Source organism: Moschus berezovskii, chromosome X, assembly GCF_049115385.1.
Source record: "Moschus berezovskii isolate FMDL1 chromosome X, NW_MosBer_1.0, whole genome shotgun sequence".
Lineage (NCBI taxonomy): Eukaryota > Metazoa > Chordata > Mammalia > Artiodactyla > Moschidae > Moschus > Moschus berezovskii.
Window position 1 is genome coordinate 124,202,162 of NC_142488.1, and position 144,179 is coordinate 124,346,340.

The 144,179-nt window shown below is 42.8% G+C and overlaps 1 protein-coding gene across 1 annotated transcript; it reads left to right on the plus strand.

The window, feature by feature from the left end:
• Nucleotides 1-1,803: 1,803 nt before the first annotated feature.
• GPC4 (glypican 4) lies at nt 1,804-110,194 on the plus strand. The gene is made up of 9 exons (XM_055438454.2): nt 1,804-2,106; nt 74,573-74,731; nt 88,967-89,358; nt 101,411-101,576; nt 106,706-106,836; nt 106,921-107,067; nt 107,745-107,881; nt 108,524-108,699; nt 108,802-110,194. Exons 1-9 carry the CDS (start codon nt 1,947-1,949, stop codon nt 109,002-109,004), a joined length of 1,671 nt encoding a protein of 556 aa, XP_055294429.1. The 5' UTR covers nt 1,804-1,946; the 3' UTR covers nt 109,005-110,194.
• Nucleotides 110,195-144,179: the final 33,985 nt, after the last annotated feature.

The window sequence follows — 144,179 nt, forward strand, 5'->3', positions numbered from 1 at the left end:
CTACTTTCCACAGCTCCTCACAGCCAACCACATCTACCAGGTTTACAAACGACAGTGGGGGGAAGTCTCAGCAAACTCTATGAGGGCGATAATTGTAATGATGGTTCATATCTTCACCCTCTGTAATTTTATGGGAATTGAGAGTCTAGCCAAATAATAAGTTCCAGCCCTTTTTATCTGCCCAGTTCCCAGCACACTCCCGAGGTGTCTGAGGCACTTCTCACCCTAACCTCTTACAGCAGATTGTAACAATAACAAGGGTAATGACAAGTTCTCAATCTGCACAGTTCCCTTCATTAAGGAGCCCTGGGAGCTTCAAAAACATTCATTAATGGAATTTGAGGAAGCTTAGAATGTGGGAAGACTCACCCATTTCCAGTTTTCAGGTGGCTACGTGGAGACGGGGTCCTAGAGAGGTCTGAGTTTCTGTTAAGAGGCTTAAGGGCAGAGGGGGACTCGGGGGTCCTTGGTTACCTTTATTCCATGTGACCTGGGAATCATCTCTGGATCTGGGGGCACCCCCCAGCCGCATGCCAAGTGACTTTCCTTCTCTGGGCCTCAGTTTCCCTTGGTGCAGAAGGAGATTTGGGGCCAGAAGGTGAGTTTGGGCCAGAAGGTTTCCAAAGTCAACCCTGAATCTGCCAGGGAGCCCCCCGCCCCGCCCACGCAGGGGTTTGGGGTGGGGGGGTCCAGAACCTCCCGGTTTAGGGTTTGATTAGACTTGTAGCAGAACCAGCTAGGGGGTAGGGGTGTGTGTGGGTGGGCTGAGAATGCCTGCCAGGTCTCCAAACAGGTGAGCACCGTTTGATGGAGAGCAGGTCTGAGGAGGCCAGGTGAGGCTCCAGGGCCAGCTCTTAGCCACAAGTCCCTAGGCTGCCTGCAGCAAACAATGAGATTAATGCCAGCGTTTTCCATTCCGAGCCCAGGAGCGGGGCGGTGCGGGGCGGCAGCGGCAGGGGTGGGGTGGGGGGTGGATCGGGGCCGGGGAGGTATCGAGACCGGAGGGCTCGGTCCGGCTTTGGCCCGCGGGCAGCGGGTCAGGGGTCGGCGCGCAGAAGGCCTAGGACTCGGACGTGGGTTCCAAGTCCCAGCCGCTCGGCCCGGTCCCCAGGGACTTGGGCCTTTCGGCCCGGAGAAGTTAGCCGCTCCTCTCCGGGTGGGGGGCGGCGGGCAGGCTCCCCGCCTCCCGGGAGGAGGGGAGGAGGGAGGAGTCCAGCGGGGCGTGTCGCGCGAGGGAGCGCCGCGCGCCCGGTGCGGCCCCCTAGGAAGTGGATTTGGTTGCTCCGGATCCAACCCCGCTTCCAGGTTTTCCCCCGTCCCGGCCCTGCGTGCTCCCGCCCGCCCCCGGCGCCCCCCCGCCGCCCGCCCCCTCCCCGAGTGCCGCCCGCTGGGCCAAGTTTGTCGAGCGTCGCCGCGCACGCCGGCCAGTCAATCAGCGCTAAAGCTGAAGAGGGCACAGCCGCGCGGCCGGGGGCAGAGCGAGCCGAGCCGAGCCGAGCCAGCGGAGCGGACCAGCGCCCGGCAGCCCGAGCCGCGCGCCGCCAGCGCCCGCCGCCGCCCACGCCCTCCTCGGCCCCAGCGGCGCCTGCCACCTTCCCCTCCTTCCCCGCGCCCCTGTCCCGCCGCCGGTCAGCTCGCCCGGATCGCTGCCCCCGCGGAGCCCGGAGCTCACCGGCCGGCGCCTCCGCTCCCTCTGGGCCGCGCAGCGCTTCCACGCATTCCTCCCCCTCCCGCTCCCCGGGCCGGGCGCCTGGCACCGGGGACCGTTGCCTGACGCGCGAGGCCCAGCTCCACTTTTCGCCCCGCGTCTGCTCCTCCTGCTCTCCTTCTCCAACTCCTCCAACTCCCTCGCCCTCTGACTCCGCTCTCCAGCCCCTGTCTCCGAGCCCGCCCGCCACTTTCCGTCCGGTCCCAAAGGTGGGAGCGCGTCCGCCCCGGCCCGCACCATGGCACGGTTCGGTTTGCCCGCGCTCTTCTGCACCCTGGCCGCGCTCAGCGCCGCGCTGCTGGCTGCCGAACCCAAGTCGAAAAGTTGCTCGGAAGTGCGACGTCTCTACGTATCCAAGGGCTTCGACAAGAATGATGCCCCCATGCACGAGATCAACGGTAGGTGGGAGCCCCCGGGAGGCGAGCTCCAAGACGGGCACCCCGGAGAAGGGGCCGCCGCAGCCCCCTTGCCCCGCCGGTCTCCGCGCCGCCGGACGCAGGTAGCCGAGACTGAGAAATGGACGGGCGCGCTGGAGCGAACCCCGCGGCGCGGCGGCCCCCGGGGCGTCCCGGAGTTGCCCGGTGTCACTCTCGCGCTGTGCTTTCATCCCCCAACCCCCCAACCCCCTCCCCCGGTCTCCCGTGTCCCAGGAAGCCCCGGAGGACTCTGGCCCGCAGAGTGCGTGTCACCGGCTCCCTCGCCTTTTCCGGGTTGAACTCCTTATTGGGCTCCCCGCTTTGTTGTCTGGGTGACTAGAGGTCGGGTGGGGTGGGGGCCGCCAGTGAGGGGGTTTCTAGAGCTTGCCAGATTCCCGGGGGCGCGAAACGTGGAATTTGAGTTGATGTTTCATTGATTTTCTTTAAACCCACTCCCCGCCTCTCCCACCCCTGATATGGATTAAGACTTTTAGTAGCTCCAGCGGCTTTAGAAGTGGCCTTTAAAAAGAAAAACGACTCTCCAGCCCTCCAAACCCTGACTTTTGGGAACTCTCCTGCTTTCCGGAAGGTGTTGGACGAGAAGGGTATCCCCCCTCCCCTTTCTTTTTTCTCACCTCATTTTAAGGGTTAATTGCACTTTCAATTACAAACCTTTGAAAGTACTGATTACAGGAAACCTGAATCTCAATTTGGAGATGGTTATGCAAATAGAGACGGTTTAGCCCGTGGAAAAGTTACCCGGATTTCGGCGCTGGGGATGCGTGGGGTGTTTGTGAAAGCCCTTCTCCGAGCGCTGTGGAGGCAGCTTTGCGTCGGGTGCCTTTCGGCCCTCCTCGCCAGGCGGGCGGCGGTGGCCGGGCCGGTCCCCTCTGGGTGGCACTCAAGCATTCGCAGAGAGGCCAGCTGTTCCGCGCAGCCCCGCGGGCCGCGCCGGGGCAGGTAGCCTGTTAGCCCTGAGGGTTCAGAAAGAATCACGAATCTAGCTGGCCGATGGCCAGCTGAACCTAACGGAGAAGTGAGCGATTCGAGCCCCGGGGGCCAAGCTCCATTCCGAACCTTTCATGGAAGTGAGCAGAGCGCGCCTTTGCCTTGCGGTGTTGGTCACCCGGGTGGGGCAGGCAGGGGGGCGGCAGCCCTAGAGGAAATACTGTAATTTTAGCCAGGCGCTTCTAAAGGCTTAGGAAGACTCGGGGGTCATTTTTTGGGAAGGGCTATTAATACCCTTGAAGATTAAGTGCAGTCATCAATTACACATAAATTATAAAGGTAATTGAGGGAAGTTGCTGGGTACTTTTAAGAGTGTGACCCGCATCTATCTAGAAATAGAACCCAAGAAATCGGTGGAGCAGCCTAGGAGCCCACGGCACCTGGGCAGTTATCAAGTAACTCGCACTTACTGATTAGAGACTGTTTGCCCTTGAGCTGCTTGTCTTTTGGGGAGCTCAAGTCTGTCTGCCCAGCGGCACGAATTTATTGGCTGGAGAGCCCTTAAAAAGCCCTCTTTCTTTCCCCTCTCCCTCCCACCCCTCCTGAAAATGTAAAGTTAAGCCAGCAGCCACTGAAGCTTGGAGGCTCCACAGGTCAGACCTAGGGTCTTTGTGCCCTGCACGGTTTGGGTCCCGGGGCCCAGCGGAGATGATTGGCGTGAAGGTTACAGTTGTCATTCCCACGTTTTGAAGGGATAGATGCAGCGATGCACTTAATGGGAATGTGACAAGTTTTCATCTTCTGCCCATGCAAAACAGCTTTGAGGTGCCCTGGAGGCGCTGGGGGAGTGGGTGGTGAAATTGCCCTCCCCACCTTCTCCAGCTTTGCTCTGTTTAGCCTTGCCAGGGAGGGACATCTTTCCCAGCCAGCATCTCAGGAAAAAGGAAGTTTGCAGGGTGCTCAAGGACAGTGCTAGGTATTCCCTTCGATTGTCATGGTCCCCAGAAAACACCTGAGGAATATTTTTGCATAAATGTTTCTCTGGACATATCCCCCCTAAAGATAGGAGCGTTATTAGTGACCAGCAGCAGGAAATGGAAGCTAATGTGCTCACACCCAAAACATTTTATTCTTTTTGTCTTGTCCTTCATCTCCCTCCCAGGGCTGCTGCTTTTATTTCCCCTTTTGAATGACCTACTGGACTGCATTCTCCCGAGGAACAAAGGAAGTGCCTTTTTAGCTGGAATCCTTGGAAGACCACCAAGGACTTTAGCTCATGCAGTGCAATTTCGCACCACTTTCAACAATAACAAAAATGCATGACTGAATGGCTCAAAAATGTGGAGTGTTAGGGGCATTCATTTGAGTCTAGGACACTGTCACAACACAGACAGACCCAAGTAAATACCTTTAGATGGTCAGTATAGAAACAGGGGTAATCTTTACTATCACCCTGGCCTCTCCAGATGCCTACATTGTCCTTGTCTCCCTTATGTTCCACTCAGATAATTTTGGTCATTTGGGAGAGCATAGTCAATGGGATGATTTGAATGAATTAATTGTCAGGCACTTTCCTTGGTTGAGGCGGGAGGTGTGTGTATTTTCTTAAGTGCAAAAAGTCCGCGATTGTTTTCCAGGCAAAGGGTCACGGCGTCTGAGTGCCTAGCCCCAGGCTTAGCCCAAGTTGAAGGTTTGATTCCCAACGGCCTTGCACTTGCCTTCTAGAGGTTTGAACAGGCTTTGAAACTACTCCACGTTCTTAAGGACTCTCAGTCTTTAAGATCATAATTAAGATAATTTGATGTGCTCTCAAGGGTGTCAGGAAATGCGTCAGGCTGACAGGGCCTCCAAACTAGGTCTTTCTTGCATTGCCTATCCACTTGACCCCTGTACTTACCAAATAATGGGCAGCTCAGATGCCATGATCAAAAAGGATCTTTAACACAAAATATAGATTTTGATTCAGCTTTCAGTGGGCGTATCTTCTGAAGCACGTACTATGTGCGATTTTCCGTGGAGGCACTCACCATCGTGGAGGCAGCAAAGAGGACAGGAGAGCTCTGCCACTATGACCTTCCCAGGTAATAGGGAGCTGAGCTGCGCATACACCTGATGGGACTGCAACATGGCGTGTGGTAAGCACCATATGAGCGGTGCAGAGGAGGAAGAAGGGCCTGGGGAGCTCAAGGGAGAAGGGATTTGGGACTAGCGTATTAACTCACTAACGGTAGTTCAGTAGTTGAAAAAGAAAATATTTATAATGAAAAATTGTAAAATCTTAGCATTCTTATTGCGCCTCCCTCCATAAGGACAGGATAAAGGACATGCAACAGTTGGCATTTTATTACTCATCTAATCTTTGCTTGAAATTATCTTGAGGAGTGAGCCAGTTTGGTTAGAAAGCTTAAGCTTGCCAAGGTGAGATCGAAGGCTACCAAGGAGAACTTGGCATCCTAGTTGCGATTTGGGAGTTTTTGTCTTCCTGTTTCCATTTACGTTGATGACCAGTGCACCTGTGAGTGTGCTCGCACGCTCGTGTGTATATCTCCAAGGGAATCACATAAGCTCTGGAGGATTGCGTGGGACAATGCGTGTTGGAGAAGTAGGAAAACCTTTTGCTATTGCATTGATTATTACATGTAAGACACAGCATGTCTTCAAGGTTGTATTCCCTCTTACATACTTTAACTCTGTGGGTTAGATTTTGCTGAGAACTTGTGATTTTTCTCACCTGTCAGTATAGAAATTATCCCAAGTTTGCTGGACATGCTCAGAAAAGAATTTAGCAAAAGTTCTAGCTTATGCAGCCCTGTCTCTAGTTAGAACATACAAATCTAAAATGTTTGATTCAGCATAATTACTATTTTCCTTTTTGATTAGACTCACATTGTGTTGCATGCAATTTCAGGATTAGCTGGAGACTAGACTGCGGAATGAAAAAGGAAGTTTTCTTTTGTTGTCTCAACAAGGGAAACAGCATCAGTGTTCATCTAAGTCAGTTGGCTCCTGAATAACATCATCTGTTTTAGCACTGACTTGGTTGCAATATATGTTTTCCAAAAATGCATTTTGGCCTCAGTGAAAAGATGGGTGGCCATTGAGTGCTTTCTCTGGGCCTGGTCCTAAACACGATCGTCCCAACTCTGATAGAGGGCTGGTTTTGGAAACATAGGCTATTAGAGAACCTATACTTGTGCACTCAGTGGTGTTTGACTCTGCGACCCCATGGGCTGTAGCCCACTAGGCTCCTCTGTCCAAGGGATTATCCCAGCAAGAATACTGAAGTGGGTTGCCATGCCCCCCTCCAGGAGATCTTCCTGATCCAGGGATCAAACCTGTGTCTCCTGCATTGGCAGGCAGATTCTTTACCACTGAACCACCTGGGAAGCCCATGAAAGAACCAGTAACTAACTAGTTAAAGACCATCATCACGTGTTGCTGATGGAGACAATCTAATGTTAAATGTAAATTGTATTTCCTGGGCCATGGGGAGCTAAAGATAGCTTCTGAGGAGGGGAATGTTATTAGTCACACTGTTTCTGGAAGATAACTAGTGGCACTGGGAGTTCAGGGTTGGTGCGGCAAGGGGGATAAAGGTAGGGAGGCTGTTTCAAATAGTTCTTAACTGGTCTACCTGCCTCTTGTCTGTCCCTCTCCCCCATTCCATCCTAAGTATCACCAGCTTCCTTTCCCTTCAGCAGTGCTGTGAGTGGACTCATTCTTCCGCTTTGAGCTTCCCTGGCTTCAAGCATCTCAAATGATAGTTTCATTGAGTCACTCCTGAACCCCCCAGGGTTATGTGCCACCTTCTTCTGAAACCCTGGCTTGAATCAGATCCATGGTCTTTGCACCCAGCTGTCTTGTATCCTAGTTCATCGTGTGTGCAGGCACATGTGTGTCTTCTTGCCTCAGCTGTAAGTAAACCAAGGGCACGTGGCAGCTCCTGGTGTTTTGTGTGTCCAGTGGTACCAGGTACAGGAATGCAGTGCAGTATTTGTTAAACAAGTGTGTGTATAGTGGGGAGGGGAATCACACAGACAATTAGATCGCGTTGTCTGGCAGGACACCAGTGCTATCATCGGATTATGCTGCCTTGATGATGGATAAATCGTCATCCTGTGGTCTCTTGCTCTCCTGGGAAGCTTTTAGGTCTAAACATTCTGAAAAGAAGTAAATTTAGAGTAAACCTCCTGGAAATGTTATTATAACTTGGAGACTGTTTTTATTCTTTGATGGGACTACTCATCTTTACCACTTCATTAATAACTGTCATATGAATTTTTCAGAAGGATTCAGAATTCTGATTTTCTTCCTGGTTTCTTTAAGGAACAAACAATTGAGACTTTTGTGATTAGGCAATTTAAAGCAAATGGAGAAGAGTAATTTAACACTTTCGATTCAGCATATAGAGCTGTCTGATGCACATCAATGACCTTTTAAAAAAATATTGTTTGTTGACTTTACCAAGGTGAACAACACAGGCTTCAGGATAGCGATAATTTATATGAGCAGGGACTTCCCTGGCGGGCCAGTGGTTAGGACTCCATGCTTTCATTGCCAAGGGCCTGGGTTCAATCCCTGGTCAGGGCACTAAGATCCCACAAACAATGCAGTGTGACCAAAAAAAAAAATGTTTTTTTATATAAGCAGACACACTAAAATGTGAACAGGTAAAAACTAGCATTTTCAATTCCACTTGGTTAAACATCTGTTTCTTACTACAGAGAACATGAAAGTGCAGAAAATTCATGAAGCGATTCCATCCTGGAGGTAATTTGAAATATTATATTTAAGTTCTGATGCATTTAATTCAGCAATCTGGTGGGAGAGAAAAATCAAAGAGATCCATCAGCCAGGTATTCAACTTTTGAAAAAGAAACTCTAACAAATGTTAGAAATTAGGAAAAAAATTGAATGGAAGAGTTAAAAAAAAAAAGTCAATAACCTCCAGGAAGCCTGGAAACTATGTAAAAACATCTTATTGGAAGCCCAGATAAATGTGTGCCAAACATCAAAAAGACCAGCTGCTTGGGGGAAGAAAAAAAGAACCCGGCATGACTAACTGGCAGAGTAAAAGAGGCTGCTTCAGGGAAAAAGGCATCTTTCACAAAATAGGAAGAGTTTAGGAAGTCCATGAGGTATAGCAGGGCAGGTACAAACTAGAAATTAAGTGAGCCGAAAGAGAATTGGAGGTGAGCCTTGCCAGGGACTTGAAAGAGGGCCCAGGTGATGATAATGGTGAAAAGGGTGGGCTAAGTGAGTCCAGCCTCTCAGAGGAAAAGCAATATGGCTTCTTTAAAGGGCAGCCATGCCTGATTAACCTCCCAGAGTTCTTTGAGAGAAAAGAACCAAGTGCATACAGGCAAACAGACCTAGTTTAGACTGTCAAGAATTAGGCAATGGGATTCCAAGGCAGAGTATATTCAGGAAATTCATTTACTTTGGGATAGGTGAGAATGTTTGTTTATTGAAAAGAGGAAAAGGGAAGGGAGGGGGAGAGGGAAGAAACCCCACTGTCCTAGGTGGAGTAGTTTACATGGAAAGACCATGGTTTCTTAGAAAGAGCAGGTCTAGCCCAGCTCTGTGACAAATTAGTTATTTGATCCCTTTGGTCAGGTTCTTTCACCTCCATTTGAAAAATGGGTGTGGGGTTGTTAGAAGACTGGATTACATCAGGGATTCTCAACCCTGGCCATGCTTTAGAACCACCTGGAGAGCTTTTAAAATCCACTAGGGCCTGGGCACTACCCCCAGGCCAATTAAGTCATACTTTTTGGAAGTAGGGCTAGGTAAGTTTTCAATTCTTCTTTTCTTTTTTTCCTTTGGCCATGCTGCCCAACACGTGGGATCTTAGTTTCCCTACCAGGGGTCGAACCCTCACCCGCTGCGTTTGAAGCCCCTTGTAATTTTTTTCAAAACTCCTCAGTGGTTCTGATGAGCAGCCATGGTTGAAAAACGGTGTCCTAGATGATCTGAGGTCCCTTCCATCTCAGATTCTGTGATTCTGGAGTTTCCAATAAATTTCATCACAAACTTATCTCAGAAGAGCGCTTTGATTGAGATCCAGTGCATGCTTGTTTTGATCTTGGTTAACTTGGTTTTAAGAGAAGGATCTGTTAAACTTGGGGAAAATATTTTGTAGTCAAGATGCAAGTACATGCCATCACCAGTGATGCTTTGCTGATGGTTGAGAAATAAAGACTAGGACATTGAGAGTACTTTGGAGAGATTTAGACAGGAATCCAGCCTTGCTGTTGTTTATTGATTAAGTGTCAGTGTGCTGGGTGATACTTCTTCCCTTTATCTTTATTGGTAAAATAAAAATCTCTTTATCCCTTACTTTAATGTCCTCTTTGCCATGTGTTTATTTTCTTCAAGTATCTTATCAAGAAATAGAAGTACAGTAAATCCCTAGGCTTCTGGCCGGCATAGTCATCCAGAACGCAGCTGGGAATGTGGAAGTAAGCAGAAAAGCTAAATGATGGAAACAGCTGTCATAAAGCCCATGCATTCTACTTGGAGAAAAGGCCTTCAGAAATTTATCATCCCCGATCATTGATTGAATGCCTTTTGCATCGAGCAGAATGCTAGGTGCTGGGGATTCAAAGATTTTGTTCAAAACCAGAATCCAGCTTTTTGGAGGCACTTTATTCAAATTTGGTAGGTAGGGTTTATAGGTGAGAAGATAAAAAGCTTAAGTTACCTGGCTTCCCAGTCCAAAACTGATGAGGAGAAGGCATAGGAGTAGCCAGTAGTGCTGGTTGGAGAGTGGATGGGTCAGAGGAATGGGTAGGTTTAGAGCTTGACATCTGGGAGGAGTGAGAGATGACAGTGTGAAACAGGTTGGGCGGCCAGAGGCTGAATAGTAGACCTAGAACTTGCTGATCCTTGGCAGTTGGAGGCCTATTAGGATGGGTGAATACTCAGAGACACCTCTCTAACAGTTGAGGGCACTGGTATATTTCAGGGCTGTATTAAGTAATTGTGTTTGGAATATTCTGATTTAAAAGTTAAGAAAGTGTATATGTGTGTGTGTGTATGTTTGACTATACCGCATAGCTTATGGAATCTTAGTTCCCTGACCAGGGATCGAACCCACATCTCCCTGCAGTAAAAGCACAGTCTTAATCACTGGACTGCCAGAGAAGTCCCAGAAAGTATATTTTAGAAAAAGTGGACACCTTCAAAATACAGAAATTGCCCTTGAAAGCATATTGCCTTTTTAGAGCACCTAGTTTCCCGACAGTGCTGGGTCAATAAGGAGTCAATTCTGTGTGTCACTTTGTTGTTTTCTAGGGGGAAAAAAAAAGTTACAGGCTGTGTATCTTTTTGACCCAGGGATCAAACCTGGGTCTCCTGCATTGCACACAGATTCTTTACCATCTCAGCCACCTGGGAAGCCCATTCACAATTCAGGGGTTTACTCACCGTCAGAACTTTTGGTTGGTGATTTTGTTGCTCTGCACTTTGTCTTCTAAGTCCGCTCGAATGTCCCAGGTAGATTTTGTCCTTATACTTTTACCACCTGCTAAACTCACCTTGGGAAACTGACATTCTGACCTGAAGTCATCAAAGGCAAGGGTTGGTTTTGAGTTAGAGGTGACAGGTTGGTTTTGTTTTTTTTTTTTAATTGAGTGTAGATATTCCTTTTTCATCAGCCAGATTTTCTTTCTTTTTTTAAATTTATTCTTATTTATTTGGCTGCACTGGGTTTTCATTGCTGCATAGACTTTCTGTAGTTGGGGCGATTGGGGGCTACTCTCTAGTTGTGGAGTTTAGGCACTGGGGCACATAGGCTTCAGTAGTTGTGGCACACCAGCTTAGTTGCCCCATGGCATATAAGATCTTCCCAGACCAGGGATCAAACTCATGTCCCCTGCATTGGCAGGTGGATTCTTAACCACTGGACCACCAAGGAAACCCGTGACACGTTTAAATATGTGTATGTTGGTTTCCCTTTTAAACATTTACCATACTAAGTCAATGGATAATCATATATAAAGAAACAGTAGAAGTTAAGAACAGGGCTACTCTATTAATAAAGTGAGGACACATTTGTGGGTTCCCATCTCTGCTGAGGTGGCTGTTTGAACCTTTAAAGAAAAAGAAGCCATTCCTGACGGATCACACGTGCTCTGAGAGGCTGTGTAGCTGCAGGTCCTGTCACACTGCCTGGCACATGGTAGGTGTTAGAGAAATGTTTGTGGTTGATGAATAAGTTCAAGCATGATTTGTGATTTTGGTAAATTCATTCAAGGAATGAATATTTCTATTCATCCATCCCTTTTAATTCAATTAATTAATTTAAACTATTTATTTGAAAAATTCTAATACATTCAGTATTAGATGTGGGAGGAGAAGGGAACGACAGAGAATGAGATGGCTGAATGGCATCACCAACTCAATGGATATGAGTTTGAGTGAACTCCGGGAGTTGGTGTCGGACAGGGAGGCCTGGCGTGCTGTGATTCATGGGGTCACAAAGAGTCAGACACGACTGAGATTGAACTGAGAAAAATAAATAACCTTAAAAACAAAACCCAAGTTGTGTTATTTTTCAGTTCGTCCAGAGATGGGAGATAAATATTTCATGTGCTTTGTTTTAATCCTGGTGGACAAATGGTTGCTGCTTCTTACATTGTCTGTTCTAGACATTAACAGGAACTCCACTGTACTTGTCGAGGTGCTTCTAGAGAAAAAGAACCATTGCTCCTGTTCCTTGCTTTGGCTTCTCAGCCTGGTGTTCATGTCCTTCCCCTTCCTCAGGCAGCTCAGGTTGGGCCCCAGGCAGGATTGCCTGTCTTTGTCTGGTCTAGCTCAAGGTCACCTGGTTCCCGCCAACCCCCCGGCCATTCTTTTCATGCCAGTCCTTTTTCCTCCCAGCTGCTTTGTCCGTTGGCTTTTGCAAGCCTCTTTAAGCCTGGCTTCTTCTTGATGTTGGGTTTCTGTCTACAGGAGCAGCCTGGGAAGTGGTTTCTCTTGGCCTGCAGAGGTTTCCTTAGTTCTCCAAACCCTTGACGTCGGCATCCCAGCAAGCATCAAGCCACAGGAAAAATTTTTTGCCTTCAGTTATTGTTTCTGTTCCACCACCCGGGTTTGTCTCCATTGAGTTTTCAGTCTGGCGTTTGGTTAGAGATGAAAACAAAGCACTGTGTCCTTGCAAACTGCAGTGTGAAGCATGTGGCTAACAGTTACTACTTGCCATGGTCCAGCCTGAGTGGGAGTATCATTTTTCTTGGCAGTCACTTCACAGAAAGTCCTGCCTCTTTGGTGCCAGAATAAGCAGTCATTACATTCCTTACAATTTATAGTCAAATTATTATCTACTATTGTTAAAATTGCCTTAATTATAGAATATTTCCCCATGCGAAGATTTTAAAAAGCAATGCAAGACAACTTTTCACTGGTGTACTTCAGAAATGGTCCTTAAAAATCACTCGCTGACTAGGATGTCAGAAGCTATGATGAGGAATAGTTTTTTTGTGTGTTTATAGGGAGACTTTTTTTTTTTTTTAAGGGGAGGCGTGTGGTGGGTTCACTTTAAACTGAATCTGAGCTAAATGCCCCCAGCTGGCTGGTTCATTAATAATTCTGCCTTGTTTATCCTCAGTTTGGAACTAATTTTTTTCCCCTGCCCCTTCAGGTCCCATGGGCCTGGATACCTTCTGGGAAGAAGGCTCTACTGGTGGGAGGTGGATTGATCATTAAGCCATGTGGCGATGTGAGAAGATGGTCTTGTATCTTTCAGTTTGGAGGGCAAATGAAGAAACCAGAACCTTCCAAACTAAGAGAGTGTCCATTTTCTTGTGATCAGCACACAGATTGAGATGACTGTGGGAAATGTTTCTGTTTAGATTCTTTCAGAATCTCTGCCTTTGGGCTCTGCTTTCAAGATGTATCCAAGAATCTGTCCTCCTCTTTACCACCCTGATAACTACAGTCCTGATCTCATCCCCCATCACTTCTTCCTGGATTATCACAGTTGGCTCTGACACATCTCTGCTCTGGCTCTCACTCCCTCCTCCTCCCCATCAGTCTATTCCCAGCGCATCAGCCAGTGTGATACTATTCTGTTAAAACTCACTGGGATCTTATCACTTTTGCTCAAAGAGCTCCAGTCACTCCCCTTGCCACCCAGACGGAAAGCCGGAGCTGAGGGAGCCTTACAGGGTCTGCCTCTTGCCCCCTCCCATGCCAGATGGTACTGTCTTCTTTGTGTTTTTTATTGTTGTCTCCACATGCTGGTCTGTCTTCCTTCTGGGTTTTGCTTACCTATCACCTTCATGGGGAAGTCTTTCCTGACTTCTGTGTGAACTAGAATGCCCCTCTCCACAGAAACTTTGTCTCTCTCCCTCACTGCTCTATTCAGATCTCACAATCTGACCCGAGGGCAGGGACTTTGCCTCTTTAGTCACTGTCTTATCTACACCTGGTGTCTAGCACATTGCCTGGTAGTGCATTGCCTGGGTGTTCAATGAATGAATGAATGCATGAGTGAGTACTCCTGGCAAGTAGCATGTGGTTTACCCTCCCTCTGTAGAAAGAGGGTGCCTAGGCTGAAGGTTTATTTAGCAACTGTTTACCAAGTGCCTCTGAATTGAGGGGCATCATCCTGGGCACTGGGGGTAAGGCAGCCACCAGTGCCTTATACAGGCCTGGCCTCACATGCATGGGGCTCACGGTCTAAATGAGGAAACTGATATTGACTTGACAAATCTCCAAATCAATATTTAGTGACAGCTGTGATACCTTCTTCCAAGGAGAAGCCCTTGGGCTTGGGTGAATGATGATCAGTGTGAAGCAGAGTGTTTTGGGACTTTGGAACCTGCACTTAGGCCCATAGGGCTCTTCTCACTTCCTAGGAGGTGTGCGTTTCACACCATCACACCCTGCCCCACCCCTCCACATACACTTGAATGGCAGGGTCTTGAGATGTAAGTCTGGAGCAGTTGGGATGGCACAGGGGAGATGGGCCTGCATTAGCACTCTTCTCTGGTTTTATCCCTTGACCATCATTTTAGAGTTGGGGCTTCGGTAGGCACCAGGAAATGCAGAGAACTCTTGTGTCACTTTGCACAGTTGTCTTCTGTCCTCGGAGTGCTCTGCAGAGGAACCACTAGATACTCTTGAGTACTGAACCCTCCAGGTTTCTGTGAAAGCTCAGTGTCCATTCTTAATCCTATAGAGACCACAGAAGTGCAAGTTAAAAAAATTTATTGAAGTATAGTTGATTTACAATGTTGTATTTAATTTCTGTTGTGCGGCAAAGTGACTCAGTTATACATATTCTTTTCCAGTATGGATTATCACAGGATATTGAATACAGTTCCCTGTGCTGTACAGTAGGACCTTGTTGTTTATCCATCCTATATATAATAGTTTGCATCTTGTTTTTGTTGTTCAGTGTCTCAGTTGTGTCCGACTCTATGACTCCATGGACTGCAGCACGCCAGGCTTCCCTGTCCTTCACCATCTCCCAGAGCCTGCTCAAACTCATGTCCATTGAGTCAGTGATGGTATCTAACCACCTCATCCTCTGCTTCCCCCTTCTCCTGCCTTCAATCTTTCCCAGCATCAGGGTCTTTCCCAATAAGCCGGCTCTTTGCATCAGGTGGCCAAAGTATTGGAGCGTCAGCATCACTCTTTCTAATGAATATTCAGGGTTGACTTCCTTTAGGATTGACTATGCTTTTTTGACATTATGTATGTCTCATTGTGCCTCTGGCACGTGTGACTCTCTGCGACCCCATGGACTGCAGCTTGCCAGGCTTCCCTGTCCTTCACTATCTCTCAGAGTTTTCTCAGATTCATGTCCATTCAGTCAATGATGCCATCCAACCATCTGCTAATCCCAAACTCCCAATTCTTCCCTAAGAAACCCCTCCCCCTTGACAAGTCTATTCTCCATATTTGTGTTTGTTTTTGTTTTGTATATATGTTCGTTTGTGTTGTATTTTAGATTCTACATATAAGTGATATCTTATGGTATTTGTCTTTGTCTGGCTTATCTCAGTATGATAACCTCCAGGTCCAACCATGTTGCTGCCAATGGCATTATTTCATTCTTTTTAATGGTTGGGTAATACTCTGTGTCTGTGTGTGGGGGGCTTCCCTGGTGGTTCAGTTGGTAAAGAATCCATCTGCCAAGCAGGAGATGTGAGTTTGATCCCTGGGTCAGGAAGATCCCCTGGAGAAAGAAATGGCAATCCACCCCAGTATTCTTGCCTGGGAAATTCCATGGACAGAGGAGCTTGGTGAGCTACAGTCCATGGGGTCGCAAAAGAATTGGACATGACTTAACAACTAAAATAACAACAAGTGTGTGTGTGTGCATGTGTGTGTATACAGCACATCTTCTTTGTCCATTCATCTGTTGATGGACGTTTAGGTTGGTTCGATGTCTTGGCTGTTGTAAATGGTGCTGCAGTGAACATAGGGGTGCATGTATCTTTTCACATTAGTATACTGTTGTCTGGGTATATGCCCAGGCATGGCATTATAGGATTATATGGCAACTCTGGGGCTTCCCTGATAGCTTAGATGGTAAAGAATCTGCCTACAATGTGAGAGACCTAGGTTCGATCCCTGGGTTGGGAAGATCTCCTGGAGAAGAAAATGGCAGCCCACTCCAGTATTCTCACCTGAAGAATTCCATGGACTGACCATGGGATCGCAAAGAGTCAGACACCACTGAGCGACACTTTTCACTTTTTCATGGCAACTCTAGTAGTTTTAAGGAACCTCCAGACTGTTTTTCCATAGTGGCTGCACCAATTTACATTCCAGTCAACAGTGTATGTGGGTTCCCTTTTTTCCACACCCTCTCCAATATTTATTATTTGTAGGCTTTTAAATGATGGCCATTCTGACTGGTGTGAGGTGGTGCCTCATTTTAGTTTTGACTTGCCTTTCTCTAATAATTGAAATGCTAGGGTTGTTTTTTTTTTTTTTTAACCAAGTGGCTCAGAACAAAGCCCTCTGGCCCCATGGTGACTGTTCAGTAGAATTCTGCTTCAGCAGAAATGGATCTGATGCTCCTGCCAGTCGGCAGCAGGATTCCTTACCTCTCCAAGTCTTTATGAATGGCACCTAAGTGTGCATGTCTCCCTGGCTGTGTGTGTGTGGGGGGCGGTGAGTGTGGAGGCTGGCCAGGGAGATAGGATTGTAAGCAAATGCAGCCTGAGTGATAAGTGTTCCCGCAGTTATCAAGGGGACAGAATGGAAAGGAGCCTTTCCTGCCATACACTATGCCCCTCAGAACAGGGCTGACTCCATTTCAGAGTTGATACTATTTTATTTTTTAAAAAATTGAAATAGGATTGATAGTTTTCAGAATTTTTGATGAGTGCTCTGGATAAAAATAGGGCCTTATTTTTGTTAGTATGTTCAGAAATTCCAGGCTCTAATGAGGGACCCTGAGGCTGAATTATGTATAGGCATCACCTTGCATGCTTGGCAGTTTTACATACTGGTACACAAGTAGTCATATGAGATCCCAGTATTACCAGTGTTTTGCAGTGTTGAGGGCTGAAGTCCCAAGTTCTTGATTTAGTGCAGTGAACTGACTGCATCTGTAGTAAATAGGTTGTATGCAAGGACTAAATCTTGTTTAGATATGCAGATTTACTTGTACCCTATTTTATATATGGATTAAAATATGAAGCTCTTGGTATATGTACTATTCTAAATAATATAAGCTTGCACTGTCACTATATAAGGATAAGTTGCCTGATTAAAAATAGACATAAGCATTTTTTTTCTTATTGTCTGAGCAAGCAAATGGTTCATATGCTATGAAGTGCTCATGGTGTGGACTAAGATATGTAGGTTCATGCTGAGGCAAACCAATCATTAGCTCTCTAAGCATAGCTTTACCTTTAGGGAGAAGTGATTAATTGTCTCTGCTTTTATTTTAAAACAGACACAGCATGGACCGTTTTCGCCAATAACCTAGTGTTTCTCTTAGAGCCCGGAGATTTTCTCTTGGTTCTTTCTAAGTTTTAGAATGAGAGATTCTGGGATGAAGGAAGCTGAGGCTAAGCTTGTTTATCTCTGCTGGGTCTGTAATAAAAGGGTTTGCTAAGCAAATGAATAAGTACATTAGGAGATGTTTGACACCTGCATAGGGGAAGGGAGTTATCACCAAACACCTCAAGGACAGCCGTTTTCATTGAGACCATTGTGTTCATTACAAATATGTCTGTTTATTGAAGTAGGTCTCTAAGTTGCTTTAAAACTTTGGCGGGGGGTGTGGGGAGAAGTCACTTTGTGTTTAAAAAGTGATAAGTGTGCGTTTCTTTATTGTTTAATTCAACCCGTATTCCCTCCAATTAGGCAAATTTATAGAAGGTATTTCTATAATTGACAATAGCAACATGAGCGGCTAATGGCAGTTCTGCTGTTAGGGTAGGATATTTGTTTTCTTTCTTGAAATCCCAGCAGCTGTTGTATCCTCAGAGATGCAGAAGGGAAAAACAGCCCCCCAAATTGAGATGTGTTTTGCATGTGAGAGGAATGCAAGCTGATCACTAAGAATAAAGGGAAATGATTGCATTGGCATAGTTATTAATTTCAGAAATGTCTTTGAATCTGTGCTATATGCTGGAGTGTTATGCCAGTGCTTTGTGGCTTCCTGGGGTGACATTTAAGAAATGTAAGCCTTAGATTGTGTATTTTTCCAAATATAAATTGCCTCTAATATTAAATGTTTTTCTTAACAAAAATTGGTTATAAAGGAATTTTTCATCATTTTCAATTTACTTGATGTGTGATCAAACCCTCAGTTTTCATTATAGTGTATATTTAGTAGTGTACACTCTTGTGGGAGAAAGAATGCCAACTGACAGCTTCCTTAAGGTATGTCGCTTATGATAGTCATTCTTGGAAATGAAGGACAATCTTGATCATTAATCTTAAAAAGGAAGAATAGGGACTGCCCTGGTAGTCCAGTGGTTAGGACGTTGCTTCTGCTGTAGGGGGCATGGGTTCAATCCCTGGTTGGGAAACTAAGATCGTGTAATGCTGCACAGAGTGGCCAAATAAAACTTTTAAAAAAGGAAGTATAGGGCATTTTACTCCAGCTAAATGTAAAATGCTGGCAATTTCTTTAAATACTACATCACTCTAGTATGTTTCTTGGTTATATTGAATTCTGTTCATTGAAGCAGTTGACTTTGTGCTTTTGTTCGTTTTTAAACAATTTATTGTAACCTTGATGGGACCTTTTTGACCTCCTTTCTCTTCTCTTCCTTTCCTAATATTTGTTTTGTTTAATCAGTCAATATTGATATATTTTTCCCATTAAAAAAAAAAACAGCCGAGAAGAGGCTAACATGATTTCATCAGCTTTCTAATTGCTTTACTAATGGAAATATGTTGGTCCCTTCAACATCAAGGGTGCAGTTTTTAAAGGAGCTGGTGACCGATTCTTCAGCCATATGTCTTTAATTTTTAAAAATCTGGCAGGGCCTGAAATTTTGAGAAGTCACGTCATTTTCTTCCAAGGCTTTAAAATTTTAATTGTAAAATAAACCCTACCTACTTAAGATCATTTAATCCATATTCAGTAAGATTCCTACAAGCATAGTGATCGTTATTATTTTAGTTACAATAGATAGCATGTACTGAGTACTTGCCTTGGGTCTTTTTGGAAAGCATTATGTAGATTAACCCATTTTATATAAATAAAATAAGACACATGATGGAAGGAGAGGGGAATGAGGAATTCTAAAAGAGAGGCTTATGCCACTGAATGCGTAAGCCAGTATGCTTTCTAGGTAGCTTTTATCAGCCAGTGGGAATTTGCTGTATGATTCAGGGAGCTCTGTGACAATTTAGAGGAGTGGGATGGGGTGGGAGGTGGGAGGAAGGTTCAGGAGGGAGGGGACAGGTGTATACCTATGGCTGATTCATGTTGATGTATGGCAGAAACTAACACAATATTGTAATTATCCTTCAATGAAAAATAAAAACAAGAAAAGAAAAAATATAAATCAAATCACATTGAAAAAAAGAAACCTGACAGTTCTTAAGGCAAGACATTTTCTTGTTGTTACTAAACCTAGAAAGAATTTATTATATAGGTTCTTAAGTAAAAGACATCAAACAGTGTAATAATCAGTATCATCAACATGATTTCATTTCTTGTACTGATCTCCCATAAAACCCCAAGAAACAACATTTGAGAAATTCAGTCTGGCTTTTGATCCATGGGATTATCTTTAGTCGAAAGAATTCAACTCTTCTATCATTCTAGATAACTGCTTCCTTTTCGTGTATGAATTCATATCTCGTGGTTTCTGAGTCAGAGCTCTCCTGTAATGGCCCCCTGATAGCAGCCATTACACCCACCTGCAGTGTTCAGAAAACCAGGAAGAGTTACTACACCAAGGGAAGTGAGAGCCTGTGGGCTGAAGCCACTTAGATCTAAGGATTGAAGCCATTTGAGGGAAGCTGGACAGCATCTTTGATTCTTCAGCCATTTTCCTTCTCCCTGTCCTGATGAACTCTGCTCTCAGGACTTTGTACCTGGCCCTCAGGATTGTCACAGTGTCATTTGGTCTCCAGAAGTGAAAGTGTTAGTCACTCAGACATGACTGACTCTTTGTGACACCATGGACTGTAGCCCGCCAGGCTTCCCCTGTCCATAGGCTTCTCCAGGCAAGAATACTGGAGTGGGTTGCCATGCCTTCCTCCTCCAGGGAATCTTCCCAACCCAGGGATCGAACCCAGGTCTCCCTCAATGCAGGCAGATTCTTTGCTATCTGAGCCACCATGGAAGCCCATTGGTCTCCAGAGATACTGTTTATAGTAGGCTAAATTTTTTCCAATTGAAAAGGTGATATGACAATAATAATAAAGAGTAACTTTTATGTCCTTTTCACATCATAGTTCAAACCCTATTCACATGAACACGTTTTTATGTGATTGAAATTATAGTGCTTGGTGTATCTGCTGTTTTTCTTCCAGTTTTATTGAGGTATCGTTGACATACAGCATAATGATGTGATTTACATATTACCATGAAGTGATTATCACAAGTTTAGTGAACATTCATCATCTCGTGTAGATAACATTAAAGAAATAGAAAATAACTTTTTTCTTATAATGAGAACCCTTAGGATTTACTCTTTTAACAACTTTTATATATATAACATACAGCTATCATGCTGTACCTTACATCTTTAGTACTTACCTTATAACTGGACATTTGTACATTTTGACCACCTTCATCCAATTCCTCCTGTATCTGCTATTTGAAACAGAACATGAAAAGTGCTTCTGTAGTTCTATGCGGTTCAGATTTTCTAATGGCCACATAGATGTCTGTGAAGTTGATGCAATAGAATCTCTTTTATGTATGCCATACGACTGTGTAGTTCTTTTTGGTGGTTTGTAGATGCACGTGTTTATGTGTGTTCGGTATTACATTGAGCGCAACAGTGATCATCTGCATACCTATGTGTTTGGCTTCTGTCGAAGAACTTCCTTCAGTTAAATTTTATGTAAATCTTTTTTTTTTTTTTTTAACTTTCAGGAAACTTGGGGGAAAAATACCCGACACATTCCTCTGGTGTCTAAAGCCTGTTGGCGGCACACACCAGACTCCTCTGTTTCAGGTGTTCAGGGAAGAGAGGAGAGAGGAAATCTGAGGTTTAATCCAGGGACTTGGTCAGCTCTAAGAGTTCAGTTGTTTTTTTCCAGCATTTCCCAGATGCACTCTCTCTCTCAGCTCTTGCCAGGAACCTACATGTGCTTTGCTTCCTAAAAACGTAGTTCAGCAATATTTCAAGAAACAGCTTAAATGTTGGCTGGTGGGGGGATGGCAGTTAAACCTGAAGGAGAGTATAGATTCTTTGCTTACAGGGCCTTTTTCTGTGGTTCTTATATGCCCTTTGACTGGAGGAAAGTTTTCCACATGTTTGTGCATCCTTCTTAAAAAAAAAAAAAAAGATGTCTGTGGGGGGAACCCAAACAAAACCCGTCCTAAAAACATTTGTCATCTAAACAGAACTTCCTAGAAAGCAGTGCCATTGTTTCTCAAAGGAGGGGTTCGTAATAACCCTCCTCCTCACTCCTCTCTCCCAGTTTTTGACAATGAAAAGATTTTATGACTATTAGTTGTGAAATGGCTTAATTCAGCTTCTTATTCTTTATGGAAAATAACTTTGTTATGCCTAGTGTCTGTTTCTGGTCAAAGGGCGTTTCCTCTGTCATTGGCTTCCACGGTTTGTCTGCTTTCAGCTTTGTGATCGGGAGGGTACAGTCTCGCCTTTTAAATTGTCCACTTCATCTTTTATCTTTCAACAGGTCCTGGAAGAAAAATTGTCCAACGGCTTCTTTGCAGGGTCAGTTTCTGAAAGATCCGGGGCTTGCTTTATTTTGACAGGTGGCTGGTGAAAGAGGTGCTTACAGGGTGGGGTAAAGGAGGGACATCTAAGTGCAGGAAGAGGAGGATGGTTGGCTGTTGCTTCTGGGGCTTTCTGACACAACGGCAAGTAATTATGATGCTTTCTCCTCAATGGGGCGTTGAAGGAGGAGTTTGCCAACAAGTCCTGGAAGATAGCTGTACCCTTTTTAGAACCATTTTGGGGTCTTTGGGAACAGAATTAGAATCTGTAGAAGATGCAACTCTGAGGATTAATTGGCTGCAATGATGCACAGGAGTGATGAATCATTCAAAAGGTGTCCTTCTCCGAGGACCTGTCACTTTGGATCAGTCCCAGAGGCCAGGCCAGCGTGGTATCTCGGGTGGTCTCAACGACCCTGGTGTTCCGGGATATCTTCCAGTAGTCCTGACTTGCTTTAGTTTATAGCACTCCTGGGGATGGCTAATTACTGACTGCCTACTGGATATGGTAGTGCCTCTTTGTTATAACTGAAGCAACTCCCCGGGTCACTTAAATTTGGATTATCTGTAGCTTCCAGAGATTGCCACTTGTAGGGTTCATGGGTCTTTGTGATGTTTGAAGCATTAGAACTACATGTGGATTCCTTACACGTTCTCTCCTGTACCAGACTGCCCTCACCCCTCTTCCCGCTCTACATCCGACTCTTCATCACTTCAGCTTCTCTTTCCTGAGCCGTCGGTTCAGTTTATGTCTTGTTTCATTTGCACAACTCAGAATTATACAATTATATTCCCGGTGGTTGGAAGAAAAGGAGGAGAGTATTTTCTTTTTTGATTCCTACAGCCTCCCTAGGTTCAGGAACGGTTTTATTTTTGGTGTTTTTGACTACATTTAACAGATTAAGTCCTGTTAATAATTAAGAACAAGATGTAAGATGTAAACCTGTCTAAAAAATTAACTAGTAAAACAAGTGAAGCTCAGACAGTTCAGAACTGAAAGGATTCGAGATCCAGGAGGTTCTTTTCCAGACCCCGTTTTCTTGCTCTAGGCCAGTTTGGGCTTCCAAGTGGCTTTGTGGGAGAATACAGAGTGATCAGTTAGGGTGAAAGCAGGGAGCAGAAGATGATCCATGTTGCCTTTTTGTAGTAGAACACTGATGACAAAGGCCTCTTGGAAAGAAGGCCATCTGCTGAGGCAGTATAAGCCTTCTATCATGAAGGAGGATGCTTGTTACATGGGGTTTTAGGAATTCACTGTAAATTAAAGAGCCTTGATAACAAAAGAAGATAGCTCAGTTTCCTAAGTGAAGGCAGGTGCTGGCAACAACAGTAATAATAAGTTTTTTTATGGAAGGGTTTCAAGAAACTTGACAGTATGCTTTTAATAGCTTTTAATTCCTTTGCTGACCTTTTCCAAAGTTCTAAGCTATTTCATTATGCTATTCAATTTCAGTATTTACATTAGACTTTAAGCCAATTTGTTTGGTTTGGTTTTTCCCCTAAGCAGACACAAGCTATAACATAAGCACAGAAATATTGCACTGCCAGGCAGGAGAGAGCCTTCCTTGGACCACGTGTGACTCAGGAAGCTGGGTCCTATGCCCTGCTTGGCCCCTGACCAGCAGGGTGATGGGCATTCAGTAACTCATCATATCAGGGCCTTGTTTGTCCCTGGTGTTCATTAAAGGAGGGCATTTAACTCGATTATCCCTAAGATCCTTTCCAGCTCTGATACTCTATATTTCGCTGCAAATGTGTTGAGAGCTGATGAGATGATCTGGAAAGATGAGAGGAATATGAGGAAAGCCCTTTCCTCATTGCATATGTATTCTTGAGTACAATAAAACCTTGAAATGAGCAGTTCTGGGTAACTGAGCTTTCTGAATGGTTTTTGTCTCCTTGCTCGCTGTCAGCTGTCATTCTGTACCGCTGTCAGCATGCCCGCTTTTAGCAACTCCTGTCTGTCCCCCCCCCGCAACCCCCGTCTTGGCTGCTTCCCTTGTGGTCTTAGGAACAGGAGCATTACGCTCATCAGGACTCTTTGCCAAGTAAGTGTATGGAAGCCAGGGGGAGGGCCTCTCCTATGGCCCTAGCCCATGGACTGTGGCCGGTCAGAGCCTTTGGGAGCTTATTTTAGGTTCCAGATAGGCTGTGTGTCACTCTAGCCCTGTTTGTCTCAGGCGAGACATGAATGTAGTTAATAATAAGCACATTTCTTCTCTAAGCCAGCGAGTAAGAGTAGGTGGAGGAGAGGAGGCTAGGATGCACCGAGACTGGAAAGGGGCTGGGAAGGTAGTGTGCATCCCAGGGCCTCGCCAGACGGCTCATCTTGTTAAAAAAAAAAAAAGATCAAAAAAGTGGTTTGGAGAGTGAAGTAAGTCACAAAGAGAAAAACAAATTGTTTATATAAACACATATATATGGAATCTAGAAAAATAGTACCGATAAACCTATTTGCAGGGCAGGAATAGAGACTGACTTGTGGAAAGACACAGCAGGGGGAGGAGAGGGTGGGACGAACTGAGAGATTAGCAGTGACATATATACGCTACTGTGTGTAAAACAGATAGCTGGTTGGAAGCCAGCTGTATAGCGCCGTGTGATGACCTGGGCTGGGGGACGATGGAGAGGTAGGAAGGAGGCTCAAGAGGGAGGGCATATATGTATGCGTGAGTGCGTGCTAAGTTGCTTCAGTCGTGTCTACCTCTGTGACCCTATGGACTGTAGCTTGCCAGGCTCCACTGTCCATGGGGATTCTCCAGGCAAGAATACTGGAGTGGGTTGCCATGCCCTCCTCCAGGGGACCTTCCTGACCCAGGGATCAAGCACTGTGTCTCCTGCAGCTCCTGCATTGCAGGCAGATTTTTTACTGCTGATTCACTGGGAAGCCCTGTAAAGTAATTACCCTCCAATTAAAAAATTAAAAAAAAAATCTTTAAAGACAGAAAAGTGGTTTGGGGTGAAGAGCTAGGCTAAGGAGCTATTTGAGAAAGTTGGAGTCATATTGTAGCTTGGATGCTTGGGTTCTAAAGAGAAACGTGCCCCGGGCGTGCCTCTCTGCTTGAAGCAGGATGCTGGCAAGCGCAGGCTGCCCCAGCAAGTGTGTGTATGTTCAGGGTTTGCTTGTCTGGCTGGTGCCTGGAATGTTTCATGTGAGCTTCTGAAAGGCCACAGACATCTTGCTCCCTGTGACTCAGGGAGTAGTCCCAGAGTGGGAATTTGAATCGAGTTAACCCTTCAGCAAGTTCAATGGCTAGGCATTAACATCCCAATATGCTTCCTTATTCTGAAGTCAAAGGATTCATCTTTATGGCACAGTAATCTCTCTGGCCATCAGGCCAATAGCAGTACATAACCCACAGTCGAGAGCTCTGGCCACACAGTGTATTTTGTGGTCGCTACTTCTACTTCTGCCCAATGAAGTCTCTGCATCTGTCTCAGACCTTTGCATCCATTTTCTCTGATACCCACAGTTGGATAGCTCTCTGCTTACCTGTAGCATTTTGTGAGGAAGGGATAGAAGGATGAATGAGTGGACATTAGAATAATGAATATTCATTCACTTATTCTGTAAGTGTTTATGCAACATTGTCTATGTGCCCAAATAAGTGGCAGTTTGTTCCGTTCCGTCGCTCAGTCGTGTCCGACTCTTTGCGACCCCGTGGACCGTAGCCTACCAGGCTTCTCCGTCCATGGGATTCTCCAGGCAAGAATACTGGAGTGGGTTACCGTTTCCTTCTCCAGGGGATCTTCCCGACCCAGGGATCAAAGCCGGGTCTCCCGCATTGGAGGCAGACGCGTTAACCTCTGAGCCACCAGGGTACAGGAATATAAAAAGACCGTGTCTCAGTCCTCAAGGAAATAATCCTCACCTATTAAAATTGGCTACCAGTTTTATTACTTCTTCAGGTCTGGAAGCTCCTTGAAGTCAGGCACCCTGCCTTGCTCAGTTCTGTAATCCCCCATCGTGCCTTACACACAGTACAGGGGCTCCATAAGGGTTTATTAGCTTGATCTGAAAAACACTCAACTTTTTGCCCATGAAAAAAAAAACGGACTTACATTCCCAAAAACTTTTTCCAGACCATCGTCTTTGGCTGATGCTTTCTTTGATCTAACAACAGCAGGCATGTTAGTCTTTGAAGCACACACTGCCCTCGACATCAAGTGGACTGAAAACACTGGTCACTGTCAGCCAGGTACCGAAAGGGTCCTCTTTTTATTGTGAAGCCTTCAAAGTAAGGACTTTTGCCCATTCATACTCCCGGGTAAGTGCACATTCCAGTCCACCACCAATCTTGTTATGCCCAGAGTTGCAAAAGTGCTTTAGCTACAAACATGTGCATCTATTGAAAAGATTTGATGCCATCTACTCAGCTGTAGGAAAGCCCAGCAGAAGAATTGTCCCAGGAAGAATAAGGCTTTTAGACCACACAGCAGTGTTGGTTAAAATAACGTCTAATCATCTAGTTCTTGAGCTTAAGTCTAGCGTGAAAATAATATAGCTAGGGATAATTTACGCTGAGGGTAAATGGGTGTTCAGAGTTAGCAACTGAAGAACTTACTGGGGGAGTTGAATTCAAGCATTGGAGCCATTTGATTCAAGCATAAGTGCTGCACGGAACTTGAAGGGCTACTACCTCACAGGTCACATGATTAATAATCAGCAAGCCTTTCGAAGTACAATGATAAAATTAAATCCAGCTCTCATTTACAGGAAACACTGCCTCTAGTACAGATTATAGACTTATTAGGTTTATCTGGCAAGGCCTGTCCTTTAAGTGCTATATAATTATTCCTAAACCTTTCAGGAAAGAATTTGAGAAATAATATTTGAAACCCATAAGCTATAATTCACTAACAAGGTGGAAATTTCATTTAGTCGTCTGTGCTTGCTTGCTTATTTTTTTATTTTATTGTTCAAAAATTAACCTTTACTGACCAGAATTGCTTCCAGTTCTCTGCTGTTTCCATTCTGGCAGACAACTGTAAATAACACAGAATTAATATCACTACAAAATGCTTTATTCGCAGCATATAATTGAAACCCACTGCTGTTTGCATGGGGCATGACTGCAATAACAGGAAATACTGGGAGACCGAAGGAAACACTCTCAGCCCACCCCAAGGATAACTGGAGACCTTCTCCCATGAAGCTACTTGGCCCTCGTGAATGGAGGCCGGTGTGTTTTGGCCAAGGATGATTTAGCAGACATCTGTGCAAACAGGCTCCTGTCAGGACACAGTTGGTCAGAAGTCACACAGCAGTCTTGAACGGCCCTTTGGCCAGCCGCGCAGGTATCTGCCTTTATGGGCTGCAGGTCCCAACCCCAACCTCTGCTACCACTAGCAGGCCGTAGTGCATGAAATTTCTTGATTGAGCTCTCCGAGGGAGGCGCTGGGGGCTTCTGGCTGCTGTCCCCCTTCAAGGCTTACAACAGAATCTGCTCTCTAATCGCCATGAGAATTAGCTTGGGGTCCAGAAGCACCGGGTGTGAGTTCTTTCTTCTTAAAATCAAATTTCTGCATAAAACGAGCCCTCGTCTGAAACACATAAACCAAACAGAGTAGAAACTGGGCGGGGGGGTGTCCTTTGTACTCAGAGAATAGGTACTTTTACTTCAAATGTGTCAGCGTGAATTAGCACTATTAACGCTTTCACAACTCAGCTAGTTATTGAGCCGGTCCTTAAAACAAGGGCGGCAAGGGGGATTTGAATAGACAGATCTCTGACTTAATAGCCACTTCTCAGGTTGTTCTTTGGGCTCTGAGCATGTGCACCTGCCTCTTATTTCCATTAACGTCATTAAGAGCTGCGCATCGTGTGTAATACAGGACCATCAGGGTTCTTTCTGGCTGTTTTTTGAAAGGGAATAAAATCATGTTCTTTTCATTCTCCCTAAAACATGACGTGTTAAAATTAAGAGCCGTGGTGCTTTTGCCCAATTACTTTTGCAGATAAAGTTTCTTGATAATTGCCTAGAAGTGAATTTTAATTTAGACAAGCAAGTTGTGTATTCTTTGTTAAAACATTTTCCAATTCCATTTGTGTCCCTGGTAGAATCCTCTGAAAGAACTGCTGAGATTTAGAGAAAAAAAAAAATCAACACCCCTCCACCACCAAACACAAGTAAAATGGATGCCGTTGCCCTTACTGCTATTTCACAGCCCACTACCTCCCCACGGGGCCCCCATATCAAAAAGCTGCTGCACAAAGCTGAAACCCCCATCCTTTCCTCTCTGCCCAACTATTATTTGAGAAATAGCTCTTAATTTTAGCATTAGCTTAATAAGCCATCCACAAATCAAACATGAGGGAGTTTTGGCTCCCTCACTTTTGGAGATGTAGGTCAGAGCAGCAAAAGGACCTCAGCAGTTAAATGACCTGCATTGTGACTAGTACTGAGCACCTATTCTGGGATAAGCTTCAGGGAATCTTTCATCAACTTCATAAGGATCTTAGAAGACGATTATTTTTTTCTTCATTTTTCTGATCAGAAACTGAGCCTCAGTTTTTCTAACTGTAAAATAGGATACTACTTTCAGGGCTTCTGGTAATAGCAGAATAAAACAATATATGGAAAGATGCTTCAAGAACCATATGAACCATACAAGGCGCCATTATTGAGATAGCTACTTCCGATTATGCATAGGTGTTTGGAGTAAAAAATGAAGCAGGGCAAAGGCTAACAGTTTTTTCAAGAGAACACACTGGTCATAGCAAAACCCTCTTCCAACAACACAAGAGATGACTCTATACATGGACATCTCCAGATGGTCAACACCAAAATCAGATTGATTATATTCTTTGCAGCCAAAGATGGAGAAGCTCTATGCAGTCAGCAAAAGCAAGACCAGGAGCTGACTGTGACTCAGATCATGAGCTCTTTATTGCCAAATTCAGACTTAAATTGAAGAAAGTAGGGGAAACCACTAGGCCACTCGGGTATGACCTTAGAATTATACAGTTAAGGTGACAAATAGATTCAAGGGATTATATCTGGTAGATAGAGTGCCTGAAGAACTATGGACGGAGGTTTGAAGCATTGTACAGAAGACAGGGACCAAAACTATCCCAAAGAAAAAGGCAAGATGGTAAAGTGGTTGTTTGAAGAGGAAAATAACTGAGGAAAGAGGAAAGGCAAGGGAGAAAGGAAAGATATGCCTGAATGCAGAGTTCCAGAGATTAGCACGGAGAGATGTGGTTGAGTTGCTAAGTTATGTATGACTCTTGCAACCTCATGGACCATAGCCTTCTAGGCTCCTCTGTCCATGGGATTTCCCAGGCAAGAATACTGGAGTGAGTTACCATTTCCTCAAGGAGAGATAAGAAGACCTTATTAAGTGAACAATGCAAAGAAATAGAGGAAAACAATAGAATGGGAAAGACTAGAGATACCTTTAAGAAAATTGGAGATACCAAGGAAACATTTCATGTAAGGATGGGCATGATAAAGGACAGAAATGGTAAGGACAGAAGTTGAAGAGATTAAAGAGGAGGTGGCACGAATACACAGAAGTACTATACAGAAAAAGTCTTAATGTCCTGGAGAACCATGATGGTGTCCCATCACTTTATGGCAATAGAAAGGGACAAAAGTGGAAGCAGTGACAGATTTTATTTTCTTGGGCTCCAAAATCACTGGGGATGCTTGGTGACAGCAGCCATGAAATTAAAAGACGCTTGCTCCTTGGAAGGAAAGCTATGACAAACCTAGACAGCATATTAAAAAGCAGAGATGTTACTTTGTCAACAAAGGTACATATAGTCAAAGCTATGGTTTTTCTAGTAGTCATGTAGGAATGTGAGAATTGGACCTTAAAGAAGACTGAACGCTGAAGAATTGGTGGTTTTGAAATGTGCTCGAGAAGACTTTCAGAGTCTCTTGGACTGCAAAGAGATCAAACCAGTCAATCCTAAAGGAAATCAATCCTGAATATTCATTGGAAGGACTGATGCTAAAGCTCCAGTACTTTGGCCAACTGTGAAGAGCAGACTCATTGGAAAAGACCCTGATGCTGGGAAGGATTGAAGGCAGGAGGAGAAGGGGACAACAGAGGATGAGGTGGTTAGATAGCATCACTGACTCAGTGGAGATGAATCTGAGCAAAACTGTGGGAGGTAGTGAGGGACAGAGGAGCCTGGCGTGCTGCAGTTCATGGGGTCACAAAGAGTCAAACATGACTTAGCAGCTGAACAGCAACTTTCAAGTAAAGATCACAACCAAATGAGCCCAATCTTTTGACTGTTTCTGCTGTTTAACAACAGAATTAAAAATTTTTAATCATTTCTGACATTTCTCCTAAGACCACCTCAGTTACATTTTTAGACTCCTTTTCCCCAACCTGCCATCCCATAAAAATCGATTTGTAAATGTCACTGCAGGTCACCCTATTTGTGAGCAATATTGAGTCTTTAAATGAAATGTGCTACTACAAAGTCAAAAAGGACATATTCCTGTGAGGCAGAGGTTGTGTCGCCCCTGAATACATTTTCTTTATTCACTTAAAAGTTGGAAAGTTGCAGGGACTTGGTTAGGAAGTAATCCTAGGCTTTTGGAGGCATCAATTACCTGTATTAAGGTACATTCTGATACTCTTGTGCACACAGATATGCATTTGTTATGAGTCCTGGCTTAGGGTTCTCTGGCCCTGATCTGGGTTCAGAAGGGCTGCTGAGGGCAGCCTCAAGGGCAGTGCCTCCCAAGAGGCTCTTAGAGACTAGAGAGAGAGGGACTTAGTCTTTTCAAGCTGGATCCAGTTAGTCTGTTTTTCAGGGGTTGGTGTTATACCCCTGTGCCCAAGATGTGACATCTGTGCTAGGAGCTTCTTAAAGTGAAAGTGAAACTCACTCAGTCACGTCCAACTCTTTGCGACCTCATGGACCATACAGTCCATGGAATTTTCCAGGCCAGAATACTGGAGTGGGTAGCCTATCCCTTCCCCAGCTGATCTTCCCGACCCAGGAGTCGAACCAGGGTCTCCTGCATTACGTAGGTGAATTCTTTCCCAGCTGAGCTGCCAGGGAATCCCAGGATCTTCTTAGGGCTCCTGGTTACTGGTAAGGTCTTTGATGACACCCTCGGGGAGTGATGTCTGATCTCGGACCTTTCAAGGTTCCTGCTTGTACATGTAGCCCAAGGTCTGAAGCCTTCCAGAAACACTTTACATTTGCCAAAGACAAGGGCCAGAGTCTGCTTTTGGCTTGGGCTCTCCCTCCCACTCAGGTAATTTTGCATCCTTAAGTAACCTTTCAAACTGAAGACTGACACATTTATAGCAACCCTAAAGTTCCTCTCATCTCATCGTCTGTCTTCCCCTTTAAAAGTTTGAACTTTGAGATCCAGGGTTGGGGTAGGGGTGGAGTTTTTTTTTTTTTTTTTTTAAAGAGATGAGTTTAATTCACTGAAGATTTAACAACAGGGTATGGCCCTACTCCCAGCTTCAGCTGAAGGACATGGCCTTTGTTTGACAAAGATCTTTGAGACTTATTAACTTGTAAAAAACTGATAGCATGATCCCTTCCAGGAAAAAGGAGAAAGAAAGATTGTATGTGTCCTTCTCATAAAGGAGTCAAAATTGTCCCAATCAGTTAGGGCTTTTATATTTTGTGCATGACCGTTTGCTGTAGGTGGTGGGTTCTTATGGACACATTAAAGTGCAATTCTTTGTGCATTTTAGTTCTCTGAAGAAAATTCTCATGTTGCATGATCACAATAATAAGCTACATGTTTTTGAAAGGGCTTTTTAACTTTAAGAGCACCTCGTAATATTTTTAATGGACTTTGTTTTTTAGAGCAAGTTTAGGCTCAGAGCAAGTTTGAGCACAGAGTACAAAGAGTTCCCATATAGCTCCTGCCTGCCCACATGCACGGCCTCCCCCACTATCAACATCTTGCACCAGGGTCGTACATCTGTTACAATCTGAACCTACGTTGCTATATCAGCGAGCCTGCATTATCAGCCAAAGCCTATCCTTTCTTTACATTAGGGTTCTTTGATACATTCTGTGGGTTTTTGACAAATGACAGGGATCCACCATTACAGTATCACATGGAATAGTGTCACTGCCCTAAAAATCCTCTGTGCTCTGGGAATTCAGCCTTCCCTCCCTGCCACCCACCTACCCAACCCCTAACCCCTGGCAAGCCCTGATCTTCCAACTGTCTCCGTAGTTTTGCTTTTTCCAGAATGTCCTATAATTGGCATTAGATAGTATGTGGTCTTTTCAGATTGGCTTCTTTCAGTTAGTAACATGCATTTAAGCTTCCTTCATGTCTTTTCCTGGTTTGATAGCTTGTTTCTTTTTAGCACTGAGTAATATTTCATTGTCTGGATGGACCACAGTGTGCTTTTCCATTCACCTACCGAAGGATGTGTTGGCTGCTTCTAGATTTTGATAATTATGAATAAATCTATAAACATCCTTGTGCAGGCTTTTGAGTGGACATAGTTTCCAGCTCACGGATAAATACCATCTAGCATGTTCAGTTTTCTAGGAAACTTCCAAACTGTTCCAGAGCGACTGTGCTGTTTTGTATTCCTATCAGCAATGAATGAGAGTTACTTTTGTTCCACATCCTCACCAGCATTTAGTGTTGTCAGTGTTTTGGATTTTAGCCATTCTATTAGGTGTATAGTGGTATCTCATTGTTTTAATTTGCAGTTCTCCAGTGATGACATGGAACATTTTTTCAAATGCATTTTTGCCATCTGTGCATCTTTGGTGAGGTGTCTTCTTAGGTCTCGTGTTTTTAATCGGGTTGTTCATTTTCTCTTTAATATTTTTTCATCCTATGATGTTCATTTGTTCTCTAACTGGCAGCTGGACATTTTGATTTTGGTTACATATCTCACCTAAGATATGTAGGTTTTAAGGCAGATGATGCCTGGTAAATGTTCCCCCTGGGTTTGCTGAAGGATTCACTTTTATTACCACAATTCTGGTGAAAGGGCAAGTAAAAAGTTAGTGATCAACTCAGTGTGCAGCTGCCAGTTAACCTGTTGAGTGTATAAATCTGTTGAATGTGTAAACTTGTTGAATGTATAAACTTGTTGACTGTATAAGTCCAGTTGGTTCTGCTACATATAACACAATGTATTCCTTCTTAAAAATCACTGTGCTATGCAAAATCGTGCAGTAAAACCAGAGGCCTTAATGGGAATATTGGGGTTAGGATACAACACTAAGTATCTTCACCAGTGGCACATTTAAATAGCAAGAAACCTAATAAAAACAATAACCTAGTTTACATTCTAAATGGTCTAAAAATATATACAAATTACAATAAATACGACACTTTAAAGAACCACCCCAAGTTTGCATGGGGGTTCAGCCTGTGAATTGTGGTGAAGTGGTGAATGGAAGGTTATCTGAAATCAGATGGTAAATGAATGTGAATGGGTGTGACTCAGCACAGTGAACTGAGGGAACTGGTTGATGTTTGTGTGTTTATGTGTGTGCTTGTATACATGTTTTGTGGATTCCTACATGATTTGTTTCAACCGGTGGAATTGTCTGCTTCCTTTTGTGTTTTGCCTAGGGTTTCTTTATGAAATCACCAGTGAAGGAACCATGTGGGAGCTGTGAAATTCACATTATGCCCAAATTATTTCCTAATATAACAATTGCAGTGGAAGAAATTTACATTTTCAAAATAAGCATTGTAGCCTATTAGACTGGTCAATTTCTTGAACAGGGTGTGTGTGGGGGTTCATTTCATCCTCAGAGTAACTGCTCACGTATGACCTCCTTTGTCCAACTGCTTTTGAGGGCCCACCGACCAGGGCTCTTATCACCAGTCAGTCCCTCCACGAGGGGCCTCTTGTGCTGCCTGGGGAAGCTGGTTAGCATGTGAAGAGTGATTTCTGGTTTTATATTGATGGGAGAATGCTGGGTTGTTTAAGACCTGGCTTACTCAAAATTGCTGTTGTGGATGAGGCATTGGCCAGCACTAAGTGGTGAACAGGCTTCGCTGGAGCTGGTCTAAGTAAGGCTGGCTGCATATTTGAGTCCTCAAACGGACTGTCTTCCTAGAGTAATTAAAAGCATATTGAAAGCTGGTCTTCTTTGGAGTCTCTGGCATGGATTGTAACAGGACTGGATTCCAAGTGTCTCTTTTCTGTGCACTTTTCCCCTTATGGATTATAGAAACCGTCTCTTGCTAAGGAGAACTTTCAATCATGTCAAAACCTCGTTTTCCAAGGGAAAACAACACCTTAGAGAGGAAGTTATTTTCAAAAATAGACATTCACTTTACATATAGACAAGTGCTCTAACAACACCACCATGTTGCCCTTCTGTTCTGGGGAATAAATACATTATTGTAAGTTTGGAGGGAGGGATTCTCTGTAAAAGACAGATGCCCTGCTCTGTGTGTATTTCCAATGATCCCCCTTACTAAAGATGCTGTGGCTCTATCATTCTTGGGAAGCTTTGGGGTTTCCGTAGATTGGCTGAGACAGATAGGTCCTTAGCCTTAAAACTTCTTGCTACCTGGGAGCTACATCAAAGGTATGGCACTGCTCTGCTTGATTGGGAATGGGTCCTTGGAATTAGGAGCTAACATTTTAAAAAGGTTTTGTGAACAAAATTCAGGACCATCTCATCTCCGGGTCAAAGCCATTTGTTCTCCTGAAGGCCCATGTTTCTCTGTTATTACTTGCTCTTTAGAACCACTCTCTTCTCTACAGAAACTCCATTTCAGCACTGCTTTTCATGTGTTTCTCCTTTCATCCTTACAAAACATAGTAGAGTTACTCTTCTCTCTCCAATTTTCCACTTACGGGACTTAGCTCCAAGTCCCTTGTACTGGATCAAGCAACATGCAGTTTGAACCCAAAACTTTTGTTTTTTAACTCTTTTTGTTGTTGTTGCTTTAGATTTCATATAATAGAGAATCTACCATTTTTCACCCATTTCCTTCTTTTTTTCTTTTTTGGCCATACTACGCAGCTTGTAGGATTTTAGTTCCCTAACCAGGGATCAAACCAACGCCCTCAGCAATAAAAACGCAGAGTTCTAACCACTGGACCACCAGACAGGTTGCCATTTAAATCATTTTAAAATGTCACAGTTCAGTGACATTTAGTACATTCCACAATATTGTGCAACAGTCAACACTCTAATTCTTTTCTCATGTCAAAAATTCATCTGCTGCCCCCTCCCCACCCTTGGCAGTCATTAATCTGCTTTCTGTCTGTAAGCATCTTGTCTATTCTGGATATTTCCTATAAATGAAGTCATACAATGTTGGAACTTTTGTGTCCGACTTCTTCACTTAGTAAAGTTTATCTATTGGTTGCATTTATTGGTATTTTTTTCTTTATACAGCCAAATATTAGTCCATTGTATGGACATACCACATTTGTAATCCATTCTTCATTTGATGGATGACCTGTGGGTTGTTAGTACCACTGTTGAAATTGCCAAAAAGTACATTCATGTGCATGTTTCTGTCTGAACACCTGTTTTCATTTTTCTTGAGTCTATATGGAGGAGTGGAGTTTTGGGTCATATGGTAGTTCTATGTTTCACTTTCTGTGGAGCTGCCAAACTGTTTTCCACAGTGGCTGCGTTGTTTCACACTCCCATCAGCAGGTGTGAGGTGCATGCAGGTCTTTCTGAAGCCAGAGGCTGTGTTCATTTTCTTAAGCCATACCATCTCATAATAAGTCCCCAAAGGTTCCAGCAGCCCCTTGCCAGGTGTCCCTTCCAGCCAACAACAGAAGCAGGTTTCAAGGGGGTCTTGTGAGGGGAAGTTGTTGGTAATTACAACTTGGGCTTGGGGGAAAAGAAGAGGTGTTTGCAATTTCGTCAGTGGCCATCCTCCTCTTCCTCCATGTCAGATAGTGAAGAGGGTAGGTGCTGGAACCACACACTGTGTGAGCTGCCAGGGAAGCCCAAGAAATACCCAGAATGGGCAAATCAGTTACTACCTAGGATTTAGGGAGTGATAACTGTAGTATCTTCCCTGGTGGCTTAGACGGTAAAGAATCTGCCTGTAATGAGGGAAACCCAGGTTCGATCCCTGGTTAGGAAGATCCCCTGGAGAAGGAAATAGCAACCCACTCCAGTATTCTTGCCTGGAGAACTCCATGGACCGAGGAGCCTGGTGTGGGCTACAGTCCATGGGATCACAAAGAGTCAGACATGACTGAGTGACTAACACACAACTGTTGTATGGAGTTTTTAGGAGTCACAAAAATATTTTAATATTGGCTGTGGTGATGGTTGCAGTAATTATACTAAAAACCATTGTGTAGTATGTATTTTTTTGCCACACTATTCAGCTTGTGGGATCTTGGTTCCCTGAGCAGGGATTGAACCTGCATTCATAGCAGTGAAAGCACTGGACCACCAGCGAATTCCCTGTGTTTTACTTTAAATGGATAAATAGTATATTAATATCTCATTAAAACATTAAAAACCAGAGTTGGCTCTGGAGCCTTACTGCTGCTTATTAGCTCTGGCCTGGGACAAGTTCATTAGTGCCTCTGTTCCAGGGTTCATATGTGTAAAAGGTGGTAAAATAATAGGTTGTACCTACCTCATAGAGTTGTGAAGATCAAAGAGGCTAATATACATAATATAGTGCTTGGCATGGTGCCTGACACATAACCAGTGCTCAGTGCATGCTGGTAACTATTAATATTAGCATCATAAAATAGTTTTTGAAGATCTAACTGATAGATGGTGTTCATGATGGGACAATGAGGACAGGAAATAGGTAGAATTCCTCTTAAAATTTGAATTTAGTTCAACCCTACTGCTTAGGGCAATCAGCAATACAGGGCCATGTAATGAGGCAATAATTCGGATAGTAATGGGAGATGAGGTCATGTGGCAGGGGGTGTTGGGTAGACCTAAGGGCTAGAAAAAGAATATTGGTACTGATGTGGGAGAGGAAATTGTATTAAAAAGGCTGCTCTGCCTTCACTGACAACAGATGTTGGAAGGTCTCGGGCTCTGGGCTCCAGGGCCTCTGACCCCCTTGGAATTCTCGCCAGTTCCTTTGGAGGTCATGATCCGATAGTTGGAGGAGATGTCATGTTGAGGAGTCGTGGTATAGAGTAGCTCCCTTGGATAGGTTTTCCTCTTGCTTCGCCTAATGTATCCCATCCCCAGGAACCTGGGAGGTGGTAGGTGCTCGTGCTAGCAAAGAAAGCAGCCACTTTTCAAGAGCAACGGAGGAAAAAGCTGGAATGGGATGGAAGGCAGGCACCTAAAGGACAGAGAAGGACCTGTGAGTGAAAAAGAAAGCTGAACAAAATGCCGAGCTGCTCTTGCTCGTCCAGTTGCTCTTAGGCTGAAGGGCCTCCAGAGAGAGCCAAGCCATCGTCTGTGTTCACACTTGCAGGCTCCAGGCATGGGACAACCTCCCACAGGAGGGGCACACAGAGCCAAGACAGCCACCCTCCCCCCAGTACATGAGAGAGACTCAGAGTAAATACATAAAGGGACTGAAGATTATGTCCAGAGAACAAGCTCACGAGTGCCACAGGCTGGCCATAAACCGAGTGTATCAAGTGCCCAGAGAGTCAATATGGTTGTTTAGGTTCACCAGGTGCTTTTCTTCTATCTCTGTGCCTCCTTTCCATAACCCGGCATCCTGCGTGGACTGATCATGTTTTACAGCTGGGGACACCCTGGGTTCCCAACCTGCCAAGTGATTTGCCACCAAGAGATGGTTCAGCATTGCCGTCTGCTTCTGTGAGGGTATTTGTGTTGGATTCCATCATCGGGGTAGATTGCCTCTGCCAGCTGAAGCCACACACGCACACGCCGTGCCGGAGCCCAGGCCCTGGGCCGTCGCGGCAGATACATTGCCAGGATGCCGGCGAGTGTGAAATGCCATTGGCAAGGACCAGGGGCTGGAGCGTGCAGCCCTGTTCCCCCGGGGGAGGTGGTTGTGGGCTCAGATGTACAGCTTCTTCCTGCCTGCTCGCCAGCCCCTCCCCAGCCTGCTGTCTGTCCATCAGCTGCAGGACCGCCAGCCGGTGCCCACAGGCTGCTCCTTGGCACCAAGCCAGTGGCAAGCTAGGAGCCTGTGACTTTGAGACTTGGCCCTTTTCAGTTCTCTTTGTTCCGAAAGAAGTTTCATCCTGGCTCTCTTCAGTGGCTGCGGAGGATTAGGAGAACCCCGGGGAGACTTGGCTATAGGACAGCTCTCAATGCTGTGCTGGGAAATTTGAAGAGGGGCCATCTCTCTCTGTCTTAGTTCAAGTGACATTCTTCTCTACTTTCCTAAATGGGCTTTTACTGTTGCAAACCCTACAGCATAATCCCTGCGTGTACTTTTGTGATTTTGCAGCTATGGAGGAGATTAGACCAATATCTGGACCAATAAAATATGGTAAGGACTGTTGAAATGGACAATATGAAGGAAAGTTCAAATCTCAGTGCTTGTTTCTAACAGTTGGATTAGTTAGAATCAGTGCTAACTTTTCCAGGTTAGCATTTCTCATTCTTTATTTTTTTTAAAAAAAGAAAACGAGAAGTCTGCTTTTCAGTGCCTTGATAAAAGAAAGAAGGGAGGCTTTGCTCCCCTGAACAGAGCTTGACAATCAGATCACTAAATGGCCAAAGGCTGTGGTATCCCCAAGTACAAGTGGATCATTTTCCAAAATGTGTAACTACTTGTACTTTTCCTGGTTTAATATTCTTAAGAAATAGAAATTGCCTTAGTTGTAAAGTGGTTTCTTATTAAGCTTTTTTATTAGTGTCAATGGCTTTTAGCTTTTTTAAAAAATGCTATTTACTCCATGACTATGAATAACTTGTTTTCTGAGCATCTGATTATTAAAATAGATGGACAGATTTTTCCATTTTCCATAAACTACCCTTTGGTGTAAATATGAGATAAATCTCTCTATCCATCTTGTTAACCATGTTTCTTTTGGTATCTCGGGGAGAACTTAACTGTGAGCTGCTTCTATTAGATTTATTACCTTGAGGACACATTAACAAATCAAAAAGCTATAACCGACTGCATAGATACATACCAGAGGTGTGGAGTTCAGTATCTGTAATCCCACAATACACAAATGTTGGCAGAATTTCCATGATTGTATTAATCCTGTGAGCTACTCTGTCATGCATGGTAGCTGATATTTACAAATTGAGGTCTGGAATGGTCAGAAGCTTTGAAGATGTTTTATTATGCAGTATGTGAAAGTGGAAGTGTTTTAGACTCTATCGGCTAACCGGGCAGCAAAAAATACAGTCTCCTAATAGGCTGCAGCAATCTCCTAACAAACCTGAAGGCTCCTGGAGAGTTTTTATAGCCTAAACCAACAATGTTTTGTCAAAGGTTTCACCAAGGTCTTACTCCCTGTGGATGGGTTTTTTATATCTGCTGTGAAATGTTAGTTCATTTCTGTGTCATTCACCTACCTGTTGACTGACTTGCTTAGTCAATTTCTGTATTGTGAGCTCAAATGGAATAGGATAGGCCTGTTACAAGGAGCTCTTGGGTCTTTATAGGTTCCGCTTGATTAATGGGAGAGGATTTGAGCATAAATTAGGAGAAGGCAGGGATGGGGGAGCCTGGTGGGCTTCTGTCTATGGGGTCACACAGAGTCGGACACGACTGAAGTGACTTAGCAGCAGGAGAAGGCAATGGCAAGCCACTCCAGTACTCTTGCCTAGAAAATCCCATGGATGGAGGAGCCTGGTAGGCTGCAGTCCGTGGGGTCGCTAAGGGTCGAACACGACTGAGCAACTTCACTTTCACTTTTCACTTTCACGCATTGGAAAAGGAAATGGCAACCCACTCCAGTGTTCTTGCCTGGAGAATCCCAGGGACGGGGGAGCCTGGTGGGCTTCCGTCTATGGGGTCGCACAGAGTCGGACACGACTGAAGTGACTTAGCAGCAGCAGCAGGAATCACATTGTGTTTGAAGACGAAGTGTAAGCCCAAGGAGGGTCACTGATTTGTCCTCAAGGTCATAGAGTTAGATTGAGTCAGCCTTGCTTCCTCACAACATATGTAACAGTCTGTAGAGAGGTTGCTCTTGCCCGCCCCCGCCCCCATTGGATACCTTCACCCTTTTAAAGGTTTCTGTGATCAAAGAAACCTTGGCTCACCCTGGCCACGCTGTTTGTGACTTTCCGCATTTCTCTTTCCTCCATTCACTTTCCATCAGTTGTCTTTTTCTCCCATCTACCTGCTCCCTTCTTGTTCCTTTCATTTTGTTGTTGTTGCCCTTCTCTAGAAAGCCTCTAGGTAGAGTTCAGTAGTTTCAGAACAGCAGATAATATTCCAGGGACAAATGAATTACCCTTTGGTTTGTCTAAAGAGTAGGACTTTCTTTTTCCTTTGGTGCCTATGAGGAGAGTGTTTGTTCTGGTTTTTCAAAGCCTTCCCCAACCACAGCAGTCTCATGGATTGGAGTATTTTTTTCCCCCAGCTCTACAAGTTATACTATGAAAGTCACCATGTTAAACTGTAAAATTCAGTGGTTTTTAATATAGTCACAGGGTTGTGTGACCATCACTAACTCTATTTTAGAACATTTTTGTCACCCTCCCCAAAGAAACCCCTTTAGCGATCAGTCTCCCTTTAGCCCCTTGCTTAGTCCTAGCTAACCACACATCTGCTTTCTGTGGACAGAGGGGCATCCTGAGAGCCCTGTCTCCAGTCCCTTCCCTGTGATAAGAGGAGTTGTGGACAGTGGCCTTCCTGATTTTTGCCTGTTTTCCCTCAATAACTTGGAGATGAGTGTGCCCTGTATTCCAATTCCTATTTTATTTGCAGGGCCTCCCTTTCTGATGTCTGACTTCCTGCAACCTTATTGTCAGATGATGGCGTCCCCTTTGCCTCGGAGCCCTGGAAATGGGAAAGCCCAGGACTGGAAGCTTCCTTAAGGCAGGGACTTGGAGACTCCGGCTCTGAGCCCAGTGCATGCCTGCCACATGGGAGACGCTCAGTGTTGACTAAATAAGTGAACTTATACTCTGATATTAGCGAAGATTAATGCCATTGTGTGTGTGTGTGTGTGTTTTCTTTAAATAACCCAACTTTGGAATCATTTTTAAAATAGCATGTAAGCTGTTGTCAGAACAAATTTGAAATGTATCTCATTTTGTGTACTAGTGAGACATGGGTGCTTTTCTCAGCCATTTTGTGTCTTGTCTTGTGAGTCTGGTGCTCCGTCTGTTTGAAGGGGAAAAGCAGAAGGTTTAGAGGACACAGTCAGACTAGTGCTGTGGACCCATAGCTGTACTCCACGGAGCCGGTGCTATATTCCATGTAGCTGCTTTGGTTCTTTTTAGCATTGTTTTCCTTTAGCTGAGGATGAGCATCTGGTAAGGAATGCTTTTACTTGCCATTGAGGACATGCATGTTGTACATTCAGAAAATAAATGGTATTGAGGATTCTATCTCAAATTCCTCTGAGTAACGTAACAGGGGGCCTGGCATCCAAGTTGAGAAGGTGTCAATAAAACATTAATGGAGAGAGTGCAGGAGTTCAGGGCATTTTGAAGCTCAACACATGTTCGCATCCCTCTAAAACTGGTGAAGACTCTAAAGTGAAACCTGTAGGATCATGTGGTTTTAATGTTGTCCTGCAATAAGATATGAAAAGCCACACACTAAGGAGCACAATATTGAAAATTGCTTTGAACTTGCAGAGCTCGCTATCTCAGCTGTCCCGGCAACTTTCAAAACGTGATAAGCAGGAATGCAGCAGTTCCAAAGACATGTGCTTGCTCTTAAGCAAACGCCTCAAATGCTCCTAATTTGTACCAGAGACCTTATCAAAGGCCTTGGCAAAAACTTCCAGTTTGGCAATTATGAGTATTAGTTGAGCTTAACCTCTGAGGAGTGGGGTGGGGGTGGGGAATGAGCATTTCAAGGCAGGTGGACAGAGAGTGGAAAAGGAATTGAGAAGCAAAGGGGCAGGAATTTGAGAGGACCCTCTTTTTTGAGCCACCAGAACTTTCCCTCCAAGAGCATTGTCCCCACCGGGCAGGCTGTGAGAGCTCATAATTTATGAATAACAACGTTAACCCCATCGGTGAACACTTGGCTTCGTGTTAAGTTTGGATTGTTGCTGCTCCCACCCTTAGGCTCCATTTAGGAGCCTGATAGATACTGCTAGGAATCAAGCCTTTCTAACGAAATTGCTTTCATTGTTCATTCTTATTAAAGGCTTTTTAACAGTCCAGAAGACAAATTTCGTGTTAGGAAAATAAGTGACGCATATCTGGGTGTCTGTGACCTTGAAGTAATGACTGGTTTTCCTAGAATTAGGATCTGTATTTCTTGAGAAGCTTTTAAGTAGATTATAAAAGAGCAGGTCAGAGGAATATTTTCAGAGATGCGAAGTATCTATAACTTTGCATATACAATGGTCAGCAACAAGAATTTTGAAATAACTCCATCTTCCTTAGGAAGGCTGAACAAATAGTGTTTATCAGTAAATGGAGGCCACAGCTGTTTTTCTCTAACATGTGACAGGGGAATGAAAATCTTTTACTATATTTTGGCATTTAGGAAAATGTTATAATTTGCTTTTGGGGGGAGTGGAGAGTGTGTGTGTGTGTGCATGTATGTGAGTGAGTAGGGGGAGCACATTTTCCTTTATACCATGTGTTTCATTTTTATTTTTTTCCCAGTATTTTATTTATTTTCATTGGAGGCTAATTACTTTCATTATTGTATTGGTTTTGCTATACATTGACATGAATCTGCCCCGGGTATACATGTGTTCCCCATCTTGAACCCCCCTCCCATCTCCCTATTCATTTTCAGAAAATGCAAGAAATGGGAAGAATTTTGAAGGAACTAGTAAGTTAGGTGTTACTATTGAACCAGAAACCACATCTGCTGATATTTTCTCCATGAGCATCTGAGAGTTTTGGTTGTCAGGAGTAGTCCTGAAGCTGATTGACTGTGTGTGTGTGTGGGGGGGGTCGTTGGTCACAATAGGAGTAGATGACTTGCAGGAGAGGGGGGCCCACGTGTTAAGCTTGAGAGTGGGTCAGGAGGTTTCATTCCAGAAAATGAATACCAGCGTGTTATGATTGCCCTTAGTTTATACCCTTCAGTTCAGTTCAGTCGCTCAGTCGTGTCCGACTCCTTGCAACCCCATGAATCACAGCACACCAGGCCTCCCTGTCCATCACCAACTCCCGGAGTTCACTCAAACCCATGTCCATCGAATCGGTGATGCCATCCAGCCATCTTATTCTCTGTCGTCCCCGTCTCCTCCCACCCCCAATCCCTCCCAGCATCAGACTCTTCCAGTGAGTCAACTCGTCACATGAGGTGGCCAAGTATTGGAGTTCCTTAAAAAACAAAAAGACATAAATTGAAAAGCAAAATTTGGGCTTCGTGGAGACTCCTCAAACTGTTGAGCCAGGGTCTGGGTGGAGTGGCTTGGTATTGGCCTTGGGTATTGAGGGAATGGAGGTGCTTATTTAGGGTAGATGGCCTCACTCATTGCTTTGAAAACACCTGCAGCCCTTGGCTCAATCTTAGAATGACTTTTAGAGTGTCCTGGAAAGCAAATTATCTTGGAGTCTCAGTTTCTGTTGGGTCAGTGAATTGCCTCTCCCTGTGAGAAATCTTGTAACTCGTATAATGGCCGAAGGGTTTTCTTATGTTTATAAGAACCAATTTGGAAAAAGAGAAATCAACTCAAGCTGGTTTTTTTTCTATCAACGAAAGGGTATGCCCATTAAAGACAAGCTTTGTGTATGAAGATAGCTTTATTTATATTTAGAAATGATGGCTGCAAGCTTCTCTTTGAGTTTATTTAGATTCCAAAACCTGAGCATGTTTCAGCACTGGGGCAGGGAGGACACTGACACTGCCCCGCCAAAGACAGTAGTGATTTGAGTAAAGCAGAAGTTTGAGTTCTGTGTGTGTGTGTGTGTGTGTGTGTGAGAGAGAGAGAGAGAGAGTTTTTAGTCCTGACCGTGATTCAAAGGACTGCACATTTGCTTAAGAATATCAGTGAGTATGAGTTGCTTCTTAGCAATTTTTATAGTTCTGCCCTGTCTTGTTTGTTGTGGGGGTCATGACAGACTCTGAGAGAAGAGATATTGAGGCTAGTTTAAGCCTGGTAGGCTTTTAATGAACAGTTTCAAAATTTGCCAGTTTCCAATTACATTTATTATTTGAATACGAAGATGGCTTAGGACTTTTAAGAAAAATGATGTTCATAAAACACACTGAAGGGGAATTTGCTGAAAGACTAATTTCATATATGTGTGTACACACACACACACCAGCTAAATTGGGATGCCATAGCTTGATGAATTTTTCAAATATTTTAGCAAAGGTTTCAGAGCACTCATGAAACAAGCTAAGGATTGCTTGTCATAGCTAATAAAGTTTGCTTGGATCTCACTTAATTTTTCTGCTTCACTTCACAAAGTAATTGAAACTTCCTTTTTGCTTCGAAACCCCCGCCCCCCACCCCAAGAGCTAGTCTTAAAAGAACCTCTCTTTTGGTTAGCAATTCTATGGAATTTTCTGAATGTAGGACTAGGTCCTTAAAGAGTTACTGAGCTAGTGGTCATTCAGTCCTCAAAAGGGAAATTAGTTAAATCAGTAAGTGGCTTCTGGAGGCTAAAGAACATCCAAGGAGGAAAAAAATGGCTTATTACAACTGGAGCATTTAAAGCATCTCGGGTAAGACTGGAAGTATAACCCAAGTCAAAAAGTGGAGCAGGAACTGCCCACCTGGAACAATGAAGGTATGAAAAAAGGTTCTCCAAGCAACCTGAAGAACTTAGGTATGGGAACTCTGAATTGATGCAGATGAGTCCAAATGATGAGCTTTCCCAATGTTCCAGTGTCTGCTTGTTGGCTTCTTTATTTCAAGTGGTTCTCTAGAAAATTGCTTTTTTCCATCAAATAAACCAACCCAGAACACTTAACCAACTCTTGCAAAATAGCCTCTCTCTCCCTCCCTTCCACCCATGGTTTGTTTTGGGTTGACAGTAAAAGACAAGACAGATTGTTGATTTTACCAGAAAATTTGGGGGGTGGGGGGTGAGCGCTGTGGACAGGTTTTGCTGCTGTAGCTGTGAGGTGAACAAAAACCTCAGATTGCATGTCCCATATTCTCAGGGCAAAAACACTTATTTTGGGAGCAATGTGGGTGGGTTTTGAGGCTGTTTTCTGTTTTTGTTTTAAAGCATTTGGTAAGAAGACACTTGACTTTGAAATTTTATTTTCATATGTACTGGCTTGAGAACTCTGACCTCCCACCTCCGTTCAATCCACCTTGTCAGCTTTCATTTTTAACTAAGTAATCAACTGGTTGACATAACTTGCTTATTTTAAAAGCAATCATATGGGAGTAATTTGGCCTTTTTTTTTATCAAGTCGAGTGTTAATTATTTTGATCTGCCTCTTGAATGGTGGATTGTTAATAGTAATATTAGTCACAGCTGGGCTGTGAGTGCTTGATTCCAGATTCCTTGGTTGAATGTTTCATAGGTCACTAAACAATTTTATGATGAAAATGATTTATTTAAAGCCTAATTCTTGACCTCTCTTTTCCCCCAGTGCCTTAGGATAATTAAATGCTCAGTACTGTACCTCTAGTTACTTGCTGTTCAAGAATTCCTCATTTCAGTGTTCATATCATATGCAGAAAGAATTATGTATCCTGGAAGGAAAGCTTTGTAAATACTGGGGTGTTTAATTCAATTTAAATTCATTTAGGAGAGACTAGTACCATGGATGGAGTGACTGCATTATAATTCACCATGCAAATGAAGCATTTGAAAAAAAATTGACATTCTTGACTAGGTTTCTTTTCATTCATAATAGTATATTAGGTTTCTTAGCTTAGCTCAAATGGTCTAATGTGTATACATTTAGCATCATTTAAGACAGACTCTGGTTATCTCATGTAAGTGACAGTGGCTCTGTGAGAACTATAGCTTCACAGAAATATAAGAAAAAACAGGAACTAGGGTCAAAAGCCCCACAGGGTATAAAAAGGTCATAACCTTTCTCAGAGGAGGCAAACTTAACTGATGAACTAGTTTTTGAAGAGCACTTTATTACATGAAGGAATGTAGTAACAGGACTGAAAGCCAAACATATAGCAGTAGTAAAGGTTAAATCAGTTGTGTGTCCTGCTTTGGGGGGAGATTAAAGGATGCAGTTTTATGTAAAATTATTTAATTATAAGTAAGCTAAAAATGTCCTGTTTGCATATCAAAAAGGTACAGATCTTCCTCAACAATAAATTGAAAATGCATTTAATGCACCTAACCTCCAGAGCATCATAGCTTAGCTTAGTCTACCTTAAACATGCTCAGAACACTTAAAAATAGCCTACAGCTGGGCAAAATCATCTAGCACAAAGCCTATTTTTTGATAGTGCTGGAATAATCATGTAGTTTATTAAATACTGTCCCGAAAGTGGAAAACAGAATGGTGGTCTGGGTACAGTGGTGTATGGATGGTTTCCCTCGTGAATGCACGGCTGATGAGAGCTTCAGTGGCAGCCACTGCCCAGCATCACCTACCACATATCCCTAGCCCAGGAAAAGATCAACATTCATCGTTTGAAGTGTGGTTTCAAGTGGAAGAATAAAGTTGAACCATTGTCAGTTAGAAACGGTCTTTACTGTTTTTTATGACATCTTGCATCTATGTATAAGTAGGATTTGGGCTTCCCTGGTGGCTCAGATGGTAAAGAATCTGCCTGCAATGCAGGAGGCCCAGGTTGGATCCCTGGGTCGGGAAGATCCCCTAGAGAAGGGAATGGCTACTCACTCCAGTATTTTTGCCTGGAGAATTCCGTGGACAGAGGAGCCTGGTGGGCTGCAGTCCCTCGGTTGCAAAGAGTCAGACACGACTGAGCAACTAAGCACACATAAGTAGGATTTACACTTGGATATGTGAGCAAGATCAAGAAGCCATGATTCTTGATTTTCAAAGTCTAAAGATCCAATTTTTTTTTTTTCTTGCCACACCAGTTCCCCAGACCAGAACTCGAACCCCTGCCCCCTGCATTGGAAGTGCAGAGTCTTAACAACTAGCTTGCCATGGAAGTTTGCTCTTATATCCCTTAATATTGAAGTAATGTCAATATTTTCTAAGATGACAAAATTACCATCTTCTTGAAGATCTTGAGAATGAAACTCTAAGTGAATCAGTAAAATCTTTTAGATGATAAGTAATGAGAGGACAAAAGATGTTGAAACATGAATACTTTTCTTAACAGTGCTTTTGTGAAATGACATTCCGTTAGACTTTGGTGTGGTGGGTGGAAAGAATGTGATGTATTCAGCATGGATGTTGGAAGTTCTGTAAAATATGCTGCATCACTGACCCCAGGGCTTCCAGGTGGCCCAGTGGTAAAGAACGCATGCAATGCAGGAGATGCTGGTTCGACCCCTGAGTCAGGAAGATCCCCTGGAGAAGGAAATGGCAACCCACTCCAGTATTCTTGCCTGGAAAATCCCATGGACAGAGGAGCCTGGTGGGCTACAGTCCATGGGGTGGTAAAAAGTCAGACATGACTTTGTGACTGAGCACTCACGCATCCTTATCAAAGGGTTTGGTTTGACCATTCAGATAATTGAGATTGAAGGATGGTTTGGCCATCCAGATAATTGAGATAATTGAGATTAAATTAAGACTTCAGATGCTGCCAGGAAAAATAATAGCATGTATATTCATCCCCAGTTCTGTTTCAAGATGATTCACAGTTGGAAGATAGACAACATAGAGTTTAACCACTAGGCATTTTTTTACCCCTTTTATTTGAAAATCTCAGCAAATACTTTACTTGAAATATTATCGGTGAAGGGGGGGCTCATTTTTCCATTTGACCAGCATAACCCAGCCAGGTTCACACCTGTTGCCAGCGTGATTGTTAATAGTACCTCCTTTCACTCTCTTAGTGTGTCCTGGTGTGGACTGTAATTTACGGTCACCCTTAAGGACAGGAAATGGTATATTCACAAAAAGAATTCGATAATTTAAAATGATTTAAAAGAGTCTTGCTCCAAAAAAAAAAAAAAAAAGTGGGTAAGTGAACTTGCAAATCTTTTCTAGGCTTGACTTAGTGTAAGGCTGAGGAATGAAGCAGCAGCAGGTTGATGTCCTGGCAGGTTCTGTGTATGTAGGAAGAGCACTCTAGGCAAGAAAGCCATCTAGATGATGTCTAGGAAGAATCACTCAGAATTGATTCTGATGACATTCCAAGGCCACCGTTATGAATAGCACTTCTGTCGCTGGTTGCGCATGCAGGTGCAGTAGGCGCAGAACAGTCAGGGCTTATGTCCTGGGAGGGCTTTTGTGGGCTCAAGTGTCTTCCTCCCTCCATAGTGCTTCTGCCTGAGAGTTGAATATGCAACTGCCTTCCTCCAGGGCTTGCCAGTATTTTTGTTTTTGAAATGACCAATAAAGGGAATCTTTTCTTCTTTGTGAACCCCTTTCCAGGGAACAACAAAGAACAGCAATGAAGTGCTCTTTTCTGTTTTATTTGTGCATTTAAAAAAAAAAACTGGTTACAATACTACAGAGCAAAACTATGAATTATGGTTTTGTGCCCAGTGATTAAATATCCTCAGCCTAGGGAACACCATAATACCCAAGTTGTACAGAAATATCCAAATAGTGCAGAGGAGGTGTTTTTTGGATCAGATTTATGTGTTTATTATGATGGCATGCAGTTTAGTGGACTTCGAGCTGGGAGACTGATTTCCGGGCTACATTGGATGACCTTGGATAAGTCACTTAATCCCTCTGTGCTTTAGGTCCCTTTTCTATTTTTTGAGGCTTAACAAGGCTACAGAAATCCTCTTCTGGGGTTGAAGGAGTGAACTGCTGGCTTCCAGGAGATGTATTCACTCACTCAGCCTTGTGTCTCACTTGCTAAAACAGGAGAGGTCATGGAGGGCTTTGTAAGTGCCTTCAGCTCTAACCCTTGCCCCAAGCAGAATGAGATTCCGAATGCGGAAAGTTCCCTGGACAGGAATGTGTAACCTAAGTGCAGTGGGAGGTAAGGGCCTGGAACTGGCCTGCCTGCAGGACTATTTTTAGTTCTGGGGCACTAGGGTGGGTCAGTCAGCTCCTTTTCCAGGGCAGTGTTTTAAACTAGAGCCTTGAGTGGCAGGCCCCTCTGGGGAAGCTTTAAATTGGGCCAGGATGGGGTCCCAGTCCAGCCCTGGCTGACGATAGGGAAACTTAGGGCAGCAGTGGTAGGGCAGTTGCAAGTTATTTACAAGTAGAGTGTCTCAGTTGAGAAACCTGGATTACCTTGGAGCAGTCAGAAAGTGCTTCTTAAGCAGTGTGGTTCAGAGAGACATGACAGAGAGAATAGGGCAAGGAGCAAGGACAGACCCACAGATCCCCATGTTTTAAAAGCACCTTCGTTCATTAAGTCCAGATTCAGACCATCTCAGCCTGCTTTCTGTGGAGCCCTGTCCCCTTGGAGTTCATTGTCAGAGAGCTTCACCTGTGGATCTTTATGGTCATGGGAACAGGTTATGTTCATCCTGCTGACTGTCAGTGGTGATTAGATTTAGGCTTTTCTTACCTTAATCAATTGCAAGCGATTTGGCCTCGATTCTTTTCAATATTAAATAGAGAAAGACCATAGTATATTAGACCTGGAGCTAGCCCAAAACTTAAGTTCGTTGCTTCGACACAGTTTATGAAGTTGGTCCTAGGGACTTACCTCTGTCCTGCTAGGCTGGCAGTGAGAGTAGATTAGTCTGGCAGTGGTCCTGGGAAGAATGTTTTGCTTTAGTTTACTACCGTTTAACTCATCACTGCTTTTCAGTCCTCTACCCTTTGATAGAATGGGAATCATTTTCTGTTTGTCTGTGGTAGGAGTTTAAAATTCATTTCCAAAGCACAAGTCTGCAAAGGGGCTCCATTTATTTGTCTAGAAATGTCCCCCCATTAGCCTTGGCAGGCCTCCAGCCTCGCAGACGTAATGGACCGAAAACTCTCCTAGTTCCCAGATTTTGGCATTCATACATTGGAATGTACAAATTGAACCACCCCCACAGAGGTAGACAAAACTGTAGTCTCATAATTTACAAAATAACAGCTACTCTGTTTGGCCTGCTACTATATGCAGAATGTAGAAGTTGCCTTTGAACTCAGAGAAGTGGGCTTGGAGAAAAGAAAGTACACTGCAGAAGGAATTCAAAGGGATCAGGAGATCTACCTAAGAACCTCTAAGGACTTCCGTTGACTAAGAAATCAGAGGTTTAGTCTGAAGGCCGTTTCCAGCCCTCCTATTCATTCACACATTTATTGAGAACTCACTCAGCCAGGTACTGCGGCCCTAAGGACACTCAGGAGAATTAAAGAAACTGTTGACTGCGAGAGGAGCATTAAGTCTAGGAGCTCATTTGGGGGCCGATGTGCCTCAGCTCTGCCCTCCACTGGAAGTCCCCGGGTGCCCCTGAGAAGCAGAATTGTGGGAACATAAGATCTTAGAGCTCTTTTGAATGTTAGAGCCAGAGGGGAGGTCAAAATCATTTAACACACGAGGTCATTGAGACTAAGACAGCCAGTTACTTGCCCCGCTTCACCCAGCTGCCTTGCTGCAGAGCCAGTTCAAGGACCAAGGCTTCTCATCTTTATTGCTCTTTAAATGATACTGTGCTACTTATGCTCTCTTTTAGCCTCAGTAGAACTTGGGAGACTTATAAATCTATAGATGTTTGGGAATGTCTCTTAAGACCAACAGGTTGGAAACCACTGAACTGAACCATTGAAAACGTGTGTGTGCTTTAATGTAATGATAACATTGGGCGCTTTGGTCTTGGAACTTAATGTTATGATCTGAAATGCTTTTAAACTTGAGTCACCTCAGTGCATACCTGATCCATGCGTGCCTTCATTACATACTTTGACCTGAAATACATAAAGCTGATAAGGACTTGAGAAGGCTGCTCTGATTGCATGTAAACACTTGGAGGGCTGATGAATGTCCTGTTGTATCCTTGCTGTCCAGCTCTTGAGGGATTGCTTCTTAACATTTCATCAGCCAGTCATTTGCCATTTCTGATCTTACTGTCTAAAAAGCACACCCTCTAACCTAACATCCAGTAGAGGATGTTGCTCCATCTTTTTGCAGGGAAAAAGCATGTGAAACAGCTGCAACTATTTAGGAAAGATGAGTAATGCAGAAAATAGTGCGTATTTGTAGGTTTTAACAGACTTGTTTCCTTTTCTAACAAAAAAATAAAGGAAAATAATCTGTCTGTAGGTTTGGAAGACTTTTGAAAATAAAATCACTCTAACTTTGGTTTATTAAATGATGGAAATTCTTAAGACTTTCATGTTCTGAAGAGATTTACCACTCAGTGTTTCTATTGAACATCAGAATAAAAATGGAGTAATTTGAGTATGAGAGATCAATAAGTCAGAGGGTATTCTGGCAAGAAATCTCAAATTCAGCAGGCTTTCCAACAGATGGTTTTGACGTGGAAGCTTGGTAGGATATTGTTATAACTGCAGTGGAAATGGAAATGGGTGGAGTGGGTTGGTGGAATAATCCATACTAGACTCCCAGCTCCTTTAGGGCAGAGAGTATGCTCATTTCTTTTCCTCACCATCTGGCACCATGCCTGACATATACTGGGTCTCCAGTAAATGTTCATTGAGTGAGTCGAGAAAGAAAACTGGTGGAGATAGGTACAGCAAGCGAGGTAGTGGTGAATGACTCAAGATACCGGGTTACAAAGGGGAAGCTGTGTCTATAGGCAGTCACCAAAACTACAATTAAAATAGAATGAAAGATTAAGAAAAAACAAATTGGGGATGTTGAAAAAATTACTTGTTTGTCTTTGGGGCTAAAAGTCTGCAGCTGTGATCAGGGAAAAAGCTCAGCCCAGCAGCCTGAGTAATGAAAAAAAGAATTTTTAAGAATGAAAATAAATCAACAAGCTCTGTTACTCTCCACTGAAAGGCCAATTGCTGCCTCCCAGCATGTTTAAGAATGACATTTTACCCCCCCAAGCCATTTGCCTCTAAAATGAATTGACAGTGTTTGCCTTAGTAGTATCTCTTGTTAGAGAATGAGACTGCCTTAAATTTCTTACTCAGGTTTTAGCTGTGTCAGAAGCAGTGGATATTCTTAGATTTTCAGCAGCATTCATATCTGGATATCTTTGGGATAGTTTGTTGTGTTCTGATCCAGAAAGTTGATTATGTGTTCCTTTTACCATTTCTGAAAGATGTGATTCACATGAGAGTTATTAAAAAACGAGGAGCGTGTTATCTGATTCTTATTTACTATTTCATTCCAGTTTTACAAGTGTGTGTGTGTGTGCATGGAAGTTCAGAATGCTCTGGCTAAATTCTAGGATGAAAACAGGAAGTAGTGACTATATTTAAGTGTTTTCTTATTTGAGGGATTAAAACCCATGTTTTGGAGTTTGTTTTGTTTTGGTCATCACTCCCAATTTAAATGGCATTGTTGTTTTCTGGTGGCCAGAGCAACTTGTGGAGACCAATAACTTGTGTTAAACTTGTATGTGAGGCCATTTCAGATGGTATTCTTAACTCAAAGATGTCTCTGGGTGGCATTCAGCATACTCTTTGGCCTCTCTGACTGACTCAGTAATTCTACTCCTAGGTACATACTTGCGAGAAATGAAGCCTTTGGGGCAGAAAAAAGAAAAAAACATGTAAATTTGAGGATTACTGAGATTTTAGTGTTGTAAAGATGGTTTCCTATTTAATGTTTGTATCCAGTATCAAAATAAAAACCTAATATAATGTTTGTGACAACACTATCCACAGTTGGTTGTCACAAGGTGGAAACAACCTAAATGTCCATCAACTGGTGAATGCATAAGCAAAGTACAGGCCTACCTCATTGTATTGTGCTTTACTTTATTACACTTCACTGATACTTGCGTGTGTGTTTTTTATACAAATTAAAGGCTTGTGGTGACCCTGTATGTTGACTGATCTGTCAGTGCCATTCTCTTGACATTAGTTGCTCACTCCATGTCTCTGTGTCACATTTTGGTAATTCTCACAATATTTCAGACTTTCTTTATATTTGTTATGGTCGGTAGTCTTTGTTACTATTGTAATTGGTTCTGGCATTTTTTAGCAGTGGCAAGCCACTCCAGTACTCTTGCCTAGAAAATCCCATGGATGGAGGAGCCTGGTAGGCTGCAGTCCGTGGGGTCGCTAAGGGTCGGACACGACTGAGCGACTTCACTTTCACTTTTCACTTTCACACATTGGGGAAGGAAAGGGCAACCCACTCCAGTGTTCTTGCCTGGAGAATCCCAGGGACGGGGGAGCCTGGTGGGCTGCCTTCTATGGGGTCACACAGAGTCGGACACGACTGAAGTGACTTAGCAGCAGCAGCAGCAGCAAAGTATTTTTAAATTAAGGTCTGTACTAAAGAAGGAATGTAAAATTAAGGCATAGTACAGGGTAAACATGGAGTTCCTGGTGGCTCAGGCGGCAATTCAGTTTATTGCGATGGTCTGGAACCAAACGTGCAGTATTTCTGAGATATTCTTCTTTGCTATATCCATACAATGAAATATTACATAGCCACAAAAGGAAACACTATATAGCCTCAAAGAGAAATGAAGCTGTGATACATGTTACAACACAGACGAACCTTGAAATCTTCACGCTTTGTGAGAAAAGCCAGTACAGAGAGACTGCATATTGAACGATTCCTTCCATGTGAAATGTCCAGAATAGGTAAATCCACAGAGCCAGAAAATAGATTACTGGTTGCCTAGGGCTGATGTGTGTAGGCAGTTGGAGAGGGGAGAGTGATGGTGACTGCTAATAAGCATGAGATTTCTTTTCGGGGTGAGGGAAATGTTTTAGAATTAGATAGTTGTGATGGTTGCAAAACTCTGTGAACATACCAGAACCCAGTGAATTGTACACTTTAAATGGGCAAACTGTATAATATGTGAATTATATTAGGATTTTTAGAAGTTGGTGGGGTGGGTGTGGAAAGAAGCATGTTAGTGTCATTTCTGATGTCTGGTTCTCAAATGGCTAATGTCAGGGTTCACCGGACTGATGGGATTCAAGAATTACAACCTGGACCACAGGAGACCAGAGTTCTGCTGCTGCTGCTGCTAAGTCGCTTCAGTCGTGTCCGATTCTGTGCGACCCCATAGACGGCAGCCCACCAGGCCTCCCCCATAACCAAATAAGTTGTGCCACCTTGCACAAGTTCATCCACATTGGCAGGGAATTTCATTTCCTCTTCGATAAACTGAGGAAACACGATCTCAAGATCATGAAGTCCCTTCTAGGTTTTAGTACTTGGAAACTTTGATGGCATTACTAACATACAAGCTTATTTCACCGTTTTCCATTCCCAGAGAATGAAGGGTGATGTTGGGAAATGAGCAGTGGGAAAAACAGCATATCCTTTTTTCATAATAAAAGGATTGAGGATGTCTGGAGAAGGGTGAAAGAAAGAAAAGGAACTTGGCTTAGTCTCTGAGCTACTATAACAAAAATACCATAGATTCGGTGACTTAACAGAATTTTTTTCTCACAGTTCTGGAGTCTAAGACCATAGTGCCAGCAGAGTCTAGTGAGTGTCTAGAGTCAGTGTCTTGGAAAAGGAAATGGCAGCCCACTCCAGTATTCTTGCCTGGAGAATCCTGTGGATGGAGGAGCCTGGTGGGCTACTGTCCATAGGGTGGCACAGAGTCGGACACGACTGAGGCGACTTAGCATGCATGCATGCATTGGAGAAGGAAATGGCAACCCACTCCACTGTTCTTGCCTGGAGATTTCCAGAGACAGAGGAGCCTGGTGGGCTGCCATCTATGGGGTCACATGGAGTCAGACGCGACTGAAGCGACTTAGCAGCAGCAGAGTCATTGTCTAGTGAGAGCCCCTGGAGTATTTTTATAAGGTTCCTTATCCCATTCATGAGGGCTCCACCCTCATGACCTAATCATCTCCCAAAGGCCTAACCTCCAGATACCATCACACTGGGGGTTAGGTTTCAACATAGGAGTTTGGGAAGTGGAGGTACACAAACATTTAGCCGATAGCAGAGCTATATGTTTAAAAAAACAAATACGGTTTTTCAGGCTGTTAGGCAAGGGCACGAATGTCAGGGTAATTCGTATTAGTGATCCAGGCCAGGAATTGACAATAATTTACCCATGCACTCCTTGGCCTCTCTCTCATGGCATTCCCAGCTCTCAGTCATTCCTCAGTTTTCTGTCCCTCATCACCATTTGTTTTTACCAATAGGAGCATCGTCTCTGGCACACCGCCCCCCAAACTCCTTCTGCCCTTAGGCTGGCTTGCCTGACTTGACTTACCTGTTATTTGTTTTATTTATTTATTTTTGACCACGGGGCTTGTGGGATCTTAGTTCCCCCACCAGGGATGGAACCCACACCCCCTGCACTGGAAGCACGGAGTCTTAACCACTGGACTGCCAGGGAAGTCCCTGGCTTACCTGTTCTTTGTAGTGGGAGGCAGCTGTGCAGATCCACAGCAGCACCCATTCATCGCTCTGAGAGGAAGCAAGGAGTGTACAAGCTTTTTCTGAAAAGTCATCATCATGGAGATTTTCAGGAAATAAAGCTTGTGTGCGTGAGCCATCCCAGAGGACTGTTTTCAGGACATCTCTCATCGAGGGGGCTCATTTCCCTCAGAGATGCTGGCAGCATGTAGGCTCTCCATCCCTTCTTTAGCAGGGCATTACTCAGTATCCATATCAGGGCCCTTTAAAATTATAAGTTCTGAACTTATTCTCACCAGTGTAGAACATTTGTTTTGTGTTTGTGTTACATGTAGGGTACAGGTATGGCAAGTGACATTTGGTCCTGGCAGTTTGAGAATAAGAAATAGTGAGTTATTGTTTGCTCCAGCTTCTTCTCCTCTCTGGCCTTTTTCTTCATGGTTTTGGTTTCTGTATTGTTTCCCTTGTGGTTCAGCTGGTAAAGAATCCACCTGCAATGTGGGAGACCTCGGTTCTATCTCTGGGTTGGGAATATCCCCTGGAGAAGGGAAAGGCTACCCACTCCAATATTCTGGCCTAGAGAATTCCATGGACTGTATAGTCCATGGGGCCAACTGAGTGACTTTCAAATTGTATTTAATTTGTTTCAGGGTCTTTTCCTGCCTTGTCACTTGTTCTCTTTTGGGAGAGATGAGTAACTTTTGCATGGGTACTGTAAAATGAATGAATGAGAGAACTTATGGAATTTTGTTTTCCAGAAACTTTGGTTATTTTGGTCTTTGATATTACCCAGGTTTTCTTCCATTTCATTTCCTCGGAGTACTTCAGAGAGCAGTAGTGTTTTTCCTGGTGTGTGCTTCTTCTAAAGGCATGTGGTCTGAGAGATTGCTCCACTTCAGGATCTTATTTTTGCTTTCTTCTTGGGTGTTTCAGATCAATTTCCTTCACTAAGATCGGGTTGCCTTGAGAGAAATAAAGAACGAGCTGAAGTGCAGATAGCAGAGTGTCTCTCCCCAAATGAGAAAGTAGGTGTTCGAAGAAATAAGCCCACTTTGAGAAATAAACCTTATTTTCATGTTTACTTAACTCTTCTCTCTTAAATCTTCTGGGATTAATATTTTTGGTAATATGTATCAGCCATTTGATGTCCTTTGAAAGGAAAAAACAGCGCTCTGGTATGGACACCACACTCAGGTGAAAGGAAGCAGAGTGTTTTGTTGAAACATAAAATCTAAGGATTCAAATGTATACAAAAGAAGCCAGTTTTCCCTAATGAATTGCCCCATTGATCTCTCTCTGAACACATCTAGAACTTTTTGTGAAGCTCTTGAGTTGTAGCCTCAGACAACTGTTGACCTTACCCTTGTGACATTAAAATGTTATGTGTTGGTTGTGTTGCTTCCTCTGAAAAGGAAATATTTGGGGTAACAGATTTTTCTAGATAATTATTCTTTTACACATCAAACAAACTTATAAAATGTTCTAAACATCTCTGTGAAAATATCTTGGAAATATTTATGCTCTTGCCTAATTAAATAGAATGATAAAAAATCATAATTAGTTAAAGAAGACCCAGGGCCATCATGAAAATCATTTAATAAATGATACTCTAACGTGGTCATGTCCTTAGGGCTTTTTGAAGGACGGGAACTCTTTGCCCCTAAGCTAAATGGCCCCATACTGTTCTGCCTCTGTTGCTTCTGCCTCCCTTTTCAGCCGTCACTTGAGCTGTCATTGATTTGGGTTCACTCTTTGTCCTTTCTCACCCAAGGCAGAACTGAACGTCTAGAAATCAGACAGCAGCAGCAGAGTGGGTTAAATAGGCAACTGGAATATTTGTGTGCAAAATAAAGGCTATGTCCCAGAGGGTGGCTCCACTATTCTACAGTAAATTTCTCAGACTTTATCCCTGCACCCCACCCCCACCCCCCACTGTTGTTGTTAAAGTCAGGCTTCTCTCGCTCATTGGGTTGTCTCAAAAGTTGAAGCAATCTGTAAGTGAGAGATTGCTATGCTTCTGGGGTTGTTTATTGAATGAGTTTAATATATGAGGAGTCAACAAAAAGAATACTCTTTTTTAAAAGTTTGGAATTCTGCTTATCTCTTTTGTATCTTTTAAGGTTCAGTGGCAGTATACAGGAGCACAGGTACACGATAATGCTTTCTGTTAGCACCCTCCATAAATTGTATATTCAGTTCAGTTCATTTCAGTCGCTCCGTCGTGTCCGACTCTTTGCGACCCCATGAATCACAGCACGCCAGGCCTCCCTGTCCTTCACCAACTCCTGGAGTTCACTCAAACTCATGTCCATAGAGTCGGTGATGCCATCCAGCCATCTCATTCTCTGTCATCCCCTTCTCCCGCCCCCAATCCTTCCCAGCATCAAAGTCTTTTCCAGTGAGTCAACTCATCGCATGAGGTGGCCAAAGTATTGGATATTCAGGGTCCCATTTATTCAAATGTGCATTCTCCTTGCCTCACCAACCCGGCAAGCTCTGGTTTATTAGATGAACAGGAATTTTCTCCTTTGCCAAAATATTTGGTGTTCTGTCTCCTCCATAGGGTTTATTTTTGTAAATATGCAGTGATTTCACCTTTATCATAAAATTGGCCAGCCTACTTGATACAGAAATGAGCCCTACTGGTTTCTACTTCCCAGGGTCCCCTTCGGAACCCTTCTTATGAATAGGAGTTGCATTGACAAGCACCAGTTTCTCGGGCAGTGGCTGTTTGTAAAGATGGCCTACACATGTTGGCCAAAACAGTTTCACCCTTGAGTTACTTCAAAACTGACTGGTGGATACCATCTGGTCCCAGTGATTTCTCTACTCCTGGTTTGTGATTAGATGTATAGCATCGTGTTTACCACTGTTTGATCTAGTACCTCTGACCTGCCGGGTTCAGTGTTCTGGTTTGCTAATGCGAACCTCTAGGACAAAGAATTCATTCAGTCTCTCGACCCGTCTCCTTTTTAGCTCTGTGACTGTGATTAAGTGAGTCCTTGGATGCTCTAAATGGCTTCCTCCCTTTGATAAAGAGAAAGAGCCTCTTACTCTGTTGACTTGGCAATCTCTTGCAAGTTGCTCCTGCCTAATTTTGATTTTGTGTCTAACCTACATGCCTTTGGGCTTTTCTCTATACCCAGTCTGGGATTAGCTTTTTATTTCATCAAAGATTCTTTCACTTCTTTTTCACTCTGGCCTTTTAGCTGTGCTGAAGTTTCTCTCTTCTCTCTCTTTCTCTCTCCAGCCCTCTTTCAAAATATAAGTGCTTGGGAGCACTTATCTCTGAAGTAACAGGTAAAGGACTCTTCCCCTCACCCCCGATTTTCAAACTAGTTTCCAGATATCTTGCATGTTGTTTACTTTTTGAACTCTTTTTTTCCTCCTTTAATAATGCCTGGTTTTGTCATAGCTTCTTACTCTAAAATGGGGGGAGGCGGACGGAAATCCATGCATTGTGATTTGCTCTTTTCTTTTCCTCTCCCCATGAGTTGTTGACTTGCATAGGGCTGTGATCCCCATTACATCCTCTTTATCCTGTTCCTCAGCGCCTGAGTTCTTTATACTACTCAGGATCAAGGCCAGGGTATCTCAGGCCCCTCTTCTCCCCTCCCTCCCTGCACACCCCTACCCCACTCCGTAAAAACACACTTGTTCACAGGAAGCATTTTTTATCTCTCGAAACCTTGCCTACACATCCTGGCAAGTAAGTATTATGGTGATGAATTTTCCTTTTCTCACTCATGTCCATAAATCTTAGGCACAATTCTGAGGTGTGAGGGAGGGAAATCTATGGTCCCAGTCTAAAACCTAGTAGAGGAAGACCTGTTTGACAGAAATAGCAAAGAAATAAAGCGAGTAGAAGGAGGTGATCAGGTAATAAACTGACAGAAGCTCTGAGGTCAATATACTCTCATCAGCAACATCAAAAATCAGCACTTAAATGCACCACAATTGTGCAGGGAGCTGTCATTTCCATCTTTGTTCTCCCTTCCTTTGATGTGATAGGGAACGAATTCCCTTCATCTCAGGGTGAGTGGTTTTTTTTTCTCTGGTTTTTATTTGACACACATTTATCCTTAGATATTCTAAATTTCTGAATCATCCACCTTTATCTTATAGAGCAGAGTGTTCTTTCAACAAAATGATTGGCTAGTAAGAAAGAACTGATCATTTGTCAGCATAGTGCAGTTAACATGGTATGTACTCCTGGCATGTGTATTCTTTTTTTTAAAGTAAGATGTTATTTAAGTAAATAAATAGGAGTGTCTTCTTTCAACCTTTTGATTTGTATTTGTGAGTGCAGGAGTCCTAGAACGCAAATGCTTCATACTTTACATGTAATACTTAGATATTGATGCAGAGTTGATTCCTCAAAATACTAGGCTAGGCTGTTGCTGGTATTTCACCCTTTTGATCTGAAATAATAGCAGCTTCATATGAATCAACCTTTATTATTATTATTTTTTAAATCTCCAAGCAGTGTAACAGAGTCATTTTAAAACTAAAGAAAAGGTTCTGAAACCTGTAATCCCAAAGTGATCTTGCTATAGCCTCAATTTTTACCAAGGGACAGTCTGTGTTTTGGCTAAATAAAGCTAAATTGCTGTTTTTTTTTCTGTAATTTTTAGAAATAATGGTTCCTAAGCCTAATAATAGTAGCTTTAGTAGTAGTAGCAGCAGTAATCATCACAACAGGAAAATACTCTTCCTTTAATTAAATATAGTTGAACCCCAAGGCATAGGAAGGATCCCCCTTCTGAGAAATAGACAGCCATTCCTTGGAGTGGGGGGTTTATGGTTACAAGATCCCCCAGGAAACCAAAATCCACAACACATCCTAGCACATCATTCCATATGCTTTAACTCATCTATAGATTATTTATAATACCTAACACAATGTAAATATTATATAGATAGTTGCTGGACATTAGTGGGCTTCAGTTTTTGAAACGGCCTTTCCTCACTACATTGAAATCGATTCCAGAATATGATTGAAAATCTTGAACTGTGGTAATGCAGAAACTGAAGCTCCAATACTTTGGCCACCTGATGTGAAGAGCTGACCCATTGGCAAAGACCCTGATGCTGGGAATGATTGAGGGCAGGAGAGAAGGGGCCAACAGAAACAGAGATGGTTGGATGGCATCACCAACTCAATGGACATGGGTTTGGGTAGACTCCGGGAGTTGGTGCTTGACAGGGAGGCCTGGCGTGCTGCAGTTCATGGGGTCACAAAGAGTCGGACACGACTGAGCGACTGAACAACAACAATGCATATGCTCCTGTAACATTGGCTATAGTTTGGATCAGGCTACGTTGACTCAGAGTTAGAACGCAAGATTAAATAGGTTTTATTTTTCAAGTGAAAAATAAAATCTTTCAAGTGCACAATTTATGGTTCAATGAAAAGGGACAAAGAAAGCTATTTTCTGTTCATTATTTCTAGTTACCAATACTCATTTAAGTACACTAAAGTGTTTTCTAATTCAAACAGATAAGCACAGTGTTATCTTCAAAAGAGATGGACTTTTAATGTCACTTGGCATTTGTTTTCATCCTCAAAGACAGTTTCAAAAATTGCCTCTCTTGAGTTACTGTGGGATCCAGAAAAACTACGAACTTGCACAAATATAGGTGTGTCTGCAAGGAGAAGGTTACTTTAGTTTTATTTTCCTTTGAAGCACCTTTAAGTATATTCTTAAAATATATCCTGAACCACATACCATTGTTCGTTTTTCACATAGGATAAAACATCTTCAAGGAGAGGAGCCAAAAACAAGTATATTAAAGTGACACACTCTTCTGGCAGAAAGTCCCAGAATGAAACTGGGTTCTTGAATTTTCCAAAAGAGACTGTGTTTATTGCCCTTCCTTTCTAAGAGGGGCCATTTTAATAATTTTGCTATCACTTCAAAGACCTTTCACAATAATTATACTCAATAATTGCCATAGTAATGCAGTATGCCATCTGCAGACTCTGTGTAATGGAAACTAAAGAGTAAAACATGTCCCTTTGCTTGATGGGAGTTACCGTGAACTTGAGGCCCTGGTGCCAGATTGCCACTAGCATCAGCTTTAGGTGGCCCTCTCAATGCTCAGCCCTGGGTCCTATACCAGTTTCCTTTTCTTTGTCTTTCCCTAGACCCATTTCTCTTTAGTTCTTGGTGTCTCTCTCCCTACCCCTGCCACCAGCACCTCCCCCATCCCCCTTAGCTGATGGGTCACCTTCTCAGACTGGAGGAGTAATTGAAACTTCTTTGGGATCAGATATTTGACCAGATCAATTGCTTTATGAGTGAGTAGTTGGCCCATGGCCCCAAAGATTTATGGAAAGCAAGTTTCATATTGAAATAATGAAACAGATGCTTACTCTCCCATTGCTCCAGGTCATGGAAAGCTGTTTTGATGCTTTGAATTTGTGAACATCAGGCCTCCAGACTGTGTCCTGGCAAGATTCAGATTCTGTTGCTCTAGTGGCTCTCTTAGGTCCTGTGACAGACACTATTCTTTAGTGGCTCCAATGGCAGCTCTAGGGCAGGAACCTTCCTGTCTTCTTTGAGGCTCAAACCAGAATGGCCTGTCTCCTTTCATCCTCACCCAAAGCAAAAAATGGGAACAGGAAACCCCGTTATACCTAGTTTTCTGACAGTTCTACAGGAAACAGGGCAGCCACCTCCAATGTACTAGTTGATTTCTGGAACATTCATATCTATCTCTGTGGCCTTGGATCTGGCAGGCCTATATCTGAGGATGGTCAGGAATTGAATAGGCCTGTGGGGACTTGAACACAGAGCAAACGACTGGTTTTTCTCTTTTCCTTGTCACTTGCTGCCAAGGGCAGTCACTTTTCCATCTTCTGTAAGGAAGTAAATTTTTGTTTGTGTCATAAATACATAATCACGTTAATCCATTAATTTAGTGCCCAAGATCTGCCCTTATTTTTCCCTTCTCTGTGATACTTAAACCAGAGGAAAATGGCAGGTGACTGGCATGGCAGCCCAGCCGAAGAATTTTCTAATTGACACCTTACATTTAAGTATCTTTTTATTGGAGTTTCAGAGCCCAGAACAAACAGGGATTTTTTCCTAGCATGGTAGAAAGAAATTGTGTACTATCTCAGTTCCTTTGCTGTTTGGTGTGTCAGTCACTTGAGGGCATAGAAGCTCCTCTCCTGAGACCAGAGCAGCAAAAATTGAATGGGGTGTCACACCAGTGATTTATTGACTATTGGATATTAAGGTTAGGGAAGTTCATCATCAAGGGATCAGGTTTAGATTCACAGACTTTTCAAAAATCAAAGCATGAACATTGTCTGAAAGATGGGGTTTTAAAATTAATTTGAGTGGTTAGTGACCTGATTTGGCAAGCCGAATAGCTAAACCATTTGTGTGAAGCTTTTCCTTTGTGGATTTTGCTTTATTGACCAAGAAAGGCAGCAGAACTAGATCCTTAAGGAATTTGCTCATTGCAAGATTTTGCTTTTGAGTCTAAACTAATATCTTCTGTTACTGTTGAGGACTCAAAAAATGGCCACAGCGTATCTGGCAATGTATTATATTTGAGTATGTAACTCTCTCCCAGCTTGTCCAAAGGACCTACTATAAGGCACATCTCTTGAAGCCTCAGTGTAAGATGCATGAGTTGTGGTGGATTTACCTGGGATAGAATCACCTCTTCTGTCTTTTGAACTTGAGTTGTTTCTAGATAAGATCAGAAGACCACAGAGATCTTTTGGGGAGGGGATGGAGGAGTGGAGTAATTCAGAATATACAGTAAGAGGGAGAGAGAAAAAGCCTATAGAACAGCAATAAAATCCACGTCAGATTATCTTGTCATTTTCAAGAGGGTGGAGCCCAAGCATTTTGCCTTCTCTGCACTGAGGAGTGGCATCTAGCATGTAAGGCATACTGGGTAAAAATACTAGATTAAGCACCCCAAATTTTTGTGTTGCCAAATTGGGCCAAAGGTTAGTTTTGGAGAAGTGAATCAATACTTTGATATAGACTTGGGAAAAATTTTGGGACAGGGTTTCATTTACAGATAATCTCTTGAGGTGGACTGGTTGAAGTAGTAAATATACTGAATTTTCAAATTCTGATGAACAAACAAAATATAATTAATCAACAGGTCTGAGCCTAAAGGAGAGATTCTGAAAAGTGAGATTGGGTAATTGGATGGTGTCAAGGAGACAGTCATTAGAATAAATAGGGAGATGGCCATTAAAATAAATCCCAGTTAGACCTGGGATGCCTCACTTATAAAGACAGGCAGGTAGAAAATATAATAAAGAATGAGACCATGTTAAGCAAATTTAATCTTCTAGGAAGGCCAAGATCATTTCTATAAGTGAAGTCTCTGCTTAACTAATGACCTTGTGTTTTACCAGAGACTAAAGCATATGTGGATGAAGGGAAACCAGTGAACTTGACCTATCTAGGCTTTCAAAAAGCTTCTCCTGGGATTGCATGGCAAGCCAAGGCAACATAAATTAACTGGTGTCACCATAGAATTGTGGGACTGTTTAACCAAGTACTATGATTGGCTTCGAGGCAGGATGCAGAGGGTTATGGATAATAAGTCAAGTCTCTGTATAGCTACGTTAAAGTGGCATTCTCTCCAAAATTAGGATGGAGAAAAAGTAAATGGCCTGGGAAAGGAAGTTGTACTTTACTTTTGGCAACAAAATGGGAATGAATTCTAGGGGACTGTCTCAGGGGTGGCAGGCCCATGTGTTAGGATACTAGATAATGGTGAAGAGGAGGGGTTTTTTTGAGGGTTGGGGAAAACCCTCAAAATGAGGGCTCTGCCTTTCTTCCATCTGCCTGTGCTAAGATGTGCTAAGGCTGAGTTTTTCTCTCATGTTATAAAAATGAATCCCTATTGAACTGTGGTCCATGCCCATGTCCATGGGAACGGAGACCAAGAGTCCTTACATGCAGATCTGTAGTGTTATTCAGTCGCTCAGGCATGTCTGACTCTTTGCAACCCCATTGACTGCAGCTTGCCAGGCTTCCCTGTCCATGACCGTCTCCTGGAGCTTACTCAAACTCATGCCCATTGAGTCGGTGATGCTATCCAACCATCTCATCCTCTGTCAGCCCCTTCTCCTCCTGCCCTCAATCTTTTCCAGCACCAGGGTCTTTTCCAATGAGTTGGCTCTTCATACCAGGTAGCCAAAGTATTGGAGCTTCAGCATCAGTCTTTCCAATGAATATTTAGGGTTGATTTCCTTTAGCATTCATTGATGGGTTCAATCTCCTTGCTGTCCAAGAGACTCGCAAGAGTCTTCTCCAGCACCACAGTTTGAAAGCATCAATTCTATATTAGGGTAACCTGTAACTTACTGTGACCCTTAACAAGAATTTTGTGGAAGTTGTTTTTAAGCATTGTAATGAAGTGCAAACTAATCTATTTCATTGATATCTGGCTAGAATTTTTAATGTATTTATTTATTTATTTGCCTGCATCAGGTCTTAGTTGTGGCATGTGGGATCAATTTTCCTGGCCAGGGATTGAACCTGGCCCCCCTTCAACTGGGGAAAGTCTCCTGGCTAGAATTTTAAAGACTGGTTCATATGGCTTGAAATCTGTTGTTAGAGAATCATTTTTCCTTATGTGAGTTAGTGAACTTTGTTATCATTCAAAGTCAAAGCATTCTAAATAGCCATTTGGAGAAATATCTTTGGGAGAATTCCTAATGAATGACTATGTTGTTCTTTAGGTATATTTTCACTAGAAAGTAGATTTACTGAAAACCTATTCTAGAGAAAGGAATTTTAGGTATGTCATGAAAAGGGGTGCGTAAAGAGCAGCTTAGAGGGTTTTTATTTTTCTAGTTACCCAAGCTGAAAAGAAGCATGGAAAAAAAGAAAATAATGTTAAAAATATTCATGACCCACACAACCTGTGACATGTCTATAAAACAAAAAGTATTAGTATTTGCATTAGATCAAGTGTCTGGTATTGATAAGCCTCCCCACAACTACATTTTTTTAAATAAACTTTTAATTTTGTATCGGGGTATAGCTGATCAGGGTTTCCCAGGTGGCTCTAGTGGTAAAGAATCCACCTGCCAGTGCAGGAGACAAAAGAGACATGGGTTCAATCCTGGGTCCAGAAGATCCCCTGGAGGGAGAGCATGGCAACCCGCTCCAGTATTCTTGCCTGGAGAATCCCATGGACAGAGGAGCCTGACGGGCTACACAGTCCATAGTGTTGCACAGAGTCGTATACGACTGAAGCGACTTGGCACGCACACACACATAGCTGATCAACAAACAATGTGATAGTTTCAGGTGAACAGCGAAGGGACTCAGCCATATATGTACATGTATCCATTCTCCCCCAAACCCCCTTCCCATCCAGGCTGCCACATAACATTGAGCAGAGTTCCATGTGCTGTACAATAGGTAATTGTTGGTTATCCATTTTACATATAGCAGTGTGTACCTGTCCATCCCAAACTCCCTAACTATCCATTCCCCCCATCTTTCCCGCCAGCAATCATAAGTTCAGTCTCTAAGTCTGAGTCTCTTTCTGTTTTGTAAGTAAGTTCATTTGTATAATTTCTTTTTAGATCCCACCATATAAGGGATGCCCACCAAATGCATTTTTCTCCTACACATGGAATAAAATTGGTACTCAGATGTTGACCCTTTCTAATCTTGCTGTGAAACCTCAATAGCTGTGGCAGATTATTTTAGAATGAGGCTCTTGGAGGTTTCTTTAGAGATGAGTGGGAAATAATAAGGAAAATTGCTCCCTATTAGAAGTGTGGTGTTCAATCAGCCCCTGGGAGGAGGGGGAAAGGAACATAGCCAGTGTTTTTTCTGAGGATGCTGTCTTCCTTGCCTTTCTCTGAGGTCTGATGTGCTTGCCTGCAGGAGACTGCTCACAGAGACCATCTTAAGTCTTAGACTAGGGGTGCAGAGAAAGGACAAGATGCTGGTGGCCAGCATCGCCTCATCCTAAGAATCCGCATCCTGAGACCCCTCTGAGCCTGGTCTTAGAGATGTCTGAGACCTTTGAACTGTCTTAGAAATGGCCCTCCCGAGGTCTTGGTCTACCAGGAATTCAGTCACACAGTGCGGGTACATAGGTTCCAGAAAGAAGTACCATTGGGCACCAAAGAAAAAAATGTTCTAGCCAGTAGTGTTTCCTCTCTAGGCTACTTTTTATTGGTAGTTGAATATGAAATAGGCATATTTGGTCTCAGGCATTCTGTTAAATGATGAGCCCAATGGAAATCATAGATTATTATTTGCAAGAAACTCTGAAATGATGCTACCCTAGGTATATGCACCTGACTCATTGACATGAAAGTTCTTTGTTACTTGCAAAAGAAGTAAGAGACCTTCCTTTTCTGCATCCTGCTTTTCCTGCCTCCTGCTCCTCCTCCCCAATCCAAGATCCCCAATACGTTTCAGTGAGCCTTTTATTAGAAACGACTACTTATGTGGTATTTACTGGATCCTCAGAATTGTTGAAGAGATTTGGGTTAATTGCCAGTATTATTATTCCTATTGAGTACTAGATCTGGATGAAGTGGTTGGAAATGTGCAAAATAGATGCAGTCACTCTGGCTGCTCTAAAGTAATGGTAACATAAGGTCAAAGTATGCATTTCAGGCCATTCACTCAGTTTGGTTGATGTGCCTTACTTTAGTGAACTTTTGGTACAGTTTAAATGGGGTTTTAAGATTGTCGGATAAAAACTTAGGTTCATAATTTGCTTATCAGTATAAAGCAATAAAAAGCCCTGCTTGATTTCAGTCTGGAGTGGGTTTTAAAGCTGTTGCAAGCTCCCCGAAATGAAGTGTGGAGTTTGAAAGTAGCAACCCTAACTCTTCCAACTACACTTACATGAACTATTCTTAGAAAAATATAATAAAACTGACGTTTGAAATGTATGTGTTTCTGATTGGCCTTCTAGAGTACCTTGCAGGATTAGTGGACCTAAAAATAATTGGCAGCTAAGCCCTCCAGAGCTATATTTTGGCACAGTTTTGCAAAATGCTCACTAACTGCATTTCTCCTACTGATTGGTAGGTGATCTCAAATCTCCATAATGACTATAATTTATGTGCTTTATTATTAAGGTTTAGGTCAAGTGACTTCAGGCTTTGCATATGCACAGCACTTTACTTGCAGTCATTTCACTGCTGCTTTGCAAGGGAGGAAGGATGGATTAATATATACATTCCCCCACCCCCCCTTGGATTATTGAAACCTTTAGAGATTTTGTTTCTTTGTTCCCATGAACCACAGCATTGTATATTCCTCCTGGGGTTCTTAGGTAGCCTGGAGGGGCTGGAGTTATACAGCAACCTGTGTTTTAGCTCACTTTGTGGCTCCACGAATTTAGATCTAGAAAGTGAACAGAAACTATTTTGGTAACCCTTGAGACCAATGGCTAGGAATTGTTTACTTCAGAACAAATAAAAATTAGGGAAAAGAGTAAAGTAGCAATTGAGGGATTAGGAAAATTACCCCAGCAAATAATAGCTTGATGTGATTCCCCAATATTAGGATTAAACCAAGTGTTTGATGTAATACTGATGAAAGGCAACTCCCCCACATATTTATCCTTTTTACTTTGAAAACTGAAGCTTGCTTTTTTTTAAAAAAGAAAACAACTTTATCCTAGAAGTGTTAGATTTACAGAATTTGGGAAGATAGAGCCCAGAGCTTTCCTGTACCCCACACCCAGTTTCTCCCATCATTAACATCGTATGTTTCTGGGGTTTTGACACAATTGATAAACCAATATTGATGCATTATTAACAGCCAGTACATTTTTTAAATTAATGGTTTCATTGAGAAATGATTTATAACCCAAACAATTCACCCATTTAAAGTATACAAGGGTTTTTAATATACTCACAGAATTGTGTGTTTATCACCAACATCAATTAGAACATTTTCATTATCCCAGAGAGAAATTATACCTTTAAGCTTTAACCCCTGCCTTACTTCTCACCCCTGACCGCCAACCTCCCCCCTCAGCTCCATGCAACCACTTTCCGTCTCTATAGATTGACCTAGGCTGGACATTTCACATAAATGGCATCATACAATATATGGACTTTGCAAGTGGCTCATTCACTTAATATAGTATTTTCAAGAGTTCACCATATTGGAACACGTTTCAGAACTTCTTTCCTTCTTATGGCTGAATAATATTTCATTGTTCAGATACATCATCCCATTGTGTTTATCCATCCATTGTTGGACATTTGGCTATTATGAATAATGCTGCTATTAACATTTGCATGTAAGTCTTTGTGTGATTTCCCCTAATGTTTTTTTCTGTTTCAGGATCCCAGCCAGGGCACCACATTACATCTCATCATCATGTCTTCTTAGGCTTCCAAGGCTTTGCTTCTGAAGGCCATTTAGATAAATAAATGTCTGTACTTACTTGTCATCAGTTCCCTATCACTTATGCATGCTACAACTCCTAATTGATAATGCTCTCTTTTCTGGCTATCTTTATTCCCCTAAATTCCACTTCCAACAAGAAATTTCCCTGTAATAGCTAGAAAAAAGAAGATGCCCCTCTTCTAGGCCCTCTCCCCCACAAAGTACAAGTCATCAATGGAGTCTCTTCCTGGAGAACTTTAGTAGTTTACCAGTATAATAGATGTTCTTCATTTCCGTCTTGGTTTTATTGCACTGTATTCATAATGCTTCCTTCTTTACAAAGGGCTCAGCCTCCAGGGGGTAAGTGACTTTCCCTAGAGCTTACAGTGAATCATGTAGGGCTGAGACTCAAACCCATATTTCCAACTCCCTGTATCAGTCTTCTTATCCCCAGACTACCATTAGACCTGCAGAATGAAAGACTTAGATAGTATCAAGTATTTGGAAGTTTTTAAAATTCACTTCTTTAAAACTGCTTGTCAAGAGCTAAGTTTTCATAAGCCTCACCAAGGAGGTGAAAGAATTATACACTGAGTAATATAAAACATTAATAAAGGAAATTGAAGACGATTCAAAGATTTTGAAAGATATTCCATGCTCTTGTATTGAAAAAATTAATGTTGTTAAACTTTTCAAAAATTGATCTATAGATTTAATGCGATCACTATCAAATTACCCATGAAATTTTTCACAGAACTAGAGCAAATAATCTTAAAATTTATATGGAAGCACAAAAGATCCAGAATTGCCAGTGGAATTCTGAGGAAAATGCACAAAGCAGGAGGCATAACCCTTTCAGATGTCAGACAATTCTACAAAGCTACACCTATCAAAACAGTGTGGTATTGGCACAAAAACAGACATCTAGATCAGTGGAACAGAATAGAGAGCCCAGAAATAAACCCACACACTTAGAGACAATTAATCTTCAACAAGGGAGGCAAGAATACACAATGGGGAAAAGATTTTCTTCAAGCAGTGTTGGGAAATTTGGGCAGTACATGTAAATCGGTGAAGCTAGAATACACTCTTATTACAACATACACAAAAATGACAAGATACCATCAAACTCCTATAAGAAAATATAGGCAAAAGATTGTCATAAATTGTACCGTTGTTAGGTCACTCTACCAATGCAATAGAAATAAGTAAAAAAATAAACAAATGGGACCTAATCAAATTTACAAGGTTTTGCACAGCAAAAGAAACCATAAACAAAACAAAAAGACAACCTACAGACTGGGATGTAATATTTGCAAATGATGCAACCTCAGTTTAGTTCAGTCACTCAGTTGTGTCCAACTCTTTGCAACCCCATGAATCACAGCACGCCAGGCCTCCCTGTCCGTTACCAACTCCCGGAGTTCACCCAAACTCATGTCCATCGAGTCGGTGATGCCATCCAGCCATCTCATCCTCTGTCGTCCCCTTCTCCTCCCACCCCCAACCCTTCCTAGCATCAGATTCTTTTCCAGTGAGTCAGCTCTTCGCATGAGGTGGCCAAAGTATTGCAGTTTCAGTTTTAGCATCAGTCCTTCCAATGAACACCCAGGATTGATCTCCTTTAGAATGGACTGGTTGCAACCTACAAGGGCCTAATTTTCAAAATATACAAATAGCTCCCATAATTCAATAACAAAACCCCCAAACAACCAAATATTTTTTAAAAAGGACACAATACCTAAATAGACATTTCTTCAAAGAAGACATACAGATGGCCAATAGGCACATGAAAAGATAGTCCACATTGCTAATTATTGGGTAAATGCGAATCAAAATTACAATGAGGTCTCACCCCTCACCAGTCAGAATGGCCATCATCAAAAAAATCTACGAACAATAAATGCTGGAGAGGGTGTGGAGAAAAGGGAACCCTCCTACACTGTTAGTGGGAATGCAAATTGTTATAGCTACTATGGAGAATAGTATGAGGGTTCCTCAAAAAAACTAAAAAGCTACCATATGACCCAGCACACCTACTCCTGGGCATATATTCAGAAAAGATAAAAACTCATAAAAAGATACATGCACCCCAATGTTTATTGCAGCATTATTTACAATAGCCAAGACATGGAAGCAAAGTGAGCATCAACAGACTGTTGGTTTAAGAAGCGGTGGTATTTATATATTTGAAATATTACTCAGCCATTAAAAAGAATGAAGCAATGCCTTTAGCCACAAATGGACCTAGAGATTAACACACTAAGCCAGAAAGAGAAAGATAAATACCATATGATGTCACTTATATGTGGAGTCTTAATACAGTACAAATGAACATATCTATGAAACAAAAAGACACAGATGGAGAACAAACTTGTTGTATTCAAGGGGGGAGGAGGGACTGGGAATTTGGGATTAGCAGATGTGAACTATTATATGTAAGATGGATAAACAAGGTTGTTCCCTGTATAGCACAGGGAACCATATTCAGTGTCCTGTGATAAATTATAATAGAAAAGAATATACGTGTATGTGTGAGTGTGTGTATAACTGAGTCACTTTGCTCAATAGCAGAAATTAAATACAACATTGTAAATTAACCATACTTCAATAAAGTTAATAAAGCAAAAACCCAGAAACAAACAAAAAGCTGAGTTTTCTTCAAATTCCTTTCTGCTTGAAAGGCTTTTGCAAAATCAGAACCTCTTACATTGGCAGTTTTTCTAAGTACTTTCCAGTCAGTTCTTCTCAACTGCCCCTCACTGCAGTGCTCACCCTTAGGGTGCAGTTTGTATATTTGTTATTTACCAAAGGCATTTGGTTTGTGTTTTGAGTAAAATCAGTTGGACATCAGAGAATGTCTGCTTTCCAAATTGTGCTGGCGCAGGCAAGCCTGAGTTTTCTGCATTGTGTCCCATACACTGGCTGCTGTTTCCTCAATTTAGGACTCTGGCAGAGTAATCCTGAATAGACTTATTCTTTCTCCTACAGGTACAGAAAGCTGACACCCTAGTAGTAATTACAAGTATTCCTGTATAACCATCTCCCTCCAAATGTGTGAGAATCTGAGAGACATTTTCTTGCCTTCTAGTTGGAGTTCAAAATGAAATTACAGTTAGAAGTAGTTAGGTTTATAGTAAATAGGCTGGGAGCTGGCTAAGAACCTAACCACCATTTTTAACATTTTCTATAGGTAGATGGGTTATGAGTAATTAGAAGTAAATGGACGTTAGCTGCACTCATCTGTACATCAGAGCCAGCTTTGGTGGGAGGAGTAAATGAAATAAAATGAGAAAGCCCAGTTCTGCAGATTGCCCGCCGCAGAGCTGTGTTAAAGGATGGACTGGATTCCTCATATTCAGTGCCTGCTTCTTTAACCATTGATTTGAAGTGCTACAGGAAAAAAAAAAAAGAGCCAATCCACACTCAGCAGGATTGAGTAGTAATTTATTGTGATTGTCTTTGTTCAGCTTTGAAAAACGAAGGCATTGATATTAGGACTAAGGAGAAATTACATCGAGCTGGTGTGATTGAAAAAAGTTTGGCTCCTTCGAGTGATTTTTTTGTTTTTAATGCCGCAGAGTTAGGCTTTAAAAGCACGCTTCATTGACTCTCATCCAAGCCTCTGAGGACAAGGCTAAGGGACCTTTTTTCTTTTGAGGGCCACTGACCCACAAAGAAAAAAACCTAATCAAGGGCCATGTACAAAAAGCAACTTAATTTAGGTGCTTCCTTAGAAATCCATAAAGCCTTCAATACACCTGCTTTTGAACTTAAGAACAGGGAACTCTCAACAAGTATAACAAATACAAAAAGTCCTTCAGTTTCTCATTATGTGCTGTTAAAAGAGGTGGAGTGGGTTAAGAGAGAATAAGATGAGAAAAGTGAAAAGCAGTGAAAAGCAGATAGGAGAGGTAAGGGACCAGAAGAAGGCTCTGAAGAACACAGCTAGGGTCCCAGAAGCAGGAGGCTGAGTTAGGGACGTGGAGGAGATAAATGACGGTTGTAGATCATAACCCTGTTTACCTGAACTGTTGGATGAACTAAGACTCCCAAGTCTTCTGTGGCTCTAATGCTTCAGGCTTTGAAGCTAGAATTCTTCAGAAAGGGCATGTGTCAGAAGCTCCTCTCATGACTTCACCCGCGCCCCCAGCAGTGGCTGTCATCTGCCTGTCCCACATTGGATCCTGTTGTCCCTGTACTCTGCTCTTTCAGCCTAAAGGGCAAATTGTGACATCCTTCTTATTTTTAAGAAGGAAGTACATAGGATCACCAAGTTTAGAGGAGATCTCTAGAAACAAAAGGCATTTCTCATTCAGACCCAGCATTTTAGAAGCAATCTCCAACAAAGTGGAATGTCCTTCCACCGATACATATGGCCTGGATTTGAATCCTAGAAATCATTTTTTGGTGTTAAAGTAGAACTATTTATGTTTTAAAAATCAAACGAGTTGCTTGAGTTCTTACCAGTGTGCAGGGCCGTAATTTCTTCTTCAGATGCACCAAAACATGTCCCTTTTCCTCCCTTTAAACTTCTCATCAGCCAAAACTGGTTATGGCACCAAATCCCTAGTAGCCCAAGTATGGTTTGGGATTTAATTCACAAGTGTGTCTTGGACAGGGCTTCTGGCAAGAATGTCATATTACATTTTCAAGTAACACTTTTTAGAAATGCAGACAGATTACATGGTATAATCAAGGCTCAAATGAGCAGAATTGGCTCTGTGATGATTTTTAGCCTGTGAAAATCTTAAAAAGTAGCTACTCTTATTATAATTCATTTATGTAGTTTTGTATATCCTAAGTTCTCATTGTATTTCAATTCATTTTCTATGTGGGGTGTGAGTGTGATATGGATTTTTTTTTAACACAGCAAGTACTGTAACTTGTACTTGCTGTAGTAGTTGGGGACCTTTGCATTATTTTTTGTGTGAAGATTGTGTTGGGGGAGAAATTCTCCACCCTGAAACCAGGAGACAACTGGGTATCTCTTTGCTAATTAGATGTCTCAGTACCAAAGACCTGCTGTGAACTTGTTAAGCCAGTGAGGAGGCAGTTTTGTTTTTGGTTGTAACAAGGTGTTTCCAGAAAACTGGGCTTCTTCCACTGATGAGATCTAAGATGTTCGGCAAGCTCACAGCTCTAAACTCTTTCACATCCTTCCTTAGCCCCCACCCCATCCCCACCCCAAAGGTTTCAAATGGCAGGAGAAGCATTTTGTAGTTTCTGGGTGAGGAAGTTATTTGAAGATTGTTTCCCTTCTCCTCTTCTTTAAATAGCCCTTTAATGCTGCAAACCTGTTTTTGTCTGGCAGTAACACACTCTCTACTTTTTAATTGCCAGGAAGGAAGAATGATCAGGAATATATCTGATTATGTAATTATTTGCATCTGTGCAGTTGACAACAATAGTTTAGTCAAATAAATTGCCAACACCACGTTATCTGAAGTCTGCCCCTGCCACAAGGCTACTTTGCTATCTGTCCGAGGTGAAGACTTGTTTCCTCTAAGCACCCGCTGCCAAGAAGCAGCAGTGGTCGGCTCCTGGCCCAGTTCGTGTCCATGATTAGTGCTGTTACACAGATTTTACTCTTCATTCCCCATCCCTTGATTTATTATTCACACTTAACCATTGAAAGGTTCATGTGTCTTCAGTATACGCCTTCCTGAGTTCCTGAGACCTCGGGTCTTTACAGAACCCTTTTGTTTATAATGGAACATGAACTGCAACAACAGGAGGAACAGTGAAGCTGAATCCTTGTAAACATCAGTAGAAAATTATACAACGGTACCTGTACCACACAGTTAGTATTGGCATAACTAATGTGATGCTACCTGGTGGGATTATTTTTGAGTGGCACCGTATCTCTTGGTCATTATAAGAGAAAGGCATGGTCTGTTTGAAGGGTAAATTTTGGTCTGTGACAGAGGAGGAACAAGGCGGGAGTGAAGTTTGGGGTTTATAAACAAGAAGCTTTCTAGACTCTGACATCAAAACCACAAAAAGAATGCTGTTGGTGTAGGGGAGGCAGATGGTTTTGAGCTGCTGTGGAGTGAATGTGTCTTGGACATTTTCCTTGACTCTTTGAGCTACCCGAAGATTACATTTATTGAAAGCCATCAGTCTGTATTTGGATGAATGAGTGACTACACCACATACAATCATAAGGTCAATCTTCCAGTGTCTTAACACCTGTACAGAAGATGCTGGACAAGAAAATCTTGACATCTGGGCTTTTGCAGGCATATCACGGACAGAGATAAAGCCAAGCAGGGGCACCTAAATCAACCTCTTCCCTCTTGAACTTGATGACTTATGCTGGAGATTGATTGTCGTACATTTTCTCTTCCAGGTGATCATCTGAAAATCTGTCTCCAGGGTTATACCTGCTGCTCTCAAGAGATGGAGGAGAAGTACAGCCTACAAAGTAAGGAGGATTTCAAAAGTGTGGTCAGCGAACAGTGCAATCACTTACAAGCTGTCTTTGCCTCCCGCTACAAGAAGTTTGATGGTATGTGTTAGAACTTTGGTCTCAGTAAGTGTAGTCATTTGCTTATTTATTTATTTATTTTTCACCACGTTGCTTGTAGGATCTTATTTTCCTGACCAGGCGTTGAACCTGGACCACGGCAGTGAAGTGCTGAGTCCTAACCACTGGATGGCCAGGGAACTCCCTTGAATTCATTTTATACCTTTTAGTCAAGTCACATCCATGAGCTGTACAGTTGCTTCTCCCTGAGCGCCCGTCTCCTGTCAGTGCTCGTTTTCTCTCAAGATGCTCTCTTTCCTGGATCCCAGGGGCAAGTGAGCCTTACAGCTTTAGTGCTAGAATCCTTTCAGATACACTCGGATCTGTATGGTCTGGTAGCCATTATGGAAATATGGTCACAAGAAGCCAAGGAAGAGATTAAAGTAGTTTAAATGCTTTCATTTATTTTCTTGGGTGAACACACAATAGTGTTGTTGACGCAAGTCACTTAAAAAAAAAGCTTTCTAATAAAAAACAGGCATCTGAAAACTTAGCCAAAATAACCATAGATATTCTGCAGATGCTGGACTTCAAATTTAATTTCAAAATGGCTCCCCCAAAGCCAACCAGAATTCCTAGAAACCCTGTAGAACACAGGATTAAAGCTCAGCTCTCGAGTGTCCATGCAGCGGCGACCCAGAGATGGCTCCTGGGCTCTAGTCTTCAGTATACTGGGCTCCATCCAGGGCCTCATTTTAGCTGGAGCTTCAGTAGCTCAGATGGTAAAGAATCTGCCTGCAGTGCAGGAGACCTGGGTTTGATCCCTGGGTTGGGAAATCCCCTGGTGTAGGACATGGCCACCCACTCCAGTGTTCTGCCTGGAGAATCCCCATAGACAGTGGAGCCTGGTGGGCTGTAGTCCATGGGGTTGCAAAGAGTTGGACACGACTGAGTGACTAACACTTTCAGTTTCACACTTGGTCTATCTATGTGACACTTGATCTTAGCCAAAAGGCCAAGAAGCAATGGTCTATCCATATTAAAGCCACGAATAAACCCATTTCAGTCCCCTGTGCCAAATACAGATTCTCAGATGCACAGTTCATGTTTTCAGAGTGAAGAAATAGCCAATGTGAGTTAGATGAGAGGGACTTCAACATTGAAGCAATGTAATAGATCCTCAGGATTCCTTTCTCTGCTGCTGTTCACTCAGTCTGAAGATTGTTGTGAAGTAGATTTTAATAGAAATGATTTCCTTTGTGCCTGTTGTAAAGGCCATTCTAATTACATAGTACCTTTGAAGCATGCTTTTCCTGACATTCTGTGTGGTGAAGAAGTACAAGGCAAATTTTCAAGATGTGAAATGTCTTTGAGCATTTCTGCAAAGGGCTCATTACCATGGTGAGAAGTGGGACTAAATTAGATTTGATCTAGCTGATAAGGCAGTCCCCAGTTAAACAGGTTGTATTTCAAATGTTGGCTTTGAGATTCGTTATTTGAAACTGATAACTGATTTAATAAGTGTTAGTAGGTTCCCAGGCTACATGACAAGTGGATAATTAAACTGTAATGTAGGTGAACTAAATTTTTCTATGTACCAATTTTTGTGCCCACTTTCCCCAACACTTTGTATGAGGAATTATGTTTAGTCTATCCTTTCCCTAAATAGATGGAAATAATTTTTATATATATCTGTATCCTGTTGACACCATGTGAAGATGAGTGTTATTGGCAAAAGACATCATTGGACCACCTGTGTCTCCTGGTCACTAAATTTATCAGTATGATCATTGAAAAGAACGGTATTCTCTTGACTATGGCATTCCCCATTAAAGACAATAACTGAGAAAAACTTAGGAAGATAGACGGTCATCTTTCAAAACATGAGATGCTGATAATTAAAAATTACTACTTGGGGGTTTACTAATGGGACTTAAGAGGGAAAATTCCAGCTCTTTAGAAGTGGCTAGCCTGTTTGTAGCCTGCTGGAGTGGAGATGAGGCTGTTAACTTCGAAGGTCACTACCTCCAGATCACCCCATTTCTTATTAGACATGCGTCCTCCTGGTGTGGAGCACAGACATTTGGTGATTTCTCTTGCCGATGGGCCTGCTGGTTTTCCTATTCTTTCCCCTTCACATTCCCCATGGTTTTATAGCATTATTCGTATGACTCCAGTGTGTAGTTTTTAAAAAGTCATACAAAGAAACTTTATCAGTAAGTGTTAACATATGTTTTTTTAAAAAGTAGAGAGAAACAGTTTCTCTTTCCCATCCCTACCAGGCTTCACCTTCAATATATGTGTTTAACACCGTTTCTTTATGTTTCAAAACTGGCCATGAAAAATCATTATGAAACTCCAGCTTGTTTCTTCTGACTTCACATTAGACTATGGCGTAGACAATAAAGGTAGGCAGAATAGATTTAAATTATTTTGAAGGTGTAGTAGCTAAAATGTGTTTGACCTGCAGATCAGAACAGAGCTTGGATATTTTGCTCCCCCCACCAAGTTAGGTTTTCTGAGACAATTAACTGCTTCTATATGGTAAAAATTGATTGGTAGCCAAGAAACCATCATCCTCTGGTGGGTGCTGCATTGATTGATTGATTTTTAAGGTTGGCAATTATGACCTGCCAGTACTCCACAAGGCGTAAAGAAGATGTTGAGTAAAGTTGTACAGGGGTTGTTGTGACTCTCAGAAATTCACGCGTGGGGTGATTTGGTCACCACCTTTGTAAAAGCCAAACCAAGGGTTATTGATGTGAATGGAAGGCAGGAAGCTGAGCAGAGTAACAAGATGGCAACTGGAGAGACAAAATGGGGCAGCACGGTGGCACAAAGAAGGCACAGTGGAGACACATGGGCACAGAGGAGGTCAGACTACTTCCAAGAAGCATCTTTGGCCATCTCCAAGCTTAGAGTATAAATTCAAAGCGGCTATCCTGAGCTCAGGCAACTTCCTCTATCATCAAAACCTCAGTCATGTTTATGAGCTACTGTGTTTTTCTAAGGCAGGAACAAGTATTTTTTGTTTATGAGATACCGTGTTTTTCTAAGGAGCAAGTATTTTTTATAAAATTTCAAATAAAAGCAAGGTTTTTTGAGGTTTTTCAGGATTTCACCCTTTTTAACCAGAAAACATCCCATTATCATACTGCCTCAATGAACTCTGGGCAGAGTCCGAGTGCCAGCTCTGGCATTTTGGAATCAGTTGGTCCCCTTATCTCTAAGGTCCCTTGTTCTACCGTTTAATTTTCTGTTCTTTGCACCTGTACAGCATATAAACCAGTTTTTAAGTTGTAAAACACATGCGTGTTTTGAGACCTGGCTGAAGTATAGAACTTCCTTAGGCATTAGTCCCCCCACCCACACCCCCCATTCTCAAATATCCCAGATATTAAACCTATACCTCTGAGTTTAGAACTCACCTTTGTATTCTTCTATACTTTAATCTACTCTTTGACTTAGAATGTTCTGTATCAGAAATCTACTATCCTGGGCTGGAGACATGGAGCCAGACAGAGTTAGCTGCTCCCCCTCTTGGTCAGTTCTGGGAATTTTTCTTTCTTTATTTTTTTTGAAGTATAGAACTGCTAATTAACATAGCTGAATCAGTTGTCTCATAAATATGCTAATCAGATACTCCGTTCAGGGGGCTTTGAAAGAATTGCTTGGCAAACGGAATAGAAATAATAGAAGTAGGGCATAATCCGTGTTTGGGGACCACAACGTAAAGACCCGCCCCCAAATGTCACATTTTGTGAGGCTAGTTGTTTTTAAAAGAATCAGAGCTAAATCAAACAACCCAAATAGATTAAGAAGATTAGAGCTGCCATGTTAAATATATTTCCAAATGACATAGTAAAAATGATGGTAATAACCACAAAGATAGATTCTTGCTTACAGACTCCCCAAATCAAATTATTTGCAGGTTGTTTTTGCAGGTTCAAAAAGACATTTTAAGGAAATTGCAGTATGGTCTGATGGTAATCCATTGGGGAAACTGCTTTCATTTGCCATTGTGGGAGCAAATGTAGCAACTTTGGGCAGGAGGTGGAGCCTACCGAGTTATCAGCCTGGTTCTGCTGTGGACCCACTGTGACCTGGGGCAATTAACTGGTCTCAGTTTTCCCATCCATAAAATGAAGGGGTTGAGTTGGATGCTCTCTAAAGACCCTTTCAGTTCTACAAATTCTGTGAATCTTCTAAACATGTGACCAGACCAGCTGCTTCAGTGAAAGGTCTTACAAAATGGTAATTAGGCGTCTGCACGGTCCCCTCTATTTTCCTCCTATCATTTCTTAACCCTCCGCTACTTTCACCAGGTCTTTGAAAACCCTCTCATGGGCCTGAAGCTTGTTAACTCGAATAATAGTAGAAATGTTCTGAATTAGCTTAAAACGCACATAAAAGAAATAATTATCTGTCCCATCTATCTGAAGAGTGCTTCATGTCCTGCTTTTGTGAAATGATAGAAAACAAGAGGGCTGGAGAGCTTAAGTGAAGGGTGGCCACTCTTCAGATTGAGCCAAATTTGTGTTTTAATCACTGACTAAACATTTTCCATGGTTCATCCTAGCCATTACATCATTAGGCCAATAGGCAAAGCAGTGTGGAGATTCAGCGAGTTGAAGGCATTCGAATTCACATGCCCATGAAAAACATACATAGCCAACTAAACTTCATGGCCATTAGCTAAGCTGAAATCTCTGGAATTTTCCTGACCCCTGACCATAAGTATTTTTCAACTGCATAATTCTCTTACTGTCCTCTGCAAGGCCATACCAACTTACTAAAGACTTCCTGGGTCTTTAGTTTAAGTCTTAGACATCCTTAAGATAGACCTGTCATAGAAATGTGTACCATACACAAAACATAGTGTTGTTTTTAAGCCTTACCTCGGGTTTCATTCATTAAGATGTATTTTTTAAATTTGTTGCTTCTTAAAACTTCGATTAAAGCACAGCAGGCAAGATGAGTAGCCACAAAAAGTATAGAAAAAGACATGAGGCCTCTGGTCTTCCTGCAAATGCAATGTTCCTTTCAGATCATACTGTGCTTGGAAAGCACTGCTACTGTGTTTTACAATTCTATTTACCTTCTTTTGTTTTTTTCCCTCCATGCAAAAGAGACTAAAAAGCTGGGTATTTTTTCTAATTCTTTGATAATCTCTCTGCAAAACGTGACTAGAACGAGCCACTACCAGTTTACTGTAATCAAATCAAGAGCTCAGACAAAACACACACGTTTCTGTATTGACAAAGGTTTTCTGCCTTTTGAGTTGTTATCTCAGGTGTGACCAATTGTGACTGTGGCGTTGGCTCTCTCATTGAAAATGCCTGTGCAGCTTTCAGTGCGCCCTGAGCGCTCGCTTTGGGCCTTTGCTATTAGCTGTGGCTTCAACAAGAAGCAGCTGATCTATTTGGAAGCGAGTAAATACACAGAAGAGCTTGAGCCAAACTGCTTTTATCTGTTTTTGTTGGTTCATTGTGCTTTGAGCCTGGGAGTTGAGAACCTTGTTGATCATCCCTGCTCACCCTTTTTTCCATGCGTCTGTCTGTCCTGGCAAAGAAAAGGGCTTATTTGATCTAGCAGTTATTCGGATAGACTGAGAGAATTCCCAAGCCATTCAGGCCTTTCTTGTTCATTGTCCTGGCCCATCTCCACCTCTCTCTCTCATATAATAAAGAGGACTCAAGCAGGGAGTGCTGCATGGGCACACCTTTTCTGTAGGTCACTTTGGCAGTGTGTCAGATTTGTCACACAGGTTGATTCATACCCTTTGATTCAATAATTCTGCTTCTAGGTATTGATCACAAGGAAAGAAAAATCTGCATACAGGTTTATGTACAGGAATGTTCATCACAGTGTTATCTGTAATTAATGAAAAATAGGAAATCAGTCTAAATGTCCCATAGTGATTACATTAAGATTTGGCCATATAGTGTCATAGTATGCAGTTGCTAAAAATTATATTTCTGGAAGCTTTTTAATCACATCAGAACCGCTAACCATACAGTGTTACATGAGAACAGGGTATAAATACCGTATGACTTCAACCGTGTGACAGCACATTCCTTCATAGAAAAGACAGGAAAGAAATTAAATAAACCATTATTGTTCTCTCTTAATGTTGGGATTATGGGTAATTTTTATTTTCTTATACCTTGCCATATTTTCCACATTGCTACGACTTCAAAGGAATAGTTTGTAGGAAAAAAACAGTAATTTTTAACAAAAAATGTAAGAACTGCTTTGGTGTTTTGCCACTTTGGGGTTATTTTCAGCATCATGATACTCACTGTAGACAATTAGGAAAAAGTAGAAAAAAATGCGTTGAAGCATTTAAGTTGGATGAATATGGTAAGGGAAAAAGTCATTTTTGAAAGCATGAGGTGGATTACTTTTCTGATTACATCACTGCAAAACTGGAGTGAACGAAATTGAGAATCATATTGAAACACATCACGCTGATTCCCGAGTAGCGCACCATCACCATTGTATACCTCATCTTTTTTTGGTCAGGTAGATAATGTATATATGTACATAGAAATCAGAATCATAACTGATTATGCTACTGTGCATCCTCATTTTTCATTTCATATTAGATCATGAACAGATAGACTGTATATGAGCTTTGTGTATAAGGTCATATCATATAATAGATAGACGTGGAGGTTAGTATATGGAGCACTTGGAACACTACTCCAGCCTCTTTTGTTGTTGTTGTTGGAGGTTTCTTAAACCTGCCCCCATGGGCCCTTCTCAGCGAGAAGGGATACAGCTGAGCTAAGGTGACTTGGCTAGCTGGTGCTGGGAGGATCATTACTAGAAATGGAACAAGGTCCAGGGGAAGGGCTTGCAGCACTGAGCCCTGTGTCCTGGGCCAAGTTACCCGGGAGAGAGAAAGGAAAGGAGCTTTAGCATTCAACATGCATTAACTACTGAAAGCAACCTTGGGAAGAAAAGGCTGCTCCTACTGTGGCTGGATCCCCCAGCCCCTTTCATATGTTAACAGCCCCTAATAAGGGCCGCAGCTGGCAATGGCCTTGTCATCCTAGGAGAGGTCCATTGTTGGGCGATAGCTGATGAACATTAGTCAAGTACGAGTCCTTTTAGTGCACCATGCCCCCTAGCAGGCACTCCTGAGGAGGGAGATTATGCCAGGCTGGAGGACAGTGCCTGTTAAAAACTTAACATGGATCTGGCCAGAAAAGCAAGACAGAGGAGATAGTCAGAAGCCAAAGTTTCAGTTTGGTTTGGTCAGTAAAATGCTTGTTTAATTTCCTCCCCCCCACCACCTCCATTTGTAGATGCCTATGTTAGCTGTTCTTCATCAAATACTTAAGATTTTGGGTGAAAGCATAGTATAGCTATAATTCTCTTGAGTTTTCTTAACTGTGAGAAGTATGATTTGTAGCATTTACCAGGAGGTTTCTTTCTCAGGAATTTTGTGGATGTGGTAACTTCTGTTTGCACACGACACCAGAGCTGTGAAATAGTCCTTTACAGCAAAGAGGAAATTAATCCTTATATGTAAAAGGCAGCTTCCTAATAACATAAATACAAGGGGGTAATTTATAGCACCAAGCAAATGGATTGAATAGAAAGGGCTCCCAGTCTCTTCAGGTCATGGGTTAATTCTAGAATGCATTCTAACTCATTCATCAATAGCCGGTCAATTGTTTATAAAGTAGTAACTAATGGCATTTAATAGCACAACTGAAGGCCTTTTGACCCATTTCAAGAATTTTGAATGTTTATTTGATGCAAGACAAGTGGCAGTGGATAGAAGTTCCAAAAGCACACGATGTTCTTTTTGTAAAAGACAGGATATTTACATAGAAAACTTTTATATGGAAAAGTTTTGCCTTTTCAGTCTGGTAGTTTTTCCCATCTTGAATGGGTACTACTGACAAGAAGAATAATCACCTTTAAAAAAAGGAATAATCACATGTTAAAGGTGGAAAATAGTCCCAGTCTCTTAGCTCAACCCTTGTATTGAGCTGCTTCTGGCAAAGAACGTAGGTGAAATACATGGGGGTGGGGCATTGACCTACTGTTTCCAAATTCCTCATTTTCCTTTCCCTAATTCTTTGCCTTGATCTTTTTGTATTGGGTTAACCAAAAAATTTACTCAGGTCTCTCCATACTGTCTTACAGGAAAACCTGAATGACCTTTTGGCCAATGCAATATACATATATGTGTGCCATATATGATATTCTGTTGTAATATCATGTGTAATCTCTTCCCTGGATTTCTCCATCCCGTATTTTTCACTCAGGAGTTGTTCCACCCTTGTGGATGTCTGGGATATTTTACAGCATTGGAAGCTACAGCCATTAAGCATCTTTATCTTTGGCTAAATTGCTCCCAGTTTTATAAGGTCTTGGGTCTTAACTGTTCTCCAGCAGCTTTGGCTTAATTTATGTTCACCCAAGATCGATAATATTTGACTCTGCCAAGAAAGATAAAAACCAGCCTTGAAAGTTTTTTTTTATGATTGTATATATAAAGAAACTCTAAAGGTGACAGTATCATTTCATTTATCATGAATGGTGTCCATTTATTGAGCAGCTATTATGTGTGAGGCATGATCCATAATGAGGGGAACAGTGATAGTACCATTTAATGGAGGAAGAAGCAACAGAGGCTCACTGAGGTTTAGATCTTCTGTCCCATCAAGGTCACGTAGCTCATAAATGTGAGGTCTCATGCCTTTCCCACTGTGTGATGCTGCTTTAGATCCTGGCATGTTACACTGTTTATTTCCATTCCTATGTTAAGTGGTCATTCATGAGCCCTAGGTGTAGCAGCTGTTTGATCCTTAGAACATAAACCCTTAAGCCCCCAAGCTGAAAATTGAAGGAGAAATAAACCCTGATCAGAGACACCATATTTCAAATGCGTATAAACTGTCTCCTCTCTGACTCTTCTTTCAGACACCAATAGCATCACTTAAAACTGACTCCCTGAGCAGCATTTTTAATGAAGACAAGCATTTCCTACAAGGGAGATCTGATTTCCGATTAATTCAGCTTCTGATTGTGGTGGAACTCTGGTTGGTATTGCCCCTGACTGGTTCTGTTTTAGCCACCAACTGTCTTATAATTGGCTTGAGGCATAATGTTTATGAAGGAATGATTGCTAGGTATCTCAGGCCCGCAAGGTTTTTCTTCAGGAGTTAGAATCTGATTTTGAATAATGGGGTAGAAAGTAGAGATGTGCTTTGCAGCAATGAATGAAGTTGCTATTCAAGGCTGGGGACCATGTCCCCATGTTGTGCTCTGTACCCCACTGTAGAAGGAAATGTAGGAAGAGAGGGGGATGGGGATGTCAAGGAATCTACAAGAACATATGAGAGCTGCCAGTTTGGTAAGAACAGATGCAAAAGCTTTCCTCCCTCCTTTTCCTTACAGCAAATTGTTATGCTTTGATTGGTATTGTACTCAACTGGTATGGATTTTAGAATCTAAATTATGTCTGCCATCCTTAAAAGATCTCTTTGAGACAAAAAACATAGGTGGAATAGTCCCATTTACCAGGCTGATAAGAACATGTCTGGGGCTTCCCAGGTGGTGCTAGTGATAAAGAACCCACCTGCCAATGCAGGAGGCATAAGAGGTGCAGGTTCAAGCCCTGGGTCAAGAAGATTCCCTGGAGGAGGTCACCGCAACCCACTCCAGTATCCTTGCCTAAAGAATCCCTCTGACAGAGGAGCCTGGTGTGGCTCCTCCATGGGGTTGCAAAGAGTCAGACACGACTGAAATGACTGAGCAAGAACATGTCTAAGGAAGGACCCCTGGTGGTCCAGTGGCTAAGACTTCACACTAAAAATCCTGCATTTGATCCCTGATCAGGGAACTCGATCCCACATGTTCCATCTGAAGAGCTCACATGCCACAACTAAGACCGAACACAGCCAGATAAAAAACTAAATATTTTTTTAAAAAGAACATGTCTAAGGAGAAATGAGGTTGAGTCTCTTGGATCACTTGACTTTTGTTCTGTTGACTTTGTAGGTGAGAAATAGATGAATATTAAAAAAAAACTTGGTATATGAAAGAAAGATTAAGGATTTTATAGATGCTTTAAAAATCTCTGGTGCCTCCATAAAACCATGTGCGGAAAGTAGCAGGATAGTAAAGGTGAACTGGATGGAAAAATTCATCTTCTTAGAAATTTTCATTACGGTCTGCTTGGGCAGGAATTTTAAGATGCATGGCAAAACCATGTGCTTTGATTTGAGCACAGAGCAACCACTTGGTACATACTTTTGAAATTGCATAGCTTGGAGAGATAAAATTATCAGATTTTTTAAAAAATTTTTATTGGAGGCTAATTATTTTACAATATTATATTGGTTGGTTTTGCCATACATTGACATGAATCTGCCCCAGGTGTACATGAGTTCCCCCTCCCGAACCCCCTCCCACCTCCCTCCTCCCCTTATCCTCCCTCTGGGTCATCCCCACATACTAGCCCCGAGCATCCTGTAACATGCATTGACCCTGAACTGGCAATTCATTTCACATATGATAATATACATGTTTCAATGCCATTCTCCCAATCATCCCACCCTCACCCTCTCCCACAGAGTCCCAAAGACTGTTCTATATATCTGTGTCTCTTATACAGAGTTATCATTTGCATCTTTCTAAATTCCATATATATGTGTTAGTATACTGTATTGGTGTTTTTCTTTCTGGCTTACTTCACTCTGTATGATAGGCTCTAGTTTCATCCACCTCATTAGAACTGGTTCAAATGCATTCTTTTTAATGGCTGAGTAATACTCCATTGTGTATATGTACCACAGCTTTCTTATCCATTCGTCTGCTGATGGACATCTAGGTTGCTTCCATGTCCTGGCTATATATATAATTCCTTATATCAGTGTTATAGAATTTCTATATATAATCCACTCAGCCTTTATATTTGCAAGTTATGGCCACACTAAAGAATCTTTTAAAATGTGAAGGAAAGGAAATCAATTTTCTGAATGGTTAAATGAATTAGAGCCTAATATGTATGTAGCATCAAACTAAACTCTGAAAAATATAAGCTAACATCACACACACATGCGCATGCACACACACACAAAAAACCTTCCTAGACAGAATTTGAGTCCTGGAAATAAAGTCCATTGTGGTATGAGGCAGAGAACATGCTGTGTTAAAATCAGATCTGTTTTCCATTGGATCATTCATCTTGTACCTCAGTGTAGCTATATAAATATATCTACACCAACCCACAGGCTGTTTATACAAATGAGGAAATCTTGAGAATGTTTTATTTTTGCGATAAGATTTTCAGTATCTTAGTAATTCTTTGACGTCGAACACTTTTAAGCCTAAAAAATTAAACTCTGACCTTTCTTAGCAGTATACAGTTAAAACCAAGCTATCCATGCCATTCCGCCCACCTTTATTTTTTTTTTTTATTTTTATTTTTTAGATTCTTTTGGATTTTTTTCCCTTTTTAAAACAAAATTTTATTTATTTTAATTGGAGGCTAATTACTTTACAGTATTGTAGTGGTTTTGCCATGAATCTGCCCCGGGTGTACATGTGTTCCCCATCTTGAACCCCCCTCCCACCTCCCTCCCCATATCATCCCTCTGGGTCATCCCAGTGCACCAGCCCGGAGCATCCTGTATCATGCATGCATCAAACCTGGACTGGCGATTTGTTTCACATATGATAATGTACATGTTTCAATGCCATTCTCCCAAATCATCTGCCCCCACCTTTAAAAACCAAGGTTTTAAAACCATTAGAAACCATTCATTAGAAATGTGAGTATTCAGAATTATTTATTAAGTCATGAAAGCACAAGTCAAATCATTCTCAACTTCCCATTTCTACAGTAAATGATGTGTGCCAATTTTATGAGCAATATAGTAAAAATCCAGTATAGGGAAGGACCTGTGCTTGTCTTTGCCATCCGCTCTTTTGGATGGTGAAATATTAGCACCACTGAGTTGACACAAGTTTTCCATATTGATATCAGTGACCAGGCTTTATTTTTCCAGTATGTGAGAGCCAGCACCACTTGGCAAGGATGCTAGTGACTCAAGGACGGTATGGCAAGTGGACCAGCTGACGTTTAACATCTTTTCTCACCCCAACTTTCCCCAACTTTGAAGTCTTAGAAAAATGCTACCTCCATCCTGACTCTTAGTTTTGAGAAACTTCTACATGAGGAAATTCACCCGAAACCACCTTCAAAAAATGACCCCCAAGAATGCAACAAAAAAAGCTAAAACCCAATTTATTGGAAACGTATTTTCTTCTAATTAAAGCATTAACCCTTACCCTGAATGCTTCACATTCAGCACAGTTCCTGAACTGGTGGTGACTACTAGTGAGAGGCACAATGGGACCATTGAGAGTCTTTTTTTTTTTAATTGAAGGATAATTGCTCTACAGAATTTTGTTTTCTGTCAAACCTCAACATGAATCAGCCATAGGTATACATATGTCCCCTCCCTCTTGAACCCCCCTCCCATCTCCCTCCCCACCCCACCCCTCATTGAGAGTCTTGATTCTCAAACTGTAGGGTGTAGCAGAGTCCCAGATGGCTGCCCCTTCCCCCTTGGGTTTCTGATCCAGTAGGTTTAAGGTGGGATCCAGGAACTTGTGACCCAGTGATGTCAATGCATGTCTATACCATGGGACCACAGTTGAGAACCACTTGGGACCTTGCTGAGAATGAGAGCCCTTCCCGGGTACCTGATAACTGTAACTCTTTTCATATGGTTTCCTTAGCTCCTTCTGTACTTTATGTCCTTTCAGGGAGAGAATTTTGGTAAAAATGTCAGGCTGTACAGTATAATGAGGGTTTCCCTTTCTCTCACTGAAGAAAACTCAGGAAATAAAAGGCAAACAGTAGAGAAGGGTTTTGTAGTGCCATTGCATTTTGATAAGCTTACTAATGTTCTTCTGGCTTTGAAGGAGTTGTCTAATTTCTCTTTCTGCTCCACGTTCACTTGGAGGCAGCTTCTTTCTTGATGTAGTCCTTATATTTTGCTTTGGTATTTATTACATTTCCTGCTTATAAAAGTGATACCATGAGGTGTTTATTTTTATACCAGACATAGATTCTTTAAGAATGATTAATGTTAACTCCTCTTTTCAGTGAACTTCCTGAGGAAAGATTCGGGAGAAACTAATTTACTATTTGTATTTAAGAGATTAAGTCTTTTAACATTTAGGCTGTGGGATTATGTGATGCCACTCCAGTACTCTCTCCTGGAAAATCCCATGGACAGAGGATCCTGGTAGGCTGTAGTCCATGGGGTCACAAAGGGTCGGACACAACTGAGCGACTTCACTTTCACTTTTCACTTCATGCATTGAAGAAGGAAATGGCAACCCACTCCAGTGTTCTTGCTTGGAGAATCCCAGGGACGGGGGAGCCTGGTGGGCTGCCATCTATGGGGTCGCACAGAGTTGGACATGACTGAAGTGACTTAGCAGCAGCAGCAGCAGTATGTGATGGCCAAAAAGTAAATCTGGGAGGCGGGGGGGAACAGGTGTTCTCTTTTCCCTATTTATTTTCCTGTGTTATCTTATAAATATACCAGGTCTATGGTTGAATCTGTTATGCATTTCATTTCTGTCTTTCTGGACTGGAAAGAATCTCATGGTGTTACTGTATGAATCCTTTAGGAACCCAGGGCCACCTTGGTTACCCCAGTTTATACTGATGTCACAGGGATTACCTGAGAACTTCTTTTCCTGCTTATGTGGGGTGTTTCATTATGTTTCTTGGCCTCAAGCATTTCCCAGGCAGTTTTCTTATATGTCATGTAGATGTAAGGAGGAGAAAGGAGGTTAAAATCATGTATAAGTAAACAGCACATCTTGAAAACACCTGTCCTGGTGTCAGGTTACAGTGAGGAGGCATTATTCACTTTGGTTTAGATCCTTACAGTAAAAAGTTCAGGGAAATTTTATGTCTTCATTTTTGTCCAGTTCTTTGTTTACCTTGTGACTGACTGAGAGAGGGAGGGAGGGAGACAGTTTTATATTGAGTCCTGAGAAATTGTTGGTTTAAAGTTTCTTTTATTGTGTAAGTGTCTTTGTGACATAGGTTTCCTTTCATTGACAAACTATCAGAGATGCCAAATTCCCCGAAAGAAATCTACCACATATACAAGCATGTTTTCCAATTTAATATCAGGATTTTTTTTTTCAGTTTTCAGATTTACCTGAAAAGCACTCCCATTATTTAATTATTGAGAACCCTTTCCGTTTTGGTTTTGTGTTTAGAATTCTTCAAAGAACTACTTGAAAATGCGGAAAAGTCCCTGAATGACATGTTTGTGAAGACATACGGCCACTTGTACATGCAGAATTCTGAGCTATTTAAAGATCTCTTCGAAGAGTTGAAGCGCTACTATGTGGCAGGGAACGTGAACCTGGAAGAAATGCTGAATGACTTCTGGGCCCGCCTCCTGGAGCGCATGTTTCGCCTGGTAAACTCCCAGTACCACTTCACAGATGAATATCTTGAGTGCGTGAGCAAGTACACGGAGCAGCTGAAGCCCTTTGGAGATGTCCCTCGGAAACTGAAACTCCAGGTCACTCGTGCATTTGTGGCAGCCCGCACTTTTGCTCAGGGCTTAGCCGTTGCAAGAGATGTAGTGAGCAAAGTCTCAGTGGTAAGTACTGTTTACATTCTATGTTATTGCTTTGTTTCATGTTAAAAGAAAGTTTGGGAGGTATGGGAAAATAAATGACTAGAATTCCATTGTCTTAATAACAGTCATCTTTTCTTTCTCTCCCCTCTTGTCACCTACATTTTGTTGTGATATATGAGCATTGTATCACTATAAACAATACAGGGATGAACATCTTCATATATTGTCATCATTCTTTTCATGGTTTCCTTGGTAGCCATTCTTAGGAATGTGCTGCTCTTGACTTAATGGCTTTGCAGAATTATCGGAAAAGAGAATGAAATTGTAGTATGCAGTAAAGAACAGATACAGTGAACCATGTTTTCCTCATTTGTAAATTACAAGAATCAGATGAGACCAGTATTTTTCAGACTGTTCTTTGGAGCCAGCTAAGGGGGTACCTCAGGGGCCTCCTTGACAGGAGACAAGGGAGAAGCAGACTTAGTGGGCAAGACTCTGCATCTGTGCCTTTACCTTCTGGCTGCCCTAGGAAACCTTTGCTCTCCTCGGTTTTATGTAGTAGGGTCTTTTGTTTGCTTGGGTTTTGTTTTTGTTTATTTTTTTGGCTGCACCAGGTGGAGTCTTTGTTCCCCAACCAGGGATCAAATCCGTGACCCCTGCAGTTGGAAGCATGGAGGCTTAACCACTGGACCACCAGGAAAATCCCTGTAGTAGGATTTTGAGCAAGATTTCAAGGAGGGAAAAATTCTATGCCTCCTTCACCCATCCCCTCCCCACGGTGAAATTTGAAAACATTTTGAAAGCCTTTCCGCCTCTACCTTTCTGTGACTCAGTGCCAGTGAAGACAGACTATTCCAGAGCAAAGTTATCTGTGCAGGACTGATCTTAGTACTATTACCATTAGACCCTCAAAGGGTCATACCCAGACAACATGGGCAGACCAGGATTCATGGCCCCCCTGATTATAGAGGAAACTTAATTACAGAGTGAAGATACAGAATTATGTAGAAAATTAGGTGCTTATCAGATGTTTCATTTTAGAGTCGCATGGTGTATTAGTTGATTGGTTGCATTCCTTTTTACAGTTGTGTATGTTCACATTTCCCAGCCATAAAATGACAGGAAACAATTTATTTTCATCATAAATTGCAAAAAAAAAAAGAAAAGAAATGTTGGGGTATAGGAGAGTTGGGTGGGAGCAAGTAGGAAGATGATGGTTATAATTAAAGGAATAGCCTGGTTCCTGAACTTCTGCCCACCCCAGCACCCATTATTAATTTTGAAGATGCTCATATCAGAGTCCCTAAACAATGCATAGTGAATCCAGATCAAAGTTATTGACATCATAGTTCCCCTCACACATCTGCGCTCTTTCAGCAATTCCTTGCATTTATCCTAAGCTGAGCAGCCAGTAAGGCACTGCCGTGTGTGAATGTCTGTGTGCGTGTGCACGTGTATGCCAGAGAGAAAAGCAAGGACTAGAAAACGCTTCGCAAGTGTTTTCTTTACATTCGCCTCCCCCTTCCCTTTGAGTTTATTCTTGGGAAGAAGGACCAGGCTGACACAAGCCTGCTGTGGTGTTAACCTCACTTAAGGTTGGGGCCCCTTCAGAGAACTGAGATTTCAGAATCTCTAACTGGAGGAGGAAGGTGGTGGTCGGAACAAGGAAGCAGGTTAGAAGCTTGAGGGCTAGGCGGCTTGTCTTTGTCACGCCACCTCCCAGAGGAGAGAGAAATGAACACTTGCAGCTTCCCTGTGTTGCATTTGTCTTGACGTAGCTTTCAGAATTAACTGTGGGCAATGAGTAAGACTGACCATTCACCCTTGCTTACCTATGCAGTAAAGAGTATGTGACCCAAAAGGAAATAATCACAGTTTCCGATGTTGCTTTTGATACGAATTTTTTTAAGCAAGAAAGAAATTTCTGTGTGTGTACCTTAGGTTTGACATGTTGTATAAGAAAGTTACTTTCCAAATATGACCCTAGATTTTTTTCAGAATTGATCCCTATTCTGTATTCTCATGTCTGCCTAAGAGATATTTGCATCATTATGTGAGAACACAATGAATACAAGCTATAGAGCTCAATTTACTTTGAATAAAACATTACTTGCCAGTTGTTTAGTGGAAAATACTGTATTGACTTAAAACATTTTTTATTAAAATATAGTTTATGTCCAATGTTTCTCATGTACAACCAAGTGATTCAGTTATATATACACACATACACATATTTTTCATATTGTTTTCCATTATGATTTATCCCAGGATTTGAATATAGTTCCTTGTGTTATACAGTTAGACCTTGTTGTTTATCTATTATATATAGCAGTGTGTATCTGTTAATCCCAAACTCTTAATTTCTCCCTCCCCCATTCCCTTTTCCCTTTGCTAAGCATAATTTTGTTTTCTATGTCTATGAGTCTGTTTCTGTTTTGTAAATATGTTCATTTGCATAATCTTTTAGATTCTATGTATAAATACTACCAAATGGTATTTGTCTTACTGTCTGTCATACTTTATTTAACATGACACTCTCTAGCTCCATCCATGTTGCCGTAAATGGCATTATTTCATTTTTTTATAACAGAATAGTATTCCATTGAACAGGTATTACATGTTCTTTATCCATTTGTCTGTTGATGGGCATTTAGGTTGCTGCCATGTCATGGCTATTGTAAATAAAGCTGCTATGAACATTGGAGTGCCTGTATTTTTTCAAATTAGAGTTTTTGCCATAAATAAGCCAAGGAATGAGATTGCAAGATCATGTGGTAACTGTTTTTAGTTTTGTAAGGAACCTCACTATGGGGCTTCCCTGATAGCTCAGTTGGTAAAGAATCTTCCTGCAATGCAGGAGACCCCAGTTCAATTCCTGGGTCAGGAAGATCCACTGGAGAAGGGAGCGGCTACCTACCCCAGTATTCTTGGGCTGGAAAATTCCATGGACTGTATAGTCCCTGGCATTGCAAAGAGTCGGACATGACTGAGCGGCTTTCACTTTCCATATGGTTCTTCATAGTGGCTATACCAATTTACACTAGCACCAACAATGTAGTAGGCTTCGTTTTTCTTCACATCCTCTCTAGCATTAATTATTTGTAGACTTTTTAATGATGGCCAATATGACTGGACTGAGGTGGTACATTATTATAGTTTTGATTTGCATTTCTGTTAACAATTGTTGAAGGTGAGCATCTTTTCGTGTGCTTATTGGCCATCTGTATGTCTTGCTTAGAGAAATGTGATTATTCTAAATGTTATGTTTATAATTAGAAACCTTAAAAAATAATATTTTGCTTAACTACTGAGCATCTTCTCAACCTAAGGACTGACTTGAAATCAACTCTTACTAGGTTGAGTTGTATCTAAATTACATAATAATAAGACACTCAAATGTGAAATCAGCTTCTAAAACTGCCAAAACACAGATTATGTAAAAATCTATCATCTATGTAATGTTTCTTTTTAGAAAGTTGTAAATTCATTACATTTGTTTTTGGACTATGACTACCAGTTCAACAGAGATTTTAAGTTAAGGTGTAGTGTGTATTTTAAATTGAAGATGTTGAAGAAACTACATTTGATTAATAAAATAAGTAAGCTCTAACAGTTTGGGAACTCAGGGAATGTTTTTTCATATAGATTCCCACCCCTGCCAACTGTTATCCAATTGTACTTTACAGGTGGACTAGAACAACCCAAGAAATAAATATTTCCTTCTTTTAGTATCCAGTAGAATTAATTACCTTTTTAAAGAGACCCACCTCACCCACTTCATCTAACAAGAAGTCAAATATGAAGACCATTGCGGTCTTGGGGCTAGTGATTGCTTATTTAACTCAGAGATGTTCCCACTTTCTCTTTATGAGCATATGCCCTGCTTTTCCAGTTTTTGTGCAACAAAAGGGTTGCGGTTATGTGTTGAGCAATGATTTGATTGTCACTAAGCCTTTTAAAGGCCATTAGCACCAGCAGGCTTAACTGACGGCAAGAGAAGTCACTTCTTAAAGTATACTTGCCTTGCTTCAGTTTTTCTGGGCACAGACATCCAGAGATTTCAGCTTACTCCACTGAGCTTTGCAATTCAAACTGCAGAAAAGCTCCTTTAATTAGGAACAGATGGTTCAATACCCCGGTGCTCCACGTCTTTGTATTACTTATTCCATCTTTACTTGTCATGGTTCATGATACATTTCTTATTTACCTGCTTGCAGCAGCAGTTTTGCCTGGAAGGGTGAAGTCTGTTGTGGTCTTTCAAAAATGCACAAGTGGTTACATGCACCATGAAAATCAATAGCTCCTATGCCAAAGAGAGGTGCATTCTCATGGTTTCAATTAACACTGACATAATGGGGCTATGTCTACACCCCCACCCCAAACCACGGGGACTATAATTAGAAATCAGTGCCTTAGCATTGTGATGTCTAAATGACTGTCCTGCCCTGAAAATGAGATCCATTGATCCCTCTTCAATTTGGTCTATTTGCAATGCACCAACACCTACAAGAGTACTATACAAATTATTTTTCCGTTTTCCCAAATTGTTATAGAGGTCTATTTTAAAAATGAGCAATACACAAAAAAGCTTTTAGGCGTACATATATATTTAGCCCTTAAGATTCTTTTTCAGTCACAGTCTTAATGACTAGAATGGCAAAGAGGAAGGAGGGATGTATATGTATTCTCTACTCTATAATATATACAGAGGTAGGGATGAGGAAGGTAGGGGTATGGGAAGTGTCACGGAGTGAAGATTCTCAAAATGGTAATAGAGCCCTCTACAAGGGGGGAATACAAGGATGCTTCAATTTAATCACTAAGTTGTGTCTGACTCTATGTGACCCCATGGACTATAGCCTGCCAGGCTCATCTGTCCATGGAATTCTCCAGGCAAGATTCCTGGAGTGGGTTGCCATTTCCTTATCCAGGGGATCTTCTGGATCCCGGAATTGAACCTGCATCTCCTGCCTGGCAGCCGGATTCTTTAACCACTGAGCCTCCTGGGAAGCCCCTTGACTTATCATTAACAAATCTACTTTAAAACATAACAACACTTATTTTCAAGCATTTATGTAGTTTCAGTTTTACCTACCATGTGGCCCTAAATACTCCTGAATGAATCCTAGCTTATTTCATGTTTTTTGTTACATCTTTGAAATTCTATTATCAGGGAAATAGGAACATCTTTGCCTTCTTTCTTTGCACGTGTGTGTATTGAATCCAAAACTAGTTGGGAAATTGTTGAATAAACCCTTCACATCTCACAGTGTGTTTGGGTTCCCTATCTTTTTCTTTAACCATAATTTGGGAAACGATTTCCTGTTATTTTTATTGGGTGCTTATGTTACCAAGCAGCAGATAAAAATCTAGACCCTTTCTGTTTGTTCAGTACTATTGGCAGCACAGGGGAAAAAATGTAGTGAGTGTATGTTAGGAACTGGAAGAAACTAGGAAGAAATGTGTTTTTAACTTGAGTGCCGCATGTTGACTGCCATCACTGTGTAATGTGGCTGAAGACTCGTTCTGAATTACTGAAATGAAATCCAGGCTGTGTGAAGAGCTCAGCTCCAGCATTTCTCTTTTTTCAGGCGGCTTGCAGTAGTTTTTAATGTGGTGTTTTGAAAATGCAGGTTATTTGGTAGAAAGCCCTGATCTATATTAAGAGAATCTTTGCAGAGAAAAGGACATTTCTGCAAAAGCTTTTTATAGCAGAAATGGCATGCAGCTGTCATGTTAAATGTATATTCTGAGGAAGGTAGGAATAAATATTTTCAAGAGTCTTTACTAAGTTAAAGAGTCTTAACTAGTTAAAAATGGAAATAAGGATCTCCCCCGACCCCGCCGACGAACTTTTACCAATAAAACATAAACTAGCAGCTAAAATCTAAATGCTTGTTTATCTTACTATTTAGAAACACCTTAGTCAGTCTTGAGGGGCTTCCCTGGTAGCTCTGTTGATAAAGAATCCACCTGCAATGCAGGAGACCTGGGTTTGATTCCTGGGTTGGGAAGATCCCCTGGAGGAGGACATGGCAACCCACTCCAGTATTCTTGCCTGGAAAATTCCATGGACAGAGGAGGTTGGTGCACTACAGTCTATGAGGTCACAAAGAGTCAGACACGACTGAGCGACTAAGCACAGCATAGTCAGTCCTGAGGATTTCATAAGGCTTGTAAATTGGCTATTACTGTATTGTCATTATGCTCAGCAGCTCAAATTGATTTTGATTTGCATTAATAAAGAAATATTGAGTCCAGATGATGTTCCCTTTCTATCTTTTAGGTCCCCCAAAGTAAACAAACTAAACCATCCCATTCTTCTATAAACAATGTCCAAAACTTCTTACGCTCAGCCAGTAAAGAATCCACCTGCAGTGTGGGAGACCTGGGTTCGATCCCAGGGTTGGGAAGATCCCCTGGAGGAGGGCATAGCAACCCACTCCAGTATCCTTGCCTGGAGAATCCCCATTGATAGATGGAACCTGGCGAGCTTCAGCCTATAAGGTTGCAAAGAGTTGGACACAACTGAGTGACTAAGCACATGTAAATGATATGTCATGTTCTAGTAGAGATTGATCATCGCTGCTACATTTGGCTGCAAGTTTTTCAAAATGTGAAAACTTTGGCAAAATATATATTGTTTTTGGTTTTGTTCAAGTAACCTCTTTTCTCTCCATGTCTACCAGTGTTTACTTGAGCTTTTGAGTTCTTTGTATCTCTACTGCTGGTGAATATTTTCTTCTCACCCTGTAGCACCTTGAAGCATTCTAAGGATATAGCATTGAGTGCATGAGTCATTAATCTTTGTTAAAAACTGTGTCATCTCATCCATAGTTGTCCAGTCATATACTGTTCCATGTAGAACAGTTGCATCCTAACTTGCTCTCCCACCTTAAAAATGGTCAATAAGTTTGAAGCCTGCAAATTCTCATTAGAAAATATCCAGCCCCAGAGCTGAGAGAGTCACTTTGTGTGGATACCCTACGCTAGATCATGGAGCTGTGGAGAAGGACCAGCCCCGTGGGCTTCCCTCAGGGTTCCTATGTAATCTGTTACTCAAAGGATACACATTAAGGAAATTCAGTTTATCTGCTCCCAGACAAAACTGCTCAAGTTCAAATCTTGGCCATTTACTGGAACATCTTGTGTCTGTTCCTTAATCTCTTTGGACCTCTGCTTCCTCATCTGTGAAATGGAATGATAATATTCATCTCCTACAATTATTTTGAAGCTTAAATGAGTTAATATGCATAAAGTACTTTGACCGGAACCTGGCACACATAGTAAGTACTCTATCATATAAATCTGTGAAATCCAATAAAAAGTATCAGAAAATGAATTCTGAAATTGAAGAGAATATTTTTCTCTTGAATGTTTACATCTCAACCTTCATGATCATGGTGGTTTAGTCTCTAAGTGCTGTCCGACTCTTGCCACCCCATGGACTGTAGCATGTCAGTCTCCTCTGTCTATGGAATTCTCCAGGCAAGAATACTGGAGTGGGTTGCCATTTCCTCCTACAGGGGATCTTCCCGATCCAGGGATTGAACCCAGGTCCTCCTGCATTGGAGGCAGATTCTTTACCAACTAAGTTACAAGGGAAGCCCAACATAGAAATTGAATTAAACATTCTCTTTGAGATCTTTAACCCATTCTTTTTGTAAGTGGTTCAGAGCAGGAAGAGAGGAGTGTATAGTTTTCCTGTTCTTTCCAAATATCATTTTGAGAAATAACTATTAACTGCTAAGAGAGGTCTTAAATATCTGACTTTTATAAAAGCCATCGTAACTAACCCCCACCCAATTCCTACCCTAGCCCCAAGGATTCTGGAAGTCACAGGTGGACTCAAGAGTCCCTCCTAAATAAAAATAAAACATATCAAATGTTAGTCAAGAGCTGTGACCCAAAAGAATAATCTGATTGATCATTTTAAGTGGCATGCCATGCCACAGAGAATCAGTACATAAGTGAGGATTAAAGAAAGATCTTAAAGTATGGTTACCCCTTTTGTTAATCCCCATGTGGCATGATCTACCGCTCAGACTTGGGTCTTCTGGAGTAAATTACTTTAGTAAGTAAGTTCTTTGAGGACTTCAGAGGAGTAATTGATTTTGAGTGTTACAAGGGAGTAGAATGTGAATGAAGTTGATTTTATATTCAAAATTAATAAATCCCCAGAACAAAGTATGACTTAGTCCACTATTATATCTGCCTATGGGTGAAAGGTTCGCCCTTGAAATCTTGGCAAGACCATTGAGAGCTTGTAAGGGAGCATGGTAGTCCACAGTCAAAAAGTAGAGCTTGTCCTTGGTACTCTGGATTCACCATCCTGAGCTTGGTCAGGTCAGTGAGAGTGGGGACACAACACCTGAGGTGTGGTAGTTTCATCACTTCTTCTGGGGGCACTTCTTTTGGGGGAATGAGCATTGCAGGGGATCCCTATTTCTGCAGTTCTCATGACTGTTTTAAAAGCCTTTGTCTTTTAATGGGGCCTCAAACCACACAAGGGGTTTATTTCCCAGGCTCTGAATTCCCTTAATGTAGAATACTGCGTGGTGGTCTGAGTAGTGGTTGGGAGACGAAAGACAGATTTTTCTCCAACTTTGGTGTTTCAAATGTCCTTTCTCATCCTGCTGCTGCTAAGTCACTTCAGTCGTGTCCGACTCTGTGTGAACCCATAGACGGAAGCCCACCAGGCTCCCCCTTCCCTGGGATTCTCCAGGCAAGAACACTGGAGTGGGTTGCCATTTCCTTCTCCAATGTGTGAAAGTGAAAGTGAAGTCGCTCAGTCGTGTCTGACCCTTAGCGACCCCACGGACTGCAGCCTACCAGGCTCCTCCATCCATGGGATTTTCTAGGCAAGAGTACTGGAGTGGCTTGCCATTGCCTTTCTCATCCTAGCTTTCTTATAATTTCCCCGTCTCTCTTCTCAGTTGGGTATTTAGTGTTTCCATAGCACGTTATATCTGAGTTACTTGTGATCATTTTTAGTAGTTACACAACAAATCATGTGCAGAACATGAGCCAGTACTTAGCCAAAGTATGAAATGGAAAAAGTCTGCCAAACCCAGCTTCATAATCTTCCTTTCATAACACTCTACTGTGTCACTTGGTTTGATCGCTCTTTTTAAAGCTTTAGCCTCCATCAACCTATTTAAGAAAAGAATAGTAGTACAAGGCCTACTGCCTAAATGATTTAGCTTATGATTGAACCAAGGATACGGTGAACCCATCCTAGAGTTATCTTTGACCAAAGTGTTTCTTGAGCATGGTTACGGAGTTTAAGTTTTTTCCTATTTCCTAATGGTCTATACCATTTTGAAATTTCTTTTGTGTTTTCTAGAACAAGTCTCATAGTCTAGAAATTCCTACTTGCCTTGCTACCTAATGCATTCCAGAAAAGTCTCTGGCCCATAGTAGGTGCCCAGTAACTACTTTTTGACATTTTAACTCCTTCTACATTGTTTTCTGCTACAAGTCCTTTTTTTCCTAACAAGCATTGTAATGAAAAAATGTCATGCACTAGCCTGCTTTTCACAGACATTTTTTGTAGTAACTCTTTTACCTGTCCAAAATCCAACCATTTTAGCAGTCTCACCAGTGTGGAACCTAATTAAAGATCAGAAAACAAGCAATGTTTAACATTTAAGTTTCATATTATTCTCTTTAAAGAGGCAGCGACACATGACAGATGTGGGAAATTATTTCAGTGTTTGCTAAGGTGCACTGCTAGAGTCAGATGCAGCAAAGTGGCTGTCCACAAGTCAATTGTTCTCTCTGGCTTTGGTTTTTTCATCTCTTAAATGTGAGAGCTATACTCGCTGATCTCTAGGGTCTCTTCCAACTCTAGACTTCTATGATTCTCTGACCACCTTCTCTCCTCCCTCTAGGCCTGTTTGTTCCTCTGTCAAATGAGAGGGTGAGAAAGTATCAAAGTCCTAAGTCTCTGTAACTTTAAAGGCGTGCTCTTGTTTTTTTGTCCAAAAAACCTAGCTTTCCAGCATGGCTATTCCTTAAGGATATTGGTTAGCCAAGATTTTACTGTACATTAATACGTGGTTTAAAGGACCAATTTAGTGCCTAGGAAAATATTTGGCACTGGTTAAAACTGTGGAAAAGTCCTAAATCTTCCTAGGGAACCTTGACTTCAGTGTATACAATTACATCCTGTTGGACAGTCGCCCTCCTTTACACTTGAGTTCTGTTTGAGATAAGAGTGTGTGTGTGTACATCAGATAGGAGCCTAACAGTGTGAAGTTTTTCTCCTGACAGTGTTAATCCCCCATTCCTGTTCCTAAGGCTACTGTTGATAAGTGGTATCCAAAGTTACACTCCAGAGCAGGTGAAGTGCACTGCTGCACTGCCCTGTGTTCCAGCATCTGTTCCCTGCAGTGGTATCTGCTTTCATAAGTCTGTTTGCAGAACTGGTTGGTACTGATAGAGAGGAATGCAGTAATCCTCTGATACTGACTCCAAAAGGGGAGGGTGGGGCCGAGAGACGGAGAAGACAGGACCTCTTGGGGAGCTGCCAGCTTATGATCCTGGCCATGAGCCTTTCTAAGCATTGATGGAAATGAATGACAGGATGGGATCAGCTCTTCTATGCCCAAGACAGTTGCATCCTATAGAAGTAGAAAGATGAAACTAAGTCTCATTTATCTACAGAGGCCATCGAGCCGCATCTGACTTCGGTGCCACCTTCATCCTTGCTGCTTCCCTTGCTCATGAACTTTTAGTAGCTCCCTGTGTCCTGCCATATGGTGGCTTGGTTTCTGCCTGGTGTCCAAGCCCCTTAATAGCCTGGCCACATACACAGTCCATCCTATACGCTGCTGCTGCTGCTGCTAAGTCACTTCAGTCGTGTCCGACTCTGTGTGACCCCATAGACGGAAGCCCACCAGGCTCCCCCGTCCCCGGGATTCTCCAGGCAAGAACACTGGAGTGGGTTGCCATTTCCTTCTCCAATGTGTGAAAGTGAAAAGTGAAAGTGAAGTCGCTCAGTCGTGTCCGACCCTTAGCGACCCCACGGACTGCAGCCTACCAGGCTCCTCCATCCATGGGATTTTCTAGGCAATAGTACTGGAGTGGCTTGCCATTGCCTTCTCCGATCCTATACGCAGGCAGCTTTATTTCCCAGAATTCCTCAACCCCATCCACAGTCTACTCCGTACCATGTATGCTTTTGTTGATTTCATTCTCCCTTAATTACAGTGTTCTCCCTTCATTTGATCTTTTCAGTCTAAACCGCTTGTGATCAGCAGATGCAAACTCTTGTAAATAGAATGGATAAACAAGGTCCTACTGTATGGTCTAGGGAACTATATTCAACATCCTGTTATAAAACATAGTGGAGAAGAATCTGAAGAATATAAATATATGCACAACTGAGTCCCGCTGCTGTACAACAGAAATGGAAGCACAATATGGTGAATCAACTATATGTCAATAAAATTTAAGATAGAAATACATCAACCCCTTCTTCAGAATGTAGCTAAGTCCCACGTCTTCTATCAGGTGGGCCCTGAGCATTCCTTGCTTTGCTGCTCCCAAGCCTCAGACAGCCTTCACATAACCCCAAGTTCAAATTTACTCATATTCTTCCATGTAGGATACATCCATTTTGCCTTCTGTGCAGCTATGGGCACAGAAAGGGAGTACACACGAGCTACCGTTCTAAACCTTGACTGTGGGGGGCTTACATTTGAAAGGGCGGTCTAGCACTTTGAAAAGATGTGCTCAGATTACAGTCTGGCATGGCACACACAATGATGACCATCTAAAATGAGTGGGAGTAGTTGCGCGCGCACGTGTGTGTGTCATATACAGCTGAGTTTCTGACTGTTCATTCCTACCTCCCCATGCCTTCCTAGCATACCCTTTTTCCTTATCTAATCTTGCTGTAATTCACCTCTTTGGTAAGCACACCAAGCCGTGCTCCCTGTGATCCATTGTGACTCATACGTGAAATTCATGGCCAAGTCTTCAAAGTCAAGTTAATAGATTTGCAATAGATATGCAGTTGCTGTCTCTATCTTGGCCCCACCATTGTCTGTTTCTTCTCCCAAATTAGGTGAATCCCACCACCCAGTGTACCCATGCCCTGGTGAAGATGATGTACTGTTCCCACTGCCAAGGTCTCGTGACTGTGAAACCCTGTTACAACTATTGCTCCAACATCATGAGAGGCTGTTTGGCCAACCAAGGGGATCTTGATCTCGAGTGGAACAATTTCATAGGTGAGCAGGCGATTAATGTGTTTGTGTCACTCCCGGACGTCCCAGGTGGCCCACTGGTAAAGAACTCACCTGCCAATGCAGGAGACATGGATTTGACCCCTGGGTTGGGAAGATCCCCTATAGGAGGGCATGGTAACCCACTTCAGTATTCTTGCTTGGAGAATCCCATGGACAGAGGAGCCTTGTAGGCTACAGTCCATGGGATTGCCAAGAGTCAGACACAGCTGAGCGACTAAGCACCCATGCATGCACATCACTCATTAGGGATAGCTCACTTTTCAGCCTCAAGAAAGGTTTTATTCTTTAATTAAAAAAAATTTTTTTTGGCTGTGCTGCATGGCTTGTGGGATCTTAATTTCATGACCAGGGATTGAACCCCTAGCCCCAATAGTGAAAGTGCCAAGTCCTACCCACTGGACCAGCAGGGAATTCCCCAAGGGAAGTTTTAATTGTCAGCGATGGAATTTCTGTTCAATATATAGTGATTCCCGGAGTTCTGATGGTACTCGAAGTTCATACCACTCTACAAGTAAATGTTCCCTTGAACTAATGGTGGCATTTCTGAAGACAGTGGACACCAAGCAAATACCAAGTTTCAATAATGAGAAAGTGCCTTTTTGACATTTTCCCCCAAAGGTTAGTTTTAGTTCTACATCGTAGGCTTGTATCCATGTAAACGGTGGAGTACAGCCATCACTGACCTGTGGAAGGAGCTTTTCAAATGTTACATTTGTGACATTGCAACTGAATCTTCTGCATACCTGCCAGATACCACTTAGATATTCGGATCAATTGCAATCTGACTGTGGAAATTTAGCGGTTATATTTCTATAGAGGATTTAACAATCACAGACTGCTCTGGTGAGAATGGAAGGACCTTTGCCCTGAGAATTTCAGAGGTCAGTGTTCCCACCTATAACCTAAAACCTAGAAAACCTATTACTGGAACCCAGACAGCGATGGAGGTGACCTAGCCAGTTTCCAAGAGGGTTAAGTATGATTTGTGGGAAATGACAAATTAGGGATAATTGAAGTATCCAATCATCAACTCCCTGGATGCCTGCTTAATGCATATGGGACTTCTGAAATGTTCGTGACAGGTGTTGAAGCTGCTATTGGTGTGGCTGCACACACAGACTGTCAGTTACCCCAAAACAAACTCTCTCCCATCCCCCAGTTGCATTTGCATAATTGCAGATTTTGAGTGTCTTTGTAAGCACCTATTTTTCACTTATTTGTCCACATCATGGGAACATGTATGCAATTTGCTGAGGGTTTTTTGTGGGGAGGGGAATGGGGGGATTGGAGCTGGGGAATGCTTTTTAGTCTGCATGAGATCTAATTATATTAACTCTGAAAGTGCATCAGTAAATTGGCTCCAACAGATTCTTGAGAATACTCACACAAGGAAAAAAAGATGTGAATATTAAACACCACAGCACAATTGTAAGCTAAATAGTTCAAAGCTAGAAGACCTGAAAAAAGTCCACACACAGAAAAGCAGAATCCCATGAAAGAGAAGGCCTAAGAAGAGACACACACACACTAGTGGCACATCATGCCCAGAAAGAAGCCATGGGAGAAATTGTTACTTGAAGATATTTCCAGATCTAAATTAAAGTTGCTATACTTTTGCTTTTCTTTCTTTTTTACTCACCTTCTCACCTCCACCTGCAAATGTCATGTTTGCAATTCACTTTTGCCTAATTCATTTTTAAGAAACAAGATGGTTTGCCATTTCACTTTTCCCTGTAGCATCTAATGCACTAGTTCTCTGGGCAAAGCAGTAACACTGGCACACAGTGATCTAGGTTGGCTAACTTTTCTACAGGCACATCATGAATAATGTAAACTATTCTGTTATTCTGACGTGTCTGGGAGAAAGTGTAACTCATAAATTTGTCTTAAAATACAAATTCTAGAGATTCCGCTGGTGGTCCAGTGGCTAAGACTCTGAGCTTTCAATGCTGGGGCCCTGGGTTTGATCCCTGGTTGGGGAAATAGATCCCACATGTCACAACTAAGACCCTGTACAGCCAAATAAATTAGTAAAAATAAACATTTCAAAAAGCAAATTCTATATATTTTTCCAAGAGCTTGCAGGTCCATAACAAAACCATCCTCTGGTCTTAATTTATGTCTTCAGCCGTGTACTCTAAATCAAGGAGGACTTCCATGGCTGCTGTTCTTGCTGTGTGTTTTACAAATTACATTTGTCATCTTTAGAAACAAAATTAAACTCAAGTGGAAATTGGTAGGATTTCAGAATCAATTTTCCTCATTTATTTCAAATATTTTTTTGGAGGGAGGAGGAATATAATTCTATCTAAACTGAATTTTTAATGGGTATTTTATTCTTTATTTCTAATAACCTGATATAAAAGGCCAGGAGTAACAGACATTGCTAATCTCCAGTGCTTTTTCATGGATTTTCACAAGGGTTTAATTAATTTGCTCTGTGGTTGTCGAATTCAGTCCCAATTTACATGCCTGTGCCATAAGTTCAGTTTTGTTTTGTTTTTTTTCCTTCACAAGGAATTTTTCCTCCTTTAAATGACTGCAGTTAATGAATAGTCAAGGGCTTTTTCCCCCGCTTCTTTAAATCAGATCATGGGGTTAAGTTGGAAAACTGCCTTTTGTTCATCCAGTCTGGTCGTGAGGCTGAAGATGTGAGTTGGTGATTATCAGCAGTGCAGAGCAAAAGGAGTCACTTTTTCTTATGAGAAGGGGTTGCTTTGTTGCGGGGTGGGAGGGAGCTGTCCTGATCACTGAAATGATGCAGTCGGACTAAAACCTTTAAAGAGACTAAGGATGATTTTTTCAAATCTGCCTTACCACTGTGCCCTCCTCTCTCTTGAACTGCACCTATTAAACTGTCACCCACCTTGATAAAGGTGGATCCAAATAGTTAAAACACCTTGGACTTGGTTTCTAAGTGGTTATAGGAAACCCTCTTTTTGAAAAATAGTGCCCCCACAGCAAAAGTCAATTTCTGGAGAATCATAAATTATGTGTAGGTACAACTTGCTCTCCATCATATACTACCATCGTGCTAGCATTCATTGGACTCCCAGCCAACCTTATTCACATCACGTGTTGCTGCCATTGGGGATTTCATATGAGGGGATTGGGATTGCTGGCTAGGCCATCAGCCAATTCCTGGCAGGAGGTAGGAGCTGGTCAGCTATCCTGCAAAGGGAGACCTGCAGCCTAGTTTCATCCGAAGCAACGACACTGGATTTGACATCATCAGATCATGGAGGCACCCAGTGGATGGCTTAGCAGGACCTGTCCCAGGACTGAGCAGGGACTTTGGCTCCTGGGCTGCAGACTCTGGGCAAAACACAGCCTCACATTCTTCAGCGACACCGCACGCAATGCTGATATGACAGTTCCAGCCCCATTCCCTTCTCAGGCCCTTGTGCATGGCCAGCCGGACTGGAGTTGACAGAAGCCAAACAGCCAGAAGAATCGGGGTTTATGTTCCCTTTCACAAGCACGTTCATGATCTGGCCTTTCCTCACCATTAGGGGAACAAGTAGTGACGGGATGCACTGTTTCCTTCCTATGTAAACCTCTGTGTTTGGGATTTTTCTCTGGATCTGGTGACTTCTTGGCTCTGAAGGTCTGCTCTGTGGACATGGTGGTGCTGATGCTTTGACAATGATGAACACGTTTAGGTTTTGCTCCACATGTTTACAGAACTCCCCTTTCACTAGCACATCCAACGCATTTTTCCTCTCCTGGAAAAATGGTATATTCATGCCAGCAGGCTTTCCTTAGAGGTTGGGAGTGTCAGTTTTTGGTGATTCCCACAATGTGACCTGAAACTTCATTCATTATGACTTTCCCCCCAAATTTGCATTGCTCAGACGACTGCTCATGGTTTGTGACATTGGAATTCTGGTTGAGAGAAATGAGCTCGAGCTTTAAAATGTTGGGCCACATTTGCTCTTAGGGGAGGTGAAAGGTTGCTGACCACCTGCGAGCTTAGGTAGAAGTTCAGCTGTGGCCTATGCTTTGAGAGGGCCACACTATGTTCTAGAACCTTGCCCTTCTTTCCGGTAGCCGTCCTTGGACTACCTGAAGGCTGTGGATGGAGTATGTGGACCTAACTCTCCTTTAAGGGGAAAGAGCACGTGGAAAAGTTCACTGCTTGTCATAAATGAGGCATCCTTTTTCTCATTTGGAGATGACCTTTCCAGTTTCTTCTAATTTTGCACAATGAGTATCAGGGAAAACTGCTAACTAAATCCCAAGAAACATGGATGACAAGAAAACCAGTACAGGGGGTGTTTTTCTTTAAGAGATTCAGTGTGTCCTAAAAAATTCTAGACTTTTCCAAAATGTAGAAATGATTTGCTGAGTAATTAGTGAAGACACACATTGCAAACACAGATTTTGTGCCCTGTCTCTGTTTTTTTCATTTGAATAAAAAGTGGCACATGTTTTTTGCTTTAAAATAACTCAGGACCCTTGTATTTGAAATTGAAAGTTTATCTTAATACAAAAAATTGCATTTTACAAAATGCCATTATTTGTAAAGTCCTTAGAATTCCTAAGGAGGCGCCTAAAATTCCTAGGAACACTTTCATTTATATTTTCTAACTGCGTACCCAAGGATCTGAAAGGGTTTCATTTAAAAAAATGAAAGAAAAGAATTGGTATGCCAGGATTTGAGCTGATTTATGTTTTTGACTCTTGTAAATCGAACGTGAAATGGGAAGAGCCGTGGAAGTCCCTGGGCGAGCCAGCATGTTATTCTGTTCCCAGCCTTAGGTGTGTCAGGCAGGAGCTAGGTCAGAGCTATACAGTGAAAGCTGCTGACACATCGGGGGATGAATTATCAGTATAATAGATGGTTCCAGATTGTATTTTCTTGCTGGGGAATAAAAGTCTTCATCTGGCCAGTTCCCACTCTAGAGAGCTGGTGGTACTTAGCGACTGAATGCAGTTTTGTGTCATAGAAAAAGATATGAAAGCATGAATTAATGATGATCATGCCTCCCCCTCAACACGCCCCCCCCACAAGGGAAACAAAGACAATAAAATAATCAGACTGATCACTCAAGGCCAAGCTAATGATTTACTTTGTATGCTGTATTGTTCTGCCCCAAACCTCATGTTAGATGCTATGCTGATGGTGGCCGAGAGGCTGGAGGGTCCTTTCAACATTGAGTCAGTCATGGATCCCATCGACGTGAAGATATCAGATGCTATTATGAACATGCAGGAGAACAGTGTGCAGGTATCTCAGAAGGTAAGGAAGGCAGGTCCTGGATTGGAGAGGTGGGGCCCACTCTAGCCTGCTATGCCTCATGTGGCCACATTTATGCCCATGCAGGTTTTCCAGGGATGTGGACCTCCCAAGCCCCTCCCAGCTGGTCGGATTTCCCGTTCCATCTCAGAAGGCACCTTCAGTGCCCGCTTCAGGCCCTTCCATCCCGAGGAGCGCCCCACCACAGCAGCTGGCACCAGTTTGGACCGATTGGTGAGCCCTGGGGCAGGAATGGCCATGTTTAATGGCAAAAAACTGAAAACATTTGCTTAAAAGGCAGTTTGATTTGGAGGATTCCAAGCACGGGGTCTTTTCAGGGAAAACTTTTCCAGGAAATTACACAGCAATGTCAGTGAACCTGCTTCTCTGATTTCCTCGCTCGGAAAGTTCATCCATAGAGCTAGGAAGTGGGGTGCTCTGAGGCTTATCTGAACACCTACCTTTTATGTCACAGTGCGGATAACTCATAGGCTGGATCCTGAGTCATCAAAGCCCTGCCACAAGATACTGTGTTTGTCCAGTGTATCTCTGGGGCGTGGGCCTACCAGGTCCCACGATGGTAGTTGTAATGAAGAACAGGAATGGACAGTGGGTGTAGGCACTAGGCAGCTTTTTTTAAAATGGCAGCTTAATTCAGAGCTTGCATTTCACCTGTTAATTCTCGTGGTGATTTTATATATTTTACATAGAAGTACTGGGGTGACCAGAAAGGTCGTTTGGGTTTTCCCACAAAATGGTGTGGGAAAACCTGAACGAATTTTTAGCCAAGCCAAAATCTGCATTTTTCTCTTCAGACTACAGAGAGACTCTGGAGATACTTTAGACATGATCCTCTATAGGTAGTTTTGGGTTTTACAGAGGTTTTTGTTTTTGTTTTCTCTCTTAATGAGGTTACTGATGTCAAGGAGAAACTGAAGCAGGCAAAGAAGTTCTGGTCCTCTCTTCCTAGCAGTGTCTGCAATGATGAGAGGATGGCTGCAGGGAACGGCAATGAGGATGACTGCTGGAACGGAAAAGGCAAAAGCAGGTGAGCCATCATTGGGCAAGTGTGCAGTTTCTCCCTATACGCCTGGGGAACTTTCAGAGAAGGTTTGCTCGGTTGTTCATTGAGGCATTGTGAAGCCTTTCACACGCAGGCGGCAACAACATGGAAGATTTCTAGGCATTCTTAGGAATTGGCATAGAAGTGTTGGGAAGGCCTTCAGCTACTTGCAGAGAGTTTCAGGGCAAAGGTTTATGCCCGTGGTTAATATGATAGCGTTAGTGCTGCAAGCAAGGATTGAGTTGTTCTAATAGTGTCATTATTTTTCATATTTAATACCTGTGGTCCTGTGCCTGATGGCGTGGCCTCATCAAGTACCAATTCTCAAAAGGTCTCATTGTCTTCCTTGATGATGCTCTGTGTCCCTCCCCTACATACCCAGTAACTTAGACAAGTGTCCTCTTAACTCTGCCCCACCAACCTCCACAAAATGGGTAGTTTTCAAAAAGGTCCCAGAGTGGAGGAACATGTGTATCCCCAGGAAGAGGAGAGATTCCGAGTTATTCAAAAGGCAAGCACTTGCAGTTTATTGCAAGTGGCAAATACTAGAACCTAGCAAGAATCGTCGCCAATCTTCGGCAGCTTTTGTTTTACTGATCCTCTTAATGAGGTCATTTCTCATTGCAGGTACTTGTTTGCTGTGACAGGAAATGGTCTAGCCAACCAGGGCAATAATCCAGAGGTGCAGGTTGACACCAGCAAACCAGACATACTGATCCTGCGTCAAGTCATGGCTCTTCGAGTTATGACCAGTAAGATGAAGAATGCCTACAATGGGAATGATGTGGACTTCTTTGACATCAGTAAGCATCTGTGCTTCTAAAGAACAAATTGTTATATGTTTGTTTGTATACCTTGAGAAGGAGCAGAATAAACATTCCCTTTTATTTCCCCCCAAAAAATAGGTGACGAAAGCAGTGGAGAAGGAAGTGGTAGTGGATGTGTGTCTCAGCAGTGTCCTTCGGAGTTTGAGTATAATGCAACTGACCACTCTGGGAAGAGTGCCAATGATAAAGCCAGCAGCGCTGGGGTCCCTGCTGGGGCCTGGCCCTACCTCCTCACTGTCTTCTGCATCTTATCCCTGGTTATGCAGAGAGAGTGGAGATAATTCTCAACCTTAGCGAACAAGTGTTCATCGTCAGTTACAAAGGCACTGGTTATCACTTTTATACCATCCTAGTGACTTTGCTTTTTAAATGAATGGACAACAATGTACAGTTTTTACTATGTGGCCACTGGTTTAAAAGATGCTGACTTTGTTTTTTCATTCAGTTTTGTGGGAGAAGGAGACTTGTACGTAAGGTCAGTCCGGCCTCCTCAGAATCATGTTAAATGTGGCTAAAGGTGTAGGTACAGAACTGTAGTTAGTTGTGCATTTGTGATTTTTATCACTCTGTTTGTTTTCTTTCTGTTTGTGGGGTTTTTTTCCTTTCAATATGATCTCACCTTGTTTCTTACAAGAAAACCAGGGTCCTTTCTTGGCATGTAACATGTACGTATTTCTGAAATATTAAATAGCTGTACAGAAGCAGGTTTTATTTATCATGTTATCTTATTAAAAGAAAAAGCCCAACAAGCAGTAAAATTGCCATCTATCCCTGTTGTTTTAGTTGCCTTATCTGGAGAGAACAGGAGGTGTTGTATCTTTTTTTCTGCAATGTGAAGGCACAAGGGGGCTTCTGAGCCACTTGTCAGGTTGTGTCCAGGCATCAATACAAGAAGAATGTTATACTTCATTTATAGCTGGTGCCTGGAAGAGGCTGCAGACTACCCATTTTGGTTGAGCTGGGTTGTATAAACTTCAATCACACATCAGTCCATTTCTGGGAGCAGCTTATCAGTCGAGAAGATTCTTGATCTCCCTCAAAAGATATAAGGCATTCAGGGTATCACACTTAATTTGGGGGTGGGTTTGGTTTGGGGGGGGTGGTGGTGTTTGTTTTTTTTTTTTTAAATACAGGCAAGTTAGCAAGCCACTGTGCTGGTCTTCGTGTCCACACTTGAGCCTCTTTGATCAGGTGTGTTCAGGGTGGTATGGCCATAGACCACCCTCTTTGAACTGATATCCCACCAGCAGAAGTAAGTGGCTAGCAATCTCACTTGGTCCCTCTTGTTCCAGATTCCAAACCCAGTCATGGCCGTCTGGGGGGCTAGCCAGAATTGGGGTACAGCCTGGGCTCAGGCAGTAAGTATCAATACTCAAGCAAAGTTTTTGTCCATGCATGTGTATTTGCATTTATTTGGTTTTGAATCCCAGTGTTTTGTTTTGTTTTTAAAAAGATTCTAAGGTGTCTTATTGAGTCTTTTTCTTGCCCAGCCCTGCCCCATCTGAATGCCAAAGGTCTTGCAATGGTTCACAGCTGTGTGCTACCCTATCAGCCAAGCACCCCAGTTGGGGAGCTCTGAGTGTCCAGATTTTTCTTCTCATGTTGCTGGGCATTTGAGTGGGGGGCAGGGAGGAATGGGAGTAGGTAAAACTGAGAAGAACACATCTTCGGGGTGACCTTTAACCACGCAGGTGAACTGACAAAGGCCATTAACTCTTGTCCCAGACCAAAGAGTAACCACTGCCTTGGCCCCTTTGGGGCTGTTTCCTTGTGTCTTTACCAAATGACAGCTCATAAAACTGTGAGAATGTAACAAATCACATTAAAAGGAGTTCCAGAAGTCTTCAGAAAGAATCACACTCTGCAAAGTCTCTTCTTGCTTTAGACAGCCATTCAGATCCCAACCAATTCCTCAAAAGCTGAAACCTACAGAGAGGTTGTTTGTGTTACTGTTCAATCTTCAGTTATAAGAGTAATTCTCTATTTTTATATTGAAACTTAATTACTTGATAGCTCAGGGTCTACATTTCATTCAGCTTTTTACACCAAATTCTGCAGAATGAACAAAATGGAATATTGGGGCTGTTATAAACAGAGGCTTAATTTTATTAGAAGTAGCCAGTTATTTATTAAAGCACGATGTTAATAAAATAGGCATATTCTGGCTCATGTGTATAAGTTTTGTTTCTTTTAAACTAATCACAGAAGACGTAAAATTGAGAAGGCACTCCATTTATGTATGAGGAAAAATTGATTGTAAATAGCTAAGCTGCCTTGTGAGAACTTGGAAAATGTGCTGATACTTAGTAACTACCTCAGTTGTGAGGAATTTCCTTTTTAGCTTAGACTGCTATTACTTTTACTTGGTAGAAATGAATCTGGTCTCCAAAATGTGGCTCAGAGAGTTATCCCCATAGACCTTGTTAGATTGTTTTTAATTTAAAACCTTGAACTCTGCCCAGCTGTTTTCTTTCAGTCAAGTTCTCGAAACCAATAACATTTTTCCGAATTAAATATTCTTGAAGGTTCCTCTGGAGTCTAAATGATTTGTTTTCTTTCTTTTCAATTTTTCCTGTTACTCTTTTATTATTTAAATTGTCTCTTGCCTTTGAACTTGAACTATGAAATAAACAAATCATAGATTTTTCCATTCAGGTCTGACTGGATAACTGTTGGCTTCCAACCAGCTGGCAGGCTCACACCCCCACTCTCCCCAAAACAGGAATAAAGGCAAGTTGAATATTTTAAAAATCTTAAAAGAGTTCAGTATATGAGGTAGAAGGAAAGCTTTGTGAGGAGACATTACTTTTCCAAAGCCTCAGTTAATAGCATGTGAAGAGTTTGTGCTTTACAAAGTCATTAATTAATTACTGGTTACTTTCAAACACTTCACCCACTCTGTACCTTAAGAAACATGTTACAACTCTTAGGTTGTATTTTATTTCAAAACTAGTAATTAGCACCTGTTATTTTGCTAAAACTGTACAAACAATTGACTTAGAGTTTTGAACTTTAGTTTCCTGGGTGTTAGAAACCTAATAGTATACAAATAATTTTTTACGAAAATTAACAGTTAAATCTTTAAGACTTACTGTATGTGATTACAAAAGCACAATAAAAATAGGTATAGATGGTGCTACACAAAATTCTACTTCCCCTTTTGTGTTGGCAGAATATGTCTATTTGTATAGCTAAAAGGTAGTATGTTAACAGTACCACAGGAAGCCTCTGTGTGTGTGTGTGTGTGTGTGCACTCGCTCTCAAGCAAATACCACACTATTAAATACAACTTTCTTTTTGAAATAAAAAAAGCACTGAGAAGAATCTTCTAATTAGAACTTAATGGGGAAAATATAGTTTGGCATTCTGTGATATACTTTAAAAATTCAGTTTCTACCTTCAAACTCCTGATTGTTTTCTTTAAAAAATCCTTTTTATATATGTGAAAAATACCTGAAAGATAACATGGTAATACAGGAATTCAAGCCCATCAGTAAAGCTAATGGCCATGTAATAATTGCTTGTCTAATTGAGATTTTAAGTAGGTCATATACTGACTGGATTTAAAAACAAAAACCTGTGCTACAAAAGTGCAGAGCGAAAGTTTCTACCCAGCTCTTGCATTCATCTGCTCAGTTATCCCTATACCACAAAAAACTTATTAGTTATTTCTATATGTCTTCTTCCAAAGTTCCTTCACACAAATATAAGCATATGAATAGAGGTTTTCCTTTTTTGTCTCTTTACCTGAAAGGTAGAATATTATGCCCAATCATCTCATATTTTTTTAGGTTTCTCATAACTTGAAAAAAGTATTGAGAGGAAGAGGAGACCCTAAAGGACTCCTGTTCAAAAGGCATGGCTTCTCTATGCTACCACAATTTGGAGTTTTACTGCATTTCGGCCCAGGTTAATCTGAGTAATTTTTCAAGAAATAAACATGGAGTTGATGAGCAGTTTAGCGTTGTAGCGCTATAATCCCAGAGCGCGCAATTAGGATGCTCTCTGTACTTCATTAAGGTTCATTTTTGGCACTTTGTTTCTGTATCATCACTAGCAAAGAAAACCTTGGGCAAAGCAATTGGATAGATCCTTTTAGAGCACAGCACATTAATACCACTGTTAACGCTTGGAAATGGTTCAGGAAGGAAATGTCATGCCCTCGAGTGGACTCATATTCTATTAAAGTACTCTTAATGTTTCCTCAAGCTCAAATGCCTTGAAATAGCATCAGCCACCACACAGGAAGGAGATGAGAGTGTTAGGAAAATGTGTAACTAGATTGTCTGGGATACCACATGAATTATCTGTCTAGTGGTCAAGGAATCATTAGGATACGCACATGTCCAAGTTCAGTTTTCATGTAAAATTAAGTTTTTACTCATCAGGGCATGAAGTGACTTCTAAATTCAGAAGTAATCAGAAAAATTATGAAATTCATTTTTCAGCTTGAGGGTCCATGTGTGGAATTAAATGTCAAATTTTACTCTACTTTTGATATTTCTTACAGAAATATTAGAAATTCTGGGGGGAAAAGTATAGGATCATTGGATAGAAAAAGATTTTCATGCATCAATCCTGCCAGGTTCACGCTGATAAAAGGTGAAAGGTATGGTTAAAGAATTGAAGAAACAACACGTGTGTGATGACACAAGATGCTTTTCTAAAGGGTTCATGGTCTGGGACTTCCCAGGTGGTCCAGTGGTTGGGACTCCTCACAGGAGGCATGGGTTCAGTCCCTAGTCAGGGAACTAAGATCCCATATGCCTCTTTGGCACAGCCAGAAAAAATAAAAATCATTAAAGAAAATAAAGGTCTTGTGGTCTTATAGACTTTAATCAAAGTTCCCTGCACTTTGTGGAAGTTTTGCAACAACTTTCTTGCCCTACTATGTGTTGCTGTGTTTCTTACCAGAGAGAGTTGTAAGTCCTGTGTGTTTGTGAGTATAAACAGTTGTATCTACACACAGAGGTATATTTGTGTATTTTCAGACAATCCCAGTTAGACTTTACCCTGTCACTTAGGGCCGCCTTCTCCCTGCTGGCAGTGGTGTATGCTTGGGGAACACAGACAAATTTTAATAATAGCCTAAGGGAAACATAATTAGGAAGGTAAGTCTCCTGCCAAGGGGGGAAAAAAATACACGCACATATAAAATGCATTCCAGATAGAATTTCTTAGATTAACCACTGCCTGGGATTTGCTTTTCTGCCTCACCATCGACAGCCTCAAGCTGCCCATAACCGTCTCTTCTTGGTGACTTGCTGCATGGGGCAGTTTGTGCCAAGTTGGCCAGAAAGAAATAATCATGGTCAGCCAGTGGTTTTCTGAACACACCCTAGGGTCTCAACTCTGACTACAGTTGACTTTAAAAGTCTTCAGTGGCCCTGCTCTCACTTCTCTTGTTATTGTTCAGTCACTAAGTTGTGTCCGACTCTTTACGACCCCATGGACTGCAGCACACCAGGCTTCTCTGTTCTTCCGCATCTCCCAGACATACTCATGTCCATTGAGTCAGATGGCCAAAGTATTGGAGCATCAGCTTCAGCGTTGCTCCTCCCCATGAATATTAAGAGTTGATTTCCTTTAGGATTGACTGGGTTGATCTCCTTGCAGTCCAAGTGACTCAAGAGTCTTCTACCACACCACAGTTCAAAAGCATCAATTCATCGGCGCTCAGTCTTCTTACGTGTCTACTGAAAAAACCATAGCTTTTACTATATGGACCTTTGTTGGCAAAGTAATGTCTTTGCTTTTTGCTGTCTAGGTTTGTCAGAGCTTTCCTTCCAAGGAGCAAGCATTCATGGCTGAAGTCACTATCCACAGTGATTTTGGAGTCCAAGAAAATAAAATCTCACTGTTTCTACTTTCCCCCTTTCTATTTGCCATGAAGTATGGGACCAGATGCCATGATCTTAGTTTTTTGAATGCTGAGTTTTCAGCCACTTTTTTCACTTCTCATTTAACTATAAGGAAAAATTGTTTTTACTCTGTTGTTGGAGTTCTGAATACTTTGCAACAAGTTTTGGCAGCAACAATGAACAGAAAAACAGCACATTGACTATAAAAAAACAAGTCATTCATTTGTACTTCTGTTAATTCACCTGCACTGAGGCAGGTGAACCTGTGTGCCTGGCACTAAAGTTGGGCCATGGCCATGATCTCACAGGATCTTGCAGAGTAGAAACCCTTCCATTTTGCAGATGTGCCAAAGGGATAAGTTGGGTGACTTGTCCAAGGGGTGACAGGTAAGAAATGCAAAGACAGGAGCTGGAACAGGGCTTGGTCTGCCACAAGGGTCTGCTTATCTCGGGCGCTAGTTTTCCTTCTGTTACCCTTTCCCCTTTATTTCACGTCTGAATCAGCAGGAAGGGATGGTGCTTGTCAGGCTTGCTGCATGAAGAGCTCTCCCGGTCCTGTGGAAGGGCCAGGGTAAGGGTCGTGGCAGACCTTGGTTGACTTGGCCTGAGTACAAGGCGAGGAGTCGAGGACCACCTGGAGACCAATCTTTTTCTAACCACATACAGTGGCTCCTTGCTCAGCTGACTTCAAATCAGAAAGAGCTTTGATGATAGTGCAAGGGGACCATGTGTTCTCTGCCTTTTGGTTGTAAGGAACCGGCATTAAGTCATGTGACCTTGTCTGTCTGCCCAGGACAGCAGCATGCGGCCATGTATGAACTGGCACTGGGGGTGCTGGACAGCTGCCTTGCTGAGAAAGGGGACTCACTGAATACCATGGTAGTGAAAAGAATACCATGATTTATGTTGGAAAAATTCACACCTGTTTAATCAACTGGAGTTTTGTGAGGAGGTAAATACATCTTGCAGTAAATAAGGCACAGTGAATATTATCTGGGTTTCTTAAAGAGGCAAGAACACTGGAGTGGGTTGCCATTTCCTTCTCCAATGCATGAAAGTGAAGTGTGAAAGAAGTCGCTCGGTCGTGTCCAACCCTCAGCGACCCCATGGACTGCAGCCTTCCAGGCTCCTCCATCCATGGGATTTTCCAGGCAAGAGTACTAGAATGGGGTGCCATCGCCTTCTCCGAAAGAGCCTTGAGATTTCAAAGTCATACCCAGCTTAGAGATAGGACACAACCGAGCTTACAGGCACTATTCTAGCCTGGGGAGTGTAACAAAAGCTTCCTCCTGCTGTACCAGTCTTCATGCTGCTTAGAAATGATAACATCTGAAGACAAAATCTGTGCTTTAGGGTCCAGAGATTTTGACTCACCTTTTGCTACCTAGGGCAAGGTCGGGTGGGGAGGGGAGAGAACCTGGGAGCTTTGGTTGGTTTCCTGAATGTCCAAGTGTGCCCATCAAGCGGTATGTGCTATAAAGCTTTGGAAAGGTCCTGCTCTAGAGGTATTCTGACTCATGTTTGATGTCAAGCTTGACACAAGGTCCAAAGAAATGTCATTGAAAACCAGCAGGGACCAAGGGCTCTGCCTCCAAAAGATAGGCAAGTGAAGGCCTCACTGTTCTATGGAGAGAGGTGCTGAGAGGCCATGTGACCCCAACTCCCAGATGTGGGAAGAGCAAATTCCTAGGACTCAAGGTGAACTGTCTTAGAATGTGTAAATGGTCCGTGTTGAAGAAAGAGGAGTTCTTGCTTTATTCAATGAATAGTGACTTACGTAATTGGTGAAACCGAAGGTGCTGTAGGCTGATGATGAACAAAATGGTGGATAGGAGTGGTGTAGGGGCAGTGACCGTGGGGGCTGCCAGAGGTTGGTGTTCACCTTGCCCCTTGGGCCACTGGCCCACACACAAGTCAGAGCTGTATGGATCCTTATGTGCCCCACATTGTGTGATTTGTCCTCTAAGTTCCCTTTTGGAGAACTGTAATTTATGTGCAACCAAAGTATTTGACAGAGAAGGCAATGGCAAGCCACTCCAGTACTCTTGCCTAGAAAATCCCATGGATGGAGGAGCCTGGTAGGCTGCAGTCCATGGGGTCGCTATGAGTCAGACATGACTGAGCGACTTCACTTTCACTTTTCACTTTCACACATTGGAGAAGGAAATGGCAACCCACTCCAGTGTGCTTGCCTGGAGAATCCCAGGGATGGGGGAGCCTGGTGGGCTGCTGTCTGTGGGTCGCACAGAGTTGGACATGACTGAAGTGACTTAGCAGCAAAGTATTTGAAATTCCTTGTAATATTGAAACAGACTCCAAAGATGAAATTCCTAGAGATGTTAGCCCTTGGTGAGCAGAGGTCTCTAATGGCTCTGGGTATATGGGCCTCCCAAATTACATGGGATTTGATGCAATAATCTGATCTCTGACACATCTGGCCTTGCTCTGTGTTGGAGGACAAGAGGGAGGATGTAAGTAAAATGGAGTCCTCCTCGTCAGGAAGCCACTGGGGAGACAGGGATGTAGGACTGACTGTTCTGAGCATGGTAGTGTGATAGGTATGGGGAATGAAAGGTGTGTAAAGCGTTTGCTAGTACAGGGTGGGGAAAAGGGTGGGGAAAAGGGTGGGGTCAGTAGGAAGCTCTCAGAAGCCAGGCAAGGCAGTTTTCAATTCAAGGGGGCGGGGACTTCCCTGGCGGTCCAGTGGCTAAGACTCAAGCTCCCGGTGTAGAGGGTCCAGGCTCAATTCCTGGTCAGGGAACTGCAAGGAAGCACATGCTGCAAGGAAGATCAAAGATCACATGTGTCACAACCAAGACCCAGTGCAGCTAAATAAATAAATATTTGTATAAAATTCAAGGAGGGCACAATCTAATGCAAATTATTGAAAGGACTTGACCTGTTGCCCAGGGTGTATAAAGAAGATAAACGAGCTATGAAGTCGCCCTTGCGTTTGACCACATGCTTAGCACTATATAGCCTGAAAGGGCTCAGTTCCCTTCATAACTGGCACACTCTGGCCTCCCCCAAATGATCTTGATTTGGAACTCTGATAGTGACAACCCAGTTCCACTCAAGAAGTACTTTTTGGACGTCCAGGCTCAGAATGCAGTCAGCACATTCAAAGTGCTCCTCCCAGCCCATCAGACATTTGCATTCTGGCCACCCACCTGCACACCTCTTCTCTGTTTCTTTAAGCACTGCCTCCAGCTCACCTGCACAGCCCTGCCCCCACAGGCCCTCCAGAGCTCCCAGATATATTTGGCCACACACCCTTTGGCTCTGGAGAAAAACACAGAGAAGGATCCCAGGAGTCTGGTTCCCCAGACACCATCCTGCGCAGACCTGGGATTGCAAGGGAGTAAGGAAACATCCTGAAACATTAGACAGCCAGTGAGCGGGATGAATGGGCCAAATATCTTTCAGGTTAAAGGAAGAGCCCCGCCTGCTTACCTCCTGCCATCCCAGGTGGCTTATGTCCCTTTACCACTGGGGTAGTCAATCACAGTTTGAAGACTATGAAGCCTCTGCTTCACTTCTTTCTGGGCTTTTGGAATCTAGACTTCGGGTGCTGGAAACAGTGGTGTTCCAAGGGTAAGGAGTGCTCCTCTAAGGGATAAGGAATCAGGAGCTGCTTCATCCATCACAGGCCTTTGCCCAGAACAGTGGCTATTTTACAAAACCTTGCTCACCATGTTCTATGGCCACTAAGGCCCCTGGAGGCAGGATGACCACCTTCCCAAGGCCTGCACGGAGCCCCATCTCTGGCAGGGGACCCAGGTTAGAGCCTGTACAGGAAGGAGCCCCAGCTGCAGGACCTCTGAGATCCTGGCTCCGTCTGCCCTCTTGGCACCCTCTTTGTGGGCTGCACACTATCCACATTTAGAACGGAGCTGGCCTGGACACCGACCATTGCTGAGTGATAGCAGGAAAGCTGCATTTAGATCAAAGCCTTAGGCTGAGGTTTTCTGGAAAATGAGCAAGGAGAATGAAGCCTGGTTCTTGCAGGCAAGAAAAAATTCTAACTTTCTAATAATGTTTGTTGTTCAGTCGCTAAGTCATATCTGACTCTTTGCGACCCCATGGACTGCCAAATGCCAGGTTCCTCTGTCTTCCACAATCTCCCAGATTCGTGTCCACTGAGTCAGTGATGCCATCCAACCATCTCATCCTCTGTCGCCCCCTTCTCCTTTTGCCTTCATATTCTGATTTGAGGGTTCAAAGCAGAGGAAGATCCAAAGTGTCCCTTGACCTCCCATCACCCCGACCTTTTACTGTTCTCCATCCCCAAAACATGCCTCATCTCTACTCTTTTCTACCAGGACCCCTAGAGGAGAATTCCACACACTAAGCCTTCTATCTAGGAGGCAGGCAGACAGAAAACTTAGGCGAGCACCTGTCCAGCCTCTTAATTACCCATCCCCACCCCACTTCTCTCCACCTTTCTCCCCAGTTTCCCACAAAACTGAGTTCCTTGAGAGTTGCCATCTCCTTTGAAAAGGGCTTTCCTGGTGGCTCAGCAGTAAAGAATCTGCCTGCCAATGCAGGAGACTCAGGTTCAAACCCTGGGTTGGGAAGATCTCCTGGAGAAAAACCCACTCCAGTAGTCTTGCCTGGAGAATCCCATGGACAGAGGAGCCTGGCGGGCTACAGTCCAGAGGGTCGCACAGAGTCAGACCCGACTGAACAACAGCAACAATCCTGTTGTAGAGAAACGCTTTTCTCTCCTGGTCACATAATGAAGCTTCCCCAGCTTCTCTGATTCCAGAATTGACAGGGAGAAAGGAAAAAGCTGTGCAGAAGTGTTTCCCGGGATCAAAGTCCCATCTGTATCTCCCTGAAGAATCCAAGCTGCTCTTGGAAGACCAGTATGGGAGGGAACGGGTGATGCTGAGTAATGCCCTGTTCTGTCTTCCTGTAATCTTCTGGCCCAGACCATGTGGATTAAAAGAGTGATTTCGCCATATCTCTGTAAGATGTTAAGAGGACAAGATCCCATCAAAGACTGTGGTATTAGTTAAGCCCATCCTGGCTTAGGTAAGGATAAATCCAACTCAAAATGATCTAAACAACAAGGGATTTATCATCTCGTGTAACAAGAAGCCATGATGTAGAGAAGCTCCAGGAATGCTTATTTCTCAACATTATTATCAAGGATCCAGAGCCTTTCCATCTTTTAACTTTGAGCTGTTGAGTAAGAAAGCTAAGCTAATCAAGATTTGTGCCCTGGACAGAGTCCAGTCTTATCTGAAAGACATGGCCACAGGGAAGAGGATGAACACTAAACTACCCTGAACAAATTAGGGGCTGATCAGCAAGGAAGAAGAGAGGAATGGCTATTGGGTAGGCAGATAACTGGGTTGGTTACACCAGTAGCCATGTAGGGTGCTCTTGCTGCATCCGGGATGACGAAGTGCATGGTTGTTGTTGTTTGGTTGCTAAGTCGTGTCCGACTCTGCGATCCCGTGGACAGCAGGAAGCCAGGCTCCCCTGTCCTCCACTGTCAGATTCATGTCCATTGAGTCGGTGATGCAATCCAACCATCTCATCCTCTGTCGTCCCCTTCTCCTCCTGCCTTCAATCTTTCCCAGCATCAGGGTCTTTTCCAATGAGTTGGCTCTTCGCATCAGGTGGCCAAAGTATTGGAGCTTCAGATTCTTTTTTTTTTTTTTCCTGTCAATCAGTTTATTATTCATTGCATATTTACACTTCCAAAATCACTGCATTAGGCATCAGCAACTTTGACGGATTGAAAACTTAACGGAACTTCAGGGATTCCAAAATGCAGAGCTACACAGACATAAATTCACCTTCTAAACATACCAGCTCAACTCAATTCCCAGGATCTCTTCAAGGACTTCCAGGTCAATCTTGAATCCTTAGTGATTGGTTGTCCTCTACAACAGTCCTGCCAAGCGGTTGCCCAACCACTACTTGAACAGCTCCAGTGACAGGGATCTCACCGCTTCACAAATGGTGTTATCTCTAGGCAGCTCTAAGTATTAGAAAGGGTTTTCTGCCGACTCCAGAGTGTCCACATATGTACTGTTTGCTCAGTGATTAGGTGGCAAAGCCTTTGAAGTTGCTGTCAGTGTTTACTGGAAAACGAAGTTTTCAGATGTTTCTAACTAAAATTTCCTTGCAGATTCATAAGTGTTGCCAAGAGATACTTTAAAAAATAAACAATTGAGTAACTCTGGGAAAATTTTGGCTTGTCTGCATTAAGATCTGTAGATATTTTTCATAATTCAAACCCATTTTTGGTTTGACTGGTTTAAATTTTAACAAGAGATTAGACCATAGCATAACCTAATAACTAACATTTTGGGGGAAAATGTTTTAAGGAAATGCCTTGTGGTATTAGCTTTGAAAATAGTCATTGTATGTGAGTCCCACATAGCTCCTGCCCCAGTTAGGTTGGAGAAGCCTAGCTGAACTCCTGGTTGTCCCTGTGGGAAGAGGAGGTCATTTCCCCTGGTGCCATCTCTTGCTGTGAGAGTAAGATAGTGTATTCGCTGTGTTCACATGAATCCAGATGAATGGGAAATAGCGATGGCTCCTGCCTTGGCCATGACCACTCAAGGACTTGGTCGCGTTGATGGCTCTGCTGCAGCGGGTGGGAGTTGGGGACAATGTCTCAAGGGGATACTAGGGTAGAGATTAAGGTATGTTCTGTCCCCTAATAACTGTTCTTCTCTGACTACATGGGTCACCACTCCCTGATCAAACCAAAGGAAGTTGCCCAGGCTCACTAGAGTCATAAATTCTAGTCAATTGTTTTTAAATCTCAATATGATGTTATGGAAAGATTTTTTCTATGTCCAGCTGGGAAGACTGCCCATAAGTGTGCCTGCATTGTCAGAGACATGATATTACTTTTTAGAAAACTGAAGTATAGTCAATGTACAGTAATATTATATAAGTTACAGGTGTACAATAGAGTGATTTATAGTTTTTAAGGGTTGTACTTCATTTATAGTTGTTATAAAATATTGGCTATATTCCCTCTGTTGTACAATATATCCATATAGCTTATTTTATACTACATTCCCTACCCCTTCATTGTACTTCCCCCTCCCCTCACCCCACTGATCACCACTAGTTTGTTTGTTTTCTATATCCTTGAGTCTGCTTTTTTTAAAAAATTATATTCACTAGCTTGTAGTATTTTTTCAGATCTACATTTAAGTGATAATCATACAGTATTTGTCTTTCTCTGACTTATTTCACTTAACATAATGCCTCTCCAATCTATCAATGTTGTTGCGAAATTTCGTTCTTTTACATGGCTGAGTAGTATTCCATCCTATATATATACCGCATACTCTTTATCCATTCATCTGTTTATGAACACTTAGGTTGTTTCCATGTCTTGGCTGTGAACACTGGGGTGCATGTATCTCTTCAAATTAGAGTTTTTATTATGAAATAAAAAGTAATATTTCAAGGTTGATTCCCCAGTGAGTCACAGGAGCAGAGAGTGGCTAACCTCTTGAGGGAGCAGCCTGAACACACACCACTGGAAAAATGAGAACATGTCTGTTAAAGGAGAATGGCCACCTGTGACTACTGGGAATTGGGAGCAATCTTCTGAAGGTTGGTTCCACAGGCTATGTCAATGTTGTCCCCTCTTTTCACCACTCTCCAGATTCATGTTCATTCCCTCCACCCCAATTCTGAAACCACTATCCTTGCAGCAACCCTACTTCCTTCCACCTCCCTTCTTTGGGACTGGCCACCGCATGTTCAGATATGGGATTTGGGTTTGGTTTCAGCTTTGTAGAAATATAATTAAGGCAGAGTCATACTTCTCTAACAGTGACCAAGAGCTTGACATAGCCTGTGGAACCAACCTTCAGAAAATTGCTCCCAATTCCCAGTAGTCACAGATGGCCATTCTCCTTTAGCAGACATGTCCTCATTTTTCCAATGGTGTCTGTTCAGGCTGCTCCTTAAAGAGGCTAGCCACTCACTGCTCCTGTGGCTCACTAGGGAGTGTCTTCCTAGGCTGTGGCACACTTGGGGGCCCATCTCCTAACTCTGATGATGGATATAAATTTCTTTAATAGCCAGTAGTTGGTAAAGGCCAAGTCTGATGCCCTGACCAAAGGACTCGGTCATTAACCAGATCCTTCTGCATATTATATGGGTGCCAAGGAAGTCAAGTTCTCATAGGGTGACCTCAGTGTCCAGGTAAGTAATTTTGCTCAGAAATGAGATATGATTATGAAAGGAGAGAGATTTTCTCATATGGCTCTCAGAAACAGGTTCTGAAGGCAGGTCACATGAACAGTTGCTTCAAGTCTGTACTCGAGAGGAGCCGGCATGCTTGGAAATGCAAGTCCTGCTCTCTTGTTAAAGGTCACAGATTTCATGACCGTATGGACACATGGTGGCTGGTGTGAGGCTGCATCCGGAGGTCCTATCAACTGGGTGGTCTTATCCAGCTCACTTTAAGGTTGGCCATTGTCATCTTGTCACCCATGACCTACTTCTCTGGCAGTTACCACTGATGTGATGAGTGCTCAGACCCATCAGAGCCTCAGTCTGTGTGATCTCTCAGGGACAAATTCTGAAACTCAAAAAAATTAGTGAGAGAAGCCAGGTTTGTCCCAGGCCCCCTCTGCCTCCCAAGTATCAATCTCTTCCTACTCTAGGGGCTCTGACATTGACAGGGAACAATGTCTTCAGTGGAAGCAATGACATTATCATTGAGGGATTTGAGGCGAGGGTGGCGAGGAAGGGCAGGGCCCTTGAGGCTGCTTCCAAGTTCCCCAAGTCACTCATTAGCTCTGAAAAACACCAGCCACTGTGCTGTTTCCCATCCTCAAGAGAACGTGCCACCAAGATGGTCTCCAGAACCTTGTAATGCCTGGCCAAGAGAAAGATGGTTTCCATTTAGTCTATACTTTCAGCTGCTTCCCCCAAGGGAAGGCCTGGCCCGTCTACTTCACTGCGTAAATAACAGGCAGGAGGAGCCTGTCTGGTGACATGGACCAGACTTCCTGGGTGCCTCCACGGATTGTAGATAAGCTGAGTGAGGACTCAGGGTGGAGGGCACCATGAGTGGATACCAGCCAGACCCACATGGCCCAGGCAGGTTGATTATACAGGCAGATCCCTGCTCTGGAGAGGGCTGGGCTGGTGAGGAATTGGAGGCTGTTTCAACAGTTGACGTAATTTGAGGCCTAAGTAAAAATGTATGTTTGGTAATAAAGACACTCATATTGGAAACAGGCGGGGTTTGGGCTTTTGCCTACTCTGCGAAATGGATTGTCTGAAGTCAGTACTGCTTTTCTGGCTCCAAAGTCTGCCTGTTTGGGGCTTGGAGCTTCACTAAGGATGAGGCCTGCTTGAGCCTCTGTTCTAAAGGGGGCTCCTTGAAGGTTACCAAGGATATGGGGTTTTCGTCAAGTTACAGAGACCTTGCCCCAAAGTGAAGAGCAGCAGGAAGCCCAACTTCTGTCCTGTTGGTCATCATGTGTGCCTATGCTTCCTGGGGGCAAGTGAATAAGCAGCTGCAAAACTTACTTGGAGGGGACTTCGTTGGTGGTCCATTGGTTAAGATTCTGAGCTTCCAATGCAAGGGGCACAGGTTCCATCCCTGATCAGGGAACTAAGACCCCATATGCCATGAGGCATGGCCAAAAATAAACTTACTTGAAGCCCTGGCTGTACACCAGGTACAGTGTAAGTATGTAGGAGAGATAAAGATGGGGCTTACATGCTAATACAAGGCATAATATGCACGGAAAATGATCACAGTAGGAGGTAACACAACTGCCAATCAAGCACTATGGCCTAGGGCTCTCCAGACCTTTCTCTCAAAGCTTACTATAGTGCACTGGGAGTGTTTTATGAATAGGGTTGATCCATTAGTGTGTCCCTTGATGCATTTATTAATTCAATCCATAAACTCTTCTCCCATGGAAAGAGAGGTCATTCACACAAGAGTATGTGTGTGTGTTTTAAGTGAGGGCTCCTGATTATTATTTAAATAATGAATTTCCTTTCTTTTCTCTCTGCAAACCATATTCTCATCTTCACCCTGTAGTGAGTGTATATTCAAGTGCAGGCCAGAATCAGTCAGAAAGTGATCTGTCCAAGTGTTGCTATATAGAAACAGAAAGCTGTTTCCATCCATATGCCCAATCATCCATAATACCCTGCATCTCATCCCATCTTTAATATTTTATCATTTTTAAAGAGAAACAACATTCATCATTGTATATTAGTTACAAGTGGTCAAAGTAGGGCTTAATTGGAGTTTTTGTGGGTTGGCACAATTGATGTGCTGGTTCCATGAATGTGAAGGCAGAGCTCAGACAGGTTGGAAGGAGGGCATAGTGGGGCTCCCACCACCACCACCAGCCCACCCTGGATAGTTCCTTTGGATCAAAAGGACCATTATGTTTAGGTAACTCTTGGGTGTTTGAAGGCAATTTCTAAAGTACTACCTGCTCTAAATATCAGTGTTTTGAAGACAAGTTAATGGATTACCTTAGCTGGGATTACCTTACCCACAGATGGGGAGGGTAGCCAAGGGCTTGAGGTGGCCCTTATTGTTAGCATCCCTTTTGATTGTAGCTTATATTAAAAGACTATGAATACAATGAAGAAAATAAATTTAATGTGAGATTTTCCAATGTGTTGGCCCACATTTGGCCATCTATGGAATTACTGGGGAAATTACCTGCAAGATTTTACACACTGATCTCAAATATTTACTGGAATGCGGTGAATACAGAATCACCGACATATACAAATCCCAATGAATTTGCAGGTGGGTATCTGCTGGGTTTCCGTCAGCAAGCTAGATGATTCTCTAAATTCAGTTCCCAACTGGGAAGTTCCACCCTAGCACTTTGTTTCATGTGAAAACATGAGCAAACTTGGTGTGGCTTTCTGGCTGTCACTGAAATATCCAGGAGCCTTTCCGCCTCTCTTCAGTCTGTGGGTCTGAGCCTCAAGTCGGACTGCATGGCTCTGGAGCCAAAGGTGATCTGAGATTGGAGGCCGTTTAGTTTATGACCATTTGGGGGTCTTAAACCCTTATGAAACTGAATGGGTCTTTTTAATTTTGTTGCTCAGTTAGTGAGGTAATTGCTTCAAATTCCATTTCATTCTGGCTGGGGTCTCGTGCTCTTGTTTTGGTTTCTTGAGGATTGTACTTGATTTTCTCACTTGAATTCTATAAAGGTGCTGTCCACAGTGCTCTTAGGGGACCGTTCTTTGGCCATTTTCTCTGATACCTGGTAAGCAACTAAAAAGCCCTGCTCCTAATCAGTGACTGGATGGAGCAGGAGCAGGGAATTTTGATCCCAGTCGTGAATCTTTCAACGGACTCTCCTGTGAAGCTCATTCTTAGAGGACACTTCCTTGTTAAGGGAGGACCATGGATCTGAAGGTAGTCTGCACTGGATGTGACCAGAGGGAGGGAAAACAGAGTGTTAAGTGCTTCATATACCTTTTGAAAAGATTTCTCTTTGCATATATGTGTGGGTAAAAATATACACGTGAATATGCTTTTGTTAGCATGAAGTCACCAAAGTTAACCTAAGTAATGAACTTAGAGACCCTTCGAAACCTTTTCTGGTCTCTTTATGCTATAGTGAAATCCCCATATAATTAGCCATTCATTTTTAAATCAGAAGAAATGAGTCATATTTGTAGGTAAAAATGTTCAGAAATAAAGAGGAAAGGGAGAGGGTAGAAAAAGATCAGTGCATGTGCTTCAATTTTTTTTTTCCTGATACTCTGAAAAGAGAAATGAAGTTTTGAATTTACCTAGTCTAACTGGACATGGAACAACAGACTGGTTCCAAATAGGAAAAGGAGTACGTCAAGGCTGTATATTGTCACCCTGCTTATTTAACTTATATGCAGAGTACATCATGAGAAATGCTGGGCTGGATGAAGCACAACCTGGAATCAAGATTGCTGGGAGAAATATCAATAACCTCAGATATGCAGATGACACCACCCTTATGGCAGAAAGGGAAGAAGGACTAAAGAGCCTCTTGACGAAAGTGAAAGAGGAGAGTGAAAAAGTTGGCTTGAAGCTCAACATTCAGAAAACTAAGATCATGGCATCCAGTCCCATCATTTCATGGCAAATAGATGGGGAAACAGTGGCTGACTGTTATTTTTTTGGGCTCCAAAATCACTGCAGATGGTGATTGCTGCCATGAAATTAAAAGACGCTTACTCCTTGGAAGGAAAATTATGACCAAACTAGACAGCATATTATAAAGCAGAGACATTGCTTTGTCAACAAAGGTCCATCTAGTCAAGGCTATGGTTTTTCCAGTAGTCATGTATGGATGTGAGAGTTGGACTATAAAGAAAGCTGAGTGCTGAAGAATTGATGCTGTTGAAATGTGGTGTTGGAGAAGATGCTTGAGAGTCCCTTGGACTGCAAGGAGATCTAACCAGTCCATCCTAAAGGAAATCAGTCCTGAATATTCATTGGAAGGACTGATGTTGACGCTGAAACCCCAATACTTTGGCCACCTGATGCAAAGAGCAGACTCATTGGAAAAGACCCTGATGCAGGGAAAGATTGAGGGCAGGAGAAGAAGTGGGTAACAGAGGGTGAGATGTTTGGATGGCATCACAGACTCAATGGACATGAGTTTGGGTGAACTCTGGGAGTTGGTGATGGACAGGGAGGCCTGGCTTGCTGCGGTTCATGGGGTCGCAAAGAGTCAGACACAACTGAGCGACTGGACTGAACTGAACTGAGTTAGGTTTTCTGATTTCAGAGCAGGTTAAAGTGGGGTTTCCTTTCCCAACTGTAAGTTAGAATTGAAATTGAGGCCAACTTTGTCTTCTTAGACTTAGAAAGTATTTTCCAGGTGGAGCATTTTAAGGCACAACTTTCCTCATAACTGATCAGTATATACACAAATGTTTGAACAAATGCCTTCTTTATTCCATAGCAAATAAGGTGCTGATAAGATACAGGAGTAAAAATATAACCACCTGTTCAATAAGGAGTTCCAGAGGGGAGAGAGAGGGGAGAAGAATGTGTGTGTTCCTGTGTCCTCAACCCAAGGACTTTCCTAGTGACCCAACCAAACCAACCTTTCATAACATTTTCTGCTTTCTGAGAAATAAGCTGCAACCAAGCATCAGGCAATGTTCCTTGGGCATTGTTTGAGGGCTAGTTTGCAAAAGTCAAGTGAAGGAGTTGTTTTAATCTTCTTTGAAAAGCACCGTGTAGCTTTTAGGAGATTTATCAAAGTCATTGAAGTAGCTTCTGAAACAAAGTGGGGGTGTAATATCTTTTTTTTCTTGGCCACTTGGCATTTGGGGATCTCAGTTCCCCAACCAGGGATGGAACCCATGCCCCCTGCAGTGGAAGCTCAGAGTCCTAATGACTGGACCACCAGGGAAGTCCCATGGTTTATCTAAATTGTATAAACCTAAGTCATTTGGGGGCTAGAAGGCAGCTGAAGGTGAGGCAGCTTTAGAGGAGCCAGCATTTTGCATTCACATTCCCTTCGTCTTCCTTGCCTGCTGTTTAGTCACTCAGTCATGTCCGACTCTTTGTGACTCCATGGACTATAGCCCGCAAGGCTCCTCTGTCCATAAGATTCTCCAGGCAACAATACAGGAGTGGGTTGCCATTTCTTCTTTGCCTACTTTTTCAGTAATGGATTTGTCAACCACAGGATTGACCTGAATTCCCTGAGAGCAACGCCTTGTTATTGAGCAAACAATTATAGTAAGAATGTTGAGATTTGGGCTCAAATTGTATTTTGTCACTCCGACTTCCTACAGACCTCAGGTGAATATGGTATGTAAGGCTTTAACGTGAAATGATCTCTATGAAGAATTTCATTTTCCCAGGATCTTTGAATGAAATGAATACTGATCCACTATTGTTTTCTCCCAGGGCTTATCTGGAGGGAGAACAGAGGGGCTATAGAAGTGTGTACTCCTCTCTTTCTTTGGGGCAGAGATCAAGCAGATAAGAGTGAGGGATGTTCAGCCAGTAGGGACTCCCCTTCAAAGCAGGAATGTGAGCAGGTCAACTCTTCCAGCTCTTGAAGGATTTGGGTGAGAATTTGTGTGTATTTGCATGTACAGAATTGGACAACTAGCCCTCTCAGCTTGGGCTCATACATCAATTTGATCAAGGGATTCTACTTAAACTTCTCTTGACAAGGAATGTTTATCCACACAGAGCTGGAGGGTCCCACTCTTCCTCCAAACTCATGCTGCCATCAACCAATTCCCTGGAAGAGTAAGGCACCAGGGGCAAGCCTCCTTAACTGTTACTGTCCACCCACATTTCACCATTTTATTGATGAGAGTATCATGAAAGACAGTACAGTTTAGAACACACAGAAGATCAGCAGAACTTTGAACATGCAGGTAAAGAAGAGTACTCACTGAACCAGAAAATCTGGAGCAGGGGCTTTGCTGTTGTGTGAGTGATAAAGGAATTATTAACAAAAGTCAGCATCAGAAACCCACTTTAAGCTATTCTAGGCTGTTGGTTTTATTTTTGCTTAAGAAAGCTCTTGCAAAATATAATCCCTGCTGTAAGTTCAGTCATTCTCAGTACTTTCCATGATCTTCGTGATGTCCTGTGTTTAACACCCCCTCCAGATGTTGTTATAGAAACACGAACACTGCGGTCCTTCCTGCTTCCCGTCATCAAATACTGCTCTTTGACTAGAGCTGCTCAGAGGTTTCCTCTTTAACATTTTCAAGCCCAGTAGTGTGTGGGCTCCACATTCTTTTCTAAATATGCAGAAGCCACCTGTTTGAGAATGTGGTCCAGAATATTGCTGGGGCTCAGTGTCAGGTTCACCACTTTGCCGTTTCCGGAATCCACCCATATGTGTGTCTATATTTAGTGACCACCATCAACATTTTCCATCTCTTACATGTTTAGCCAACTTTTGTGTGGGCTGTTGCTTTGACCTTGCAGTAAAGTTCTAACCATGTATGGGACCCAAAATTAATAATTAAAAGATCATCTGTTCACCGCAGTCAGCAACCTCCTCAACCTATTTCATTTCAGCTACGGTTGGGACCCGAGCCAGGCATACTAGAGAGACGAACAACTCCTCTCAATGGCTTTGGGTCACTGAGGGTCTTGTACCTGCAACTTGGGTTTTGCGATTTAGCAGAAATGCTTGCCCACAGATGCACAGCAGGACCCCCATCCTCTCTAAGAGGGGTGCAGGTGACATGATGGGGACTGGTCACAGGTGCCTAGGCCACAGCATTCTAGAAAAAGCCCAACCCTCTACCCATTTGAGTGGGACAGAGATTGGCGACAGAGGTTATTTCTGGGAAATCCACAAGGGGAAGGAAATTACACAGTGTAGATTGCTTTTATTTAATAATTTCCTCCATAAAATTTGCTTCAAATGAACACCCCGGTGGTCCAGTGGTTAGGACTCCATGCTTCCACTGTAGGGGGCGTTTATGTTCGATCCCTGGTCAGAGAACTAAGATCCTGCATGCCTCATGGTGTGGCCAAAATAAAAATAAACTAGCCCTTTCTTAAAAAAAAAAAAGGAACAGCCAGGAAAGATTAGCAAGGAGAGGGGATGTGACAAGTTGAGCCTCCAAAATCAGGGGAATGTTCTGGGAAAGGCTTGAGGAAGACTCCATGATGTTGCTGCTGCTGCTGCTAAGTCACTTCAGTCGTGTCCGACTCTGTGTGACCCCATAGATGGAAGCCCACAAGGCTCTCCCGTCCCTGAGATTCTCCAGGCAAGAACACTGGAGTGGGTTGCCATTTCCTTCTCCAGTGTGTGAAAGTGAAAAGTGAAAGTGAAGTCGCTCAGTCGCATCCAACCCTTAGCGACCCCATGGACTTCAGCCCACCAGGCTCCTCCATCCATGGGATTTTCTAGGCAAGAGTACTGGAGTGGCTTGCCATTGCCTTCTCCGCCATGATGTTGCGATCCTCAGCTTATTTCTGGAGCTCTGCCTGTGGCTGGTCATATGTTAGCCTCCAGTGAAATATCCCATTTAACAGCAGAATGGGAAAGCGGGTTATAGAGTAAGCCGTGGATGGTCAGCTCCACAAGGAAGGGGCCCAGGTTTGTCTTGTTCAGGCACTTGTCCTGGAACAATGCCTGACACAGACTAGGAGACCAATAATTATTTAAATCCATAACTATACATAGTATCATAATGTAGTTTAAAGAATAAAACATTAATAAACTCATTGGTCCCCTTTGAAGATATTAGGTAACTAAATCATTTGGAAAATGGTGAATAGTAAGAAAGAATCAAGCATTTATCTTTCTTTTCTATATAAACCATACTCCCAGGGAAACAATATTATGAGGGGAAGATTTGTTTTACTGAAAGCATTCCAGCTAATAAATGAGGAGAGATGGATGGAATTGAGGTGTCAAGATTTTGTATCCAAGCCTTGATCATCAGTTGCATTGGCATCATAAGAAGAATGACCAGGCATCCAGTGCTTCCTGATGAACTTCAAGCCACCACTTATGAAGGAATTGGTTAAAAGAATCAAACGTGAACCTGATCATGCTTCTAACTTTCAACTGACAGAAAATCTAGGAAACAAGGCAGTACATTGCCATGAGTAAAATCCAGACTGGGAAACTGGACAAGACAAATGCAAGAGGAAAAAAAAAGAGAAAAGGGGAATCTGAGAGATTCTAAAAGTCTTAAGAAATTCATTGATTAATTGTCATGAATGAATTAGAGGTTGATCTTGATTTGAACAAATAAATTGTTTTAAAATCTTTTTAAGGGAGTTCCCTGAGCTTCCCAGGAGACCTGGGTTTGATCCCTGGGTTGAGAAGATCCTCTAGAGAAGGGAATGGCAACCCACTCCAGTATTCTTGCCTGGAGAATTCCATGGACAGAGGAGCCTGGCAGGCTGCAGTCCATGGGTTGCAACTGGCTGAATGATTAACAGACACACACAAGGAGTTCCCTAGCAGTCCAGTGGTTAGGACTCGGCACTTTTGCTGCCGAGGGCCCAGGTTTGATCCCTGGTCGGAGAACTAAGATTCCACAAGCCTCATGGTGTGGCCAAAAATAAACAAACAAATCTAATATTTTTTTAAAAAAGAAAGAAACAATCATTGATGGGTGAATGATGGCAAGTTGAAGCAAAAGACTGCAGCTTGACAAGCTTGTCTGTGCTTAGTGGCTAGCCCTAGCCACAGGGCAGTGGCACTAATTTTAGTTCCCACCTGCTGGTGGAAACAGGGCTCTGAAGATTCAACCAGGCTTGATTGGAATTAGTATATGCTCCATTTCAAGACTAGTGATCAAATCAGCCAGATAAAAATATTTGTAAGTTCCAAGGGTTCTGTTTCAGGATGTAGGAGCCCCCTGCACCAAGGCTGGGGGAGGCTGCAGCCTGGTGAGTGGCTCAGAGCTGGACACTGTTGGCATCTTTGAAAGTTAAGGGCAGTTAGAATTGTTAGTCTAAATGGGAATATTAAAGTGGAAAAAGGTGTCAACAAGAGGCGGCCAAGCTCACTGGAGAGCTCATTCAGGGTGAGGAGAGAGAAAATGAAATTTGCCCACGAGAGAGCCATCCTGACTTAGTCCACTGATGGTGGTGTAACTTTGATAAGGGTTACAGTCAAGTCTGGTGATGGTGCATCCCATGATTTTCTGAATTGTACTGGTTCCAAATTGATTTCTTACCTCACTGGCTTATTTATCATTTGGTTTCTAGCCCCTATCTGCTTCCCCCAAAGGATTGGAGGCGGCTTTCTTCCCTAGTGAATTTTCAAACAGGACCATTTTGAAAGACCTTTTCACACTGCCAGAAGCAGCGGGAGCCAGCGGGGCTGCGGGAGGCAGGCTGGGCCCTCAGTTCTGGTTACTATTCAATATGCCAAGTATTTACAGGGCACCTGTGTGCATAGTTCTCTGGCTACAAAAGAGAAAGAAAAGCTGTTTCTGTCCTTTCTACTTCACTCAATCCACTCCCAAGGCCTCGGGAACTCGAAGGGGTGGGGAGCAAAGGTGAGAACCCTAGAACAAAAGGGAACATGTGGCAATTAGGAACTCAGGAGCCTCCTATAGACACTAAAAGACGGCCGGGCCCTTTTAGACATCGCCGCCTGTGCTTCCCAAACTGAGGCCCGCAGATGCTTAGGGCTCCAAGACAGCGTGCTGGCCACAGATAAGGGCTTGAAACCAGTGGAGAAAATGTATGTCTTCTTTTTTATTTATTTATTTATTTTAATTGGAGGCTAATTACTTTACTATATTGTAGTGGTTTATCTATACATTGACATGAATCTGCCCCGGGTGTACATGTGTTCCCAGTCCCGAACCCCCCTCCCACCTCCCTCCCCATCTCATCCCTCAGGGTGATCCCAGTGCACCAGCCCCAAGCACCCTGTCTCTTGCTTAAAGATATTAGTTAGAAAGTGAAGGCAGGGAGAGAACTTTGTTTTTCCTTTTTTAGACTTGTTATTTAAACAAACATAGGCATTTATAAAATGAAAACGTGAGATTTCAAAGAAACTCCCTGCTTATGGCAGACTGCTTCAGATTATGCTCTGAGCCAGCCTCTCCCAAACCCCTCCCTTCGGTGGGACTTGTGTTGGGTGATATTTCTGTGGGGAATTTTAAGGGCCTCTGATGCTAAAGCTGAAACTGCAATACTTTGGCCACCTCATGCGACGAGTTGACTCACTGGAAAAGACTCTGATGCTGGGAAAGGTTGGGGGCGGGAGGAGAAGGGGACGACCAAGAATGAGATGGCTGGATGGCATCACCGACTCTGTGGACATGAGTTTGAGTGAACTCCGGGAGTTGGTGATGGACAGGGAGGCTTGGCGTGCTGTGATTCATGGGGTCGCGGAGAGTTGGACACGACTGAGCGACTGAACTGAACTGAACTGAACTGAAGGTGACACACCCCAAATATTGTTATCTCAACCTGTAATCAATATTTTAAAAATTGGTAATAAGATAGCTCACTTTCTTTTTTTTCACATTAAGTCTCCGAAATCTGGTGTGTATTTTCCACTTACCACACATCTCAATCCAGACCAGCCACCTTCCCAAGGTTCAACAGCCATATGTCACCAGTGGCAACTTTGACCCCACTGGCCCCGGGCTGACCTGCCAGAGCAGAGGAGCCCGACTGCCAAGAATGGACTGCACGGGCCTCACCTTCTCATTTTATAAATGAGGAAATAGGGCCAGGACCGGAAGGTACAGTTTCTAGTCTGCCTTCCTAAACGTTCCCAGAAAACTTTGTATTCTTGTGACAGATCCTTACCATTTTATTCCTTTACAGTGTGACTTTTCTCTTGCTTGGAGAGCAGACAGACACACACGCACATATATGCCCACAGAGTGTTTGCTCACATGCTTTGCCTTTTGCTTTCCGCACTCCCTTCCTAGTCCCACACAAACCAAACTGCTCTCTCCTGTGGCCTGTTGCCCCCCAGGTCCAGCCTTCCAGACAGAAAAAGCAGACCTCCAACCCCAGGTCAGAGGTTCATAAGTGCTAGTGACTTCATGCGCAAAACCGTCTCCATCCCCACCCTGACTCACTCCAAACGATCCCACATTTTCAAAGAGGGCTTCTGGAAATCACGCCTTATCATCACTTTGTGGGTAACAACACGTCAGGGCTGCGGCCTTTTGAGGTGGGGTGGGTTCAGTGCTATTCCAGGAGCCTGTACAGTCATTGTTACAATCAATGAAAAAATCCAGTGACTCTAAAGAAGAAAAGGAACTCACCCACAAGCCCTCTCCCCAAGCATAAGCACTGCTCGTAGGATTTCCTTCCTGCACGGGGCCTTTGATGGGCCTGAGACACTTCGGAGGAGGGCCAGCTGGGACCAGGACCACAGTGGCCGTAACCTTGTCGAAGTGAGTTTCCCACAGCTTGGCTGCTCGCAAGGGCCTCCTGAGGAAGGGGAGTCCCAGCCCCTCCCCGGCAGCCCCTCCTTACAGACGTGCCCTTGCCACAGGGCCGGCCCACTCTGTCCCCAGCGCAGCCTGAAGCTGTCAGTTGTGCGCACAGGAGCCCAAGCAGCCTGTGGAGGTTCCTTGACCCCACTGGCCCCGGGCTGACCCCCTGCCAGAGCAGAGGAGCCCGACTGCCAAGAATGCACTGGAATCCCGCTGAGGCTGGAGCCGCGGCCGCGAAAATGTGCGGAATGCCGTTTGTTCTGACACACTGGCCTTTGCACAGAAAAGCTCTTTAGGCTTCAACAAAGGTAGGATGCATTGTTTCAGGACTAAGGGTCTGATCCAAGTTCACTTCAGTCGGTCTTAAAAGGAGGACGCCAGATCATTAAAAACAGAGCAAAGCAGCGGTGTCGCAGAGATGACTTGAACTTGACAGAGTTCCCACCCAGTCTCAATTTGGAGACTGATGTCAGATCCCGCGTTCAAAAGAAAAACCCAAAGGAGAAAGAAAAAAAAAAGCCCTTGGGCTGTTCACAGAATGGGTACTCTTATAAAGATAATTCCACTGTGATCTACAGTGTAAGGAAAAGATTTAGAAATGACTATGATTTAGAAAATGATTTTTGTTATTTAAAAATTATCATCAGAAATAATTTTCATTAACTTGACGGGATTCCATTTGGTCGTGGTAGAGGAGTGTACACTGGTGAGAGGCATGTGGGAAAGGAACATCAGAACCAGACTGGGCTGCCTGACATTTACCTAATACCTGCCATTGGACGCACCTTTCCTAAAAAGTCTTTTTCCACATGATTAAAATATAACCTTCAAGGTAAGCAAACGGCTATGGGCTGTTACTATGGTGAGATGAAGAAACTGAGGCAGCTCACGAGGTGAAGGGACTAGGTGACAAGTCTGACAAGGCTTATCCATTAAAAATAATGTTAATAATACAATCATCATTTTAACATTATTTTTACTAATCATCAGGGACTTTCCTGGTGGTCCAGAGGCTGAGATTCCACACTCACAATGCAGGGGACCTGAGTTTCATTCTTGGTCATGGAGCTAGATCCCATGTGTCACAATGAAGATTGAAGATCCCATGTGCTGAAACTAAGACCTGGTGCAGCCAAATACATAAATATTTTTAAAAAAAAATCATCAATTATGTCACATGTTATAGCTTACTGGAATGCAAAAGTAGGAAGTCAAGAAACACCTGGGGTAACAGGCAAATTTGGCCTTGGAGTACAGAATGAAGCAGGGAAAAGGCTAATAGAGTTTTGCCAAGAGAAGGCACTGGTCATAGCAAACACCCTCTTCCAGCAACACAAGAGAAGACTCTACACATGGACATCACCAGATGGTCAACACCGAAATCAGATTGGTTATATTCTTTGCAGCCAAACATGGAGAAGCTCTATACAGTCAGCAAAAACAAGACCAGGAGCTGACTGTGGCTCAGATCATGAACTCGTTGTTGCCAAATTCAGACTTAAATTGAACAAAGTAGGGAAAACCACTAGACCATTCAGCTATGACCTAAATCAAATCCCTTATGACTATACAGTGGAAGTGAGAAATAGATTTAAGGGACTAGATCTGATAGAGAGAGTGCCTGATGAACTATGGACGGAGGTTCGTGGCATTGTACAGGAGACAGGAATCAAGATCATCCCCAAGAAAAAGAAATGCAAAAAAGCAAAATGGCTGCCTGAGGAGTCTTTACAAATAGCTGTGAAAAGAAGAGAAGTGAAAAGCAAAGGAGAAAAGGAAAGATATACCCATTTGAATGCAGGGTTCCAAAGAATAGCAAGGAGAGATAAAAGAGCCTTCCTCAGCGATCAGATGTGCAAAGAAATAGAGGAAAACAGTAGAATAGGAGAGACTAGAGATCTCTTCAAGAAAATCAGAGATACCAAGGGAACATTTCATGCAAAGATGGGCTCAATAAAGGACAGAAATGGTATGGACCTAACAGAAGCAGAAGATATTAAGAAGAGGTGGCAAGAATACACAGAAGAACTGTACAAAAAAGATCTTCACGACCCAGATAATCACGATGGTGTGATCACTCACCTAGAGCCAGACATCCTAGAATGTGCAGTCAAGTGGGCCTTAGAAAGCATCACTATGAACAAAGCTAGTGGAGGTGATGGAATTCCAGTTGAGCTATTTCAAATCCTAGAAGATGATGCTGTGAAAGTGCTGCACTCAATACGTCAGCAAATTTGGAAAACTCAGCAGTGGCCACAGGACTGGAAAAGGTCAGTCTTCATTCCAATGCCGAAGAAAGGGAATGCCAAAGAATGCTCAAACTACTGCACAACTGCACTCATCTCACATGCTTGTAAAGTGATGCTCAAAATTCTCCAAGCCAGGCTTCAGCAATACGTGAACCGTGAACTTCCAGATATTCGAGCTGGTTTTAGAAAAGGCAGAGGAACCAGAGATCAAATTGCCAACATCTGCTGGATCATGGAAAAAGCAAGAGAGTTCCAGAAAAACATCTATTTCTGCTTTACTGACTAAGCCAAAGCCTTTGACTGTGTGGATCACCATAAACTGTGGAAAATTCTGAAAGAGATGGGAATCCCAGACCACCTGACCTGCCTCTTGAGAAACCTGTATGTAGGTCAGGAAGCAACAGTTAGAACTGGACATGGAACAACAGACTGGTTCCAAATAGGAAAAGGAGTACGTCAAGGCTGTATATGTCACCCTGCTTATTTAACTTATATGCAGAGTACATCATGAGGAACGCTGGGCTGGAAGAAGTACAAGCTGGAATCAAGATTGCCGGGAGAAATATCAATAACCTCAGATATGCAGATGACACCACCCTTATGGCAGAAAGGGAAAAAGAACTAAAGAGCCTCTTGACGAAAGTGAAAGAGGAGAGTGAAAAAGTTGGCTTGAAGCTCAACATTCAGAAAACAAAGATCATGGCATCTGGTCCCATCACTTCATGGCAAATAGATGGGGAAACAGTGGAAACAGTGTCAGACTTTATTATTTTTGGCTCCAAAATCACTGCAGATGCTGATTGCAGCCATGAAATTAAAAGACGCTTATTCCTTGGAAAGAAAGTTATGACCAACCTAGACAGCATATTAAAAGCAGAGACATTGCTTTGTCAACAAAGGTCCGTCTAGTCAAGGCTATGGTTTTTCCAGTAGTCATGTATGGTTGTGAGCGTTGGACTCTAAAGAAAGCTGAGCACCAAAGAATTGATGCTTTTGAACTGTGCTGCTGGAGAAGACTCTTGAGAGTCCCTTGGACTGCAAGGAGATCCAGTCTGTCCATCCTAAAGGAGATCAGTCCTGGGTGTTCATTGGAAGGACTGATGCTAAAGCTGAAACTCCAATACTTTGGCCACCTCATGCGAAGAGTTGACTCACTGGAAAAGACTCTGATGCTGGGAGGGATTGGGGGCAGGAGGAGAAGGGGACGACAGAGAATGAGATGGCTGGATGGCATCACCGACTCGATGGACATGAGTTTGAGTGAACTCTGGGAGTTGGTGATGGACAGGGAGGCCTGGCGTGCTGTGGTTCATGGGGTTGCAAAGAGTCAGACACGACTGAGCTACTGAATTGAACTGAATTGCAGCTCTGTCATGTTTGACTCCAATATGCACTCCTTCTTTCAGCATTTATTGAGTGACTACTATATGTGTGGCTCTGTGTGTGTGTGTATGTATGTGTGTGTAGGGAACATGCTGGTGGGGCCAGAGGTTAGAGAGAAGAGATCGTTAAGAAATTTGCTTATTTACTAATTATGAATGTATTTGTCCACTGTTCCTGTCCTCATCCTGTTTATGCTCCAGGGTGACAGACAAATGTGTAAAAATCTAATGACGTGGAATGCTAAGGGGCTGAAGGGAGGTACCAGTAATCTGGGCTTCCCTGGTGACTCAGTGGTAAAGAATCCACCTGCCAATGCAGTAGATGCAGTTTTGATCCCTGGGTCGGGAAGATCTCCTGGAGGAGGGCATGGCAACCCACTCCAGTATCCTTGCCTGGAGAATCCCCATGGTCAGAGAAGCCTGATGGGCTACAGTCCATAGGGTCACAAAAGAGTTGGGACACAATTTAGTGACTAAAACAACAATTGGTAGTCTACTGGGGTAGCCAGTCCTCAGCTTAATTCAAGAAAGGGAGGAAGGGATACACTTCCCCCTGGAAACAGCCTAAGCATAAGGCAGGGTCATGGGGCCGTGTGACCAGAGCAAGGCCAGGGAGAGCAGGAAGCTACATGTGATTGGAACCTAGGGTGTAGGGAAGCTTGAAACAGTAAAAGGGTGGTCCAGAAAGGCAATTTAGGGCCAGATGCTTGAATGGAATGCTGAAGAGTTGAACTTTTGTTCCTTGGGTAATGGGGAACCATTGAATAATTTTGAGTAGAAAAATGAGAGAAGGATATAACATGATATACTTTTTTGGGGGGTAGGGAGGAGTCAGTATGGCCACTCTTTGAGGCATGCAAGATCTTACTTCCCGGGCACCTGCAGTGGAAGCACCAAGTCTTAAACACTGGACTGCCCGGGAAGTCCCTGACTTGCTATGCTTTTTAAGGAAGCGTGCCGGGGAAGCTGGAGGAAAGTGCCTCCACTGAGAATGCTGGAAGAAGATCCTGAGTTCCAAGTGGAACAAGAGACATCAGATGATACTTCCTATCAACTACAGCATGCGCCTCGTCCACCACCTCTGAGATTCCATTTTGGAGGAGTAAAAGCATGGCCATGATCCATTAACTTAGTTCTTAGGAAGAAAAGAACAGGTCCTGTTGGAGGGCATTCCAGCCCACTTGTGGAGGGCATTCCACCTACTGCATTAGTTTCCTAATGTTACTGTTAACACGTTACCACAAATGCAGTGGCTTGAAATCACACAGATTTATGATCTTCAAGTTCTGGAGGACAGAGTTCCTAATATCAAGGAATTGGCAAGGCTGTGTTCCTTTGGGAGGCTTTACCAGAAAATGGGTTTCATTCCCTTTTCCAGCTTCTTGAGGATGCCCGCATGTCTTAGTGGATGACGCCTTCCTCCACTTTCAAAGCCAGCAACCCAGCATTTTCAAATCTCTCTGCCCTCTGCTTTCATTGTCATATCTCCTTCTCTGACTCTGAGTTTCCTGCCTCTCTCTATATAAGGTCTTATAAGGTCTTCATAATGACATGGGTTCACCTGGATAACCTCGGATCATCTCCTCAACTTGAAATCCTTAACTACATCACATCTCCCATGTCTCTTTGGCCATGTAAGATAACAGGCTCTGAGGATTAGGCTGTGGACATCTTTAGAGTGGGCATGGTGTAGCCTGCCATGCCCAAGCTCCTTTAAATCATCTATTTCTCAAGCACCTTGGAGAAAAATGGCTGTCCATCAACTATAGCTATTTAGACGTTTTTCCTGGTACTTGAAATATCAATAACCTCAGAAATGCAGAGACACCACCCTTATGGCAGAAAGTGAAGAGGAAATGAAGAGCCTCTTCACGAAAGTGAAAGAGAGTGAAAAAGCTGGCTTAAAACTCAACATTCAAAAACGAAGTTCATGGCATCCAGTCCCATCACTTCATGGCAAATAGATGGGGAAACAATGGAAACAGTGACAGACTATATTTTCTTGGGCTCCAAAATCACTGCAGATGGTGACTGCAGCCATGAAATTAAAAGATACCTGCTTCTTGGAAGCAAAGCTATGAAAAATCTAGACAGCATGTTAACAAGCAGAAACGTTACTTTGCCAACAAAGGTCCGTCTAGTCAAAGCTATGGCTTTTCCAGTAGTCATGTATGGATGTGAGAGCTGGACAATAAAAAAGGCTGAGCACCAAAGAATTGATGCTTTCAAACTGTGGTGCTCGATAAGACTCTTGAGGGTCCCTTGGACAGCAAGGAGATCAAACCAGTCAATCCTGAAGGAAATAAACCCTGAATATTCATTGGAAGGGCTGATGCTGAAGCTCCAATACTTTGGCTACCTGATGTGTAGAACTCACTCATTGGAAAAGACTCTGATGCTGGGAAAGATTGAAGGCAGGAGAAGGAGACAACAGAGGATGAGATGGTTCGATGGCATCACCGACTTGATGGACATGTGTTTGAGCAAGCTCAGATGATGGACAGGGAAGCCTGGCATGCTGCAGTCCATGGGATCACAAAGAATTGGACATGACTGAGCTACTGAATTGAACTGAACTGAAGACTTTTTTCCTGATACTTGAGGAAACTCTGATGGAGACACCATATGGGCCATAAGTTCATTTGGATTTTTTCATAAGACGTTACAGAAAAATCTGAAGAACTTTGTAGGCAATCCAGTATAATGCCTCCTACAGGAAGATGCTATGCTTGGGTTGGTTCCCAGAGGGCTGCAATTACTGAGGTAAATCTTCGGACCAAAGTAGGACTGCCCTTGCCCTCAGTGAAGTGAAAGTCACTCAGTCGTGTCCGACTCTTTGTGACCCCATGGACTATAGCCTGTCAGGCTCCTCTGTCCGTGGAATTCTCCAGGCCAGAATACTGAAGTGGGTAGCTGTTCCCTTCTCCAGGGGATCTTCCAAACCCAGGGATCGAACCCAAGTCTCCTGTACCGCAGATGGATTCTTTACTGTCTGAGCCACCAGGGAAGCCCATTCCTGACCTCAGAGTTCCTGTAAAACTTGTTCTCAAAAACCACCTTGCACAGGAGCCTGGGAACTGGCATTCCCTGCCCAGCCCTGGAGCTGTCACAGGCGGCGAGGAGTTCATACGGTTCCTGGGAGCAGTTCAGCAGTGCTATAGCGCAGGGGGACTGTGAGGTCTTGTTATCTAGGGAATTCTGGGATTGCAAACTAGTTTTCTTGTTTCACCTGAGGAAAACCAAATAGAAAAGCGGAATGAGATGATGAAAAGAAAAATGCACTGTATATTTTTGCTTTTATTTCCAATATTCTGGGAGGTGGGTCATGGAGGATCCTGCTGTGATTTATGTCGGAGAGTGTTTTGCCTACGTTCTCCTCTAGGAGTTTTATAGTTTCTGGTCTTACATTTAGCTCTTTAATCCATTTTGAGTTTATTTTGGTGTATGGTGTTAGGAAGTGTTCTAGTTTCATTCTTTTACAAGTGGCTGACCAGTTTTCCCAGCACCACTTGTTAAAGAGACTGTCTTTTCTCCATTTTATATTCTTGCCTCCTTTGTCAAAGACATGTACTCCAATGTTCATTGCAGCACTGTTTATAATAGCCAGGACATGGAAGCAACCTAGATGTCCATCTGCAGACGAATGGATAAGAAAGCTTTGGTACATATACACAATGGAGTATTATTCAGCCATTAAAAAGAATACATTTGAATCAGTTCTAATGAGGTGGATGAAACTGGAGCCTATTATACAGAGTGAAGTAAGCCAGAAAGAAAAACACCAATACAGTATACTAGCGCATATATATGGAATTTAGAAAGATGCAAATGATAACCCTGTATACGAGACAGCAAAAGAGACACAGATGTATAGAACAGTCTTTGGGACTCTGTGGGAGAGGGTGAGGGTGGGATGATTTGGGAGAATGGCATTGTAACACGTATGTTGTCATATGTGAAACGAATCACTAATTCAGGGTCGATGCATGTTATAGGATGCTCGGGGCTGGCATGTGGGGATGACCCAGAGGGAGTATAAAGGGAGGAGGGAGGTGGGAGGGGGGTTCAGGAGGGGGAACTTATGTAAACCCGGGGCGAATTCATGTCAATATATGGCAAAACCAACCAATATAATATTGTAAAATAAAAAAAAAAAAGAAAAATGCACTGTATCTCTGCATGAGGGCAAAGCGCTTTCAGCACTCCGTGTGAACCCTTCCCATCTTGTGAGGAGGTTAATCAAGAGCCGTCTGGAGACATATCTTGTCTGTGTGCTGGACCCTCTAATGGGAACCCCATCCATCTGAATTTCAGACAAGGGTTGAGTTAAAGCTTATTTTCCCATGGCTATGAATAAGTGAGCAAAAGCATGGTGTAAACTAGAATGCCTGGATGAATGAAAAAGAACAAATGTCTCAGTCCCCAACAAGCACTGCAGATGTGTACACTGACAAAAAAATAATATGCTGATTACAAATCATTCTGTAACTGTGAAAATTGACAGCAAATTGATCATGCTATCGACAAAGCATCAACCTGTGAGGAATGCAAACCTTAAACTGCTGTTTAAAGCCTCCTTTGGCCACATAGCAATACAGGTGTATCAGTAATTTACTGGACACATTTCTGAAAACTTTTGCCACTCTCAGAATGTGTTTAACTTTGACAACATTGGTTGCCAGTGGAGAACATAGCTTCTTGAGATTAAAATGGATCCTATCCAGAACCAGGAACAGAGTGTGCCCATTGAATTTGTCAAAAAGATATTAAAACATAAAGACAGAAAATAACAAAGGAAAGCTGCCACATAAGAAAAGGGAGATTGGCAGTATAAAACTGTATAAAAACCAATTGGTCAAATAAACATGGATTTTAAATTTAAAAAAATGATTGAGTGGATCCTCCAAAGAGTTCCATTTAATTGTTTTGTTAGGCTGAAACTAATGACTGGATGAAAATAATCATGGAAGCAGCTTCTGGTGTCTGGCACACCCCATCTCTGCTTTGGATCACTTTGTGTATAAATTGAATAAGCTTTAGGGTTTTAGCATTCCCTGAACTGTGGTGCTGGAGAAGACTCTTGAGAGTCCCTTGGACTGCAAGGAAATTCAACCAGTCGATTCTAGAGGAGATCAATCCTGGGTGTTCATTGGAAGGACTGATGCTAAAACTGAAACTCCAGTACTTTGGCCACCTCATGCGACGAGTTGACTCACTGGAAAAGATTCTGATGCTGGGAGGGATTGGGGGCGGGAGGAGATGGGGACGACAGAGAATGAGATGGATGGATGGCATCACCAGCTCGATGGACATGAGTTTGAGTGAACTCTGGGAGTTGGTGATGGACAGGGAGGCCTGGTGTGCTGTGATTCATGGGGTCGCGAAGAGTCAGACACGACTGAGCGACTGAACTGAACTGATGTTTAGTTTAGTTATTTTATCAACTGCTTTCAAAGGGACCTTTAAAAGACTTCTTTACCCACTCCAGACACCACCCAACCCCGGCCTGTTTCATGGCATTATTATTATTTGAGCTAAGTGTGTTTTGAATATATTGCAGCTGAGCCTCTGGAAATAAAATGGAAGGTTTTGAGTGATGTAGTGTCCGGGGCCTAGACTAGCCTCCTCCAGATAAATACCTATTGATCTTCAGAGTCAGCTGCCCAATGGCCACACCTCCATTGCCCAGGAGGAACGGGCCTTCCCTCGGTCCCTGCCCTGTAACTTCTCCCACAGCCCCCATCACACCACCTGGCACATGATTTGTGTACCTGTCTCTCTTCTTCAGAGACGCTTAATGCCTCCAAGGCAGGGGCCTTCTCTTATTTTTAAAAAACACCAATACAGTATACTAACGCATATATATGGAATTTAGAAAGATGATAACGATAGCCCTGTATATGAGACAGCAAAAGAGACACAGATGTATAGAACAATCTTTTTTCTAAAGCTTTTAACAACTATTTCAATCACATAGTAATACCTCGAAATGGTTTCATTGTAAAAAAAAAAAAAAGGTGTAAATAAATAGAGATAAAGCAACATTTCTGTTCATTCCCCCT

Bases quoted from the DNA above. Each gene is read 5' to 3' on its own strand.
- GPC4 (XM_055438454.2), top strand. From the start codon at position 1,947: ATGGCACGGTTCGGTTTGCCCGCGCTCTTCTGCACCCTGGCCGCGCTC. The intron at 89,359-101,410 runs GTAAGTACTGTT...CTCCCAAATTAG, and splicing joins TAGTGAGCAAAGTCTCAGTG to GTGAATCCCACCACCCAGTG. The intron at 101,577-106,705 runs GTGAGCAGGCGA...ACCTCATGTTAG, and splicing joins CGAGTGGAACAATTTCATAG to ATGCTATGCTGATGGTGGCC.